Source organism: Solanum verrucosum, unplaced genomic scaffold (genome assembly GCF_900185275.1).
Source record: "Solanum verrucosum unplaced genomic scaffold, falcon-dt-bn FXZP01000128.1, whole genome shotgun sequence".
Classification (NCBI taxonomy): domain Eukaryota; kingdom Viridiplantae; phylum Streptophyta; class Magnoliopsida; order Solanales; family Solanaceae; genus Solanum; species Solanum verrucosum.
In genome coordinates, this window is record NW_026020327.1 from 2990523 (window position 1) to 3102467 (window position 111945).

The 111945-nt window shown below is 33.6% G+C and overlaps 9 protein-coding genes and 3 non-coding genes across 18 annotated transcripts; 5 read left to right on the plus strand and 7 right to left on the minus strand.

The window, feature by feature from the left end:
- The first annotated feature begins 276 nt into the window (after positions 1-276).
- LOC125835898 (uncharacterized) lies at positions 277-28307 on the plus strand. Of its 2 annotated transcripts, XR_007443428.1 has the most exons (14): positions 277-613; positions 1478-1594; positions 2146-2210; positions 3110-3215; positions 3335-3406; positions 3871-3930; positions 4018-4147; positions 4232-4422; positions 4540-4721; positions 6119-6246; positions 6560-6825; positions 7904-8147; positions 8744-9620; positions 28234-28307. XR_007443428.1 is itself a non-coding variant. In XM_049514996.1 (13 exons), exons 1-13 carry the CDS (start codon positions 347-349, stop codon positions 9472-9474), a joined length of 2559 nt encoding a protein of 852 aa, XP_049370953.1. In that variant the 5' UTR covers positions 277-346; the 3' UTR covers positions 9475-9959. The 2 variants fall into 2 exon arrangements, 1 of the variants encoding a protein (XP_049370953.1); XM_049514996.1 differs by lacking the exon at positions 28234-28307 and having other exon boundaries at positions 8744-9959.
- Positions 9652-9752, minus strand: LOC125835964 (U6 spliceosomal RNA). The gene has a single exon (XR_007443433.1). It is a non-coding gene; the product is annotated as a U6 spliceosomal RNA (small nuclear RNA).
- On the plus strand, positions 17463-24997 carry LOC125835907 (diphosphomevalonate decarboxylase 2-like). Its single transcript, XM_049515010.1, has 10 exons — positions 17463-17814; positions 20065-20263; positions 21414-21477; positions 21671-21734; positions 21828-21908; positions 22791-22877; positions 23047-23204; positions 23332-23380; positions 23946-24070; positions 24563-24997. The coding sequence occupies exons 1-10, from the start codon at positions 17599-17601 to the stop codon at positions 24783-24785; spliced, it is 1266 nt and encodes a 421-aa protein (XP_049370967.1). The 5' UTR covers positions 17463-17598; the 3' UTR covers positions 24786-24997.
- On the minus strand, positions 28265-28368 carry LOC125835965 (U6 spliceosomal RNA). Its single transcript, XR_007443434.1, has one exon. It is a non-coding gene; the product is annotated as a U6 spliceosomal RNA (small nuclear RNA).
- A 4014-nt stretch (positions 28369-32382) lies between these two features.
- LOC125835902 (diphosphomevalonate decarboxylase 1-like) lies at positions 32383-39343 on the plus strand. Its single transcript, XM_049514999.1, has 10 exons — positions 32383-32823; positions 34415-34613; positions 35756-35819; positions 36012-36075; positions 36169-36249; positions 37136-37222; positions 37395-37552; positions 37680-37728; positions 38322-38446; positions 38898-39343. Exons 1-10 carry the CDS (start codon positions 32608-32610, stop codon positions 39118-39120), a joined length of 1266 nt encoding a protein of 421 aa, XP_049370956.1. The 5' UTR covers positions 32383-32607; the 3' UTR covers positions 39121-39343.
- A 508-nt stretch (positions 39344-39851) lies between these two features.
- LOC125835903 (uncharacterized) lies at positions 39852-51669 on the minus strand. 5 transcript variants are annotated; one of them, XM_049515005.1, is made up of 5 exons: positions 44946-45031; positions 43376-43629; positions 43070-43281; positions 42012-42285; positions 39852-40316 (listed from the first exon to the last, which is right to left on the minus strand). In XM_049515005.1, exons 2-5 carry the CDS (start codon positions 43625-43627, stop codon positions 40008-40010), a joined length of 1047 nt encoding a protein of 348 aa, XP_049370962.1. In that variant the 5' UTR covers positions 43628-43629; positions 44946-45031; the 3' UTR covers positions 39852-40007. The 5 variants fall into 5 exon arrangements, with proteins under 5 accessions (XP_049370962.1, XP_049370961.1, XP_049370959.1 ...); XM_049515000.1 differs by lacking the exons at positions 39852-40316; positions 42012-42285; positions 43070-43281; positions 43376-43629; positions 44946-45031 and adding exons at positions 46667-47032; positions 47875-48148; positions 48970-49181; positions 49276-49529; positions 51271-51466; XM_049515001.1 differs by lacking the exons at positions 39852-40316; positions 42012-42285; positions 43070-43281; positions 43376-43629; positions 44946-45031 and adding exons at positions 46706-47032; positions 47875-48148; positions 48970-49181; positions 49276-49490; positions 51271-51669.
- A 5816-nt stretch (positions 51670-57485) lies between these two features.
- Positions 57486-63557, minus strand: LOC125835897 (uncharacterized). The gene is made up of 4 exons (XM_049514995.1): positions 63299-63557; positions 61533-61876; positions 59177-61220; positions 57486-57786 (listed from the first exon to the last, which is right to left on the minus strand). Exons 1-3 carry the CDS (start codon positions 63525-63527, stop codon positions 59202-59204), a joined length of 2592 nt encoding a protein of 863 aa, XP_049370952.1. The 5' UTR covers positions 63528-63557; the 3' UTR covers positions 57486-57786; positions 59177-59201.
- A 3205-nt stretch (positions 63558-66762) lies between these two features.
- LOC125835904 (mitochondrial arginine transporter BAC2) lies at positions 66763-73214 on the plus strand. Its single transcript, XM_049515006.1, has 7 exons — positions 66763-66790; positions 69139-69333; positions 69450-69525; positions 69780-69875; positions 70609-71125; positions 72003-72138; positions 72765-73214. The coding sequence occupies exons 2-7, from the start codon at positions 69217-69219 to the stop codon at positions 72957-72959; spliced, it is 1137 nt and encodes a 378-aa protein (XP_049370963.1). The 5' UTR covers positions 66763-66790; positions 69139-69216; the 3' UTR covers positions 72960-73214.
- A 414-nt stretch (positions 73215-73628) lies between these two features.
- Positions 73629-73789, minus strand: LOC125835967 (U1 spliceosomal RNA). Its single transcript, XR_007443435.1, has one exon. It is a non-coding gene; the product is annotated as a U1 spliceosomal RNA (small nuclear RNA).
- A 2238-nt stretch (positions 73790-76027) lies between these two features.
- Positions 76028-77034, minus strand: LOC125835905 (uncharacterized). The gene has a single exon (XM_049515007.1). The coding sequence runs from the start codon at positions 76950-76952 to the stop codon at positions 76215-76217; it is 738 nt and encodes a 245-aa protein (XP_049370964.1). The 5' UTR covers positions 76953-77034; the 3' UTR covers positions 76028-76214.
- Positions 77035-80499: 3465 nt separating this feature from the next.
- On the plus strand, positions 80500-103941 carry LOC125835899 (probable aspartyl aminopeptidase). The gene is made up of 10 exons (XM_049514997.1): positions 80500-80723; positions 81885-81972; positions 91516-91651; positions 91940-92212; positions 98813-98960; positions 99832-100071; positions 100583-100715; positions 101448-101629; positions 102756-102868; positions 103598-103941. The coding sequence occupies exons 1-10, from the start codon at positions 80535-80537 to the stop codon at positions 103701-103703; spliced, it is 1608 nt and encodes a 535-aa protein (XP_049370954.1). The 5' UTR covers positions 80500-80534; the 3' UTR covers positions 103704-103941.
- A 23-nt stretch (positions 103942-103964) lies between these two features.
- Positions 103965-104664, minus strand: LOC125835906 (protein LITTLE ZIPPER 4-like). 2 transcript variants are annotated; one of them, XM_049515009.1, is made up of 2 exons: positions 104571-104664; positions 103965-104219 (listed from the first exon to the last, which is right to left on the minus strand). In XM_049515009.1, exon 2 carries the CDS (start codon positions 104196-104198, stop codon positions 103965-103967), a length of 234 nt encoding a protein of 77 aa, XP_049370966.1. In that variant the 5' UTR covers positions 104199-104219; positions 104571-104664. The 2 variants fall into 2 exon arrangements, with proteins under 2 accessions (XP_049370966.1, XP_049370965.1); XM_049515008.1 differs by having other exon boundaries at positions 103965-104230; positions 104571-104660.
- Between the last annotated feature and the right edge of the window lie 7281 nt (positions 104665-111945).

Genomic DNA, 111945 nt, shown 5'->3' on the forward strand with positions numbered 1-111945 from the left:
ATTAAACCATCATTTAAAATTTTATTAACTTGCAAATTATAAATTGTAATCTAATATTTTCTCATAGATTTTCAATTTACTCTATAAAAATCTTTAGATTGTGGTCCAAAAAATTCACAAGTTACAAAAAAAAATATTAAAAAGGTCATTTTACTAAACTTTTTTTTTAACCAGGTCATTTTACCAAACAATTGTCTAAAAATGACAATTGGCCAAAATAGTAGTAAGGTCCGACCCGATTTCATAAAAAGGGAACCTTTCCTTTTGTCTGTTAAAATTTTAGGGTTTATCCTTAAACCCTAAATTACACCTGCAAATTTTGCTGCTCTTTTTCTCTTTCTCTTCAATGGCGGCCTCTGATACAATTGAGAACATGTATGACGTCGCTTTGAAGCCTCGGTTACTTCGTTCTCTGCTCAAAGAGTATGTTCCTGACCTGAAACATCAGTTTCGGAATCCATCAGTTCTCTCATATGTTGTTTCTGCCATTAAGACTCACCAGCTATTGTCCGAATCAGCTCCACCGGAATCTGATGAAAAGTTGATTGAGAACTGGACAGCAGCCGTTGATTCCTGGATCAATCGAGTAGTCGGTCTTGCCTCTAGTGACACGGTGAATAATCTTAAGAACTGTTTTTTTTTTATATAGTTATAGCATATAAACAGATAGTCAAACTGTGCTTCACTTAGTAAGTACATACTCCAACTTTGAGTATGCATATTAGGCAGCTCAACCTGTATCCACTCCGTCAGTTGAACTTACAAAATGATCAGTTAGACACCTTCAAATTTGATGTGTTCGCTGACATCCACGAGACACAATGGGGATGGGTTGGAGTGTTTAATTGCCACTTGAGACCAAGTAGAGGTGTCTAGTGCTTATTTGCAAGTTTGAGTGTGTGTTTGTGTATGACTTTTTAAAATATGTATAAAGAATTTGTGCCTAACTATCTACATTTTGTGCTTCTCATTCTTGTTTGCTTCTAAGCTATTGAACATACATTTCCACATCTTGAACCGGTGACCTGCAAGGCAGCAAAAGCAACACCTCTTGCATTGATGCTTGTGCTTATAATTTGCAAAAATTGAATACTGATGATGAAGGGGAGCCTTGGCGTAACTGGTTAAGTTGCTGCCATGTGGGTTCAAGCTGTGTAAATAGTCTCTTGCATTTATGCAAGAGTAAGGCAGTGTACAACTGACCCTTGGATCCGGCCCTTCCCTGGACAGTGCATAGGGGAGCTTAGTGCACTGGGTTGTCCTTTTTGAATAATGATGATATGTAATTATTTCACCTTTTGCAACTGGGTCAGTTCCTTTTGTCAGATGAATTTACTGATTGGATAATGAAACCTTATTATGGTTTTACATGTTTCCTGTAGCATATTGCTTTTTATGAACTTCATCACATTGGATTACCTGCATGTTTTCAATGTAGGATTAAGGAGTTAGTTTTTTGTGATTGTTTGTGTTGCAGCCAGATAAATGCTGGGCGGGTATATGTTTGCTCGGGGTGACAAGTCAAGAATGCAGTAGGGAACGTTTCATAGCTTCTTACGCTGCATGGTTTAACAAACTCTTAGTCCATCTTCAGGTAATCAAGTTGATCCTTTATTGATAAGAGTTCTTTGTCTAATCTTCTTTTGGTTGATGACATATATAAAATGAATTCATATTCCTGTTTCAGTTGAAGACTTGAAGTGCAAACAAACATTTTCCACTGTGGCTACATAATCTTTTATGTTCCTTCTTTTCATTTTGGTCTTGGAAAAAGTACATTTGGATGCTATTATGTCTTCAAGTATGATCTGGAAAGCAGGAAGATGTATGAATTGTGTTGTTTTCATTATCAACTATGCATCGAGATGACTGATCCATGTAGATATCATCAGACTACACAGTAAAGTAACTGGGATTTCAAACCATTAAAAGTGCTAATCATTTGTTTAACTCAACCTGATAAGTGTCTTATTAATTGGTGTGTTGATCAATCCTATATGTTCTCTTAATTAATCAGTGAGGAGTAACAAACATTTGATTGACTACAGCTAACCTCTTATATCTTTGCGGAAGTTTTGCTTTAAATCAATGTGAGAAGTTAATGAACGTCCATTTCTTTTTTGTTTATGTGGGTACTTGGATTAGTCCCCTGCAGATTCTCACTTTGTGAAGGTAGCTACTTGTGCCTCCCTGTCAGATTTGTTCACAAGGTTTGTTTGATAACTTTTGATTCTGATTGTTGTTTATTGTACTCAATGAGTCTAGGGTTGATGGAGAGGGTTATTTCTCGCTCTTAACTTGGAAAAAACGTTTTGATGTTACGTTAATGGGAAACTATTTCTAATAGAAAAAATATATTATGTTAATGGGAACTTCTTGCGTATGCTTACACTGTTGACGCCTTATGAAATAATTGTTTTCTTTCAAAATAAAGAGGTTTTGTTTAATTTAGGTTTGCACATTAAATTTCCTTTCTGATCCTAATGGTGTTTGAATGTAAAATACTCATCATATGGACATTCTCCTGTATGATATGTCATTTATTTGGAATTAATAGTTTATGCACCTTCCCGCAGATATGGCTATGGGGTTTAAACCCTAAAATTAGCTGCGGTAGCTAGTGAAATATTAAAATTTGGTGCATAGTATATAGTGAAGGAGCACCAGTCAATTGGCCCCTTTTAGAAAGGAAAAAGACTACTGCAGTTTGATCCTGAGTTCCTGACTAATAAAGTGAAAGGCTGAAAGCTAGTGCAACTAAGTAAGGAATGCCGCAAGACTGAGCAAACTTTGATATTTCCGATCTTTTAGATGTTCCTACCTCAGTATTACCTTATTTTGTAATTGTTCAGGATGGGACTTCCATTTGTGCACACTAAGGAACAGAATATACAGACTGGTCAATGTTTATGCAACTAACTTTGATAAGATTTTTAATAATTTTAAATTTGTAGCAAGTTCAGTGTCTCTCTTGGGGCATTTTGCCCTTTAATGTGAATTCTGCTGGAAATTTATGCAGAGCCTTCTAAGAAGGGTTTAGGATGGTCTTTTGACTTTTGAAGATTTTTCTGATCAAAAGGATATGTGCCTTTCCCTTCCTAAATATCAGGTTGAGTGGATTGCCAAATGCAAAGAAAGATGGTATAGCTCTCAGTACAAAACTAATTCAACCATTATTGAAGCAGCTAAACGAGGATAAATTTGATGCCTCATGGGTTAGTAAAACTAGCTGAACTGTTCTTTCTTGAAAGTATTAAGTTTATTTTGCTTACTGCAAGTGAAGTGGTTGCTTGCCTTTGTTTTAGAGTTTTGACATCTCTTGCAACCTGTGCAGGAAGAAGCTATTTTTCTATTGTGCAGTATTTTAGATATTTTCCCATCTTCCGTTCAACGGCATTATGATGGTGTAAGTTCTTTGCTGGTGTCATGATTTTCTTTTTTTTTTTACATTGCATAACATGAAACTACTCTAAGGCTTGCTAATTAGTATCCAAGTTCATGATGCATCAATGTCTAGTTTGTTCATCGAGAACAAGATAGAAAGGAAGCATGATATATACAGATTAGGATTAGCTTCTTAAGCACTCTGCTTAGGAAGTTGTTTTCTCTAAACCTGAGAAATTAAATTTATGCTGATGGGAACATATTGAAGGGTTTAAGGAAGGCTATAATGAAACAGTTTCCTGTGACATTGGTTTCTTTTCTTTTCGTCCCATTGATGAAATTGGTTCTTGGCTCACATTCATTTGCCGTTATTTTAAGGTTTTGATTGTTGTTTCTATTTCTTACTTGTGTTCTTCGGAGAGTCCTAATCATTATATCATGTTTATTTCAGTATAGATGCATTAGTTGACATGGTTATTTTGGCAGGTTGAGGATGCTATTGTCTTGAGGCTCATGTCAGGCAAGTGCAATCCTAGTATGTTGAAGGTGAGACAAAACCCAGAAAGTTTATTTGAATTCTAGCTAGAATATGATAGCCAAAAGTAGAGGAACTCATCTGGTGTTAGTTTTCAGAAGCTTGGTTATTGTTTGGCTTTGCTACCAAAATCAAGAGGGGACGAGGATAGCTGGGTATTGATGATGCAGAAGATCATGCTGTCAATCAATATTCAGCTGAATGATGCCTTCCAGGGTCTAGAGAAAGGTGATTTTCAGATATTGATTGCTATCCTTGCTAATAATGGCAAGAGCTCCAACTGAGATTCATCTTTTATAAATATATTTGTAGAAACTATAAGAACTGAGGCCATGAGATTGCTGCTTCCCCCTGGGAAAGACCCACCGCCTCCATTAGGGGGCCAATCTTTGTCTAGAGGAACTGTAGACAATACAATGAGGCCTGAGCACTTGCAGATCTCCAGAATCTCTACCCTGATACTTTGTTGTTGTGAATTGCTTACGAGTTCTTACCCATTTCAGGTCAGAATCTGTGGTCACATTCAAATGGGGGTTCATGATTAGTTTATTTCCGTATGTGTGGTGTGAGTTATAGAAGCCGTTGAGGAATTATCTTAATTTTTTTCTCTTGCTTACTAGGTTGCTATACATGTGCTTCCATTAATAGCTCTTGCCAAAAGAGTGCTGATGGTTGATGGCTCCTCATCACCAAGCATTGCCTATATGACTACAATGAAACAAGAATTTTTTTGTTCAGAACTCCCGGTCTTGCATTCACACATATTGGATCTTCTTACATCAATTGTTAAAGGCTTGGGCAGGTGAGCTCTTTTTGTTTTTTTGATAAAGTTTACATTTTATAGACAACAATACACCAATGGTGTATTTCAGTAGTAATTACATCAGGAATATATAGTAAGCAAAACCAAAAGATCTATCATCTATACCCCTTCCTAAACTATCTAAAAAGTGAGTAATAGCCTTCACCTCTTTGGGGAAGACATGGTTACACCAAAAATAGAAGGTTATAAGGCAATTCCAATATTGTTTTTCTATGTCTTGTTTCAGTTGATTACATTTATTCATTTCACTATCTTTGTCCCAAGGACTCATGATTCTCCATAGGATGAAATACCATCCCGGACATGTGCAGTATAATAGGATCATTATTAACGTGTCTGTCCAGGTTTTAGATTTAGTTCCCTGTCTTTAAATAATTTGGCAAACCTGACTTGTAGAAAGATCAATATTCCCTTGTTTGGGGAATCAATTTTAGTAGTCCAGTTGGTTGGGCTACCTACCTGGACTCTCACCTTGTAATCCCCCTCCCCCTTCGCCCTTCCCCTCATCCTATTGTATAATAATTTTATTTGTAAAATATATATTTATAAAAATATTCCCTGGGTCTTCCAAAGCAGAAGGGAGTGAATCCATGCCTGATCGCCAGTGATCAGCTAAAATCACCCATTGACCATCTTGGGAAAGGAGAGGAGATAACGTCTTCATTAGTCATTCTTCCTTCTTTTCCTTAAATTTACCTTTTCTGTTTTGGGGAAAATTAAGAGAAGGTTCAACTTGTCATGCTCTGGTAGTCTGGTTGTTGTACAAGTACAAAGGAGGAGCTAATTTTGTCTTCTTTAGGTTTATGAAGTAGAATGTTGATACATTGCAATATTAGAGTTCAAATCTGCAGGTGCTTGTTGCATCCTTGCTTGATGCTTCACCTAATTATGAATATACCTTTGATTTTGAACGCTAACCTAACTGTTTTTATTGTTTTGATAAGTTCAACCTATTCTATCACCATTTAGGCATTTAAATTTGTCTATGTTTTCCCTTGATATCAGTTGGTATATATAATGCCATGTTAAAATTCCAGGGTATCTTGCTCTGCTTTAGCCAGAGATAATGAGCTAAAGCTGCAAAAATAAACTTTGAGGCAGAAAATGAGGATATCACTTTGTATTATGATTAAGGTGGTGGTTAAAAATTATGGTAGAGAACTAGTACATACTTGGATACAGTGCTCACAAACTTTATAACACATGTTGGGTATTTACCCCGTGCATGGATCCATAACAGCAGTTCAAAAGCAAAGTTCATTACATTTTTTTCAATATTTGGTTGATTATTTTATTATAGTTCCCCTTTCCATGTTGGACAATCTATTAAAGGAAACTAGTGCTAAGACTGGGCTGCTTCTTTCTCTCTTTTGCAGCCAGTTGCTCCCTCATGTTGGCTCTATAATACGACTCCTAACCAACTACATTGAGACGTCTACTTTGCCAGAGCTAAGGATAAAGGTGTACGCAATTATGAAAGTCCTGCTGCTGTCACTGGGGGTTGGTAGGCATTTTAAATTTTCAACAAGTTTGTACTTCTTTTGGCATTTGTTATGCTCATAACCAGCTGCCTAGCTTAGAGGCTGGGTTGTCTGTGTGCATTGCACTAAACGCTCGTAAACTCTGCATATTTAGCTGAGATAGTAAATACTTCCTCTGTCCCATTTTATGTGGCACCCCTTCTTTTTTAGCCCGTCCCAAAAAGAATGTCACTGACTAGTTCTCCGGGCTGCTGTGCATTTATTGGATTGGTGATTTTGATAGTGGTTGTGATTGATTATAATTCTGTCACTGACTGCAGCAATTTTAATTGGCAGGGATAGCCACACACCTCACCGATGTGATTGTTAACAATTCATTGATGGATTTAGATGAGAGAGGCACATCTTCTGTTGCACAACAGAATATACATCCAGAGACTACAACAAAGACTTCCCACAAGAAGAGGAAGCATGCAAGTACAAGTAGTTCGCTTGATGAGCAGCCTGATAAAGATGTTTTTGAAGTGGAAGTGTCCCCAAACATGGCTTCATTGTCTGTTAAGATAGCTGCACTAGAGGCATTGGAAGCCCTGCTTGCTGTGGTATGCTTAATGTTGCTCTCACTTGGGACTACTTTTGAACAAATATGGTTTTTAAGAGAAGAAATCATTATATTAAAAATAATTTTTCAAAGAGTTGCAAGTTGATTTGTAATAGCATGAGGGTCAAAGTCAGAAGATAAGATTGACTTCTTGATGAATTCGTTCTTTAATATCATAAAAGCAGGGTCTAATTTGGAAGTAGAATATCATATAAGAAAAAGTATTGAAAAGTGTAAAAAAATAGAAGTTTCATGTTAGAGAAAGCTGACATCATATTCTGACAAATCAAAATAGAAAGTAGGGCAGGCAAAAAGGGGAGTGACAGGACATTTCTAATGCCTGATAATAATTTTTTTATGAAAATGCTTCAGCAGTTATTAGAGAGAATATAGGCATTCCCTAAAATGTGCACACGTAAAGAATTTCTAATGCATGTCCTTAAGTATACTTGTTAAAGCTTGGCTCTCTTACCTGCATTCTTGCCTGGGTGCTTTAGAAGTTGAAAAATTAATGTGAATCGGATTTGTGGTTAGAGAAAAGATATTTTCTTGTTATTATGTTGTGAAAGTGCCTCTTCCTTGCTCTCGGGGAAGATTTTAGCCTAGGGTCGCCTAATTCTTGGGATAACAATTTATGTTTATTGGTGAAGGAGCTGATAGTCAAAGTAGTAGTCTGCAACTTTGTTTTACGACTGCTTGAGTAAGGTCCTTTCTTTGTCATTATATTTCTAATAGCCTATGAAATTGTTTTTCTTTTTACCTCACCTGCTTGTCCTTATCCTTAATCCATGTACTAATTACAATTCCGGATAATTAAATAATATTTTAGGATATAGTGAGTACATGAAGATGTCATACTCGTTTTATGATGCTATGGTGCCTAATTTATGAGTTTAGGTTGTGCACAATGTAATACGTAAAAGTTTTTGGAATATTTTGTGACCCATGTAATAATTCCTACTCCCCCCCACCCCACACACACACACACAAATGTATCCTATATTATCCATTTTTTCTCCTTTGTACCTATCTCCAAAAGTTGTTCTTGATGGCAAGTATCTTATCTTTGTCATTTTAAGGGTGGTTCTAGGAGATCCGAAAGTTGGCGAGTAAATGTTGATCACCTTCTTTTGGATGTTACCAGAAATGCTTCTAAAGGAGGGTGGGCCAAGGATGGCAGAGGCAGTTTGGTTTCTGACTCACCAACCAGTATTTGGCGAGACTATCAAATTGCAGCTTTACGAGCACTTCTGGCTTCTCTCCTCTCTCCTGGCCGCACTCGCCCACCCCACCTTTCTCAGGGGCTTGAACTTTTTCGCAGAGGTAAGGATGCAATTTTGTTGAGGTGATTGTACAGATTTTTCTTAGAAAAAGTTAGAATTCTTCTATGCCATACTGGGCATGGCTGAAACCAGTCCTTTAGACAATAGCAAGTAAGAACTGTGCGCATGAAATTATTCTATTAATCAAGCTACTGTGTGCCTGAGCCGTTCCTTGTCTGCCTTCTTTTGTGTCATATGCTAAGTGTACTAAAAACTTACTCCAATAAGGTAGAAGTAAATATTCTAGAGATTGAAATATAAACTAGTAGATATAAAGACATGGTAAGAGCGGAAGATCTGTTGAAATTTTAATGTCATAACAATTTGTCAGTTGCATAGCTGTGAGAACTGCAACTTTTAAATGTTTGTCCTAGCAGTTGCTCTCAAAATGATTGAGGTAGTGCCGTAGTGGCTAGAGAGTGAGTGATGCTTTCTATTTTAAATCCCATTATGCTACTAATGCATTCAAAGAACATTTACATCTAAGGATGATGTTGCTGTTCGCACCCTGTACTTCCCTTGCCCCTAGTTTAGCATCCTTCCAATTTTTTGCAATCTGCTTAAATGGATAACCTGCTACTAATTTGGTGTTGGCAGGGACTCGAGAAATAGGAACTAAAGTTGCTGAATGTTGTGCACATGCTATTTTAGCATTGGAAGTGCTTATACATCCCCGAGCTCTTCCATTATTAGATCTCGAGTCCACTGACAACAATTACGAAGTTGGAAGTAAGTGGTTTTCAGGGAATGTACACGTCAGTAACCGTGCAGCAAATAACACATTCCACATTGGCACATCCAGAAAGGCCCCTGACGAGCCAGATTCTTATAATGATGACCTTTACGCAGATTGGATGCGAAACAGTGAAGATTTGGATACTGTGGCAGCTGAACCTGGAAAAGATACAGATACAAGTAATCAACCCCCAGAAACATTAAGAGATCCATCATCAGAAAAGCTTACATCTTTTGATACTACTGCAGTAAAAGTTTCTGAAAACAGTAAATTGGAGCAAGTAGCACCTATTACTACTGTTAAGAAAAACCCCATGGACAGGGATGAGATCATGGTAGAATCACAACTATCTCTAAAAACAAGTAAACATTCTGAAGATCTCCTACCATCTAAGAGTAATGTGGTATCTCTAGGATTGGAAAATATCGCGGACGATGCATCTAGAAAGGAGGTGGCAGAAGCTAGCGATGCTGGATTTGCTTCGCCGCTGATGATGAATTTAGACAGAGGTAAAGAGTTGATGCATGAATCTGATAATGAGTCCGTGGAGTCAATTCCTGATATTGTTGATGTTGAGCCTGATTCTGATTAAATAGAGAACTGCCTATATAGTGGTCCATATTATATTTATTATATCTTGTATTGGGTGGAAAATTGTATTTGCCTGTCAAAATCATCACCAGTCACCTGGCTTTTTCTCTCAGATGGAGATTAGGGAAAAGTTGATGTATCTATCAGGTTTTACCACTTCCATGGTCGCGGTAGGGAATTGGGATGTGCTATTTTCTCGATTTATGCATGTTATCCTTGCACAAAGGGGTCATGCTAATTTTCTCTGTATCGTTTCAATTCTAACCCGAATTGGGTTAAATTTGTGACTATAAGTCACTCGGTTTTGGATTTTGAATTCATTAGGTAGATTGGGTAGGAGTGTTTCATTTATCTGTGTTTCAAAGGTCTTGTGAGTCTGTAAGTTGTACTATCCTGCTATTGAGATGAATTCCAATACAATCCTTGACAAGGATGCCAATTTTGAAAAGAGTGAATAGGGTTTTTAATATGTTTTCTTCATTAAAGGTGTTGAATTTTCTGAATACGAATATATTTTAATGAAATTTAAGAGCAGGCATTGTTATTGTATCTCTCCTACTTATTTTTTAAATTTTATTACTTTTTTGTTGTCTCGATTATCGTATTTTCTTTATTAAAGACATTCAATGGATACGTTCGATTTGAGTTGTGGCTTTATTGGAAATAACCTCTTGATCATATTGCGTACACATCACCCTCCCTAGAAAGATGATCCAAATTTTGTCATAATAAAGTATTTTAACGTTAGTTTAGCTAATTGAAGTTGTGATTAGACCAAGGAATTTGTGAAATCACTCACATAGAAACTATGGAGGGGTAAATATTTCTTTATTCATAATCAAAAGTCTTGAATATGAACTCTAGATATGAGTTGTCTTTGGTAGGGAGGTGGATCTTTCGATACGAATCAAATTAGTCAAATCTCAAAATGCATGTAAGTATTTAATAAAAAAAACTCAAGTTCAAACCTTAGGTGTGGTTGCCTGAAGTAGGGATCGTTACCCCCAAATGAGACTTTCCTTTGCAAATTTGAATTAATAGAGTTCCAAAATGAAAAATGTATATCGATCACAGAATAGAAAAATAAAAATAAAAATTGTGAAATAGTCAACTCTGGTCTACTAATAAGTGGTACTCGTAATGGCTAATTAAAGTCAGTTAAGAAGTGTGATTATTTCAACAAAGTACTAATGAACTAACTGCCTTCGACGGCTCAATTAATTCTTTATAATTAACGGATTTTATATGGTAAAGTCCCATTCAATTGATTAAAGAAAAATAAAATAAAAAACAATTTATTTAACAATCCAAATATCATTTTAGTTTTTGAGTTTTGACTGATATTTTCCAGAATTCTAACTAAGATCAATAATAAATAATAATTGCATGCTTAGCTTGAATTAAGAGGAGATCAACATTTTTTTAAAGTAAAATCGAACATAACTTTTTTATATATACAATATAATTTTAGACAAGGCCCACATGCTGTGCATCTCTGATGTTCTGCTCGTGAAATAGAAAAAGTTTGTTGCATCAACAAAGTTTTAGATCAAGAAGGTTCAGATAAATTCCTTTTCCGATAAAAAAAATATAGTAATTGGAGGGAGTTAATAGATGTCATAATTTGACCTCAAGAGTGTGACTTTGACAAATATATTGCGACATGTGAGAAAGTTGGTGCAGTGGCATTCGGCCATCCAGCAATTAAGACCACGTTTGGATGGATTTTTTTTTTAGTTTATAAATTAGAATTTTTAATTTTTTGAATTATTTTTATTATTTTAAAAGTATTTAATGTATTACTATTAAAACTGTTTAAAATATCATGTTAACTTAAAAATATTTAAAATAAGCAATTCCTAACTCCTAAGTCCAAGAAAGTTCACTTTGATCTTCAAGATTTTTTTATTTTTTAATTCTTATGAAATATAGATGTTTTTAATATCTATATTCTAGACTATATTTTATTCTGTATTTTGTTTGGTTTCTGCCTAGGCCAAATCTCTATGTTGGCTCATTTAAATAATAATAAAACAATATTTTTTTATTAATTAGAAAGCAGAGCTCACAGACCAATGTGTACTGTGTAGCAACAAAATTTGGAATAAATTTTAGATTTCCTCATTTTTCTAATTTTTTTTTTGTTAATACTATAACTCATATTTGTTCATTTAATTAGAAAAATATATTTTAGGTGTTATTTAAAGTAAAAAATTTTTTAGGTTTTTTGTATTCAAAGTTTTATCCCCCCACCTCATCCACGTAAAAAAAAAAAGAAACTTATTGTTTTATTTAAAAAGATATATACAAGGAAGATGACTGAGTTTTGAAAAATCGATTAAACTTATCGTTTAAGAGAAATCGAATTTCCAAAAGAACAGAGTCGCCACTTAATTTTTAGTAAAAAATCAAGAAAAAATACGAGATTTTTCAAAAGACTTAAACAGATAAAATCAATTGAAAAAGGGTTCGAGTTCAAATGTACATTCCGAGAAGGTGTTAGGCCCTCGGAATGCCCGCTAACTCGCGGTTGACCGACGATTTGACCAAAATGATTTTGACTAATTTTTAAATTTTAACTTAAGTAAAAGAATTCATTTATTTTAACTAATTATATTTTAAAAAATAAAAAATAAAAAATTTGACTAAGAAAAGAACTCACGACTTTGATTAATTTTGAAATTTTGACTAAAGTAAACAAACTCCCTTTTTTTTTTTAAATTTTCAACTAAGTAAATGAACTTATTTTTTTATTTTTTTTTAGACTGTTTTTATTTATCTATCTACTTGTTTATCATTTTAATTTTATTCAATTATTTAAAGGGAAATAAACTAAAGGGGATCACTCTAAAGAGAAGTAACTTACGTGATAAGACGAGACATAAAAGTAAAGCTAAGTATATATATATATATATATATATATAAAGGAAATGGTTATCTTCAGGAATTTAATTAAGTTAAAACCAATTCACAAATAAATGTTAGTCAACATAACAAACAAATAAATAAGAGCAAAAGGGAAGAGATATAAAATTTGGGCTTTGGCCCAACCTGTCCTAAGTCTAAAAGAAGAATGCCAAAATAATGGGCTTTGACCCATATTAATTAAGATGAAATGCTGATCATTTCATTAGGCTTTTGGGGCCGTTTTGGCTTGGACCTGCTGTAGCAAATAGAATTTGGGCTTTAGCCCATTTCTCCTCTGAAAATCTGCATACGTACTGAGTGTATATTCATGTATATGGACTGTATACCGGCTTGTTTTCATGTATAACAGCACACACACTGAATGTATACAACCTGTTCCATCTCTCGAACACCTGTAATCCTTCTTTTAACCACGTGTACGCTGCTCTTTGACCTGTATATAGCGTATATTGTTGTATACCAGTGTATACAGTTGTATATAACAGGTATACAACTCCTTTTTGAGGTTTGGGAGGCTTGCATTAGCTTCTCTATCACCCTCGAACACCAAAGACCGACTCGATACTCGGAAATGCAGGGAGATGATGAAAAAGAGTCCAAATTGGACTCCATATGAATTTGCATGGTACAAAAAATAAGATAAAGTTAGCACCTAAAATAAATATAGAATAGCAATGTGTCTAAAACAAATTACTACAGCAGCTTCCAAGTTAAAGTATGTCAAACAAAATTGTTTTGATCCATTAATGAAGATTTAAGAAAAAAAGGGTAGTGAACCCACAAATAATGTGCAAAATTACTAGAGTTGCTCATGCATGAACTACTGTTTTCAAACAGATTTAACAAAAGGGAAGCCAACTCTCACATTGCTCACAAGTTATTTGTCATTTAATGCAGAACACGATGGCAGATAACACCATACTAGCAAAATTCCTTTAACAATAAGCAATTAAAGCAAGCAAACTCATAAATAAAAGGAACAAGAGGCTGCCAGACCTAAAATAAACTAGACACCCATATTAACACATAAACAAAAGCACATATGTAAGTTTAAAATTTAAATACCCAATTATTATCCTTTGCCCAAGAAATCACGCAGATAGGAGAATCAACCAAAATACACTCAAGTAAGGGACAATTACAGGAAATCATGCTTCAGAATGAATTGCAAATGGAATAGATTTAGTAATATAAATAAGGAGGGAAACAGAGCAAACAAACAGATAGATTGAAGCTCAAACCAGTATAAAACTTAACATGTATGAATTAGAGACATATTATGATTTGCGACTAGAGTCTAAGCCATAAGCAGCTCATATTTCAAACAAAGCGAGCCAAGAACCAATTTAAGATCATAACAAAAGCAAAGATTTAAACACAAGCTGAGATATACAGTATTCTACGCATTCAGAACCTCAAACGAGTCAACTAGTGATTATAAGCGGCTATCAGAAACCATATTCAATCATTTTGCAGAAAATTATACAAAGTGTGAGATCGAAAACAAATGATATCCAAAGCATCTTAACTATGAATAACACATTGAAGCAAAAATAGAAAAAAATGGAAATATCACCTTATTCCGGGCAGCGATTGGGACCAAACGAGCGAGCTTAAAATCACAAACGGGAATTTCGAGAAATCTGGCCAATTCCTCCGCAACCCACGAAGAACGAGAGAAAAAAAATATGTATCTAAAGTGTATTTTCTGGGTGATTCTTACAGTTTTTTTTTTTTTTTTTGGAAAATATCTTTATGTGATTTCTCTTGCCGACTTTTCCAATTTTTCCTTTTAACACCAAATTTTCCAACTCCGAAAATCCCTCCTTTACCAATGAACAGAAAGGATATTATATAGGGGGAGATTAGGGTAGATTTTGTGGGGAATTCCGAATTCAAAATTCGATTTATTTCACCGATTCGGACAAGCACCTTTTCCTTGAGGTTTTGACTCATTCCGAAAGGGAAAAGGGGGCAGAGCGCGTGCTAGCTGCTTGCTGCGGTGTTAGTACTAATCGAAAGGGACGTGAGGAGGAAGAAAAGCGTGCTGGAGTCGGATGGGTGCTGTTTGGGTGCTGTATCGCTCCTTCTGTTTTGCTGGGATGTTGCTGCCGTTCTGGAGCTGCTGTTGAAGTTAATTAGGATTAGGATTGGGCCGGGTTAGGGGATTAATTGGTTGGGTCGGGGGAAAAGTGGGCTGGGTTGTTGGGAGTTACTGGAATGGGCATTGTATATTTGTATGTTGTTGTTATTGGGTTAAAATTGGTGGGCTGCTGGAATGTGCTCAACAATTGGCTTGAAATTTGGATTCATGAAAGCAAGGAACATGGTTGATTTGAATTAAGAAAATAGCCATATGAATGGCAATTTCGACCAAATTGGAGCAAATGGTTAAATTCGGCCAAAATTAAAATAGGATAAATTGTTATTGATTAATTAACAAGCTTCTTACTCTTAACAAAAATAAAATAAATAACTTAGTTATGAACTAATCGATAAGAAAATATAACCCTCACTATAAACTAAACTAATTTTAATAGAATATTTAAAATACAAATTTTTTGAGATGATTTTCAAATATTTATTGAAATATACCAATTACATACATAATTATATAAAACATATATATATATATATATATATATATATATTATTTAAAAATTATAAAAATGACAAACTAATTAAGATAACTCGCAAACTATTTATTTTATTTTTATAAAATTAATTCTTCTAAATCGTTTTTAAACTAGAGAAGCTCGAAAATTAATTTCTATTGTGGAGGGTCAAAATTAGGTGTCAACACTTATTTTAACAGTAAAACACTTTTAATATTTTCAAGGCTCAAACTTAATATTTAATAATCTTTATGCTTTAATGAGGATATCTAAAAGAAAAAAAAAATCTTAACATGCTTTCTAGATAATATTATTTTTTTCTAGAAAATAATATAAACCTATTTAAGAACTATATCATTTAGAAATTATACGATGTAAATATCAATCTATAAGAAGTGAAGCTTTAAATTAACTTGTGCCCACTTTTTTTTTAATTATTGTCATGTAAATGCCAACAAACATAGAAATGGGCATATGGACCAATCTCGTACGTACTATTTTTTATATTATTAAATAAAATGGGCATCACGACAATCTTCTACGTACTATTATTGTTTATTAAATCAATATAAGTCTTATCTTGGAGATAATTTTTTTAAATAGAAACATAGAAATGGGCATATGGACCAATCTCGTACGTACTATTTTTTATATTAGTATTAAATACAATGGGCATCAGACAATCTTCTACGTACTATTATTGTTTATTAAATCAATATAAGTCTTATCTTGGAGATAATTTTTTTAAATAGAAACTAACGGTGCAATTTCATATTTTATCATGATTAATTATAAATTTTGAAATTTGAGTTCTACGATGATAGCATAATTTTGAGGTGAGAATATATTATTAACCTCTCTGATTTCAGCAATTAGTTTTTAGCGTACAATTATTCTTCATATGCATCATGCATAAATAATGATAATGATATAATAATATTTACAAGAAATTTATAATATCTAAAGTATAGCCAGATAAAAAATAAACGTCTTGACTCGAAAATGGCTACCTATATATTTTGTGAAAGCTACTTAGTGTGCATGCTTGACTAATAAGATGACAAACATTATTAAAACGTTGTCTGCGTGGCTCATGTACTTTTCTATGACTAAAAATAAAATTAATAAGGAAGTCATTCATGTAAAGGTAATTTTTTTAAAACTTCCTCCAAAAAAATTTATATGCACAAACATTATCCAAGAATTTAGTTAATTTAACGAATATAAACTTCCTCCTTTTTTAAAAAAATAAAAATTCGACGTAACAAAAATTTGAATCGTTTCGTGTAAATTATATGTCAAAAGACTCGAAATATCGAGATGATTTTCTACTCTAAATTTTTGGGATGGTTTAGAGGTGATTTTAAGTTGATTGAGATTGAATAATCGACGTTACTTCATATATAATCAATTTTTAAGTGTATTAATTAAACTATATTCAACTTTTTAAGCGTATCATAATGTATAGTCAATGCATAACTCATGTATTAAGTTACATTGGTCAGTATATACTTTCTAAAACTTTTGACAAGTTATATTCTATAGTCACGTATACTTATAATTTTAGCTATCTTTTTATATAAATAAAACATAACTATATTTATTGTAAACTAATTACTCCCTCCGTCCCTTTTTATGTGTCACATTTTTACTTTGCACTTGCATTAAGAAATGATGTAACTTTACCCTTCTATCCTTATTTAATTTTTTTTGGAACTCAATTTTTCAATCAATGAATATGAATTAATTTATTTTGATTAATTAATTTAACCAATTAACATGAATCATTTACTTAGCTTTTTTAAGTTGGTCAAATATATATTTTCAAGGCTAATAACTCACAAGGGTAAAAAATGAACAATATGATAATTTATGCATTGATTTTAATGAAATGACAAGTATTATGAATCAACTATTTATAAAAAGAGATAGGTACCGAGGGAGTACTTTACTGTACATATTCGAAACTAATCCGCCTCTTTTTTCCTATTTTTGTTGGACACCCTTGCTAATAATTGTAGCACTCCACATTGAGTTACTTTCTTTACTCCAAAACAAAAAAGAGAATACACACATTTACATTTTTCTGTCGCATTTATATATCCTTTTAAAACAATTGATTCGAAGGTCGTTAAGTAATGTTTCATAATAATATTATTTTAATAAATATAATATTTAAATAAATTATAATATTATTTTTATTATTACTAATATCAAACACATCAATAATTCAAATAATAAAGTAAATGATGTAATTATATCAAATCTTTTTTTATCACATCAAATTGACGTTAATAAACTGAGATTTTTCGTTATTACCTGCCGATAAATTTAAATATAGACTATCCAAACAAGGTGTAAGTGATTTGCCAACGAGAAATAAACAATAAACAAACTTCTTTCTCATTCAACAATGGAGGTTGTTCCTCACTCACTACTATATATTAGCAGCCATGCTCCTTCACATGTAGTATAAATACTCTACTAAACACAAATTTAACACCAACCCACATTTCCATTTTTGTAGATCTAAATCCCCAAATTCCATTCTTTGGAATTAACGCCCTCAATTTTTTTTCGCCATGGCTGAACAATCAAAGAAATGGATTCTTATGGTGACTGCTCAAACACCAACAAACATAGCAGTGATTAAATATTGGGGAAAAAGAGATGAAAAACTTGTTCTTCCTATTAATGAGAGTATTAGTGTTACCTTTGATCCTGCTCATCTTTGTACCACAACCACTGTTGCTGTTAGCCCTTCTTTCCAACAAGATCGCATGTGGCTTAACAAAAAGGTATCTTTTTAAAAAATAAAATAAATTTTCTTAGTTTAATTTGCTTAGAGATTTGATTGGTGAGAAAATGATCAAAATGGTCCTTAATGTATGGCTTTGATTCCATTTGGTCCTTAATGTATGGACTTTATGGAAATGGTCCTTTATGTATCATAAATTGTGATCAATTTGATCCTTAACCTAAAATTAATATTTTATTTCATTTAGCCGTCAAAATACACGGAATATGTAAAAGATGCGCTCGTTCAAGACTTTCCTTCCCCTATTTCCAAAAATTCCAAAATGGCACATCAATTTTTTTTAACCAAAAGGGCAAAATCGCTCCTTCTGACAAAATTGACGCTGTTACTCCTTTTAAAAACATAAAAATCGCTGCCGGTCCAAAAGAAAAATTCTTTTTTCTTTAACAACGCTGCCCCAACAGCGTTTAAAAAATAGAAATAGCTGCTATAGCATCCATTTTCTTAAAAAAGTAAAAAAAAAAAAATTATTAAAAGTTCCCGAGGCGAGGATTGCTTAAAAAATAATGGGAAATCGCTCCACGTGTAGCGAGTTTAGTTATATTTTTTTTTTAAATAATCGCTGCCATTAAAATTTTAGGGTTAACGACCAAATTGATCACAATTTATGATAAATAAAGGACCATTTCCATCAAGTCCATACATTAAGGACCAAATGGAATCAAAGCCCATACATTAAGGACCATTTTGATCATTTTCTCTTTGATTGGTATTTGTTTGGTTGATTTATGTGATGTGGTAAGGGAAGGGGAAATGGGGAGGGGATTACAAGGTGTGACTCGAACCCTCGCCAACAAAGTAAGAGTTCAGATAGTTAACAAACTGAGCTATTAAGATTTGCTTGTGTCCCTACAACATTTTTTTTTTTAAAAAAGTTGGGGGTAGGTGAGGGTTATAAGGTGGGAATCGAAGCCTCTAAGGTGAATGTTCTTAGCGAACCGTCTGAGCTACTCAGATCACCTAGTGTACCTTCAACATTATTGATTTGTACTTTTTAAAAAAATAATTGGGGGTAGGTGAGGATCACAAGGTGGGAATCAAATCTCACTAACAAGGTGAAAGTTCTTAGCTAATTAACTAAGCTAATAAGATTACCTATTGATCTATGTAATAGAAAACTGGTTTGGCAGCTGAGATGTTTTGAAAGTTCTGTTCTTGATGAGTGAAAAGTGGAGGAATAATTTTCTTTGTGTACTTGATAATAGAATGATGACTATATGTTGTTTTTTTGTAATTAAATGTGGGTAGATTATGTGAAAGAAGAGTCTTTTTGAAAAGTTTAGTTCTTGACTTTCTCATTTTGTCAGTGTGATTTTACTGAAATGGTTGATATGCATTTGTTCTTGTAATTTATGTGGGTTGATTTATGGGAAAGAAGGCTGTATTGACAGCTCTGATGTTGGGAAAGTTAAGTTCTTGAAGAGTAAAAATTTCTCATTCTAATTTTTTCGCAAAAAAATTGATGACTATTTGTTCTTGTAATTTTATGTGGGTTTGTTTATTTAAAACAAGATGTTTTGGCAGCTCAGATGTTGAAAAAGTTCCATTCTTTTAGATTTTTTTTTTATCTGAGTTTGATCCCTATATCTGATTTTATTTGATGTCCATTTGTTCTTGTAATTTTATGTGGGTTGATTTTTTGTTAAACAAGGCTTTTGGCATCTCAGATGTTTAGGAAATTCAGTTCTTGAAGAGTAAAAATTTCTCATTTTATTAATTTAAATTAATAGAAGTTTATGTGGATTGATTAACTTGAAACATCCTGGAAGCTCAGGCTCAGTTCTTTAAGAGTGTAATGTTTGTCTAGCTTCTGCTTTCATTTGTTATCTACAAGATCATAGGCTGTTTTGTTATTAAAAATTATTAATTGTTCTATGTCGTTTGGCTGTGTATGACTACATGTAGTGGAATCAAGGAGGTACACAAGAAGAAGATGAATCATATGAACTCTTGATACTTTCTGTAATTTTTAGTTTATTTGTTCTTCTTTAGGATGCATTTCTTGTTTAATGATGGATCATGTCTTTGATTATCTTCTCTGGTTTTGCTACCGAAATTGGTTAAAATAGTTGTGCAGGAAATTTATAATTAACATTTGTGCAGTCTTCGAAAGCTGAGCTCATTATATTTCCCCCTTTCCCTCCATTTCGAGCAATGAGAAAGATTTGTATGCTGCAGTTTTTTGTTGCTGAGTCTTGACATTTTTACATTGCTTTTGCTCATTGTGCAGGAAATATCCCTTGATGGAGCCAGATACCAAAATTGTCTAAGAGAAATTCGAGCTCGTGCTAATGATTACGAGGATGAGAAGAAGGGTATCAAGATCAGTAAAAATGATTGGCAGAACTTGCATGTGCATATTGATTCTTACAATAATTTTCCTACTGCTGCTGGTCTGGCTTCCTCAGCTTCTGGTTTTGCCTGCCTCGGTATGATTAACCATTCTCTTTCTTGTATTCTGAAAGTCACTCCTCTTTTTTATTTCATTGATATTCTAATATTAAATATCCAAGGATCATCAGTGAATCTTGAACCCAAGGATGATCAATGAATCCTGAAAAGTAACTGGAGTACTCTTATACAAGAGTTTCAGAAGTTAGTTCTTTTCTGCACGCATTTGCTTAATTTTCTTTAGTATAAGGTGTTTGCAAATTGCACATGTCTGGAACTGATGCAACGGTGTAATAACCTTATTTAGTCAGTACATGTGCTTCTTCTGTGGTCTATAAAATTCAAAGTAATTTTGTTTGTTACCTGAGTATATGACACTAGAAATTAATTTCATTGAGGCTTTGCTGTGCTCAAATCTGTGATTTGTTTTCAACCAGCAAAGATCAAAGTGATACATTTGTATTTTCCAGAGCGTTCCAACACTTTGGGTTCTTTTTCCAGCTTGACAGAATGCATGTAGGATAAAACCATTATCTTTTCTGAAGTGTTGCATGTATCTTTTCTGGGTATTTTTCTATTGGCATGACCTTTGGTTCTATTATCAGTAATATCATATTACTTGGCAAGTAAAATGCCCTTGAAAAAATAGTTTCATTAGTGGAGAAGTGCAAGTTTTTTTGTTAGGTCCATACTCTGTCCATCAAGAATGATCTGTGTTACAGTTTACCTACTCATGTATATAGTGCAGTTTAACCAAGTACTACAAGTCACTTGATGCAAATCACAAATAAATCAAAACTTCTTTATAACATTTTCCTTTTCTTGCACTTACTTTTCAGGAAATTATGTTCTGTAACTTTTATATGAGTGGCCATTTGAAGAATGTACTTGCTGATAAACTAGTGTATTTATCTGTATGTTTGAGTTTCTTTGGATTCTAATTGATGTTGCCATATTTTGAATATGTTATCTTCTCTGACCCTTGTCTGTAAGGATAATAAACTGTCATTAAGAAATTTATGAACTGTGTATTATGTCAGCCCTTCTTAAGAATTCATCTTCAGAGTAATTTTGAAAATGCTTTTCTCCAAGTGAATGTTTCTTTCTTGTGGGAATCTCTATTTTATCCATTATTACATTCCTTCTGAAAGTTTTGAGATGAGTACAACTTGTGTCTCCGATATGCAGTCTTTTCCCTTGCGAAGTTAATGAATGTGCAAGAGGACAATGGGAGACTTTCTGCCATAGCAAGGTAAATTCATATCAGTCGTGAATATTTCATTAGCTGGTCTTATTTTTCTTTATGTTTTGTCTAGAAGACTAAAGTTAGATCGAGGTAACAGCATATCAAACTGATCCTTCTTGATCTTACTTTCTCTTTTCATCTTCTCATTCAATAGCTATGAAAAATAAGAAACTGACACACTTCACTTATTCCCACACAGGCAAGGTTCAGGAAGTGCTTGTCGAAGCTTGTTTGGAGGATTTGTCAAGTGGGTCATGGGAAAGGTATGTCGAGCTCCTACATTCTTGTGTTGTAGCTTGTCTCAACATACTTTCTATCTTTTCAGTGTGGTCTAATTCCGTTTGTGATGTTTGAAGGAGGAAGATGGTAGCGATAGCATTGCTGTTCCACTCGTAGACGAGAAACACTGGGATGAGCTTGTCATCATCATTGCAGTGGTATGTACTTCCCATCCAGATGTGATTGCTATTCACTTTTTCTGTAAAGCTTGTCTATTCATGTCATTGTTAGTCATTGAGAAGGAAGAAAGAATGTGTTTATGTCTGTCTCTCCTCTCCAGATTCGAGAATCTGTCGTCATGTTATTCTTCTACTTGTCCCATCTAGTTCTTTCTCCAAACATGATACTTGTCATTGCATTACTTTTGTGCATCAGTGGTTTTCGGTAATAATAATAATAAGTGGAACAGAAACCAAATCTATCCCATTGGAATTGCAGTCCTTCAGACTTAAAGGAGAACATTTTTCTGGGGATAAGGTTGTAGAGAAGAACGTGGTTTCTGTTTCATTCTTATACTGAGCCCCTCATTTAAGTTTTAGATCTTGGGGAACCCCTTTCTAGAAATCCAAGTTTCTTCCAGTCATACTGCTATGCTGGGAAGTTGGAAGAGAAAAAGAGTATTCTGCTTTCGTTTCTTGCTAACTAATTCCTTAACTTTAACAATGCCACTTATTTGTGTTCATTTATTTGTTCTGCATATCTTAGTTCTTTCTTGTCGAATGGTTATCTATTGCTACTGCTTCCTAGATCCCCAATAGCAACGTTAAGCTACTTTCAGTAACTCATAATTCTTGACTATGAATCAATGAAGTTAAGTCAAGTAGATTACGCAAATGTTGATCACCGGATCTGTTTTTTCGGTGTATTTTCTGTTTCCAACTCCATAGATAAACAGGATTCTAAACTTTACTTGCATCATCTTCTTAAATAAGATGCATGCCTAAATGATCATGCTATCAGTTTGATTACGACACTAATTTATCAACTTGTGCCTCCTGATATTTTCCTGTTTAATTCTTTTATTATGTGCTGTACTTCAGGTTAGCTCACGGCAGAAGGAAACAAGTAGCACCTCAGGAATGCGTGAGACTGTTGTAACCAGTGCACTTATAGAACACAGAGCAAAGGTATTGTCTTTGTATTCTCTACATTAGGATTTTGTAGTTCTGACACATCTTCAATCAATATTCTCGAAAATCTTCAGCTTATTTTCATTAGCTCTGTTAATTTAACCTCTGCTCAATTGGTAACATTGTATAAGAAGTTTTGACTTATCATTTTGCGTTGCATTTTCAGGAAGTAGTACCAAAACGCATTATTCAGATGGAAGAAGCTATACAAAATCGCGATTTTCCAACTTTTGCTCAATTGACTTGTTCTGAAAGCAATCAATTTCATGCAGTCTGCTTGGACACTAGCCCTCCTATATTCTACATGAATGACACATCTCACAGGCAAGTTGTCTTAACTTCAGGCTGTATCTTGAGTTGTGTTGTAACATAGATAAGTTCTGAACTTGATGATCTCTTATACTGAAAGTGGGAGAATCAAGAAAGTCTTGACGGTGTGTTAACTTTTCAGGATAATTAGCTGTGTCGAGAAATGGAACCGTGCAGAAGGAACTCCACAGGTTTAAAACGTTATCCTACTATTGTCCTAATAGATAATTGCATGATATGGTTCCTCTTCTTATTACTAAAGTAATAAAACGTGTCACCAAGATTTCCAACCTCTTGAAATATCAAAGTTCTGCAGGTTAAATTGTTCACTCAAATTTGTACTTGATCCAAAATAGTGGACACAAGTTATTTTAAACAGAACAATGATTATGCCTTTTCGGGAAATCTTCTTTTATATTTGTAATGGGCAGTGAGTGCTTCCTTCATACCCCTCTCCCATAAACCTCATGCACCTTTCTGTGCTGAAGATTTTGCGAACTTCGCGATGCACCTAAACATTGAAGTTTTTCCTTCTTGAGCTGGTTTTTGACGGTAATGACATGACATCAACTGCACCGCAACTTTCAGACCTATTTCATACCTTTTTGAACACTATAATTAGCTTGTTGCCAACAAATAACTCAGCTCACATTTTGCTTCTCATGATCTGATTTGCAAGTTTGACTTCAAAAGTAGGTGAAATGTAGCGTGAATAAATGCATATTCCATTTTTACTAAACATTAGAATATTTCCAGGTTGCATACACCTTTGATGCTGGGCCAAATGCTGTTCTGATTGCACGTAACAGAAAGGCTGCCGCACTTATGCTTCAGAGGCTTCTTTTCCACTTCCCTCCAAATTCAGATACCAATCTAGACAGGTACGTCTTTCATATAAAAGATTCAAAGTTCTAATATAACTATGCAGGAAGTCATGTTCGAGAAAATGTTTTCTGGAAAGTGACTTTATTCTTTAGGAAGTATACTCCGAGAAAATGTTTTCCGGTCTTTGGTTTGGGGTTAGTAAATATCTTTTATTATTAACACACAGATAAATGTCTTGACAATTTTTTGAGTAGTAAAGATTCATTATGTATCAAGTGCTAGTATAAGCGGTGATATGAAGTTAAGAGTTGATATAATTGTGAAGGGAAATGATTTCCGTCCAAAAGTGAAGATAGTCATGTTCCTTTCAGATGCAAAATATTTTTCTTAAGAATTATTTTCTGGAACCAAACGCCAGCTTTGATGGAAAATATTTTCTTCCATACAAACACACCCCACCATGATATGAATTCTGGACCTTGTGCTATTTATATGCAACCATTGACCATCTTCACTGCTCCTTATTGTTCTTTTTCCTTTCTCTCCAGCTATGTCATTGGCGATAAGTCAATTCTGAAGGATGCTGGGATTCAGGATTTAAACGACGTGGAAGCATTACCACCTCCACCTGAAATTAAGGACAAGGTTCCGGCTCAGAAATGCAAAGGTGAAATAAGCTACTTCATCTGCACAAGACCTGGCAGAGGTCCAGTTTTGCTACCTGACGAAAATCAGGCTCTCCTCTGCCTTGAAACTGGTTTGCCCAAGTAAAAGAGCAAGTTTTATTTGTGCTAATGTTTAAGTAATCGACACAACTCCACGAGATCCAAGTATTGCAGCCTCTTTGCCTTAAGAGATGGGGAACTGTTTTTTTTTTTTTATGTTTGGATAAAATTTGAACTCAAAGCTTTTGCTTGTAGCTTAGCTTAATTGTGTACTCTCATCTTTGAGCAATGCAATAAAAGTCCTCAAAATTTCCTTTTTTGTTAATGTCAACATATCTTTTAATTTCAATTAGTGTTGAGAATTCAAATGATCTGTTGCTTGCTGTTTGTGTAGTAGCAATCCTTACTGAATGTTGTCTGTTTTCCTTCTTGAGCAGTGTTAATATTATATCTACTTTATTGAAAGTATATTTACTATTTACTAGTATAATTTATTGAGTTACATATATCCTATTGTACTTGCAACATTTTAAACCAAAACAAGAAAAAAAGGATAGATGAGCGGACCCATAATCCAGTTCTTTAAGAGTGTAGTGTTTGTTTAGCTTCTGCTTTCACTTGTTATCTACAAGATAATAGGCTGTTTTGTTATTAAAATATATTAACTCTTCTATGTTGTTTGGCTGTGTATGACTACATGTAGTGGAATCAAGGAGGTACATGAGAAGAAGATGAATCATATGAACTCTTGATACTTTCTGTAATTTTTAGTTTATTTGTTCTTCTTTAGGATGCATTTCTTGTTTAATGATGGATCATGTCTTTGATTATCTTCTCTGGTTTTGCTACAGAAATTGGTTAAAATAGTTGTGCAGGAAATTTATAATTCACATTTGTGCAGTCTTCGAAAGCTGAGCTCATATATTTCCCCCTTTCCCTCTATTTTGAGCAAGGAGAAAGATTTGTATACTGCAGTTTTTTGTTGCTGAGTCTTGACATTTTTACATTACTTTTGCTCATTGTGTAGGAAATATCCCTTGATGGAGCCAGATACCAAAATTGTCTAAGAGAAATTCGAGCTCGTGCTAATGATTATGAGGATAAGAAGAAGGGTATCAAGATCAGTAAAAATGATTGGCAGAACTTGCATGTGCATATTGATTCTTACAATAATTTTCCTACTGCTGCTGGTCTGGCTTCCTCAGCTGCTGGTTTTGCCTGCCTTGGTATGATTAATCGTTCTCTTTCTTGTATTCTGAAAGTCACTCCTTTTTTTATTTCATTGATATTCTAATATTAAAGATCTAAGGATATCGGTGAATCTTGAACCTAAGGATGATCAATGAATCCTGAAAAGTAACTGGAGTACTCTTATACAAGAGTTTCAGAAGTTAGTTCTTTTCTGCATGCATTTGCGTAATTCTCATTTAGTATAAGGTGTTTGCAAATTGCATGTGCCTGGAACTGATGCAACGATGTAATTACCTTATTTAGTCAGTACACATGTGCTTGTTCTGTGGTCTATAAAGTCCAAATTAACTTTGTTTGTTTCTGAGTATATGACACTAGAAATTAATTTCATTGAGGCTTTGCTGTGCTCAAATCTGTGATTTGTTTTCAACTAGCAAAGATCAAAGTGAGACATTTGTATTTTTCAGAGCGTTCCAACACTTTGGGTTCTTTTTCCAGCTTGACAGAATGCATGTAGGTTAAAACCATTATCTTTTCTGAAGTGTTGCATGTATCTTTTCTGGGTATTTTTCTATTGGCATGACCTTTGGTTCTATTATCAGTAATATCATATTACTTGAGCTGGTTTTGACGGTAATGACATGACATCAACTGCACCAGTATCTTGACACTATAACAAGCAACTTCCAGACTTATTTCTTACCTTTTTGAACACTATAATTAGCCTTGTTGCTGATGAATGTCTTCAGTTTACATTTTGCTTCTTATGATCTGCTGTTGCAAGTTTGACTTCAAAAGTAGGTGCAATGTAATCTGAATAAGTGCATATTCCATTTTTACTAAACATAAGAATATTTCCAGGTCGCATACACCTTCGATGCTGGGCCAAATGCTGTTCTAATTGCACGTAACAGAAAGGCTGCCACACTTATGCTTCAGAGGCTTCTTTTCCACTTCCCTCCAAATTCAGATACCGATCTAGACAGGTACGTCTTTCATAAAATTTGAACTCAAAGCTTTTGCTTGTAGCTTAGCTTAGTTGTGTACTCTCATCTTTGAGCAATGCAATAAAAGTCCTCAAAATTTCCTTTTTTTGTTAATGTCAACAGATCTTTTAATTTCAATTAGTGTGGAGAATTCAAATGATCTGTTTCTTGCTGTTTGTGTAGTAGCAATCCTTACTGAATGTTGTCTGTTTTCCTTCTTGAGCAGTGTTAATATTATATCTACTTTATTGAAAGTATATTTACTATTTACTAGTATAATTTATTGAGTTACATATATCCTATTGTACTTGCAACATTTTAAACCAAAACAAGAAAAAAAGGATAGATGAGCGGACCCATAATCCACCATGTTTTGAACTGTGTGGTAGTAACTCTGTTTCTCAATTATGAAAAAAAGAACTGAAAATTTTGTATTTTGATGTTTTTCCGCTAAGGGTGTGTTTGGTATGAGGAAAATGTTTTCTTGAAAAAATACTTTTTGTAAATTTCTTATTTATTTTTTTGTGTTCTACTTGTGTCAAAATTCTAATTTCTGTCATAATTCAAGACTTGTAAACAAACTGTGTTGCAATCAAACTACATCTCCTTCTATAGTCACTGGAGACAAACGCCAAAACCAATTTTAAAATATTGTGAATATTTTTAACAATTACAAGATGGACATAATTCTTACAATAATATTGGAATGTATAATTGGGAATTATAAAAGAACAATTTACAAAGATTTTTTTCTCACAAGGAATTATCATCTTTCCTGTTTAAGAATGCACTCGCTGATCCTGGAAAAGATACAGATACAAGTAATCAACCCCCGGAAACATTGAGAGATCCATCATCAGAAAAGCTTACATCTTTTGATACTACTGCAGTAAAAGTTTCTGAAAACAGTAAATTGGAGCAAATAGCACTTATTACTACTGTTCAGAAAAGCCCCATGGACAGGGATGAGATCATGGTTGAATCACAACTATCTCTAACAACAAGTAAACATTCTGAAGATCTCCTACCATCTAAGAGTAATGTGGTATCTCTAGGATCGGAAAATATCGCGGACGATGCATCTAGAAAGGAGGTGGCAGAAGCTAGCGATGCTGGATTTGCTTCGCCGCTGATGATGAATTTAGACAGAGGTAAAGAGTTGATGCATGAATCTGATAATGAGTCAATTCCTGATATTGTTGATGTTGAGCCTGATTCTGATTAAATAGAGAACAGCCTAGCCTATATAGTGGTCCATATTATATTTATTATATCTTGTATTGGGTGGAAAATTGTATTTGCCTGTCAAAATCATCATCAGTCACCTGGCTTTTTCTCTCTGAGGGAGATTAGGGAAAACTTGATGTATCGTATCAGGTTTTACCACTTCCATGGTCGCGGTAGGGAATTGGGATGTGTTATTTTCTCGATTTATGCATGTTATCCTTGCACAACAATGGGGTCATGCTAATTTTCTCTGTATCGTTCCAATTTTATTCCAATGGGGTTAAATTTGTGACTATAAGCCACTAGGTTTTGGATTTTGAATTTATTAGCTAGATTGGGTAAGAGTTTTTCATTTATCTGTGTTTCAAAGGTGTTGTGACTCTTTAAGTTGTAATATCCTGCTATTGAGATGAATTCCAATACAATCCTTGACAAGGATGCCAATTTTGAAAAGAGTGGATAGGGTTTTTAATATGTTTTCTTCATTAAAGGTGTTGAATTTTCTGAATACAAATATATTTTAATGAAATTTTAGGGGTAAGCATTGTAATTGTGTCTCTCCTACTTATTTTTTAAATTTTATCACTTTTTTGTTGATTATCGTATTTTCTTCATTAAAGGTGTTCAAACATATGTTTGATTTGAGTCATGACTTTATTGGAAATAATCTCTTTATCTTCATAAGGTAGAGATTCTATTGCGTACACATTACCCTCCATAGACTCTATTGGTGGGAATCAAATACAGTGGAAGAAAGATGATCCAAATTTTGTCGTAATAAAGTATTTTAACGTTAGTTTAGTTAATTGAAGTTTTAGACCAAGGAATTTGCGAAATCACTCACATAGTTTCTATGGAGGGGTAAGTATTTCTTTATTCATAATCAAAAATCTTGGATTTGAATTCTAGATATGAGTCGCCTCTGATAGGGAGGTGGATATTTCAATACGAATCAAATTAGTCAAATCTCAAAATGCATATAGGTATTTAATCAAAAATCCCAAGTTCGAACCTTAGGTATGAGTTGCCTTTTATTAGGTATCGTTACCCCCAAATGAGACTTCCCTTTACAAATTTGAATTAGTAGAGTTCCAAAATGAAAAATGTATATCGATCACCAGATTAGAAACAAAAAATAAATAAAATTTGTAAAACAGTCAACTCTGGCCTACTAATATGTGGCACTCCTATGGCTAAATAAAGTCAATTAAGAAGTGTGATTATTTCAACAAAGTACTAATGAATTAACTGCCTTCGACGGCTCAATTGATTCTTTATTATTAATGGATTTTATATGGTAAAGTCCCATTCAACTGATTAATGAAAAATGAAATAAAAAACAAGTACTATTTAATAATCCTAATAGTATCATTTTAGCTTTTGAGTTTTGACTGATATTTTCCAGAATTCTAACTAAGATCAATAATAAAAAATAATTGCATGTTTTGCTTGAATGAAGAGGAGATAAACTTTTTTTAAAGTAAAATTGAACATAATTTTTTTATATATACAATATAATTTTTCGATCAAGAAGGTTCAGATAAATTTCTTTTCCGATAAAAAATATAGTAATTGGAAGGAGTTAATAGCTGTCATAATTTGACCTCAAGAGTGTGACTTTAACAAATATATTGCAACATGTGAGAAAGTTGGTGCAGTGGCATTCGGCCATCCAACAATTAAGACCACGTTTGGATGGATTTTTTTAAAGTTATAAATTAGAATTTTCAATTTATGATTTTTTGAATTATTTTTATTATTTTAAAAGTATTTAATGTATTACTATTAAAACTGTTTAAAATATCATGTTAACTTAAAAATATTTAAAATAAGCAATTCCTAACTCCTAAGTCCAAGAAAGTTCACTTTGATCTTCAAGATCTTTTTATTTTTTAATTCTTATGAAATATAGATGTTTTTAATATCTATATTCTAGACTATATTTTATTCTGTATTTTGTTTGGTTTCTGCCTAGGCCAAATCTCTATCTTGGCTCATTTAAATAATAATAAAACGATATTTTTTTATTTAATTAGAAAGCAAAGCTCACAGACCAATGTGTACTGTGTAGCAACAAAATTTGGAATAAATTTTAGATTTCATCATTTTTCTATTTTTTTTTTTGTTAATACTATAACTCATATTTGTTCATTTAATTAGAAAAAAACATTTTAGGTGTTATTTAAAGTAAAAATTTTTTTAGGTTTTTTGTATTCAAAGTTTTATCCCCCCCACCTCATCCACGTAAAAAAAAAAGAAACTTATTTTAACAGTAAAACACTTTTAATATTTTCAAGGCTCAAACTTAATATTTAATAATCTTTATGCTTTAATGAGGATATCAAAAAGAAGAAAAAAAAATCTTAACATGCTTTCTAGATAATATTATTTTTTTTCTAGAAAATAATATAAACTTATATAAGACACTATATCATTTAGAAATTATACGATGTAAATATCAATCTATAAGAAGTGAAACTTTAAATTAACTTGTGCCCACTTTTTTTTATTATTATTATTGTCATGTAAATGCCAACAAACATAGAAATGGGCATATGTACCAATCTCGTACGTACTATTTTTTATATTATTAAATAAAATGGGCATCACGACAATCTTCTACGTACTATTATTGTTTATTAAATCAATATAAGTCTTATCTTGGAGATAATTTTTTTTAAATAGAAACTAACGGTGCAATTTCATATTTTATCATGATTAATTATAAGTTTTGAAATTTGAGTTCTACGATGATAGCATAATTTTGACGTGAGAATATATTATTAACCTCTCTGATTTCAGCAATTAGTTTTTAGCGTACAATTATTCTTCATATGCATCATCATAAATAATGATAACGATATAATAATATTTACAAGAAATTTATAATGTCTAAAGTATAGCCAGATGAAAAATAAACGTCTTGACTCGAAAATGGCTACCTATATATTTTGTGAAAGCTACTTAGTGTGCATGCTTGACTAATAAGATGACAAACATTATTAAAACGTTGTCTGCGTAGCTCATGTACTTTTCTATGACTAAAAATAAAATTAATAAGGAAGTCATTCATGTAAAGGTAATTTTTTTAAAACTTCCTCCAAAAAAATTTATATGCACAAACATTATCCAAGAATTTAGTTAATTTAACGAATATAAACTTCCTCCTTTTAAAAAAAAAATAAAATTCGACGTAACAAAAATATGAATCGTTTCGTGTAAATTATATGTCAAAAGACTCGAAATATCGAGATGATTTTCTACTCTAAATTTTTGGGATGGTTTAGAGGTGATTTTAAGTTGATTGAGATTGAATAATCGACGTTACTTCATATATAATCAATTTTTAAGTGTATAATTAAACTATATTCAACTTTATAAGCGTATCATAATGTATAGTCAATGCATAACTCATGTATTAAGTTACATTGGTCAGTATATACTTTCTAAAACTTTTGACAAGTTATATTGTATAGTCACGTATACTTATAATTTTAGCGATCTTTTTATATAAATAAAACATAACTATATTTGTTGTAAACTAATTACTCCCTCCGTCCCTTTTTATGTGTCATATTTTTACTTTGCACTTGCATTACGAAATGATGTAACTTTATCTTTCTACCCTTATTTAGTTTTTTTTGGAACTCAAGTTTTCAATCAATGAATATGAATTAATTTATTTTGACTAATTAATTTAACCAATTAACATGAATCATTTACTTAGCTTTTCTAAGTTGGTCAAATATATATTTTCAAGGCTAATAACTCACGAGGATAAAAAAGGAACAATATGGTAATTTATACATTGATTTTATGAAAGGACAAGTATTATGAATTAACTATTTATAATAAGAGATGATATATAAAAAGGAACGGATGGAGTACTTTATTGTACATATTCGAAACTAATCGGCCTTTTTTTTCCTATTTTTGTTGGACACCCTTGCTAATAATTGTAGCACTCCACATTGAGTTACTTTCTTTACTCCAAAACAAAAAAGAGAATACACACATTTAAATTTTTCTGTCGCATTTATATATCCTTTTAAAACAATTGATTTAAAGGTCGTTAAGTAATGTTTCATAATAATATTATTTTAATAAATATAATATTTAGATAAATTATAATATTATTTTTATTATTACTAATATCAAACACATTAACAATTCAAATGATAAAGTAAATAACGTAATCATATTAAATCTTTTTTTATCACATCAAATTGACGTTACATAAAATGAGATTTTTCGTTATTACCTGCCGATAAATTTAAATATAGACTATCCAAACAAGGTGTAAGTGATTTGCCAACGAGAAATAAACAATAAACAAACTTCTTTCTCATTCAACAATGGAGGTTGTTCCTCACTCACTACTATATATTAGCAGCCATGCTCCTTCACATGTAGTATAAATACTCTACTAAACACAAATTTAACACCAACCCACATTTCCATTTTTGTAGATCTAAATCCCCAAATTCCATTCTTTGGAATTAACGCCCTCAATTTTTTTTCGCCATGGCTGAACAATCAAAGAAATGGATTCTTATGGTGACTGCTCAAACACCAACAAACATAGCAGTGATTAAATATTGGGGAAAAAGAGATGAAAATCTTATTCTTGCTATTAATGATAGTATTAGTGTTACCCTTGATCCTGCTCATCTTTGTACCACAACCACTGTTGCTGTTAGCCCTTCTTTCCAACAAGATCGCATGTGGCTTAACAAAAAGGTAACTTTTTAAAAAATAAAATAAAATTTCTTAGTTTAATTTGTTTAGAGATTTGATTGGTATTTGTTTGGTTGATTTATGTGATGTGGTAAGGGAAGGGGAAGGGGAAATGGGGAGGGGATTACAAGGTGGGACTCGAACCCTCGCCAACAAAGTAAGAGTTCAGATAGTTAACGAACTGAGCTATTAAGATTCGCTTGTGTCCCTACAACATTATTAATTTGTACAATTTTAAAAAAAAAAGTTGGGGGTAGGTGAGGGTTATAAGGTGGGAATCGAAGCCTCTAAGGTGAATGTTCTTAGCGAACCGACTGAGCTACTAAGATTACCTAGTGTACCTTCAACATTATTGATTTGTACTTTTAAAAAAATATAATTGGGGGTAGGTGAGGATCACAAGGTGGGAATCAAATCTCACTAACAAGGTGAAAGTTCTTAGCTAATTAACTAAGCTACTAAGATTACCTATTGATCTATGTAATGGAAAACTGGTTTGGCAGCTGAGATGTTTAGAAAGTTCTGTTCTTGATGAGTTAAAAGTGGAGGAATAATTTTCTTTGTGCACTTGATAATAGAATGATGACTATATGTTATTTTTTTCTAATTAAATGTGGGCAGATTATGTGAAAGAAGACTCTTTTTGAAAAGCTCAGTTCTTGACTTTCTCATTTTGTCAGTGTGATTTTACAGAAATGGTTGATATGCATTTGTTCTTGTAATTTTATGTGGGTTGATTTATGGGAAAGAAGGCTGTATTGACAGCTCTGATGTTGGGAAAGTTCAGTTCTAGAAGAGTAAAAATATCTCATTCTAATTTTTTCACAAAAAAATTGATGACTATTTGTTCTTGTAATTTGATGTGGGTCTGTTTATTTAAAACAAGATGTTTTGGCAGCTCAGATGTTGAAAAAGTTCCATTCTTCAAGATTTTTTTTTGATCCCTATATCTGATTTTATCTGATGTCCATTTGTTCTTGTAATTTTATGTGGGTTGATTTTATGTTAAACAAGGCTTTTGGCATCTCAGATGTTTAGGAAATTCAGTTCTTGAAGAGTAAAAATTTCTCATTTTATTAATTTAAATTAATAGAAGTTTATGTGGATTGATTAACTTGAAACATCCTGGAAGCTCAGGCTCAGTTCTTTAAGAGTGTAATGTTTGTCTAGCTTCTGCTTTCATTTGTTATCTACAAGATCATAGGCTGTTTTGTTATTAAAATATATTAACTGTTCTATGTCGTTTGGCTGTGTATGACTACATGTAGTGGAATCAAGGAGGTACACGAGAAGAAGATGAATCATATGAACTCTTGATACTTTCTGCAATTTTTAGTTTATTTGTTCTTCTTTAGGATGCATTTCTTGTTTAATGATGGATCATGTCTTTGATTATCTTCTCTGGTTTTGCTACAGAAATTGGTTAAAATAGTTGTGCAGGAAATTTATAATTCACATTTTGTGCAGTCTTCGAAAGCTGAGCTCATTATATTTCCCCCTTTCCCTCCATTTCGAGCAATGAGAAAGATTTGTATGCTGCAGTTTTTTGTTGCTGAGTCTTGACATTTTTACATTGCTTTTGCTCGTTGTGTAGGAAATATCCCTTGATGGAGCCAGATACCAAAATTGTCTAAGAGAAATTCGAGCTCGTGCTAATGATTACGAGGATGAGAAAAAGGGTATCAAGATCAGTAAAAATGATTGGCAGAACTTGCATGTGCATATTGATTCTTACAATAATTTTCCTACTGCTGCTGGTCTGGCTTCCTCAGCTGCTGGTTTTGCCTGCCTCGGTATGATTAACCATTCTCTTTCTTGTATTCTGAAAGTCACTCCCCTTTTTTATTTCATTGATATTCTAATATTAAAGATCTAAGGATCATCAGTGAATCTTGAACCTAAGGATGATCAATGAATCGTGAAAAGTAACTGGAGTCCTCTTATACAAGAGTTTCAGAAGTTAGTTCTTTTCTGCATGCATTTGCGTAATTCTCATTTAGTATAAGGTGTTTGCAAATTGCACGTGCCTGGAACTGATGCAACGGTGTAATAACCTTATTTAGTCAGTACATGTGCTTGTTCATAAAATCCAAAGTAACTTTGTTTGTTACCGAGTATATGACACTAGAAATTAATTCCATTGAGACTTTGCTGTGCTCAAATCTGTGATTTGTTTTCAACTAGCAAAGATCAAAGTGATACATTTGTATTTTTTAGAGCGTTTCAACACTTTGGGTTCTTTTTCCAGCTTGACAGAATGCATGTAGGATAAAGCCATTATCTTTTCTGAAGTGTTGCATGTGTCTTTTCTGGGTATTTTTCTATTGGCATGACCTTTGGTTCTATTATCAGTAATATCATATTACTTGGCAAGTAAAATGCCCTTGAAAAAATAGTTTCATTAGTTGAGAAGTGCAAGTTTTTTTTAGGTCCATACTCTGTCCATCAAGAATGATCTGTGTTACAGTTTACCTACCCATGTATATAGTGCAGTTTAACCAAGTACCACAAGTTGCCCTTGATGCAAATCACAAATAAATCAAAACTTCTTTATAACATTTTCCTTTTCTTGCACTTATTTTTCAGGAAATTATGTTCTGTAACTTTTATATGAGTGGCCATTTGAAGAATGTACTTGCTGATAAACTAGTGCATTTATCCGTGTGTTTGAGTTTCTTTGGATTCTAATTGATGTTGCCGTATTTTAAATATGTTATCTTCTTTGACCCTTGTCTGTAAGGATAATAAACTGTCATTACGAAATTTATGAACTGTGTATTATGTCAGCCCTTCTTAAGAATTCATCTTCAGAGTAATTTTAAAAATGCTTTTCTCAAAGTGAATATTTCTTTCTTGTGGGAATCTCTATTTTATCCATTATTACATTCCTTCTGAAAGTTTTAAGATGAGTACAACTTATGTCTCCTATATGCAGTCTTTTCGCTTGCGAAGTTAATGAATGTGCAAGAGGACAATGGGAGACTTTCTGCCATAGCAAGGTAAATTCATATCAGTCGTGAATATTCATTAGCTGGTCTTATTTTTCTTTATGTTTTGTCTAGAAGACTAAAGTTAGATCGAGGTAACAGTATATCAAACTGATCCTTCTTGATCTTACTTTCTCTTTTCATCTGCTCATTCAATAGCTATGAAAAGTAAGAAACTGACACGCTTCACTTATTCCCACACAGACAAGGTTCAGGAAGTGCTTGTCGAAGCTTGTTTGGAGGATTTGTCAAGTGGGTTATGGGAAAGGTATGTCGAGCTCCTACATTCTTGTGTTGTAGCTTGTCTCAACATGCTCTCTATCTTTTCAGTGTGGTCTAATTCCTTTTGTGATGTGTGAAGGAGGAAGATGGTAGCGATAGCATAGCTGTTCCACTCGTAAACGAGAAACACTGGGATGAGCTTGTTATCATCATTGCAGTGGTATGTACTTCCCATCCAGATGTGATTGCTATTCACTTTTTCTGGAAAGCTTGTCTATTCATGTCATTGTTAGGCATTGAGAAGGAAGAAAGGATCTGTGTTTATGTCTGTTTCTCCTATCCAGATTCGAGAATATGTCTTCATGTTATTCTTCTACTTGTCCCATCTAGTTCTTTCTCCAAACATGATACTTGTCATTGCATTACTTTTGTGCATCAGTGGTTTTCGGTAATAATAGTAATAAGTGGAACAGAAACCGAATCTATCCCATTGGAACTGCAGTCCTTCAGACTTAAAGGAGAACATTTTTCTGGGAATAAGGTTGTAGAGAAGAATTTGGTTTCTGTTTCATTCTTATACTGAGCCCCTCATTCAAGTTTTAGATCTTGGAGAACCCCTTTTTCTAGAAATCCAAGTTTCTTCGAGTCATACTGCTATGCTGGGAAGTTGGAAGAGAAAAAGAGTATTCTGCTTTCGTTTCTTGCTAACTAATTCCTCAAATTTAAAAATGCCACTTATTTGTGTTCATTTATTTGTTCTGCATATCTTAGTTCTTTCTTTTCGAATGGTTATCTATTGCTACTGCTTCCTAGATCCCCAATAGTAACTTTAAGCTACTTTCAGTAACTCATAATTCTTGACTATGAATCAATGAAGTTTAGTCAAGTAGATTACACAAATGTTGATCACCGGATTAGTTTTTTGGGTGTATTTTCTGTTTTCAACTCCATAAATAAACAGGATTCTAAACTTTACTTGCATCATCTTCTTAAATAAGATGCCTGTGTAAATGATCATGCTATCAGTTTGATTACGACACTAATTTATCAACTTGTGCCTCCTGATTTTTTCCTGTTTAATTCTTTTATTATGTGCTGTACTTCAGGTTAGCTCACGGCAGAAGGAAACAAGTAGCACCTCAGGAATGCGTGAGACTGTTGTAACCAGTGCACTTCTAGAACACAGAGCAAAGGTATTGTCTTTGTTCTCTCTACATTAGGATTTTGTAGTTCTGACACATCTTCAATCAATATTCTCGAAAATCTCCAGCTTATTTTCATTATCTCTGTTAATTTAACCTCCGCTTAGTTGGTAAACATTGTATCAGAAGTTTTGACTTTTATTATTTTGTGTTGCATTTTCAGGAAGTAGTACCAAAACGCATTATTCAGATGGAAGAAGCTATAAAAAATCGCGATTTTCCAACTTTTGCTCAACTGACTTGTTCTGACAGCAATCAATTTCATGCAGTCTGCATGGACACTAGCCCTCCTATATTCTACATGAATGACACATCTCATAGGCAAGTTGTCTTAACTTCAGGCTGTATCTTGAGTTGTGTTGTAACATAGACAAGTTCTGAACCTGATGATCTCTTATACTGAAAGTGGGAGAAACAAGAAAGTCTTGACGGTGTGTTAACTTTTCAGGGTAATTAGCTGTGTCGAGAAATGGAACCGTGCAGAAGGAACTCCACAGGTTTAAAACGTTATCCTACTATTGTTCTAATAGATAATTGCATGATATGGTTCTTCTTCTTTTTACTAAAGTAATAAAACGGGTCACCAAGATTTTCAACCTTTTGAAATATCAAAGTTCTGCAGGTTAAATTGGTCACTCAAATTTGTACTTGACCCAAAATAGTGGACACAAGTTATTTTAAACAGAACAATGATTATGCCCTCTTGGGAAATCTGCGTTTATATTTGTAATGGGCAGTGAGTGCTTCCTTCATGACATACCCCCTCTCCCATAAACTTCATGCACCTTTTTGTGCTGAAGATTTTGCGAACTTCGCGATGCACCCAGACATTGAAATTTTTCCTTCTTGAGCTGGTTTTGACGGTAATGACATGACATCAACTGCACCAGTATCTTGACACTATAACAAGCAACTTTCAGACTTATTTCATACCTTTTTGAACACTATAATTAGCTTGTTGCCAACAAATATCTCAGCTCACATTTTGCTTCTCATGATCTGATGGTGCAAGTTTGACTTCAAAAGTAAGTGAAATGTAGCGTGAAATAAATGCATATTCCATTTTTACTAAATATTAGAATATTTCCAGGTTGCATACACCTTCGATGCTGGGCCAAATGCTGTTCTGATTGCACGTAACAGAAAGGCTGCCGCACTTATGCTTCAGAGGCTTCTTTTCCACTTCCCTCCAAACTCAGATACCGATCTAGACAGGTATTCTGCATATAAAAGATTCGAAGTTCTAATTTAACTATGAGGAAGTCATGTTCGAGTAAATGTTTTCTGGAAAGTGACTTATTCTTTAGAAAAATATTCCAAGGAAATGTTTCCCAGTGTGTGGTTTGAGGGTGGTAAATATTTTCCAAAATAGAACATTTACTAAAGATGGATAATATTATTATTAACCCGCTGATAATGTTTTGACAATTTTTTTGAGTAGTAAAGATTGATTATGTGTCAAGTGCTTGCTAAAGCAGTGTTATAAAGTTAAGAGTTGATATAATTGTGAATGGAACCAAACACCAGAAAATGACTTGTTTTATGGAAATATTCTACTTCATACAAACACACCCCGCCATGATATGCATTCTGGACCTTGTGCTATCAACATCCAACCATTGACCATCTTCACTGCTCCTTATTGTTCTTTTTCCTTTCTCTCCAGCTATGTCATAGGCGATAAGTCAATTCTGAAGGATGCTGGGATTCAGGATTTAAATGACGTGGAAGCATTACCTCCTCCACCTGAAATTAAGGACAAGGTTCCAGCTCAGAAATGCAAAGGTGAAATAAGCTACTTCATCTGCACAAGACCTGGCAGAGGTCCAGTTTTGCTACCTGACGAAAGTCAGGCTCTCCTCTGCCTTGAAACTGGTTTGCCCAAGTAAAAGAGCAAGTTTTATTTGTGCTAATGTTTAAGTAATTAACACAACTCCACGAGATCCAAGTATTGCAGCCTCTTTGCCTTAAGATGGGGCTGCCATTTTGAACTGTTTTTTTTATTTTTTATGTTTGGATAAAATTTGAACTCAAAGCTTTTGCTTGTAGCTTAGCTTAGTTGTGTACTCTCATCTTTGAGCAATGCAATAAAAGTCCTCAAAATTTCCTTTTTTGTTAATGTCAACAGATCTTTTAATTTCAATTAGTGTGGAGAATTCAAATGATCTGTTGCTTGCTGTTTGTGTAGTAGCAATCCTTACTGAATGTTTTCTGTTTTCCTTCTTGAGTAGTGTTAATATTATATCTACTTTATTGAAAGTATTTTTACTATTTACTGGTATAATTTTTTTGAGTTACATATATCCTATTGTACTTACAACATTTTAAACCAAAACAAGTAAAAAAGGATAGATGAGCGGACCCATAATCCACCATGTTTTGATTCTATTTCTCAATTATGAAAAAAAAAAAACTGAAAATTTTGTATTTTGATGTTTTTCCGCGAAGGTGTGTTTGGTATGAGGAAAATGTTTTCTTGAAAAATATTTTTCAGAAAAATAAGTAAATTTCTTATTTATTTTTTTGTGTTCTACTTCTGTCAAAATTCTACTTTCTGTCATAATTCAATACTTCTAAGCAAACTGTGTTGCAATCAAACTAAATCTCCTTCTCATCACTTGAGACAAACGCCAAAAACAATTTTAAAAAATTGTGAATATTTTTAACAATTACAAGATGGACATAATTCTTACAATAATATTGGAATGTGTAGTTGGGAATCAAAAAAGAACAATTTAGAAAGATTTTTCTCACAAGTAATTTTCATTTTTCCTCTTTAAGAATGCACTATATGTTCTTTCTCTCCCGTCAAAAATGTCTTCCAGATAACCTCTTTCATGGCTGGATCATGCATAACTAGATGTCCAACATTGGGTATTTCATGGTAGTTTATCCATGGAAGCCTTTCTACGACGTAACGCTGTAATATAACAGGTACAACCCAGTCTTCATCACCATGCCACAAGTGGACCGAACCATTTGAGAAAAGGTTCTTAAGATCCATAGGATCAAAATCCCATTTCCCGAAACCCACCATCATGTCACGGTGAAGGGACTCGAATACTCCTTGCTTTACAGCATATTCCTACAGATACAGATGAAAGAAACAGAAACTTTTGAGCCAACAATGCCTTATCACATAAGCAATAACGTATGAACGTAATTCTTAGTTGTGTGTTACTTTTAGTGATCAATTCCGCGATTACACTTTTAACTTCCTGGACTGTATTGTTCGTCTCCCTAATAGCGACGTACTTTTCACTTTCAGACGAAAAAGTTCTTTCTCAGGAGCATAACAAACAACCCAAGACAATATACTTAATACCACAAATCATAGGCACAACATACTGAGTGGGTGGGTCTGGGAAGGGTAGATTGTATGTAGACCTTACCCTTACCTCAGAGAGGTAGAAATGTTGATTCCTATAGACCCTCATCTCAAAGAAAAACAGTCCAAAGCAGCACTGAAAAAGAAGTAACAAGTACAATACTACGACTACTAATATGAACAGACAACAATACAACACACTGCTAGTGGTCATAGGCAAACAAATATAAAATTGTACACACTGCTAGTGGTCATAGGCAAACAAATATAAAATTGTAACTTGTACGGTTATTTCACCCCTAGTGCTCATTCTAACCGTAAAGATATGACACCTAAGCCTAACTCAACCTTAAGGGCAAGCTCATGAGGGGACATTTGTCCAAGTCCATATAAGGACACCAATTGTCCATCCCTCTACCGATGTGGGACTTCTTAAAACACCCCCAAAACTCAACGAGAGAGTAAACACTTATAAATGGGGGCCCAACATCGGTGAACAACAACAATTGGAACGTGAATACTTATAGATGGAGGCACGACATCGATGAACAACAAATTGGGATGAGCCTGACTCTGATACCATGAAAAGATATGGTACCTGGGCCTAACTCAATCCCAAAAGTTAGTTCATAAGAGAATGATTGTCCAAGTCCATATATGGAGACCACCCATCCATTCCCCAACCAATATGGGACTTTTAACTCTAACACCCCCCTTCACACCCAGGCCCAACTGAAGCGTGGATCAGGAGTCCACATGGGGATGGACTTGGCTCTAATACCATGTAAAGATATAGCACCTGGGCCTAACTCAACTTCAAAGTCTAGCTCATGGGGGAGGTTTGTCCTAGTCCATATAAGGAGACCAATTTCTCATCCCTCTACCGATGAGGGTCTTCTTAACCGTTGAAGAATGACAAAAGTCTCACATTGGTGGTTAATGAGATGGGTAGACTCCTTATATGGACTTGGGCAATCCTCCCCTCATGAGCTAGCTTTTGGGGTATGAATTAGGCTCAAGACCTCATTTAACATGGTATCTGAGCAGAGCCCATCTCACCTAATGTTGGGTCCCCAAAATAAAAAATTGTTCATGCACCAGATGCTAAGCACTGGGCGTGAGTGTTTGAAGAATGACAAAAGTCCCACATTGGTGGTTAATGAGATGGGTAGACTCTTTACATGGACTTGGGCAATTCTCCCCTCATGAGCTAGTTTTTGGGGTGTGAGTTAGGCCTAAGACCTAATTTAACACCGACATTTTAAAAAAAAAACAAAAAAAACATTTAACACGAGCAAGAATAGAACTCCAATTTACTATGAGTCGGAACAAAATTCCAAGCAATTACAAATTCTCCCAGCAAATTTATTACAAGGATCAAACACAGGAAGGGATTATGAAGTGACAGTAATATAACAGTAAATTGCCAAATTCAGGTAGGAAACCAATTACCTTTAGTTTTTGCATTTCGTTTGCATGCTTAGCAGATCTGGAAACAACTTCTAAATCTGGGGGAGACATTTTGAGTTTTCCAGATAAGACACTATTGTACGGGAACCACTTCTGAGTGTTCCACCAGTAGACTAGCCACGGCGCATAATGTGCAACTCGAAGTGCCCATTGGTCCTGTGTGAGCTGTAGATTGTATCCTTCTGTGGATAAATTAGCAGGAAAGCTAGGCCACCAGTAATTGACAACGGGAGCAACTAGAGCTGCTCCAGCTAACCTATTAGAACCAAAAGAAGATGTAACAAACAATCAAAAACAGAGAATACAGGAATACTAGAAGTCTTGCTGCTGTTGTTGAGAATAGCAATGACCAAAAGAAAGCAGTATATAAATCGTTCAGAGGGACTTTGATTTGATCAAGTTGTGTAATATCGAGGGCATGGACCTAGATAGGAAGATATGGAGGTTGAGGATTAGGAAAGAAGGTTAGTAAGTAGTCGAGTATTGTCTAGTTCCCCTATCAATATTATTATTATTACGCTCCTACTATCTTATTCTTCGATTCTAGTGTTCCTTGTTGTTTCCTTTGCTTCAGTTACCGTACATTTTGTTGTTGCTACTTGTTCTATTTTAATTGTTTTTAGCATGGCTTTTTCGCTAGTGTATTTGTTCTACTTATTTTTTGATTCTGCTATACTTGAGTCTATCGGAAACAACCTTTTTACCTACATAAGGTAGGGGTAAGGTTATGTACACGGGAGAAACCAAAAAAAAAAAAAAAAAAGGTTGCGTACACACTACCCTCTCCAGACCCCACTTGTGGAATTACACTTGGTATGTTGTTGTTGAGTTGTGTAATACCAACAATCTACTGTAACTGTAGAACTGTTGGTTTCATGTTCGAAATGCTTTGCTATAAATCAAGCTTCCTCTTTGTCTGTTAATTCTAAGGTCTTTTACATTGTGTGTGATAGGTTATGATAGTGATGACATGTCAGATGAATGTTAAGGACAAGATCTCATGAAGCGTATCGCTCATGCAAAGTGATTTCCAGACATACCGATTAGGGATGTACTCAAGGCAGCCCCAAACTGAATGACCACCCATGGAATACCCCATAACATAAAATTTAGGGCCAAGTCCGAGTTGATCAGCAAGCTCTTCCATATCCAAAGCTGTAGTTTGTATGGTTCGTTTTGGATGTGGATCGCTTTCCCCATAACCAGGTCTATCAAAAGAGACAACATACGCCCCTAATTCTTCAAGTGTTTCCTGAAAGAAACATTCAGTAAACCGTTATAATCTCAGTTCAATTATACTCAAAAGGATGCAGAAGTACGAGTTTAACAAAGAGTTGATGACACACCAAGGATGCAATAGCTGACTCATATCTGGTAGAACCAAAGCTATGTGCATATACGACCTTATATTTGGCCGTTTCTTTGGGTACACCATGCTCCTTGTAAGCCAAATGTCTTCCATCCCTAAGTTTGATTCTAGGTCCGGTAACTGTTGGACCATCAGGAGAGCCACAGATTCTGGGAGGTGGAGGTAGGAGGGCTGGGAATGCCCATGCTAGACCTGAAACCAACAAGACAACTAAAACTTTCCCGAGCATACCTGAACACAACGTAGACATAACTCTTACAATATTATTGGAATACATAGATGACATAGTGCAACCTAAGATATATACTGATGGCTTAGTTGAGAAAACAGAACATTTCTAGAAAGATTTTGCCTAGAAGGTGGCAAGGAGATGATAATGTATTTGAAAATACACTTAATAATATAAATTTCTTAAACAAGAAACTATAAAGCTGTGATCTTTTCTAGAATCCTGAACCTATAAACTCGAAATCTAGTTCTGTCTTTGCCAAGAGACATTTCATTCTCTCAGCCACGCAAAAACTGGCTACATTCCCACTCTAATCCTCCTCCTTCTCATAATTCTAATACTACGGTACCTCAAGGGTTCATCCAAACCTCCTTCAAAAAAAAATTGGTGTATACATAAGGTCAAGGTATCTTCGTATGTTTGATTTTTCGTATTTTGAAACTCCTTAGTAAAAATCATTGGCTCAATCAATGTAGTTGCATGAATCTTCTATAACCATTCCCCACAATTCAGTAAATGAAAGAAACTGATCAATTTGATTATTTCTATGCTTGAAGTCAACTACTGCAACACCCTCTCCTCTTTTTAACAAAAATCTCCTCCTCTTCATTTTTTTTTATGATAATCATTATATCTAGGCCCACTTACGCTCACCTCCACTAATTCCATACTCCCTCTGTTCCTTTTATATGTTACATTTTTAGATTGCACTTGCATTAAGAAATTAAGTAACTTTACTCTTCTACCCATATTTAGTATTTTCTCGAGTCAACTTTTCAACAAATGATGAATATATTAGATTTCAAAAATTAAAATGTATTTGGATGACTATTTGAATTTTTGAGTTTATTTTCAAAATCAGATTTTACAGAATAGTGAATGGAGAGAGTAATTAATCAATGTATGATGTACTCTAATGAATATTAATTACTTATTAGTTTTCCCAGGTTGGTCAAAATATATATTTTCAAAACTAATTAACTACTGTATCAAGAGTATAATAGAAATAATATGGTAATTTATGCATTGATTTTATGAAATGACAAGTATTATAATCCAACTATTTATAGAAATAAATGATATATAAAAAGGAACGGAAGGAGTAGTATACTTGTCACCTCTCTACCACTAACAGGTACCAAGTAACTCTGTGCACTGAAGTTGCACAAAGTTAAGACAGATGAAAAGAAATTAACAGGTGTTTTTGTCTCGGGATTTGAACCAGAGACATCGTGATTCTCAACCTAATTTATTGACCACTAAACAAGATAAGAACAAAATAACAAATTGGGTGTATTCAAATTGTACAGTAACATACCTTGACTAGAGTTGGAACGAAAAAAAATGGAATCTTTAAGATGATTCAATGGCTTTGTTGGGAGAATTTTGAAAGGTTGAGCTTTAATGAGTGAGAAGACAGGTGTTTGATTGAATTTGTTAGAAATATATAAAGATTTTGCAGAGGTCAACAATGGTGGGTGAACTACCTTTTGAATAAATGGAGACAGAGAGGAGAAACCAAATTTGGTATGAAAAGTAGTAGCGTCCATTATCATTCTCATTTTGCTTTATGTTGAACTTTATATTTAAAAGGGAAAAGACATAAATTCCCCGATTTTCACCCCTAAAATTAATGTGGCAAAAATAAAAAATAAATGCATGAGTTTGAAATAAAAGTAAAAAAAATCAATTAGAATCATTTTTTCCATTCCACCGCCGCACCTCTTCTTCTTCACACTCACTTAACTTCTTGTTCTTCATTCTTTATTTTCATCATAGTTTTTTATTTTTTACTATATTCTCGAAGCATAATTCTTTTTTATTCGTAATTAGATTAATTCTCATAGATTGTTGTGAACAATTGTATTTTATCTAGAAAAGTTTCAATTGATTGTTTCTATCGTTGTCTTTTTTTGATTTTGTTAAAGAAAGTTTGGTTGTTAAATTAATTTTTGGGATTGGTGGTGATGACAACTTTATGAGTTTGGTGGTTATGGGTGGCAAAAAGAGGTAATTAAAGATGAAAAAAATAAAATCATATTAATAATGGTGATATTTGGTGATAGGTGACAAAAAAAGATTTGAAAGTGATCTAGTGCTGTGATTGGTGAAAAACAAAGAAAAAAATAAACTCACGTGCTTGGCGTGTAATTGACTTTTATATATTATATCAGTATATTTAATTTATTTTTTAATAAAAAAAAGTTTACACCCACCTACCCTACTCGTGGTCGTCTCCCACCACTTCCTTGTCCTATACCTTCTAAACATGTATTACAGGGAAGAAAAAAATTGACAACAAAGTACAAATCTTTTTAATATAAAAAGAATGACAAATTATTATAATAAAAAAATTGGTGTTTTCATCTAATTGCTAATGTTTAAGTCATTAGAAGTGTATTACTATAATAATATATCTACTTTATTGAAAGTGTATTACTATTTATTATGGGAAAATGTATAAGTATCCTTCGATCTATTTTTGAAATTCCAGAGACATACTTATACTATATTAAGGTTCTATTACCCTTCCGAACTTATTTTATAAATAATTTTTTACTTCTTTTCGGCCTACGTGACACTATCCTTGAAAAAATTGTCAACACGAGCTGGGCCCAAAAGATAGTGCCACGTAGGCCGAAAAAGGGTAAAAAATTATTTATAAAATAAGTTCGGGGTAATAGGACCTTAGTATGTAACTCTATTTCTCAATTATGAAAAAAAACTATTTTGATGTGGAAACCACAAGTTACTATTCCCTTGAAGGAGAAAAATTTGTATCTCGATGTTTTTCAAGTATTCGGAGCATAAGCAAAACAATATTATATTAACTACTTCTGAATCCCTTTAAACTTCAAGTATCTTCTTCTCTCCAAATTCTAGTTACTATGTCACCCTTTGAATAATTTACATTTCAAGACTTCTAAACAACTCTGTTGCAAATTGCAATCAAACTATATAACTCCTTCATAATTTCATAAAAAATTGTGGATATTTTTTAATGGTTTGGTATTATTACAAGATGTACATAATTCTTACAAAGCACTATTTAGAAAGATTTTGCTTAATAGGAAATTTCAGTTTTCCTCTTTAAGAATGCACTATTTGTTCTTCCTCTCCTGTCAAAAATGTCTTCCAGATAGCCTCATTCATGGCTGGATCATGCATAACTAGATGTCCAACATTGGGCATTTCATGGTATTGTATCCATGGAAGCCTTTCTGCAACGTAACGTTGTAATGTAACAGGTACAACCCAGTCTTCGTCACCATGCCACAAGTGGACCGAGCCTTCACCATTTGGGAAAGGGTTCTTAAGCTCCATAGGATCAAAATCCCATTTTCCGAACCCCACCATCATGTCACGGTGGAGAGACTCGAATACTCCTTGTTTTACAGCATATTCCTATAGATGAAAGGAGCAACAATTGAGTCAACAATGCCTCGTCATATAATTAAGCAACAAGCATATGAACAGAACTCTTAGTTTGTGTTACTTTTAGTAATCAAATACGCTATAACGCTTTTGACTTCCTTGCCTGTATTGTTCGTCTCCCTAATAGCAGCATACATTTAACTTCCACTCGAAAAAGCTCTTTATCAAGAGCATAACAAAAACCCCAAGGAAAAATGTTACTTAATACCACAGATAATAAGCAACAACATATCCAGTGGGGTCTGGGAAGGGTGGAGTGTATGCAGACCTTACCCCTACCTCAGAGGTACAGATGTTTCCGATAGACCCTCGACTCAAGGAAAAACAGTCCAAAGAGGTCCCGAAAAAGAAGTAACAGAAGTACAAGAAACACCAGATGATAACAACAACAACAGATAGTAACAGGACAGAAACTACATTAAAACAATACGATAATCGAAGTACAAGGAACAACATATAGTAACAGAACTCAAAGGACAAGAAATTACAGGAACAATACTTCGACTACTAATATGAACAGATAGCAAGACAACGCACTGCTAGTGGTCATAGGCAAGCAAATATATAAAAAAAAAATTGTAGCTTGTATGGTTTTTTCACCCCTTGTGGTCATTCTAACGTTTCACTAAGAACAGAAGAAACATTTAACACGAGCAGGAAAAATCTCCAATTCACTTTGAGCCTGGACAAAATTCCGAGCCATTAAAAATTCTCCCAGTAAATTTATTACAAGGATCAAACACATGCAAGGGATCATGAAGTAACAGTAATCTAACAGTAAATTGTCCAAATTCAGGTAGGAAACCAATTACCTTAAGCTTTGGCCTTTTGCTTAAATGCTTAACAGATTTGGAAACAACTTCTAAATCTTGGGGAGACATTTTGGGTTTTCCAGATATAACACTATTGCACGGGAACCACTTCTGACTGTTCCACCAGTAGACTAGCCAAGGCGCATAATGTGCAACTCGAAGTGCCCATTGGTCCTGTGGTAGCTGTAGATTGTATCCTTCTGTGGATAAATTAGCAGGAAAGCTAGGCCACCAGTAATTGACAACGGGAGCAACTAGAGCTGCTCCAGCTAACCTATTAGAACCAAAAGAAGATGTAACAAAACGATCAAAAACAGAGAATACAGGAATAATAGAAGTCTTGTTGCTGTTGTTGAGAATAGCAATAACCAAAAGAACGTAGCGTATATATCGCTCAGAGGGACTTTGATTTTATCAAGCTGTAATACCGAGGACATGACCCTAGATAGGAAGATATGGAGGTCAAGGATTAGGAAAGAAGGTATGTAAGTAATAGAGTATTATCTAGTTCCCCGATCAATATTATTATTATTACTCTCCTACTGTCATATTCTTCGATTCTAGTGTTACTTATTGTTTCCTTTGCTTCAGTTACCGTACATTTTGTTGTTGCTACTTGTTCCATTTTAATTGTTTTTAGCTGGCTTTTTCGCTACTGTATTTGTTCCACTTATTTTTTGATACTGCTTTACTTGAGCCGAGTGTCTATCAGAAACAATCTTTTTATCTACATAAGGTAGGGGTAAGGTTGCATATACACTACCCTCTCCAGACCCCACTTGTGGGATTACACTGGGTATGTTGTTGTTGAGTTGTGTAATACCGAGATCTATACTGCTTCAGTTATACCTCTCTTACCTTTCAGGTGAAGATGGCAAGCAGTTAAGTGAAACAACAATCTGCTATATTTGTAGAACAGTTGGTTTCATGTTCGAAATGCTTTGTTATAAATCAAAACTTCCTCCTCGTTTGTTAATTCTAAGGTCTTTTACATTTTATGTCTGACAAGTTATGATAATGATGACAAGTCAGTTTAATGTTAAGGATAAGATCTCATGAAGCATATCATTCATGCAAAGTGATTTCCATACATACCGATTAGGGATGTACTTTAGGCAACCCCAAACTGAATGACCACCCATAGAATACCCCATAACATAAAATTTTGGGCCAAGTCCGAGTTGATCAGCAAGCTCTTCCATATCCAAAGCTTGAGTTTGTACGGTTCGTTTTGGATGTGGATCGCTTTCACCATAACCAGGTCTATCAAAAGAGACAACATACGCCCCTAATTCTTCAAGTGTTTCCTGAAAGAAACATAAATAAGCCGTTATAATCTCAGTTCAATTATACTCAAAAAGGATGCATAAGAACAAGTTTGACAAAGAGTTGATGACATACCAAGGGTGCAACAGCTGAATCATATTTGGTAGCACTAAAGCTATGTGCATATACGACCTTATATTTGGCCGTTTCTTTGGGTACACCATGCTCCTTATAAGCCAGATGTCTTCCATCCCTAAGTTTGATTCTAGGTCCGGTAACTGTTGGACCATCAGGAGAACCACAGATTCTGGGAGATGGAGGTAGGAGGGCCGGGAATGCCCATGCCAGACCTGCAATCAACAGGACAACTAAAACTTTCCCGAGCATACCTGAACATAAGATAGACATGACTCTTACAATATTTAGGAATACATAGATTACATAGTGCAACCTAAGATATATACTGATGGCTTAGTTGGAAAAAAAAAGAATATTTTTAGAAAGAATTTGCTTACAAGGAGATTTCAGCTGTTATATGACGATAAAGAAGAAAAAAAGAAAGATGGCAAGGAGATGATATGAAGAAATGAATGTGGAATACACAACTGAAAGGCAAATGAACTAAACAAGATACATCAGAACCAAATGCTTACAGGTCAATTCACTTTTATTTGGTTGGTTTTATGATTGGTGTCTGGTTTTGACTAATTTGGCTACCCTCAACCTACTTTTTTTCTTTCTGTAGCATAGGCATTCGCCACTTCAAACGGGCGCTTCTCCCTTTCAGGGAGGCAATTGGTCTTGGCAGTTGAACAATTTCCACCTACTTTATCAGCTAAATACAGTAGAAATGAAGCTAGATTTGGTGAGAAAACATAAAGTACACAAATTATAACTATTTCCTTTCTTCTGTACACCTGTTCTCGTCTCAAAATCCATCAAAACATCAGCTCTTCTTGATTTCTTTTTTGGGTGAACTGTACAACTCTTCTTTTCTGGCTTGTTAATTTTTCTCTCAATTTTCCTCTTCATTCCCTTGTTTCTCGATTTTCTTTTGGCTAAGAGTTGGGGGGCGGAACCACAAACCTATCTACGGTTTCAGCAGAATTTAGTAACTTTGGCTCAAACCATGTATTTGTATTTAAAAATTCACTTAATATATATACACATATAAACTCAAAATCCTAGTTCTGTCTCTGCCAAGAGTCATTTCATTCTCTCACATCCACGCAACAACGGTTTACGTTCCCACTGTAATCCCCCTTCTTCTCATAATTCTAATACTACATTGTAGTGAATCAATCAATTAATCAACTACGCCTCAATCTTAAAATAGTTGATCTCATTTGCATTGTCGGAGCTACGGTACCACAAGGGATTCATCCAGAACTCCTTCGTCAAAAACTACAGTGTATATATAAGGTCAAAGTATCTTCGTATGTTTGATTTTTCATATTCTGAATCTCATCCCCGCTAGTAAAAATCTTTGGCTCAATCAATGCAATTGCATGAATCTTCTATAACCATTCGAAATTCGACTATTTCTATGCTAAATCACCCTTTTGGTGCCATGTGACCAAGAGGTCACGGGTCAAGCTTTGGAAACAACCTCTACTAGAAATGCAAGGTAAAATTGTGTACAATAGGTCCTTGTGGTCGGGCTCTTCCCAGACCCTGCGCATAGCGGGAACTTTAGTGCACTGCGGTGCCCTTTTTTTTTATATGCTAAACACCCTCTCCTCTTTTTAACAAAAATCTCTTCCTCTTTCTTTATTTTACCAGTTTACGCACACCTCGACTAATTTCACAGGATACTTGTAAGTTGCCACCTCACCATCAGCAACAAGTAGCAAGTAACTCTATCCATCAAAGTTAAGATAGATAGAAAGAAATTAGCTAGTGTTTTTGTATGGGATTTGAACCTGAGACATCATGATTCTCAAACCACTTTATTGACAAGCGAGCCACGCACTTGGTGCCCTCCTCTTCATAATATTCTCAAAGGATTATAGCAACAAAAATAATTGAAACTTGATTTCACTTTCTAGATAAACAATGCACAGATTATAAACTAAATAAGAAAAGAACAAAATAACAAACTGGGTGTATTCAAATTGTACAGTAACATACCTTGACTAGAATTGAAATGACAAAAAATGGAATTTTGAGGATGATTCAATCCCTTTTTTGGGTTGAACTTGAACTTGTTAAAACTGTATAAAGATTTTGCAGAGGTCAAAAATGTTGGGTTTTGGATAAATTGAGACACATAGCAACCAAAAGTTGTAGGAAAAGTAGTGGCAAACATTTCGTTATGGTTGGTCCACCAACTACAACTTTAGTAGATGGATACTCCATGATATAGGAAGTATTCAATATTTGTATTGAAGTTCAATTAAATTTGAGTTTGTGGAATTTAAACTTAAAAGACTTTGATTAAGAACAAGGAACTACTTATCACTCTGCTGATTATGAGCAACATTTTTTAAATTTTTTATTTTTGTTTTTTATCTAGTGTCTGATACCCACATTGGAGTTCGACTACATTCAGATTTGCGTCGAAAAATCTCACATTGGGGAGTGAAGCACTCCCTAATAAAGACTATTTCATTTTTAAAGGGACTCAAATCCGAGATCTCTAATTAAGAATGAAGAATATTTATCACTATATTACCAGCTTTGGTGTTTACGAGCAACATTTATTGGTGGGTTGAGTTGTTTTGCGCACATTTCCTCTCATGACTTTAGTTTGATTGATGTTTATATTTTATCAAATTAATTATATCGATTTTTTAATTTATAAATCAAATTAAATTAATAAAAGTAAGTTATTTTGATTTCATTAAATCAAATTTATTTTTCTTAAATTTTTATTTTTGATTTAATATGATTTTTAAATTTATTTATTTATTTATTTAAATTAATAAAAGTAAGTTATTTTGATTTCATTAAATCAAATTTTTATTTTTCTTAAATTTTCTTAATTTTTTTATTTAAAAAAATAATCTCTTTAGTATATTTTTTTGCTCTGATATCTAGCAACTCTTCAATACTGCAAATTTATGTCTCGATATTTCTGTTAAATTTCTTTCTCTTGGTTTCTGTCAAAAAGGATTCAAAACAAATCAATTCTATATGATACATCTAAAAATTGAGATAGCTTAATCTAATCCGGATCCATCCTAAATCAAAGCGTGGGGCATAGCGATACAGTGTTCATACTCGAGTTGTTCAAATCCAATAGAAATATCAGGAATAGTAAGAGCTTGTCTTGGAATGCAGTGAGGGAGCCAGGAGCTATTGAATTATTTCATAACCCAAGAATGATAATTTTGATCTATAATTTGATCTGATTTTTTTTATCGATAAAGTTTTATTAACCAACCTTTGGCAGCGTTTTAACATACTCATATTTGATAGGGACAAATATAGATGCGATTACAACATATGTCTGAACTAGTATGACATTTATCATCTAGCATAATAACTGTAACATCAGGATTCACCTCTTCTATTACAACTTTGGCCATAAAGATGTCAGCACCTATCAATTTAGGCATTTAGTATGATTGTTATTTTCTACTTGCAATTAATCTTTCTAATATTGTGAGCATTGTGTTATTAATACTTATTCTAAAGACATAATACATAAATATGTCATTTAACTTGAATGTAGGTGGAATCTATGCTCTCTAAGTTTGAGTGTGCATAAGTAGACATTTAAACTTGTATAAAATTGAACAAGTAGACATGCGTTCTATGTGACATAATACACATAGTACACCACGTAGGACACAAAATTCATATAGGACGCCACGTCAGACGAATGTGTCTATTTGTTCAAATTTATATAAGTTTAAGTGTCTACTTGTACACATCTAAAGTTGGAGGGCATAGATGCCAACTGAAGCCACGTATATCATATTAAATTGGGATAAGGCACAAGTACCCCCTAGATTATGACTGAAATCTCAGAGACACACCTTAATTAAACGAAGATCCAATTACCTTCCTGAACTCATTTTTTTGTAATTTTGTACACCTTTTTTCTTACGTGGCACACTCCGTGACTCCACGCAATTGAGGCACGTGAGAGATATGTGGATGCCACGTAAGCCAAAAATGTGTACAAAATTACAAAAGAAAATCGGTTCAGGAGGGTAATAGAACCTTAGTTTAGTTAAGGTGAGTCTCTGGGATTTCGGTCATAGTTTAGGGGGCCGTACTTGTGCCTTATCCCGTCAAATTTTACTACTTCCTTTTTGTCTCTCAAATGCCTCCAAGAGAGTGTAATTTTACTACTTCCTTTTTGTCTCTCACATGCCTCCAAGAGAGTGAGCACACTCTTTGTGCCACCTCAGTGTCGAAGGGTATAATTATTACACTTTAAAATAATTCAGGGAGTAATAGGCCCCATATATAGTTAAGCTGTGTCGCTGTGATTTCGTCCATAATTGAATGGGATACTTATGTCTTATTCCCTTAAAATATCACGGCAGCGATTCTTCCTTACTAAGAGAGTCAATGTCAGCTTCAGCAAGATATTTATGTGTTTCTTCCATCCTCCTTGTCTAGAGCTTGTGCCAATTAGGACTATCCAAAATTTAATCGAATTCAAACTTGAATCGGAAAAAATATTATTGATTTATCTAATAATAAATTATTGATTTAGCGATTTGATAATAACTTTGATTTTATTTTTATCGAATTATCAATTTCATAACTATTTAAGATTTTTTATTAACAATTAATCGATAATCCGATAATAGTTGAGGATAAACTTGTAGATTCATTATATTTTACAAACTCAGGTTGTGAAAAATGATTCAAAATCAGTTGGTTTCTTTTGTATCAAATATTATGCTTCATCGATCTATTTCATCTACCCTGTCCCCGATTTTCATTTTTTTTTAAAATAAAAAATTACGACTACTCCCTTTGTTTTGTTTTGTTTGTCATTTTAACTCTTTTCACGTTCATTAAAAAAATTATTAAGTTATTTTTATTTAATAACAGTGGATATAGTAAAAATAATAGTGACTTTAAAATTAAAGTCTCAACCCGGCAATGTTTATCGGGACAAAGCCAGACACGATTGCAACATACATCCATAATGTGATAATATGCATTATTAACATCAGGATTTGTGTGTTCTATTATAGATTTGGCTCGCGTAACCTCAGACTCCAATCAATTCTGGCCACTCATATTGCTTTGTAAGGGCGTTTTGCTGGACTTATGACCAAATATTGAGAAATGAGCATTATAAAGCTAAGAAGAATTTTTTTTTTATTTCCATAGAGCTTTAATTTTTAGGGCCATAAAATAATAATTAATGTTCATAACTCAACATTTTAATGGAGATATGATCCAATATAGTCTTGTGAAGATTTGAAATAATAATTGTATATATAAGGACAATAATGGTGTAACAATATTATCTCTAACATTTATAATGTTTGACATTTAATTTTGATTATTTATGATTTTTAATTAATTTTTGAGTTTCTTCAATTTTAAAAATAATTATTAATCAAGATTAAAAATATTTTAAAAAAATTTAATTTCAAGGTAATTTTGTCATTTTTATATTAAAAATATATCTTTATATACTTATGATATATAAATGTATATAGTTAAAACTTAAAATAAGAGGGCAACAATTCTTCCTTTATGGAGAGAGTCGATGTTAGCTTCAGTAAGATACTTTTGTGTCTTTCTTTCATCTCTCTATGTAGAGCCTATGCCAATTAGAACTATCCAAAATTTAACCGAATTCGATAAATTAAAACAGAAAAACGATTGATTTAGCGATGATATATTATTGATTTAATAATTCGATAATGACTTTGATTTTATTTTTATCAAACAATCAATTTTATAACTATTTAAGATTTTTTATTAACAGTTAATCGATAATCCGATAATAATTGAGGATAAACCTGTAGATTCATTATATTTTACAAACTCAGGTTGTGAAAAATGATTCAAAATCAGTTGGTTTCTTTTGTATCAAATATTATGCTTCACCGATCTATTTCCTCTACCCTATCCCCAATTTTCATTTTTTTAAAATGAAAAATTATAACTACTCCCTATGTTTTGTTTAATTTATCATTTTAACTCTTTTCACATTTATTAAAAAATTATGAAATTATTTTATTTAATAACAGTAGATATAGTAAAAATAATAGTGACTTTAGTATTAAAGAAATGAAGAGAGCAGCAATATAATTTTAAACAACAACATAAGAAAGCGCCTTACGATAATAAATTACATTAATCATATATGATTAAAATTAATTTTTATGTATATATTATAGATGAAAATTTTGATAAGTGACTATTTTATTATATTCTAAATCTCATTAATAAAACTCTTGACTCCACCTTTTGTCTCGATATATATTCCTATTAGATTTGAAAAGAATTAAAAACAAATCAAATCTACATAACACATGCAAATAAATAAATAAAAATAAAAAGTACTTTTTATTATATATTATAAAAGTTGAGAATGATAATTTTGATCTGTTTTTTTCTATGGACAAAGTTTTATCAACCAACTTTTGGCACAGTTGCAACACGGCCATGTTTATCGGGACAAATCCAGACACGATTGCTACATACATCCATCATGCGAATGCATGCAGAATCAGGTAAAATAACGCCTGTGACCAAAGGATTTGTCTGTTCTATTATAGATTTGGCTTGCTTGACCTCAACTCCTACTAATTCTGGCCATTTGCATTTATTGCCACCACAGACACCACCGACACAAGGAGGATATGGGGTTTTACTTATGACCAAATATTGAGAAATCAGTATTACAAAGCTAACAAGAAAAAAAGTTGTTGTGATCTTCATGTTTAAGTTATTGGTGAATGGTGATATAAAGCTTTGGTTTATATATAGGGCCATAAAACAATAATTAATGTGTGGCATTTTAATGGAGATATTATCTAGTATAGTTTGGTCAAGATTGAATTAATGATTGTATATATATAAGGAGAATATTGGTGTATCAATATTATCTATAACATTTATAATTTTTGAGTATTTAATTTTTGAATTTTTTCAATTTAAAAATAATTATCTTATAAAATTAAAATATATTTTTAAAATTAATTTCAAGGTAATTTTGTCGTTTTTTTACAATTAAAAATATATATCTTTATATACTTATGAGTTATGAATTTATATAGTTCTCACTTCAAATAATATTGGAGACTTTACTCTAAAATAGTGCTCAAATTATAAATACATTCTATTTTCTTAAAAATCGCATATTAGTTGGCATAATTAGTCTTTATTGTTAAATAATTAGTTTATGTCAAAATAATTAATAATGTTGTTAATGTTAAGAGGCTTAGATAATTGATTGAGTATATAAAATTTTAGGAAAATTACACAACTAAGCAAATATATTATTTTATTTTATTCAAGTTACAAATATAATTTTGATTATGTTTCTAGTTATTGACATAACCGAATAATCGAAACGAAAAAAATCAAATTGAAAAGAGAAAAATCAAATCAACCCAAATTTATTTTGATTCGAATTGGGTTACACTTCTTCAAAACCAAAAACCGAAAAAATCAAACCGAATAGTATAAAATCATACCGTAAAACTGAAGTATAAGTAGAAATATAATATATCTATATCGATCCCTCATTTTCTTTGGTTATCTCTCTTGTTATCTTATATTTTATTATTATTTTATAACACGTTATCAACATAATTTTATCATCTCGAACAAATACTTTGAAAGTCTAGAAGGTGTGGACTTTCATTTTTTAATTACTGGCAATTTTTTATAAACTTGTTAACCACTAAAAGTGGTAAAACTTCAGGATGCTTCGTGATTTATCAACTCCTAAAGCATTAATTGTTTTGAAACCTAGTATACTCGGGAATATATGTTAGAAAAAATATTTCTACGTTATAATTTATATATATTCCTCGATTTACTCTTAAAATAATAAATTTGAAGTTTACTCTTGACATATTAAACTTGAATATACAAGATAAAAGCTACTTGTCTTTGAGCTGAAATTTATCTTGCATCGATGAATCTGACAGACACTATTAAAGATAAAAATCAGACATCAAACTAGTACTTAGTTATTATTGTATATATATAATTTGTAAATATAATTATATCAATGTTTTGAGTTGGGATTGGAAATTATTTGTAAATGTTTTGAATCATAAAAGAGTGTCTAGTAGCTCAATGATAGAGTTGCTATATGTTGAATATTATAAATCAATGGCTTGATATTCTTGTTAGATTTTTTTTTTTTTTTGTGGTTTCTCTAAAGAAAATGTAAAACAAGTCAAATCTACATAATAACAAGGACTTAAGTATTATAAAAGTCGAGAATTACAACTTCGATATATGATATGATTTTATCAACCAACTTTTGGAAGATATTTAACAAAACCATGTTCATCAGGACAAAGCCAAACACGATTACAACATGTGTTAGATATTTTTACACATTGTGAGTTTAACACGACACATGTAACACGCAGATTCGTGTGTTCTATTATGTATTTGGCATGCATGATCTCCATTCCTACCAACTCTGGCCACTCATATGGATATGGATCTCCTGGTAATTGACAGTCATTGCCAGTACAACTGCATATATCACAAGGAGGATATGGGATTTTAGGTTGACTCATAACCAAATATTGAGAAATGAGTATTGGAAAACTAAGAAGAAAAATGGTTGTTTGTACCTTCATGTTTAAGTTATTGGTGAATATAATGGTTATGTCTATACTAATTTATAGGGACATAAATTAATAATGTGTGGTAGACTTTATAATGGAGACACTATTAATGCATTCAAATCCATTATAATAAGATCAATTGAACATGATCAATAGTTATATATAGTTTTGATCCATGTTATTATGTATATGTATTAAAAGAATCACTAAATATGTACGTAACACGAATGAAAATGTCACTCGTATACATTATGAAAGATTAATACAATATTTTAAATTGTAAAAATGGAATAAATAGAGAATTAACACAATGTATAAAAAATGTTACTTGTATATATTATGAAAAATTAATACAATGTATAGAGCTTGTTTGACATTGTTATTGGGAGGCCAAAAACACTTATTTTAAGGAAAAAAAACACCTTTTTCTTTTGAAAAATTAGGTGTTTAGGTAATCAGCAAAACAATTTTTCAATGGAAGCAGAAATAGTTATTGTTGGGAAGAAATTAAAAAAAATTCTGCTTCTTAAAAAAAAAACAGAAAATCATTTATTTCAAAACCAAAATATCTGTCATATAAACATATTTACTAATATATCTCTTATACTTATTTGTTTTTGTTGTGAATTTTTTTGTAGTAGTGATTTAATTTGTGGAATGATTTTTAAATTTATTTTGTTTGATATTTTTAATTATATTAAATCATCATGTTAATGTTATATCAATATTTAATTTATTTTATTCATCTTTGTAAATTTGCATATATACATTTTAATTTAATAACAACAAACATAGAATTAATTTTTTTATAATAGATATTTAAAATAATTCATCTCTATAACATAACCTTAATATTATGAGTGCATTGGTACTTTCCCTTTTTCGTAATTTGAAAATTAAAAGTACTTTTTAAAAAACATTAGTCAAATATAATTTGCTTATCAAAAATACTTTTCAAATGAACTAGCCAAACACAAATGACTTTTTTTTTAAAAGCACTTCTCTAAAAAGCCATTTTAAAAAAATACTTCTAAAAATAAACAGTTTTTAGCAGCAATACCAAACAGGCTCTTAATCCTATATGTATATTCTTAATTGTTTCTGGTTATTGCATTTTGGTTGTTACCACTTCAGCTCTAAAGAGAAAGGTAAAAGGTTAAGCAGGAATGAGATATGGCAATAATCAAGAATTATGGAGTTATGTGAGCTTAATATGACTAGAGAAACAAAAGAACATTCAATTTGAATACTATAACTAAAAACAGAAAAATCAGTCATAAACTAGTTGAACGTACCTATACACGTTTCGAAAAGTAGGTCTCAGATGAGACCGATGACTACCTCGTGGTTGCTGGATATACTCGGATTACTGTGTCCATCTGAATTAGTGAATGTAGCTGCAGCATAAAATTCAAAATCCACCAAAGTGTTGCTATCGCCTGCAAAACACTTCAGTGATTCTTCATCATCCATATCAGTGGAAGTCGTTCCCTCACTAGTGACAGCATTATCAGTGCTTTTATCAACATTAACATCTGTCGTGTCACCTAAAAGAACTTCTAGTGAGAACTTGGAATCACCGTCTTCATTGGCTGTGAACTTCACATCTAAGATAGGAATGTCGAAATCTAGAGCAGAAGGTCTTAGATATTCACAAACATTTTGCATAACGTCCAAGTGAGAACCTTTTGAAGGATTACGTTCTTCAGATTCAGCAGCATTTCCTAGATTATGAGAATTCATCTGTGGCTCATTGGTAGAATCTCTTGCATTAGTCTCTGAAACCTTATCATCTTGACCTGAAGGACAAGCAGTGGGATTATCCTGTGATCTGCAGATACTTTCTTGTGCATAAGGATGATCTTTCGAACCAATTACTCCAGAAGTTTCCTTAAGCTGCACATTCTCATGGAGAAATTTCTCTTGCTCTGCATATGTCTCAGAACCAACAGGTGAACTTGCGTTATCCATGCTCTTGCTTCTGTTAAGATCAACAAAGTCCTGAATTCCAGTGCTTGGAGAAGCTATTTCAGTATTTGTATTTCCTTCACTGGCAAGTTCAGGAGCTGGTGCAGAAGAAGCTATGATGAAATTTGCATTCTCAAATTCGTACTCCTCCTCGGTAAAGTCAGGAGCTGCAATTGCAAGAATTTGAGTATACTTTGAAGGTTTGTCATTGTCTTTTCCCTCCAAAGTACAGTTGTGAGCGATAACTGAAGCACTTTGGGTAGATTCTGAAAACTCATTCTTCTCATTCACTCCCTCACTAATAGATCCAGAAGCAACAACTTCCAAGGTCCCTTCATCTGGTGGAAGAACGTGGGACGTGGACAGAAATCCAGAAAGTGCTGCAGCTAAAGCATCATCAATAGATAAAACTTGCTTTTGCTTCTCTTGAGAAGAAACTTTTACTGATTCAACAATATCATTTTCTTCTTCATCCTCTCCACATGAAAACTCAGGGGCAGAAATCACAAGATTTGGAAGAACATGTGAAGGATTAGAAGAAACAGGCATGTCATCAGAAGGTTCGGACAACTTATTGCAAGGGGGATCCTTTTTCTCCAGCTCCAATGCCCCACAAGACCGATATTCACTTCCATCATTATACAAAGAGCTAGAATTGGACTCACTGCCAGTAAATGAAGGAGCTGTTATTCTATTGCAGGACGCTACTCCAGAAACTTGGGAATTTTTAGCTAGAGTTTCTACTTGCTGCTCCAGTCGTTGAAGTCTCATCTCCATGCTATTCATTGGACAAACCATCTTTTCTTCAAATCTCAAGCAAATATTTTCAATTCTGCTCACTCGGTCAAGAAGTTGTTCAATGGCTCCTACAATACGACCTTGTGAAGCATCATTACTCATGGTGGAGGTATTGTGGTTCTCTCTGCTTAATTCCTGGTGTATCAGAGGATGGGAATGAGTGGGTTTTGCTACAGGCTTGTCAGTGACATCCAACTGCACTATATGATCAGCACTCATCCTCTTTTCCTGTTCATTTTCTTTACTGGCATCAGCAAAATCAGATGTCCTCACTGCGATTCCCACTTCATTTTCCTTTCTTTGACTATCAGAAACATCTTTCTCCTGCTGCTTCTGACTGACGCCTGATTTAGATAGTTGCAGAAGGGTGGGAACAAGCATGGCCATAAAAGAACTAGCTTGGTTTTCCATAGGAGCTGCTGGGGTCTCTACCTCATTAGAGTCAATAGGGTCACCAAATATGTAAACTTCGTCGATGCATAGAGAATCTTTATTTGGAAGTGATAAAAAGCGAATTGTAAGCGACATGCAGGGATCTGCATCACTAATTTCTGCTGTGGCCTCGTATAAATCCTGCAAGATAAGATCTGCAGTCAAGACAATAATACGATATTGTAATTCAAATTGGCTTTTTTCTCCCATTGAATAGATCAAAAAACTAACAGAATGGGTAAACATTTTGGCCATTAACATTCTAACAACGCTATATGACAAAAAACATCTACATCAGAATCCCCAAAATCCAACTTAGTTATATTATGATACTTGAAATCTCCAATAGAATCCACTAAGTTTCCAAAGTTTTCTTTACCCCTTTAGACCCTTCTTCTTTGCTTTCTTTATACTAAACAAGGCAAGAACACAAAAGTCATCATATAGTGCTACCTCAATACTTCTTTGTTCATTCCCTGTTGTGTGCTTTTGCAGGCAGCTTACCCCGTTCCCGTCAGGAACCTTAACCTCGACCCAATCATCTTCCCTTGTGCAATTGGCTTCAGCTGTAACTCTACCTTCTGTTGGTTTTCCTACATAATCCTCCAAATATTGCGGGGTAACTACTTTAATTTCATTAGCTTGGAGAAATTCTCCATCTCGCTCAGCTATGCTACAGCGGACGGTACATAGATACTCATTGTCGCTCTGCAGAGTAGGTGCATAGTATATCTCATAAACACGAGCAGTACTCCGAACATAGACCTGCCTGATTTCATGCTTTTGCATAAAGCATACTGCAGTACATAAATTGATAGCGTCAGAATAGAATCAGTGGACAAAAAATGTAGCTTGTTCTTTGGGAACCACCTCTAGCTAAAGACTATATGCAAACCAGTACAGGAGTAGCTTCTCAAAACTTTAAGCATACAGGTTTAAGTGAAAGGAGACAACCAGAAAAGAACTGCAATTCCCCATGTAACCCCAAACATACACAACAAATAACAACAACAGCAACATACCCAGTGAAATCCCATTAAGTGTGGTTTGGGGAGGGTAGAGTACACGCAGACCTTACCACTACCTCGTGAAGGTAGAGTGGTTGTTTTTGAAAGACCCTCGGCTCAAATGCATAAAACCCAAGTACAAGAAGAAGAAACAATGAAGAAACATAGCAGTTAATAGGAAACGCAATGTAAAGCCTACAAGAAAGAACAATAACATCTGCAAATAGTGTGATAATTGAAACACAATAAACAAGATATGGCAAGAACTAAAAGGGTATGACTAGTATTACAAACCAACCTTCGCAAGGCAAGGCAAGACAACACTCTACCCCTACTAACCTTCTACCCTAATACGCGATCTCAACTCATTCCTATCTAGAGTTGTCCTCGGTAACCCCAAACATATGAAACTCAAAATACCCATTAGAAAATCTCGGATAGCTAGTTCATCACATTAAAATCAGCATCCTGGTTATATAGGGTCAATTTAGAGTCTAGAACACTTGAGTGAAATCACAACAACATACCCAGTGAAATCCCTGGGGTCTAGGGAGTATAGAGTGTACGCAGTCCTTACCACTACTTCTCCAAGGTAGAAAAGTTGTTTCCAAAAGACTCAGCTCAAGCAAATCACAGCCGTAATAAAACGACAAAAGATAAGTGGGGGAGAAACATGACAACTAATAGCAAATATGCAAGAAACCATAACAACAACAACAACAACAAAATGTGATCACCTAAACACAGTAAACCACAAATGATATCAAATATCAAAAGCCAAAGACTACATTAATACTACAACCGACACGGCGATCTATACTAACACCTAACCAAATATTATGTTATATCATATGTTCTCACTTCTCTATAAAAGCATCTCACTATAGCACCCAAAAAAATATCCAGATAAAAAACAATGTTAATAAAGATGTTCTATTGTTTCTGCTCTATCTTTTTTTTTTTTATGATCGTGGTGTCTGGGCTAGCTTTCGCGCAACTCAACTAATTCCACGGAATACCTATCACCTCCGACCAGCAATAGCAACCTATCTTGAGTGCTTGAGCTGAAATTTATCTCCAATACCGGCATACAAGCTTCTATCCAGACTAACCCAGTCAAAATTGCATAATTATTATTTACAACATATACAAATAAGTACTTGATGATATACTATCGGTAAACAATACAATATTTTTGATTAATTCACTTACACTTGATTTCGCAAGGGGCGGAATCCGGCGAAGGTCGGTGGAGAATAAGAGGTGATAACTGAGTAGATTTAGTATCGATCGGAGAATCGGAGGACTCAAAAGTAATGGAATCTTCAAGAGAGCCACGAGAGATCGTCCAGTTCGTTGATGAGCTCCATGAATCTCCTCCACTGTTGTACTCAGCTTTCGTTTGATCATACTCAATCTCCTGAGTCGAAGTTATCCCCATTGTTGTGTGTCTACTTTGCTTCCTCAGCGCCAATCTGGTATTTATTGTTCAACCATTGCGTTTTTTGTACGGTCCCATTGTTTTTTTGTTTTTTTTTTAAATTTCAATTTTGTTGGAGACTTTTATAGTCTTTATTTTATTTTAGACCTAGTTTCTCCTTAATATTTTTACTACTACACAAAGGAGTTAAAATTGCCCTTAATTTATTTGAATTTTTATCAAACTTTAAGGGTGTTTCATTGGTTTACTTTATCTATTTTTGGTGTTTAATTATAAAAGAAAATTTAGTTCGATTCGAGACACAACCTAATCTCGATTCGAGAACTCACTTTGAGATCAAGAGTAAGGTCCAAAATCGGAGTGGGAAGTAGGATCCTAATTAGGCTCAGTTTTCGGAGCCAAATTTAAATTTCAATTATTTTAAAATGACAAATACAATAAAATCTTACTAAATTAATAATCTCTATAAGATAATATTTTTCTCCGGTCCTGACTTAGGCCAATAGAAAAAATTACTCATTTCAATAAAATAATAAGATAATATATTTTCAGAAGATTCTTATATAAATTTATAGTCCCATTAATATTATAAATTAATAATTCTACAAAAACATAAATATATCTAAGACAATTTAGTGAAATATAATTCAATTATGTTTTGTATTCTGTTAAAATTTAAATTAAGTTGAAGCTCATCTTTAACTTTCTTATTGCATCTAAAAGTTTTTGTGTTGTCTTTTCGAACTGTACCATAAAATTGTGATGAGTTCTAGATGCGATAAGTGTTTCCTTATGCGTAACTGGTTCCATAGATATTGTATCACCTTCAACTTCATCATCAACATTGCTTTTTCCTATGGTATTCACAATTTCTTCTAAGCTCCGAACCTCTGAACATGTATCATTTTCACCTAGGTAATCCAACATATTTTTTATGTCCATTTTATCGCGGTAACCGAGATCATTAATTATGACCTCAGGTTTATGAATGATGTTTTCACAATTGGGCTCATTCAACTTCTCTGGGCTTTCATCCCCTGAATGAATTTTGCCATGTCAAAAATAATTTGCTATTGTCTCTTGCTGAACATTTGTCGTCAAGTCGGGATTGAAAAATTGATGCTTCCAAAACTTTAATCTTTCCTCGATCAGTTTGTCTTCCAAACCAAGAGTACAAAATTGATAGCATCCAAACCATTATTCATTGTACTTTATGTATAACACATTTATTTTTTGAGAAAAGACATAAAATCACCATTGAAGTTGTTTCGAATTGTCAAAAAGACACCTTAATTTTGCGGGTGTCCTATTACTCCATTGAACAACTTCACAATAGTATGTATACCCCATTTTTCACCCAGTACCACTTATACAAAAATATTTGTAGTCACGTACTAGTAGTCACTTGACACGTGTTAAAAGTAATTTTTAATTATTTTTATTAGATTTCTTTGCTTTTCTTTTTTTTTTCCTTTTTTTTCTGTTTCTCTTTCTTCTTCGCCTCGATCTCTGTTCTTAGCTTCGCCATTCCTTTCGTCACAAAGAACAATTGCCAAACCCGCTGTGGCGGGACGGAATTTCCCAGCAGCATTACCAATTATTTGTCAAATTACTACCAATTAATTTATTTATGAAAATAAATATCGTTAAATAATCTAAATCTAAATACTTAAAATATCACCAAGTCAAAATGACATTTAAATCACCTCCTTCTCCAACTTCTTACTCCCAAATCGAGTTTTTCATAGTTTCACTATTCCCAAATCCCAAACTTGATTTGTAGGAGGAATAAAATCACTAAACTAATTTGTTTTTCAAAAAAACAAATAGAATATGAATGAACACAATAACATTAGTTTTTAAAAAAATGAAGGAAGACATAAATGCCCAAGAAATATGGGTAAGCTAATGATGGTAGAGAAGATGAGAAAAAAGATTTGAAAATTAAAAACTATTTCTAATAAAGCTTAAAAAAAATTAATACATGGGTTTTTATATTTTTCCAAAATAAGTCAAATTGGGAGTGCGAAATGACAATTTTACGTTGGTCTAAAGTTGTATGAACAGTCCTTCACGCGCCCAAATTTCGTGACAACACGAGTGGTGTTAAAATTAGTCAAAAGGGTATATTTATTGTGGATTTAGATTGTTTTGTGGGGTAATAGGACACCAACAAAGTTAAGGTATTTTTTTGAAAATTCGAAACAACTTCAGTGGTGACTTTATGTCTTTTCTCTTATTTTTTATGTGAGTTTCATAAAAATGATACATAAATTAGTAAAATACAATGATTTTGATATAATCAAAATTGACCTTCATTGGATCTCAAAACACTCTTTAAATTAATAAATATTAATTCATCGATTGAATAATATCTCTACAAAATAATAACATTTCTACAGAATAACAATATTTCATTATCCATCTATATTAATTTAATGAGATTTTACCGTAATATCTTAAATCAATATGTATATTTTTTCTTTGCTAAAGTGGTAAATACAACGAGAATTATTTACACTTGTACCTCTAAAGTGTGTGCAATTCTTTTATTTGCACTATACCCTTTTATTTTGCTTATGATTTACCCTTAATCTATTTATTTATTTGCAAAACTAATTTAGGGTCCTTTTTCTTTAACTTTCCCCCCTTTTTTTCCCTCCATTTTTGCATCAATTTTCTATGTCAATAGTGGAGAAATAAATTTAAATTTGATCTGTTTCACTTTATATCAATATTTTGATCTGTTTTATATTTATTTATTATATATATATTCACTTTAGTTATGTATCAAAGAAAAGATATACAACAAATATAAAGTAAATTTAGACATGGTATTTAATCCTATACATACCTTCATAGTTAACTAGTATGTAATTAAGTGAAGGATACTAAGGGAAATAAATGAAAATCAATTCAATGTGTATGTAGAAGTCTAATTATAAATTAGATGAAATTTAATAATTTTTGCTAAAAAGTATATTTATTTTAAAATTTTATCAAATATGTTTATGTATTTCTTTAGAATTCAATTATTAGCGATTGAAATAATCGTCCCTTTTAAAATTTGAAATTTATGGAGTTTAAATTCTTATAAAAAACATTTTTATTTGACAAACAATTTTACCTTTTTATCCCTCATATTTTTTTTCTAATTCCAACAATACCCTCAGAGGACAAAACCCCTAAATTTTTCCTCTCTTCCTTCGTCTTCCTTCTTCTCCATCTCTGCACCTCTCTCCGATTTCAGTGGCATTTCGACAGTAACGGTAAGCTCTTTCCCCATAATTTTGAAGCATTAGAACCTCACAATCTCTTAATTTCATACATTTTGCGATTTCAGTAGCAGTTGCATATTAGTACATTTTTGCTCATTTACTTATTTGCTTTTGTTTCTATGCTTTCAATCTCCATATGGACAAATGTCTCGCATTTTTTTTGTTTTTTTGGAATGAGTCGTTGTTTTGAATGAATTGTTGCATAAAAATCAGATGTTCACAGATACTTTCACGGCTGTGTTGTTTTTCTGCTGCTGCTTGTTAGAAGGAAGGTGTGTTTGAGCATTCACCTTATACATATTTGATTGCTTAGCTCACCTAGAGCTAAAGCTGATAAGGTCTAGAACTTTTTTTTTGATCACCATGGTGTTCGATCCAGTTTTCACGCACCTTGACTAATTCTACTGGATACCTTTCACCTCCCACCAGCAATAGTTACCAGATAACTCTGTCCACCAAGACTAGGACAGATAGGAAGAATCACCTAGTGTTTTTTGTCTCCACTGAGGTCTAGAACATCTTTTCTACTAATGTTGTTAGATTCCAAGATATTTTTTGGTGATTTTAAAATCTGGTAATATGTGTTATGTTTCTTTTGGTCTCACAATAATCAGACTATGTTTCCAACACATTATACATTGGTTTCAGTCCTTTTCCTCAGTTGCTGCAAAATAGTTTCATTTTGTTATCTAACTCGATGTATCCTGTTCCCTGATAGGATTAGCTTTACTGATCACACATAGTTGAGTGTAGTAATTTTGGTCATAATGATTTAAGGAAAAGTAAACAGCAGCAGAATTATGATTAAACTGCAGGTTTTATGATTTTCATGATATGAGTAGAACTGAATCGATTACTGGTTGTTCCCTTGTAGTTAAAGAGTAAATCTAGATCCAAGGAAGGTTATTCTGGGCTAGCTTCTTTGTTGAATCCTGTATCTTTGGGTTTTGCTTGTGCCAACATCTACTCCTTAAAATAATCACAATATTCTTGTTCCGGTTTCCCACAAAGTTCCTCTAAAAAATTAACCACTGTTAACGTTCAACAACTTAATTGTGGTGTGTACGACTAATTATTTCTAATCAGTTCTATGCCCTACCCCAAAAAATTCTGTATATTTGTAATGTGCGGAGGAGAAAAATCACAGTGACTGATTCACTAGATGGAAAAAGTTGGTCTAGTGGTCTTTCCTCTGTGAATATCCTTCTTTTTTTCAACTTTTTTCAGTGCCAAACAAATATGTCAGAGGAAGTGATGCACTAACAGGAAAGAAAATAATCACTTACTGTCATGTAAAACCATTTAAACTTATGCCAGGGTGGCAGATTCTTTGTTAGCTAGTGCAACTTCCCAAAACAGTGACACCACAAACATGGGATTTAAATTGTTAGTGTTATGTAGTATATTATGTGAGTGCTAATTTGAGAAGTTGATTTATAAGAAAATACCATTACCAGTTCAAATTAGTTATACAAGTTTATCTACTTCTATCAAATGCAAATTGTATGGTTGATACTTACTGTGAGTTTTCTCTTATTTCCTTTCAACTTTTTACCAAATGAAATTGGATCAAGTGTCTCTTGGTACTTACTAATTCTAGCATTATCATTGAACTTTGATAAGCTGACTATGAGCACTTAGCACTTAAACACTGCTTAAATTCAGCCAATTCAAATGGGCTCTAGGCCTTTTAATGAACACGACACAAGGGGAATTATAGAAAAAGATGAGAGTACTTTATAGTCTAAAAAACCTGCAATCTTTTTCAACTGCCACATCTGTCCTCTGTACTAACCAGCTGTTACCAGGCTATCTTAGATAGTTAGCATGTTTTGGTGCTTTAGGCCTTGGTACATCTTGAATGGCAAACTGAAAATGCTGATTTAATTCCAAATTGTCCTCATTATGTTCAACCAATCCCATTTCTGTCCTGTAATTAAACTCATTTATATCGCTGCAAACCTTTTGGTTTTCCCAATGGATTAATTATCTCTTTGTTTTTACATCTGTGAGTTTTCTTGCTTTATCTTTTTGACCTGACGAGGACCCCAACCATCTTCTTGACCCGACTGTGGCTTCTATAGAAGTAGCAATACACAACTATTAATGTTCAAAATGATATATCAAGGATCAAAATAAACTTACCCCTGCACTCTAAGAACTATATAAGCCCTTTTTCTCAAAAAGAAAAAGAAAAGAGAAGAACATTTATGTGATCTTAGAAAGGAGAAGAAAAAAGAAAAAGAAAATTCTCTTTCCCTTTCTCTAAAAAAATTAGGATGTTAGAGCATATGAAGTACTAACACTTTGTGTTGATCTAATGAGAATTGCAGGGAATTGTGAATCTCTGAATATATTGATTGTGACTTAAGGAGAGGAACAATAGCAACACAGTCACGTTAATCTATCAAATGAACGAACTTTTGAAGAATCCAATATTTGCAACGCATGCAGTTGTTGCTGCAGGATCTGCTACATTAGCCACTGCTATCAGTTACCCTCTAGATAGCCTTAAGGTCCTTGTACAGGTGCGGAAATTGCTGATAACCATGAACATTCACTTAAATGTATTATCTTACACTGAGGGCAGCATCTTTAATGTCTTCTTGTGCTGTGGTTGTATGTTCTGTGGAATGGAATGCAGGTGGGATCAGGTAGCAGTAAACAACTCACTGGTGCTGATGTCCTCAATAGGGTTAGAACTTTGTCAGGAAGTTCAGGTGACTCGATCAGCTATTTTTGTTTTATGGTAACTAAAAGTGATGCTACTCTGCTCTCTCATTTTGCCTCGTGATAAAAATTATTCGGATGATGTGTCAATTTTTTATTAATGCTTTTATGAGAAAATACATGCATTATAGGTCTAGTAAAAGGCTGATGAAACAACTTCATAAATTTCTCGTATAGACTGCTGTTTATATGGTCATCTTTCTTAAATGTTAATGTTCTTTTTATCATTTTATGAACATTGAAGGATTGTATAGTGGTGTGGGGTGGCTGACACTTGGAAGATCATTGGGTTTGGGAGCTCGCTTTGGCGTTTATGAAATAATAACAGCTTTTTACAAAGGTATGATTTCTTCAGTCTAACTGTTTTTTAACCTTTTTGCCAGTTTCCTGACCAGAAAATCCAAACCTAGACCAAACAGGATTTGCATGATTATGTTGGTTTAGACTTTAGATGCTTGTCTTGTAAACGGAAATTCCGGAGCATTCACTCCGTTAAAGACAACATATGTGAAAGGATCACCTGAAATAAGAGATACAATATTTTAAGAAAGGTCAATAGTTCTCCATTTTGAAGCCACTTTACCATATTTCAATACAAAGGGTTTTAATAAATTCCCAACCTCAGTTCGTGTTGGACCATATCTTGAACTGTTTCTGATAGCTTCTCTATGTCAACAGACAAGAGTAAGAAAAACCATTGTTTTTGGAGTTAAACCATTATTTTCTCAACTGTACGATTAGGATTCTGAAATTTAGAGCCTTTTCTATCAATAAGATATTCACATATTTTTGTGTATATATGTTGTGTTATAGTTATAAAAAAGAGTTGAACAATATGCCAAATTGAATGAAGAATCGGTCAATTTGGCCATCCATAACTGAACAAGATCAACTGGGACGAAAGAAGAATGTCTTATTCAATGAAACTAGTAATAGCAGTGGAAAGAAGGGGATATTGGAATCATGCACTACCATATTATACAAATGAATTGAATATTTTTTTAGTACACTTGCTTCATTTCTCATTATTAGAGGTTTGGGTGGTAACATATTGTGTTTGTATCTGTAATCAGATGGTCGAGAAGACAAGTATGTCTATGCCTCTGAGGCTCTGTTGGCAGGAATTGCTTCTGGAGCAGTGGAATCACTTGTAAGTTCTCCATTTGAACTTATTAAACTCCGTGCTCAGGTTACTTCTGCCTCCCGAATTCCCAGCTCCACATCAGTTGTCGAAAAGGCCGTCGTTTCACCTTTAATGGCAAAGTTGCTACCGGGATATTCCCAGGACATTAGGGTATTGAACAACACAGTTGGTCTTTTGACCACCCTGCCCACCAAGCATCCCAATTTGGTTACTGCCCTGAAAGATTATCCATGGATGATGACAGGGTCTGGCAGACCCCCATCTGTCTCTGATGTTAAGAGGCCATTAGAGATCATAGCTTTGGAAGGATGGGGTGCTTTCTGGAGAGGTATGAGAGCTGGACTTGCTCGAGATTGTGTGTTTGGTGGTATATTCTTTTCAACGTGGCAAATCTTACATCAAGCAATGCTTGAATGGAAAGCAGTTGGGATGAATCCCCCACCTAGGTATGCTTCAATTCTTATGTTAACTTGTTTAAAATGTTTGTTCTAGTCTTGGTTTTCAATTCTAGCGTTTGGATGTTTTCTCGACATGTTCCTTGGAGAAGCATTTCAAAATATTTCTAAAAATAAGTTATTTGGAAAAGAGTTCATGTTTGGATGACTATATTTTCCTAGAAATGGTTTGGATGAGATGTTGTGACCTATTACTTTATGAAAGTCTCAATCAAACCTCACATTAAGAAATCTACCCCCATATTATAACTTTTGGAGAATATCCTTAAATCAACGTGCATTAGACTAACAAGGTTTTTGCACCATATTAAAAATAAGTCAAAAGTTTTTTTTTAAAAGTTTATTATGTTGAAAGGCTACCCCCATACCTCTTGTTTTTGGGGATAACAGTAGTTTCTGGGTCAGCTTGTGTGTACCTCAATTATTCTACCAGGTGCTAACTGAAACTAGATAACTCTGCCCAGCAACACTTAGACAGGAAGAGAAGCACTTCACTTTCTTTTTTTTGCCTTTATTGAAATTTGAATAATGTTTTTTCTGTCCTTTTTTTTTGAAGAAGAAGAAGAGGTTTTTTCTGAATTTTCATGGTATTAGACCTCTTTATCGACTCTGATAAGATATTTTGGGTTTATGTCAGACATGAAATGGTGAATAAAGAATGTAACAATTATCTTTCAGGCTTGCTACTTTAACTTAATTGGATTAGCATTCTGTTGTTTTCAACTTGAGTTATGCTTGACAAATGGGTTCTCCCCTAGAATAAAATTTCTATATACCAAGTGTATTTTGTCACTTCATAGATAGACACATGCCCTACTCAGTTTGAAATAACTTTATCCTTCTTAACCATTACCTTGTTATCATTCAGATTTGATGAAGAAGTTGGTCCATTGTCTCCTTTAGCTGTTAGTCTTGCAGCTGGATTCTCTGGTTCACTTGCTGCTGCTGCTTCTCATTGTTTTGATACTGCCAAATCTCGTTCACAATGCATTGTGCTGCCCAAGGTATGTTGTCTTACCAGGGATTCAAATCTGTACTTCATTCCCTGTTTGATGTTTTTCTACATGAATATCCACCGAGATACCTTAATGCTCAAAGAAACCTTTGGTGGTCAATTCATGTAGTGAAACTGTGAAATATGGTACAAGTATTTGGGAGCTTTATTAGTTACAGTTACAACACGTATTTGTTAAGCTCATAAAATCTGTGAGTATTGGACTTATCGACCTTTGTTGGAACTGATCAATGGGGGGCACAATGTCAACAGTCGATCAATCAATTAACACCTCAATCCCAAACTACTTAAGGTTTGCTATATGAATCCCTTTTACCTGTTTCAGTCTTCTGAAGCCTGAAGTATCTGTATTTAGTGGGTGTATAGCTTTTCTCAAGTGCTGCTGGTCTGACAGGATCTGTGCATGCATTCATTAGTTGATGTCAAACGTTTTTGTTTATAAGTGAATGCTTCAACGACTTTTGACCTGTTGTCCTCAGATTTTCTCAACATCTTAGATGTATAAAAAATGGGATTCTTGGTTGTTATTGTAATACTACGTAGAAACATTTGTGGTATTCTCTTTTCCATGGGCCTTATGGATTATCCTCTTTCCTTAATACTCTTTATGTGCAGTTTGTATCCATGGAGAGGAGGTTTCTCAAATTTCAACTGCCCGGGAAGAGATTTGAGAGATGGACCGGGATCCATCCTGCAGATAGGAATGTCTTATATCGTGGCTTGGGATTGCGGATGGCACGGAGTGGAATTGCATCCTTTGTGGTTGTAGGTGGTTATCTTTTTGCAATTGACAGACTGCTCCCTAAGTGAAGGTAACAAGACCGCGGAGGCATTGAGGAACTAAGAAAATCGAAATACGATTAGAAAGAAACATTTTTTTTTCTCTAGAACAAGCTTGGAGACGACTATCACACATTAATGTTGGTTAAATGTTTGGCTTCGTCTTTGGCAGTCACTATTTAGATATTTTGTAGTTTGTACAATTTGGCTGTTAAAGATATGAATAACTAGTGATAAACCGAAGCGTTGCTTCTCATATGATTTCAACAATGTAGACGATTTATAGCAACATTTTGTAGTTTTACGATAGTGTTGGCTCAGATACTTTGAATTTTGATCTAGGGATTAGGGTGTGCATCAGTTCGGTTATATGTATTATCGATTTTTAGTTTTGATCCTTAACGGTTCGGTTTATCCAATAAGAAAATAAAAATAAAATATTTGTACTTCTCCAAAAATTTGACTCGATAAGACAAATGTAACTTTTACAAATGATCATTAAATTGAAACAATACAACTGTAACACAAAGAAATTAAGATAAATACTGTAAGCGTAATTAGTGCTACTCAAAAGCTACATTCGACTGAACGAAGTATTTTCAGAACATATATTTTCTCTTTGAAGCCAAGACTAGGATAGAAAATTGTGTGGCCAGAGTTACATTAGTGCACAAGAAAACTTCTTGGATTTAGATTTGGGCAGGGGCCGCGCGAACGCAGGCCCCCACAGCAACAAATTATGACGTAGGCTCGACCACTTGGGCCGACCTTAGGCAGGCACCCCTCCAAAGTGCAATGGAGGTCACAAGCCTAGGCCATGGGTCTTATTGATCGCCCATTGACCCCGTCCAGGTAAGTATGTTGCCCAGTTTGCTCAGCCCATTATTAATACTACTGTTTTTGCTCCAATTTTCTCTTAGATGCCAATGTGGGAGAATTATTCAGAAACAGCAGCTATCTGGACAACTGTTGAATACAAATTTATCCCTATGCCTTAGCTCAAACATACATCCAGAAACTCGAAATAAACATCTATATGAACTGCAGTAATAATCAAAACTTTTTAAAAAACTAAGGGAGAAAAGAACTTTAGGAACAAGTTGGAATAGGGCCACCAGCATCAGCATGCTCTTGAGCAAACCATAATTCATAATGAGTTTCTATTCAATTAGGTTATTCCCACACCAAACAAAATGAAACTTACGATATCAAGAAATTGAATGGAAATTGCCTTTGTTGTCAACTACCTAAGTTGTTTCAAAAGTACTTACACTTGCACGGTTTGGACTGCAATGTCATGCATTGTAGATTTGTACGAGATATATGTGTTGTAATTTCATGGCACAATTTCAACTTATTAGGACACGGTCTTAAACAGGAAGATACAGGATATAGAAGGTTAGTAGGTATGGTCACCCATTATGTGGGAGAGGTAGGGACTAGCCTCATATTCTCGTCTTTCATTAGTAATAGTACTTGGTAATCACATAGTTTCTTTTTTTGCTCTGTAGCTTAATAATTTGATGTCATTTTTTTTTCTTCCTGCAACCTTTCTCCCGAATAACTTCACTTTTTGAGTCGAGGGTCTATCGAAAACAACCTTTCAACCCCACAAAGGTAAGGGTAAAGTTTGTGTCCATCTTATCCTCCCCAAACCCCACTCCACTTGTGACACTAGTGGGATTACACTGGGTATGTTGTTGTTATATGTGCTGTAATTTACATATATGATTCACATAGTTATATGTGAAATATATGTGTTAGGAATTAGGATGTATGGACTCATGTTCCTGTTGTTATTACGGAATTATGTTCAGGAAATAACTACCAGAGCATTTCAACAGTTCTTCCCGCAATCAATCTGGCATATGAAGATGCCACAAAATTCATTATAACAGGAGAACAGGGAGTCGCGTATAGACAACAAACAAGCTTAAAGGACATTGAGGAAAGTTTCTGATGCACAGGCAACAAGATGAATAAGAACAATGACAGAATGAACACCAAAGACATTACTCCATAACAGCACAATCTGCTTGAACCACATACAATCTCCAGTCTCTTGGTACTGATGCTTTTGCTTAAACTTAAACTATTCTTGTAGGCTGTAGCAAATAAAGGAAAAAATATCGGCAGAAAGAGAGTCTGAAAGGTGAAATCAATGATAACTCCTTTCAGCAAATTAAGCTCAAAACAAAACAAAAGGTCAGCAGATGATTGTCTGTATAGATTCCCATGATAAACAGTTAACAAATTAACACCATCATTAACAACAAGTATGTCTTCAATCCCTAAAATCTCTTACCATGAAACTATCTGAATATTTGGACTTAGCACTTGAAGAAGAACTTGCTAGTAGTTATTAAAACAAAGTAATAGGTGGGTTCTGAGGTAAGAAATATAAGCTTCAACGCAAAATAACCGAGTCAAGAAGTTGTAGATCATAAAGTTTAAGAGTACATGCGGCTGCCCCATGCCCCCACCCAAAAATGAAATGCCTCTGTTGCCTCAAGAAACTTATCATTGGCAGCCAAATCAAATAACTTCACATTTTCTCTAGATTGTTGGAACAGCCTACCATCATTAGCATGTTCCAACTTACTCTACCATCACTACTTGCCATTAAACTTCTATGGTATATGCATAAAGAGGTGAATGTGCATGAACTTAAAACACCCTATACAGTTGTTTATGCAGATAAGAAGGCACATTAACAGATGATGCATAAGAATTCAATCAACAGCCACCGCCATCGCACATACCATCGATGTAGTTATTGTAATTTCACTTATTCTTGCTTACACACGAATAAATCAGACCTTCGGTAATCTTAATAGCTTCCAACCAAAGTGGAGTACAACATCTAGAACATATCAACAACAATGTTTAAGGTAATTTCTAGTCTCGGGCAAAAAAAGGAAGGAAAATTCTACTAGCAAAATTGAAGAAACTTCACAAAAAGTTCTGGATATCATAGACAAAAAGCAATTAAAAAAAATAGCTCCTTTCAGACCTAGTAATAACGAACTCCGTATACATAAGTACATCTCAATTTAACATTTGAAATCTCAAGAAATTTGAAAGCTTGCCAAAATAGGAAGAAACTAAACCACAACTCTCCTCCAACTATAACAAATTGTGAATTTAAAACTACATAATTCAGTTCTTTATATTCATCTATAGCAAATAGAACTAACAAACTCTAACCTCACAAGTTAAAGACTCCAAGGTATTAAAAAAATTGATCAAGCTATAAACTGCAATATACTAACACATTAATCTGATTCAAAATATCACTAGCAAAGAGAAAAGCATGTAAATTAAGAAACAAGCATACGCGATCAGCCCACGATGTTCATCCCCACAAGATGCAAGTTCAACCACAAGCCTAGTGCAAACCCGCGTGGACCATAACACAAAAACTCCGGTCACCACCTTGATCACCAATCCACCGGGCAAAAACAATGAGATCGCCGATAAAATCACTATAGGCAACATACAATATCCGATCAGGCTGACACACCTGTACAAGTCCAAATTCCCATTTCTGCCGGCGAGCATATTGAACACTACATAGAGAAACAACGAAGCCATGATTACCCATCCCAATATGATTCCAAAATGAAGCTTTCCAGCAAGTAATTGGAAAAGTCCGAACGCCATAAGGAATATGAACGGTCCAGAGAGATCAGCATCTTCATGAAGATCTGCTTTTACCCGAAATGGATTCATAATCGATATAGTCTTTTGGTAAATTTGCTTTGTGTTAATCCCAAGCTCCTCCAGCAACGGCGGCTCGTCTTCAAAACCCGTCGATCCTCCGCCGCCGATGGTGGTGGATGCGAATTGTGGAGTGGAAAATGAAGTGGAAGCAGCAGCAGACCCTATATCAAAGGACATGAAAGGTATCCCAGGGTTCGATGACTTCGGTGGCTGAAACGGCGCCGTTGGAAGCCGACGTTGTGGACCGGGGTTTCCACCTGACGGAAAAACTACCGGCGGGACGTTAAATTCCTTCGCCATTGATCGGAGATCAAATTAAGTGAATAATTTGAATTATTTTTGTTCCAATAGTAATTGGAGATCTAGAGAAAACTTGAAGCTTTGAGGCTAAGGCAATCAAATGCAATGAAAATAAATTAAAGGGAAAATTTATGAATCATATGAAAATAAAATATTTTTAATGAGTTTCTAGCCAAAAAAATAAATAATCATAAATATTCTTTTTGCCTCAAATTGGTTGTCACATTAGTTAATTGAAAGTTAAAGGATATATTTTAACATATATATTTTATGTAATTTATAATTTTCTATAGATTTTGAATCTAAATTTAATTATAAAATATTGAGTTGATTTGATTGAGTTAAATTTTAAAAGTTAATCAAATTAGTTTCTAAAAATATAAAGGGATAAGAATCTGAAAAATTCCCCAACTATGGTCGAATTTGCTGTTGCGATACTAAACTTTCATGAGGACCTATTACCTCCTTAGACTATTTAATACCGTATTTTAAACGTATATATTTGCCCACGTGGACATAAAAAATAATGAAAAATTATAAATAGTAATATGTCCACGTGGGCACATATAAACCTTTTAAATACACTATTAAATAATTTAGATAGTAAAAAATACGGTATTAAATAGTCTAGGGAGGTAATAAGTCCTTATGAAAGTTTAGTATCGCAATAGCAAATTCGACCAAAGTTAGGGTATTTTTCAGATCCTTATCCCAAATATAAAATATGAGAATTGATTTGAAAGGGTAGAATAATTATAATTGATGTACAAGAAACAATCAATAGTAACAAAAATGGAAGAACAATAGTACTACTATTAATATAAAAGAGTGAGCTATTTTTCATAGTTCCTATCTAATATCATGTATTCGGTAGATTACAGATGCAATATGCTTTGTCTAATTACATTTTCTTGATATTTTTTCAATCTACCTTCACCTCTTATGAAATTATCTATAATCAACCTCTCACATCTTCGCGCTAGAATATTTTCTTATCGCCTCTTCACATACTCAAATCATCTCAACATCACTTTCCACGTTTTGTCCTTCATCAAAATTCAAGATCACTCTCACTTTATTTCAGACATTTGATTTCTAATTCTATCTCTACAAATAAACTCACACGTAACATATTTATCACAATCACAAACACAAACATTAGGATTAGTTAAGATGGTTAGAATATGCTATTCAGTATTAACCATGTGGTTTAGCTAGTATTACATTTATTTTTTTTATCAAACAATTGTTTATTGATTTATCAATTCTATATAGTCTCATGATTAACAATATGATATTTCATTGCCAACATAAATACTATTACTTACTTTGGATGATTGTTACAATTATTTTGTAATATACTCCATTTATTTAACAATAATAGTCCATTATTAATTTGACATACCTCTTAAGAAATAATAAATAATAGGGGTAATATTACTATATTATCTTTTGACTTTATTAAATTTAATGTTTTAAAAAATGTGTTAGATCATAGATGATAAATAGTAGTATTTAATAGCAAGGGTAAAATAAACACAAAAGATAAATTATCTTTAAATTTTCTAAATCAAACAAATATTATTGGACAACTATTATTAATATAGTAGACAACTATTATTAGACGAAGAGAGTATTGTATTAGATCATATTGTATTATTTACACATATAATTTGTATATATTATATTATTTCTCACCATTACATAATATCATTACATCAATACTTTAAAGATAACCTTCAAGAAACCTAGGATAAATAATAAACAAAGATAAAATGAGAAGAAAAGAAAATAGGTTAACAATACGATCACACAAAATTAATCATACATATATAAGAGAACCCTAGGCCCGCCTACGTGGAGCCACTACAAACCAGGAGTCTTTTTTTAATTTATATATTTACAAAATAGCCTTCCCCTTTCATGAAAAGTTGTGACTTTTATGAAAATTTGTGACTTTAATGAAGAGTTGCAACTTTTATGAAAAGTTGTAATTTCTATGAAGAGATGCGACTTTTATGAAAAATTGTGTCTTTTATGAAAGGTTATGACCTTTCTGAAGGATTGTAACTTTTCTAAAGAGTTGTGACATTTTCGATAAGGCACAATAAACATTTGTACACACTACATTTTGTTGTCTAGCTATAAATAGAGAAATTTGCTCTCATTTTATTTTAAAACAACGAAAATTCTGAACTTCTTCTTCTTCTGCACAATTAAATATTCGTGTACAATTTTTTCCTTTTTGTTTCATCCTATTGTTATAGATCCTGGTATGTTTTTTTACTGTCATTAATTTATGCTTATGTTATTAATTGCTGTTTTTTGAGTACATGTTTTAAGCTTTGTTGTTTATGTTTTTGGAAAATTATTGTTATAAGTATTTGTTGGTACAAATTAAACAACACACGTTAATTGAGTATTCACGCAAGTTTTTTCTACTGAAATTGTTGAAGGTACAATAAAAAAATTCCTTAAAGATCTATACTATTATCTCTTGAAGACATAATTCAACTTTGGTATGCCATTGTAAGGATCGAAAGACCTTAAAAACTTTATCGCACCTTGATGTGCGAAGTGAATCAGGAAAAGAAGACAAAAATTAATTTTTCATATTCAATATGAAGTATGGACAGATTCTCAAATTTACTGCAAGTTGTAAAAACTTTCTTGGAGTAATAGATGTGTTTCTCGACATTCTGATTGAAATAGAGGCGTAGTTTCAAATTGAACTTCATCACTCTGGTATGTTGATTTTTTAAAAACACCCAAAGAAACTGAATAATTTGTGTAATTTTTTTCCCTTTCAAGTATATATAATAAGTTAAATTGTTGTCCAATATGATACATTCTCCCTTTAATATTTCATTTTAATAATTACTTATGATACATTTAAATGAAGAACTTTAAAATGATATATGTAACGCAAAAGGTAACGCTGAACTTTCGACACGTTAGAATTAGAATATTTGTTCATTTTTTTCATCCTTTTAAAATTTATTTATCCCTTCAACAACGATTATTTATTTATTAGAAAATTTAATATCTCCGATATGATTGATGTTCATTTGAATCCCCAAAAATATCAAGTAATAACACTTCCTGGGCAAAAAAATAAATTATAAAATCAAATTAAAGATGATTGATTGAAGAATATATGATAAAATATTATAATTATCATCCTCCTTTACATTATTAATGTTTGTTATACGTAATCTTGTACGTAAGATAATATAATATATTAGTTTTAATGACTAATAGGTTTTAAGTATTATTTTGCAAATTCAGTGATATTAAATTCCCGCGTAATTTTACTAGTAAATATATATAATAAAACGAAATAAATTTAATTATCAATCAAAACAAACATTATATTAAATCTAACTAATACAATACCATTTATAACAACCATCCAAACAAGATGTAAGTCAAAAAAAAGAAATTTAAAAATATTTTATCAAGTTCTCTAATTATATTTTTAGTACTAATAAATAATAATTATCTTTTGAAGAAATAAATAAAATATAGTAATAGATTTTGCCCAATCCTTCAAATTCGAAGCTTCAATCCAGTAGCGCAACAATGGCGACCATAGCTCGATTTCAATTCCTCCAACCATATCCAATCTCCAAGCCTTCAGTATTTTTCTCAAAATTTCTTCAATCCTCACCGTCTTTCTCCAGCTTCAGCAGCATCAAGCCTTGCCGGATTCATTTCCGTAATTTCTCCTTCACATCACCACTCTGTTCCAGCTCCGGCTCAATTCCCGAGGTCAATCTTCTCTTACTCTGTATAAATTTACTTACTACTTTCTTCACCTGAAAAAGAACGATGTAATTCGGACTACCAGGATACAAAATTCCAATTCACCTAAAAAAAAATTGGTCTGAACTCGAATATCAAGTTTGCAATACCTTCGTTTATTAAATTATTAAATTATGGCATGATTATACTTCATAGTAAGAGAGTTTAAGTAATTCAGAGTTAAATCATTTAATTTCGGCATGTGAGAGTCAATCCACCTAAGTTTTTTCAGTGTGAACTTGAATATCAAGTTTCTAATATATTCTTATATCTAGTAAAGTAGCATGATTCATACTAAGAGAGTAAGTAATTCAGAATTAAATCATTTATTTTCGGTGTGTGAGAGTCAATTCACCTAAAAAAAAAGTTTTGGTGTGAGCTCGAAAATCAAGTCTTTAACTTAGTTTATTTTTAAAAAATGGCATGATTCATATTAAGAGAGTTAGTAATTCATAGTTTTCTTTTAATTTCGGTGTGTGAGAGTCAATTCACCTAAAAAAAATGGTGTGAACTCGAACGTCAAGTTTTTCGTACCTGTTTGTTTGTAAATAAAAAATGTAATTCAGAGTTAGTAAGTCATTTAATTTCGGTGTGTAAGTCAATTCACCCAATTTTTTTGGTGTGAACTCGAATATCAAGTTTTTAATACTTTCTTTTTTACAAAAAATGGCATGATTCATAGTAAGAGAGTTAGTAATTCAGAGTAAATAATTTAATTTCGGTGTGTGAGAGTCGAATCACCAAAAAGTTTTTTGATGTGAACTTGAATATCAAGTCTTTAGTACCTTTTTGTTAGAAATAAAAAATGGCATGATTCATAGTACGAGAGTTAGTATTCTGAGTTAAATCATTTAATTTCGGCGTGTTAGAGTCAATATCTAAATTTGGTTTATGATTTACTTTTGGAAATAACAGTACATGCTTGTCAGATAAGAAGTGCTGCAAAGCACATTTTTTATAGCTGAAATAATTTAATATATCATGTAGTTGATAGGACTGTTAAAAAAAGAGAATGATCCGATACTTTAAACAGTAAGGTGGCAAACAAATTGGGACAGAGAGAGTATTTGCTAATATATAGTCATCAATAGTAGCAGTTCTGTTGACAATTTCTTAATTGGAATGCAGTGTCCTGAAAGTTCTGAATCGAGTACGTCAATTGTTGGTGACCTGTTGGACTATCTGAATGAATCATGGACTCAGTTTCATGCTACAGGTATATTTATGAAGGTGCAACTTCTTCTGGTCTTGTGATTATACTAAGGTGCTATGTTCTATAGCCTCTGATTGCAGTTTTTAATGTGTAATTATTGAGATGGTTTTTCACTTTCTAATGCGTCTTTAAGTTTGCTAGCATTTTTTCGCTTGGACCAAATAACAGAACCTGTGAATGAGAAAAGTGGATACTGCCTCATATTGTAACTAAGTAGAGAGTATCATAAATGTTTCTTACTTGGGGAAAGTGATAAGGAGAACACTATATTAGTTTGGACTTGAGGTTTGATCGTGCTTTCCTTTTTGGGCATTTTTGTCTCCTGAGGCTCATTCTATAAAACCAAAATTCATGCAGATCACACAAGAGTAGAGCTCGAAACAAAGCACGAAGTTTGAGAATGTTGCCTTAATATGGAAATGTTTCCATGTGGTGTTGAGAGTTCGGGACAAAGATGAAGTGAGATAAGCACAATTAAGTTTTTTTTATACTAAAAACAGACTTTTTTCAAATTGTGTGACAATTATAGATCTTTATGCCAATATGTAAAAGTGGATGAGTAGGTCAACTTATGACTGATTTTAGAATAGTGATCATGGGCAATATGCACCTTTTTTCTTGGCTATCTAAAGAAGACAGCACTTTTGGATGAATTGTATATATTGTGACTTTGTCAATCACAAAACTTGATAACTATAGAGAAAGCTATTAACATAGGTCAAAGTAAGTGGCAGTTGTCTCAAATGATTTATAAAGCTAGTATTAGCAACTTTGGTTATGCAAATTCTGACACCAGTTCAATCTCAACCACCTCCAAGATGGGATGCTTCGTGGTGAGGCAATGCACAATCATGTTAAATCAAAGCACAATCACTTCTTTTGATCAAAATACATCCCATGAAAAAATTGGAAGTTCAGCCAGTTGAATCGCAATTGAACTGCGAGGAAACGATTCTCACAATCAGCTGATAGTTATGATCCCAATGTTGATGACTTTACTAGAGAGAATCACTCTATGGAAGGATATGGCTTCCAAGTAGGATCTAAGAAAAAACATGTTCTGCCAAATCAATATATGGATAACCAATTGCTGAAGGATGTTCTCCCCAAAATGAATTGTTTGGTGCTTTTCTCTTTTGGTGTAAACATGAGTTCCCTCAAGAAGCAGAGGATATTCCTATCATTTTAGACTACTTATGAGATCATAGGTGACTGGTCTTGCTTTTCTGTTTTCTATTTGTAATTATTACTGGAATATACCTTTGGTGTATTTTCTTTTTTATAATATATGTTACCTTCCTCAAAAAACATAAAAATTGCTGAAGGATAAAGAAATGATTTGAAGCGAGAGTTTAGTCTGTTGGCAAAAGAGGGGTCTTTTGTCTAAAGGTGGGTAAGGGGACTCCACACTTGCAACTTGGTCTGGGTGAGTCGAGGAAAATGAAAGGTAAATGGCGTGAAGAAAGAAAAGGGTTGTCAACAAAAATGTTTAATTGAAGAGTTTAAAAGGTTTTTGTTAAATGAACTCAAGACGGTACAGTTAACAGAACGTGTAGTTGTTTAGTTAGTTTTTATAAGGTTCCATGATTGTTTTAGACATACCTGTATGTTGCACTTTGATATAATAATCAAAGTCCTTTCATTTGTCGTTTCCCTAATCGAGCTAGTGTACTTGTTTTTTATAACCGAGAAATCCGTCCGTGACCCGTCCTTTGGACCAATCACAACCTTCTAAACTCGGTGGATAATGGGCCCGCCCCTGTACTCGAGCTAGTGTATTTATTATGAATAAATAGATGCTAACTGCTATTGCACTATGCTGATGATGTTTTTTTAAGTGTGCTATATATAAATGAGACAAATCATAGTCTTTATTGCACAATAACTGACTCAAGAGGTTGTAGATCATAAAGTTAAAGAGTACATGTGACAACCCCATGGCCCCACCCAAAAATGAAATGCCTCCATTGCCTCAAGAAACTAATCATTGGCAGCCCAAATCAAATATTTTTACATTTTCTCTAGTCTGTTGGAACAGCAATATGCTCCTTTCTTGGAAAGCTAAAGAAGACAACACTTTTGGATGCATTGTACATATTGTGACTTAGTCAATCACAAAACTTGGTAATTATAGAGAAAGTTAGTAACATAGGTCAAAGTAAGAGGTAGTTGTCTCTAGTGATTTATAAAGCTAATTTTTAGCAACTTTGGTTATGGAAATTCTGACACCAGTTCGATCTCAACCACCTCCAAGAAGGGATGCTTCGTGGTGAGGCAATGCACAATCATGTTAAATGGAAGCACAATTACTTCTTTTGATCAAAATATATCCCATGACAGAATTGGCAGTTCAGCCAATTGAATCACGATAACTGTGAGGAAAGGGTTCTCACACTCAAATGATTGTTATGATCCCAATGGTGATGACTTTACTAGAGAGAATCACTTTATGAAAGGATATGGCTTCCAAATGGGATCTAAGAAAAAACATGTGCTGCCATATCAATATATGGATAACCAATTGCTGAATGGTGTTCTCCGCAGAAATTGAAGATGAATTGTTTGGTGCTTTTCTTCTTTTGGTGTAAATATGAGTATCCTCAAGAAGCAAAGGATATTTCTCGCATTTTAGACTACTTATGAGATCACTTGCTTTACTGTGTTCTACTCTAAGTTGCTCGGACTCGAGTGCGGGTATCCGAGACGGATGCGAATCCAAGAGTCGGATTCGGCAAAATTTAAATTTTAAGATTCGGGGGTGCGAATCCGAGTATGGATACGGGTGCGGGGATTCGGTTAAAATTATTCAATATTATAAAATATAATAATAATAATAATAATAATAATAATAATAAATATCTTGTAAAATGCTATACTTGAAAGGATATCAATTATAGATATACAAATTTAAAAGTATAAATTAATTACTTGTTACTAATTAATTTTAAAAAAATTATAATTACTTTTATTTATTATAAAAAAGAAATAATCATTTTTATATATATATATAGCCTATTAAATTAGATAGTAGTACAATTCATTAAAGTTTTGACGTGCTGCCATATATATATATATATAGCCTATTAAATTAGATAGTAGTACAACTCATTAAAGTTCTGACGTGCTGCCCTTTCTTCTCCCAAGAATGCCTTTTCTTCTCCCAAGAAACCCTAGAAAAAAGCTCTCTCTTCTTTTTCAAGAAAAAAACTTTGAATTATTTGTTCTTTCCCATGGAGCCCTTCGCCTCCTCTTTGTTCTTGTACAAAAAAAATAAATTGTTTGCTCTCTCTCTATTCTTGTAAGTTTTGCCTCTTCATTATTCTTTTCCGTGGGGCAGCCAGACCTTTTGACAACTTCGTCGTCGTCAACTTTCGCCGGCCATGAAATTGATCTCTTCTTCCCCATTTTTTTTCTCGGCTTTGGTCAAAGTATCCGGATCGGATTGACCGAATCCGACACGCACCCCGCACCCGCACCCACGCCCGCACCAGTGTCTCGTCGAGACGTGTTCGGCCGCAAAAATGAAGAGTTCGCGCAACATAGGTTCTACTTGTAACTATTACTGGGATATACGTTTGGTGTATTTCCTTGTTTATAATATATGTTACCTTCCTAAAAATAATAATTTCTGAAGGATAAATAAATGAATTTGAAGAGAGAGTTTGTCTGTTGGCAAAAGAGGGGTCTTTTGTTTAAGGGTGGGTAAGGGGACTCCACACTTACAACTTGATCTGGGTGAGTTGAGGAAAATGTAGGGTAAAAAAAGGCATGAAGAAAGAGAAGGTTTGTCGACAAAGATGTTTAATTGAGAGTTAAAAAGTATTTTGTTAAATGATCTCAGGACAATAAGGTCATTTAACAGAAAGTTTAGTTGTTTAGTTAGTTTTTATAAGGTTCCATGACTGCGTTAGACATACTTGTATGTTGCACTTTGATGTAATATTCAAAGTCCATTTATTTGTCTTTTCCCTAATCGAACTAGCTTATCGTGAAAAAATAGATGCAATAACTACTGTTGCACGCTTATGTTGTTTCGTAATGTGTGTTTATAGAAAGGAGAAAAATCATAGTCTTTATAGCAAATATAATGTTATGGTCCCCTGATATGGATCTAGTTATGGGGCACTGCAATATGAAATCAAATGTTTTCTTCCTACGACCTATGGTCTTGGTTCGTTAAGAGAGAACCTACAATTTCTTGAGTTTGAAGTACTCAAAGATTTAATAATTTTCTGCTTATCTTCCCATTGAATTCAAATAACTTAAATACAACATTGGTGGATTTGCCACCCACCTAATAACAAGGAAATAACTTCTTACTACTACTGAAAGGAGAAAGTGGAGGAATAACCTCCTTACTACTAATAGCTACAACAAAGGAAACAACTGCTGCAACTATTATAGAGAAAACAGGAAAACATAATTAATAGTTGCTGATTTTAATCAACTTTCTGATTAGAGAGTGCTAACATCACTCCCCTCCTTCCAACTTCCAATCGCGCTTGTCCTCAAGCGCCAAGTGTGGAAGTGTGGAAAGTAACTCTTCTTCATCGTCAATGAAATCAATCCAGAATAATTTCTTGCACTGATGGTCCCCAGTGAATAGTTCATCACAATTGAAACAAAGTCTCTTAAGCCATCTTTCATCCATCTTGGATCTGGTTAATTTCTTCACAAATTTGGCGTGTTGTTGAGGTGAGAAATTTGTTGTCTTTGATTTACATGCATCTAATAATTGTGAATGAAGGGGTTGTTCCTTGCATTCATAAAGTCGGGAAATATTCATCGCAGTAGCCAAATCTGGAGGATTATGCAACTCTACCTCAATTGCTATATAATCAGCAAGACCACTAATGTAAAGTTCAATTTTTTGCGCTTGTGTAAGAGTACCGGCCTGTGAAATCAGTTGCTCAAACTTTTCTTGGTAATCTGCCACAGATCCAATTTGGCATAACTTAGCCAATTCTCCCAACTTTTGACTTCTAATTGATGGTCCAAAATGAAGGTTGCATTGACGTTTGAACTCATCCCAAGTACATTGAGGCATATCTTTCTCTAGTTGAAGAAACCAGAGTTGTGCAATTCCTCCCAAATGAAAAGAAGCAAGTCTATTTTTTTCCTCTTCTTGTGTATGTTGGAATCGAAAGTAATGCTCACACATGTTCAACCATCCCAAGGGGTCTTCGTGGCCATAAAATCGTGGAAAATCCAACTTTGTATGTTTAGGAATCATGGAATTCCCACCTGTTTCTGATCCTGAACCTGTAACCACTGCTTTACCTTTCCAACCTCGATTCTGATTGCCATTTTCAATTTCTTCAACGTATGCCGTTAAACTTGCTAAATCCTTCATTACTGCATCCAAGCGAGCATTTAAGTCTTCCTGCCTTGCTAAATTGGTTGCACGCTATGTTGCGCGGACTCTTCATTTTTGCGGCCGAACCCGTCTCGACGCGACACTGGTGCGGGCGCGGGTGCGGGGTGCGTGTCGGATTCGGTCAATCCGATCCGGATACTTTGACCAAAGCCGAGAAAAAAAATGGGGAAGAAGAGATCAATTTCATGGCCGGCGAAAGTTGACGACGACGAAGTTGTCAAAAGGTCTGGCTGCCCCACGGAAAAGAATAATGAAGAGGCAAAACTTACAAGAATAGAGAGAGAGCAAACAATTTATTTTTTTTGTACAAGAACAAAGAGGAGGCGAAGGGCTCCATGGGAAAGAACAAATAATTCAAAGATTTTTTCTTGAAAAAGAAGAGAGAGCTTTTTTCTAGGGTTTCTTGGGAGAAGAAAAGGCATTCTTGGGAGAAGAAAGGGCAGCACGTCAGAACTTTAATGAGTTGTACTACTATCTAATTTAATAGGCTATATATATATATATATGGCAGCACGTCAAAACTTTAATGAATTGTACTACTATCTAATTTAATAGGCTATATATATATATATATATAAATGATTATTTCTTTTTTATAATAAATAAAAGTAATTATAATTTTTTTAAAATTAATTAGTAACAAGTAATTAATTTTTACTTTTAAATTTGTATATCTATAATTGATATCCTTTCAAGTATAGCATTTTACAAGATATTTATTATTATTATTATTATTATATTTTATAATATTGAATAATTTTAACCGAATCCCCGCACCCGTATCCATACTCGGATTCGCACCCCCGAATCTTAAAATTTAAATTTTGCCGAATTCGACTCTTGGATTCGCATCCGTCTCGGATACCCGCACCCGAGTCCGAGCAACTTAGGTTGCACGTTCTTCTTGGTACAAAACCAACAATTGTGCTAATTGTTGTTGGTTTAGATCTCCCATAACTCTCGCCTCTCGTTGTGCAATTCCTTCCAAATGAAAAGAAGCAAGTCCAGTTTTTTCTTCTTCTTGTGTATGTTGGTATCGAAAGTAATGCTCACACCTGTTCAGCCATCCCAAGGGATCTTCGTGGCCACAAAATCGTGGAAAATCCAACTTTATATGTTTAGGAATCATGGAATTCCCACCCGTTTCTGTTCGTGAACCTGCAACCAGTGCTTTACCTTTCCAACCTTGATTTTGATTGCCATTTTCAATGGCTTCAACATTTGCCTTTAAATTTGCTAAATCCTTCATTACTGCATCCAAGCGAGCATTTAAGTCTTCCTGCCTTGCTAAACTGGTTGCATGTTCTTCTTGGTACAAAGCCAACAATTGTGCTAATTGTTGTTGGTTTAGATCTCCCATAACTCCCGTCTCTCATACCAAGTTGTTATGGTCCCCTGATATAGATCTAGTTATGGGGATCAAATGTTTGATATTTCTAATTAGAGGTTGCTATTATATAATTTCTCGAAGAGCGATAGAAATGTGGGAGAAGAACAAAACATCATGATAAATACATGCATATAATGTATACAAAGTTTTTATGCGTGACCTTTCCGCTTTTTAAGCATTGGTTGTTGTCCATGTGAGGCTTCTTTTTTCCTCTCCTTTCACGTTCCTGAGGATAAGGACAAAGGAGCAGTCTCCTAGATTTTTTTATGGTCTTCATTTTATTAGGTGACTTAACGACAAAAACACTTAATAGCATGGATTAGGTGACATGATCAAGCAACTGAGTTAATATCTAACAAGGTGTTTTTGTAGCATCAAGTCTCTAGAGTTTGTGGTCTCAGTTTATCTTATTGGAAAATGCTGCGAGGACTAGTGACTTAAAGAATTTCCTAATATTGTCCTCTAACTAAAGGCAATTTAGGGGTTTTGTTTGGTTGGATTAGGTAAATATATGTTGTTCAGACTCTTAAAAAATGTTGATGGGTATGTGTTAGATCCTCCAAAAGTAGTGCATATTCGAAGGGTCCAACATTGGTGCAACAACAATTTTGGAGAGTCCGACAACATAATCCTAACATAATTATTCCCAGCATAATTAATGCAACATTTACTTATTACTTATTAGTATAAGAAAATTTAATCTCCGCACAATTAATGCAGCGAACCTTTGGTTGTCCGTAATAAATAATACTCGCATTAAGTTGCGAGAATCCATGTATTATTTTATGCGACATAAAAAGTGGAACAAAATACATGTATTACTGAGATAGAAGTTTTTAAAGACAAAAATCCCCTCAACGTGGGTCATCCCTACATAATATTTTCTGTAATGTTATTAGCCAATGCATAACAGTCCTTAGTCCTTACAATATTATTCATGGTATAACAATTCCTTCATTGTTGTTTCCGCATAAAATATCTCTACACTATAATTCCTTTAACTAGCACGGAACTAAATGACCCAACATGTTCCAATATATTTAACACATGTCTTGAACCTTTCTTCTCCAAACGTTTGGAGTAGCTGTAGTCGCTCTTCCTGATTTGATCTCAACCTATGACTGTGCCCGTTATGGCATACCCCTTTCAGATCTGTTGCATCTTTTACTTTTCCACATCATTTTGGTTTCTATGTTGGTGCATTGTCTATGATCTATCTATGAGACCTTGCCTTCACAGAATTTTGTTATAAGTAATATCTTCTAGTTGATTCTTGTATAACATTTATTGGTTTACAAGGTTATCTATGAAATTTGTTGCTTTATGAACTATCGGTTGTTTAATCTTGGTTAGTACTTCCCTTTTGTTATCTGGTTATTATTTGCTTCACAATATTGCTATTCAATTTTATGTGATTCATCAAGCTGTTGAAGTGCATAACCTTTATGTCTCCACTACGCATGTTGAACATGTATAGAGAACACTTGTGCATGTATCCATATGTTTCATTATTTTTGTGACCGTATAAGTTGCTCGGAACCTTCACTTTCGGTGCCACACCAGTGTCGACACAACATGGGCGTGGGATCTGTACCGGCTTTGGTCAATCAATTTTGGGTATTTTGACAAAATCAACGGAGAGATTCAGGACAGGCATCTATGATTTTTGTAATCAAAACAAAAGTTTAGGTGAAATTGAATAATATGGAGTAATTTGTATGTAGAAATTTCCATGTCAATCCTTTTCCTTTTATTTCCTTCTGGAATCTCCTCTTGATCAATATTTTTTCCTCGAAATACCTTGTAAGTTTTCCATGTCTCATAATTTAGACCTATAACTCTATTTTTAGATATTGAATTATTTTTAACTGAATCACCGCACCCATATCCGTATCCCCAAATCTTAAAATTCAGATCATGAAGGATCCATTCTCTAGATTCACACCCGTATCGGTCACCCACACCCGAGCAACCTGGGTTACCACTGACATAGCAAGGGAACATGGTCACTCAAATGTATTAAATTTAACCATGCATCCTTGATGCACCTCTGCCTTTTCTAAGGACCTGGGTTCGCAATTCACCTCACAGTTTTTTTAAGTTTGTGAAATTTCAAAATATTTCGAATTTTTTATTTGGACTTATTTTGATTAGATACTTGTTATAATATGATAGACAGCAGAGCTAAGATGATTATGGAAAAAGGAGTAAGAAATGTAGTAGACAACCCTGGTTTGTTGATGACGATTGTTGACTTGAGTGGTGTATCTACTGTACAAGTTAAGAAATGTAGTATCTTATTTTCTCACCGTTATGGAAAAAAGGTTCAGTTGTGCTTTTATAGCCACTATGATGTCACTTTTATGATAATATCATATATAGAGCATGTGGTTTGTTGCATAAGTTGATTGGCCACTTAAGATAAACGTAGTATTCACCATTTATTTTGCATGATTTCTTTCTAATGAATGGGTGAGCTTTCCTCATTTCATGAGATGTTTCTCAAATATTAGTTTGTGCTGACTGGGGTGATTACTCTTTAGGCAAGAGTATATGTTTATCTGAGTTGCATGAAATTTGGTTTTACGTGCATGACTCTTAGGCAGTTCAAATGTTTGAACTTTGTCTTGGTGTGAGAGCATTTCTGTGTTCAGGCGTGTATGGAGAGTGTACAGATCTCTTAAATAGAGTTCTTGAATTGTCGCTTATTGCAGTCAATTCAAACTTCTGTTTTCACCTGCTCACTATTTGAACATGTGTTCTTTCTTCTTTGTAATAGCTGAAGCAAAAAGACAATTAATTGCTGCTGGATTTCATCTGCTGAAAGAAAATGAGAAATGGGATCTGCAGCCTGGTGGGCGTTATTTCTTTACACGGAACATGTCCTCTTTGGTTGCATTTGCCATTGGAAAGAAGTGAGCAAACACTACATACCTCCTAAAGGTTACATTACAGTTGCTAATTAGTCATGCAATGCTCCTTACATATATGAGCCGGTAGAAACCAAATTGAAAAATTGGAATGTTCTGCAAGTAGAAACCAGCTATAGATCAAGGGGCATTCTCTCTATACATTATCAGTCTCATCCATTTTAACGTCTGCACTAGGAACTAATATTGAAGTCTTTCAGCCATTTCATTCCCTCCTCCTTTAGGAGTTACATTCTTATGTTGTTTAATCAGATACATGAATTAGCTTTGCAGGTATTCTATTGGTAATGGATTTCACGTGATTGCTGCTCACACAGATAGCCCATGTTTAAAACTAAAGCCAAAGTCTGCATCAACCAAATCTGGCTATCTTATGGTCAATGTGCAAACATATGGTGGTGGGTTATGGCACACTTGGTTTGATCGGGATTTGAGTGTAGCTGGGAGGGTTATTCTAAGAGCTGATGATGGTTCCTTTCTGCATAGGCTTGTGAAAATAACGAGGCCTCTTTTGCGAGTGCCTACATTGGCTATTCATCTTAATAGGTCTGTTGCCTTCCGCTGAAGTTTCTTCTTTTTCTCATTGTTTTTCCTGCTCTTTGTTTGTGGCGAGAGGGCTGTTACATTCTTGAATAGGTAAACAGAACCTTTATTTCTTGATATCATCTACCATCTAAGGTATTGCTTTGAGACCATACATCAACCGCAGAGAACAAACACAATAAGAAACTGGAGCGGGTAACTCCTGCATGCTGAAGTTGAGAGTGAGCTTCATCCTTCTTTACCTATGACGCCTGGTAGAGGAATTTTAAACTGGAGAAATAATAAGTGCAGTATGTTCAAATTGGTCCAGTAATGTGTCAATATGTGTTAGAATACGGATGGGAATATTCATGCAAATTTTAATAGCTTTCTCCCAGAAGTGACCTACATTTGTACTTGATCTAAATTTCACATTAAATAAGGCTAATTGGTCCAAGACATATAGCAAGTCTTCTAAGTACTTATATCTGAAATCTTGTGGATAATACTGAATAGTCTAAATGAAAAGTAAGACCTACTTAAGTTGTGGGATCCACAACATGTGATCTCTGCTTCTCTTTTATTGATAAAACTTCTCACAAATACTTTCAAGGTCAGTCTTTCAATATCTACTGCAAGCTTCAGAATTTAGGAGTGCTAATAGTTGCATGTGAGACTGAAGTACGTCTCCATGCCCTTAAGAGCTCAAGTATTTCTCTCAACACTCAGACATATTTTCCTCCTTCCCATGAGACATGTTCTAACTAACATGTCATCCGACAAAAGTTAATATGTTTTTAGCCTGTTATTATTGTTGTTGGTTTTACGGATACGGCTGTTAGGTTTATTATGCAATTATTTTGTGCAAAGCAGCTGGTAAAGATCCGTTCTCTCAAAGCACACCAGCTACTATAACTGGTACAAATTTTAATTCATGCTTAATATACGTCCAAGTGTTCTTATCACCCGTAGCATAATGAGAACTGTTAGAATAGTAATAGGTATATACAATCCTACTTAGAATAGTAATAGTAATAGTAATAGTATATCGTGTCCTACTTAGAAAAGGATTGTATTGCAGTGTCCTAGTTGGAAAAGGTGTCTATTGTAGTGTCTATAAATAGGGTCTCTCTGTAATAATGTAGACAACAACAATTCAATAATATTCTTTTCCTATATTTCTCACATGGTATCTGAGCCTCTACGATCTTGGTAAACAATCAAAGAGCTTCCATTGCCGGCGGACGGCTATTATCCATATATGCCACCCGTCCAGCCAATGATTATGTTAGCAAAAGTTGGGTCACCGTGTATCTTTCTGGTGACTATTTTCTTATATCTAATTTGTGTAGCACCATGCCATCATTCCGGTGACTACTTTCTTATATCTAATTTGTGTAGCGCCGTGCCATCATTCCGGTGACTACTTTTTCATATTTAATTTGTGTAGCACCGTGTCATCATTCCGGTGGCTACGTTTTCATATTTAATTTGTGTAGTACTGTGCGATCTTTCCGGTGACAACTTTTTCATATTTGGTTTGCGTAGCACTGTGCCATCTTTTTGGTGCCTATTTTTCATATTTAATTTGTGTAGCACCTTGCCATCCTTCCGATGACTACCTTTTTTTGCATATCTTATTTACGTAGCATCGTGCATCTTTCTAGACTATTCATATTTAATTTGTGTAGTACCGTGGATTTTTCCGAACTACTTTCTCATAGCTGAGTTGCATAGCACCGTGTGTCTTTTCGGTGACTCCTCAAATTTGATTTGCGCAGTTCCATTCGTCTTTCCGGTGACTCCTCAAATCTGATTTGTGTAGGGTTGTGCCATCATTCCAATCCTACCCATATAATTTCTCTTTTTCAGTAGGGTTGTGCCATCATTCCGACCTTACTCATATTATTTCTCTTTTTCAATAGGATCGTGCAGGCAATTTGATCTTTCCTATATAAGTTCTATTTTCCAGTTGGGTTGTGCCATCATTCCGACGCTACCTATATAATTTTATTTCTTAGATTATGGCCATTTTTAACTATCAATTCTAATACTCCAGCATATGAGCATGTTTCAGCCAGTTTTTCGGTGACTTTCTTGTTTAATAATGACTCGTCTATTGATTCCAACATGATCCATACACTTTATACTAGATTTTGAGCAATTCCGGCGATCGTTGGATTGTGAAGAAGTCTATATGGAGCAACCACCTAATTTTGTTGCTCAGGGGGAGTTTAGTAGTCTTGTATGTCGATTGTTTTAGTCACTCTATGTGTTAGTCAAGCTTGGCTTGGGAAGTTCAACACTGTAATTTATCACTCTGTGTTTTATCGGCATTATGCATCAAATCTAGTATTTCATGAGAAGACCAAACACATTAATATTGGATGTCAATTTTGTGAAGTCGAGTGATCAACTTGCAGATATCTCATCAAGCTCCTTATCGATCCTCATATTAATTACAGTTGTAACAAGCTAGGTACATATGATTTGTGCACCAGCTTGAGGGGGAGTGTTAGAATAGTAATAGGTATATACAATCCTACTTAGAATAGGAATAAGAATAGTAATAGTTATAGTAATAGTAATAGTAATAGTATATAGTGTCCTACTTAGAAAAGGATTGTATTGCAGTGTCCTAGTTGGAAAAGGTGTCTATTGTAGTGTCTATAAATAGGGTCTTTCTGTAATAATGTAGACAACAATAATTCAATAATATTCTTTTCCTATATTTCTCACAAGAACAATATCTTGGAATTTCTTCTCCAAATAGAAGTCAACTGTTTTTTCCCTTTTTTAGATTTTTTCAAAAGATTGTAAGTGCCCGTTTGGATTAACTTATTTTTTGGTGTTTTTGACTTTTAAGTAGTTTTTTAGTTTTGGAGGTGTTTGGAAAGGTTATAAAGTGCTTTTTAAGCACCCACTTTTTGGCCAAAAAAGCTTTAAAATAAGTCAAAAGTAGGGTACCATCTACTTATGACTTTCAACTTTTGACTTATAAGTTACTTTATGTAAGTCCATCCAAACAGGCCCCAAGTCTGGAATTGGCTGAAATTCTCCAAAAATGTTCTAGTTTTGATCCACTTAGTGCAATACTTAAGCTAGCTTCTGAATTTTTCCTTTCTAACACTAGTAAACACATAATAGAAAGAAAAATATTTTTTATCCTTTTCACTCCATTTCTGCCTTCTTGTTTCACTCAACTAGTCACTTTCTATATTTAGGAACTAATTAATTTGAAGGGGAGCCTTGGTGTAACTGGTAAAGTTGCTGCCATGTGACCAAGAGGTCACAAGTTCAAGCTGTGTAAACAGTCTCTTGTATAAATGCAGGGTAATGTTGTGTACAATAGACCCTTGTGATCCAGCCCTTCCCCAGACTTCGCGCAGAGAGGGAGCTTAGTGCACTGGGCTGCCCTTTTAAGAAAAAGTTAATTTCAACATCCACGTGACATATTTAACACCACAAGATTCAAAGGATATTCTGGTACATTATACACATCTTTAGTTTTAGACCACAAGATTTTAGATCTTTACTTTTTTAGACTCCGTGTTGTGCCAAACTAAAACACATAAATTGAAACAAAGGGAGTAGTTAAAAATGAATCTTGTTCTAGTAGTATTACCTGTATTGTCAGCACTCGAAAACCATTTTTGGCCCCAAATGAACCTTGGCCTGACTAGACTCTCAACGAAAGACTTTAAGCATTATTACAAGGATCAAATACATTTATAAAACAATTGTCTCAAATTAAACTCAGAACGTTTAAGGATAAAACATTCAAACTTGCCATAGATGGTAACTCAAGTCTTAAAGCAAAACATCTTAAATACAAGACTAAAGAACTATGACTACTCGTCTATGAAGCCTTTAAAAACAATGAGGGATGTCGGGACAAGACCCCCGATCATCCTAACAACTGAAATGCTAAAAAAAACAAGATAATGAGGGATCCTCCGGAAAGCAAGGAGGCTCACTCTGAGTGCTCAACTGAATCAACGATGCGCTGGATGCTGTTCCTAGTTACCTGTATCTGTATCATAAAACAATGCAGGCCAAATGACATCAGTACATTGAATGTACGAGTATGCGAGGGAAATACTAAACAAGACATAAGCTTGAAAGGAATCTGAAAAGAACACTTACCTTGACTTTACTCAACTCATGAATAACTCAACTCAAATGCAAAGTAAAAACAACAATATTGGTGCAGTTTATACAAAGCATTTAAAACAATAGGTGATAACTCAATGTATTAAAGAGATACAATAACAACTCAGTTTACTCATATAATAAAGTTATATAATACTGTGGGAGTTTCTCTAATCGACAACTACCACTATGAGCCTAAGTGATGATACAATGTCTCGCCCACGCTACCAGAACTGTCCTATACTTTGCCGTCATATAGAACGCCTCAACTCAGTGGATCTACTAATCTATGCTAAAAAGCACTAAAGAATCTTCTAAAAAGTATGATCCTTTCTACCCATGATGGCTACATGGTTTATGGAGACTTGAGTTATTATGAATTCGCGTTCCCATATCGGTGCTCAATACTATTTCCAAAATATACTCAGCTCATATGTTTTAAAAACAAAACTCTTTCTGTGATTTGAGATAATTACTCACAAACTAGCGCAAAGGCTCTCTTGGAAATCGGTGTTTCCTTTCTTGCTCAAATGTGAAAACATTTTAACTTTTGGGAATACTTAGTTCCCGTATAATCTTTGAAGAAATGAACTCTACTCTTACTCTTTACTCAACTCAAAGCTTAAGTCTTAAAACAAAGTTACAACGTTTGTAAAAGAATTTTGGAGAACTGTATGAACTTTTCTTGACTTGACTCTTAACTTTCTTTGAATTGAATTATGGATTCAAGGTTCATGATCTCATGTTTATGGATGATTTCATGATGTTTAGACGTACCTTAGAGTGTAGAAATCAACTAGAAAACATAGGTACGTTGCTAAGGAACTAGTACGGAAGAAGTGGGAAAAGGTGGGAGAATTGGCGTCCCTGGCGCTATGAGAGGCGTGGGGCGCCAGCTCTGAAATTTCAGAGGCTGACTTGGGGCGCTCTGGCTAGCGCGGTGCCCCAGAGGTCAAAATTCAGAGTCTGCTTTAGACCACACTGAGAGGCGCGGCGCCCTAGCCGCTTCCCCAGATTTTTGACGAAATTTCTTCTTCGTTTTGCAACTCTAAACCCTCTAATTTCACTTGGTTCTTTCCCCAAACACTTAGAATTGACTATATGCTCAAAATACATAAGATTCTACTCGAAATCACACCTAATTGCATGAATCAAACTCAAGAAACTACACCAACAAGAACCCACAAGATTTCAAACGAATTATCATCAAGAACTCATAATATTTGCTTTCAAAACTACACAACTTCGCTGAATTGATCTGTTAAAGAATGACAAAAGTCTCACATTGGTGGTTAATGAGATAGGTGGACTCTTTATAAGGCTTGGACAATCTTCATCCCTTTAAGCTAGCTTTTGGAGTGTGAGTTAGGCCTAAGACCTAATTTAACATGGTATCAGAGCATGACCCATCTCACCCAATGTTGGGGCCCCCCAAAAATCAAAATTGCCCACACACCAGATGCTAAGCATTGGGTGTGAGGTGGGGTGTTAAAGAATGACAAAAGTCCGACATTGGTGGTTAATGAGATGGGTGGACTCCTTATAAGGTTTGGGCAATTCTCCTCCCTTTGAGCTAGCTTTTGGGGTGTGAGTTAGGCCTAAGACCTAATTTAATAGAATCATGATTGGCGCGTGGGTGAACTAACCCAACGCTATGTGATCTCACATACCTCATAGGGATTAACCTTTGGCGAAATCCACACGCAATTCTCCAAGAAATCGACGAATCCTTGTTTCTTCTCCTCTTTTCTCCTCTTTTTTTCTCTTCTCTCAAAACCCCAACTCTTTTTCAATAGCGTAAACTGAACCAAATCAGTTTAGACCCCAACTTAATTACCAAAAACGAAATTGAAATAATAGTTTATGGAAAAGACCATAATGCCCTTCTAAAATCCGGATTGGACTTTCTTTATCCAAACAGTCCAACTTCGAATGGGGATATCTCACTCATACGAACTCGGAATTGAGCAAACTCGGTGGCGTTGGAAAGATAATTCAAATATCTTTCCTACGGTATCTGGAAACACACCTAACTCATCCTGAGCTAGGAGTTATGGTCGTTTGAAGTTGACCAAAACTCAAACTTAACATAACTTAACCAATTTTTCAGATTTTTCATTCTTTCCGAAAATGACTCTTTCTAATTCTACCTCTTTCTAGTTCTTTCAATTAGCGAGATGTTACATTTATGATGTGTATAAATTGCCTTAATTGAAATATTGTTAAAAATTGCTTCCTTCTTAGGTTATCCTATCTTCTTTAGATTGTGACAAACATCAAAAACGAAATATAAAGGGTAACCTTGATGGAGGATCTCTTTTGATTTATCATTTGTTAAACTGGTGAATCATCAGTGACAGTTGTCAATAATCTTTAATTTGTGTCACCAAATCAAGCAGATTTATGTACTTTTTGTTTACTTTGAAGGCTTTACTGATATCTCCTTTGCGCTGTCAATTTTCTGGCATCTAGAACGGTGAATCAGGATGGATTTAAGCCAAACCTTGAGACTCACCTTATTCCACTACTGGCAACAAAGACAGAGAATGCAACTGCTGATTCCACAGAGAAAAGTAATGTGTCTTCTTCCAAAGACGTTCATCATCAACTCCTTCTGAAGGTAGTTGTTCATATTATTTAAACTGAATCTGACTTGTAGTCCAAGAAAATTTCTTGATTGTGTGGTCAATCCATAGATACTTGAAGAAATCTTTTGACTGACAACAAAAAAGAGGAACTCCTTTCGTCATTTTTTCCTGGAATTACCTGATCATGTTATTAATCTTCATATGTAGACTGACCTATGGGTTCCTCATTATTTCATTCCCTGGTCAAAGACAGTGAATGCTTTAACCCTCTATTTCTATGTTGCTTCCAATCAAGATTTGTTTTGACAATCTGTAGTATATTGATCAGCATTCAGCATATAAGAGATACTTTCAGAATGTTAAAATAATGTGCCGAATAAGTGGTCAAGATGGGTAGCTAAATGGCAGAGGTTCAAGGCACAAAAAGCGGGTTCTTTACCTTCTTCTATGGAAAAATTCTGTCGATGAGCTTATTTATAGGCTCAAGCTTGGTGGATCAGAACATCCTCCATTTCAAGGATAACCGACTGGAAACACAGAGCTTTAGCTGCTAGTAGTCTCCAAAAACAAATGCATTAAATATCTAGTGACCATACTTTAGCTGATGGAGAAGCTGGAAGCTCTCTTGATTCTCGATTCTCAGTAGATCACGTTGCTGTTTTTGTCACATGCATGTTTATTAGAATGCCTTGTCTATATTAGTTTACTTGCTTTTGTTGGTAGCAGCACTGATTTGTTGTTACACACTTCTCATTTGGCATTATCATGAGTCTGCTTCTGTTCTGTTCTTCTATCTGATTTCCAACATATTTAATTTGTTACATGATTTACACAAGGGAATGACGCGCGAAGGCTATTCTGGATACTGGATATGAACATTGATGTATTGCTCTGTGATCGCAGATCTTGTCAGATGAACTCAGCTGTAAAATTGAAGACATAGTTAGTGTTGAGTTAAATATTTGTGATACTCAACCTAGCTGCCTTGGAGGTGCTAATAATGAGTTCATATTTTCTGGAAGACTGGATAATCTTGCATCGAGCTTTTGTGGTTTGAGAGCTCTTGTTGATTCATGTGCTTTGCCCGAAGATTTATCAAATGAGAATTCAATTCGGATGATCGCTCTTTTTGATAATGAAGAGGTAGGAAGTATGCGCAGTCTGAAAGTTCTAGCAGTGATTTCCTTAATTTTTTTCTTCTGCAATCTACAGATGCTCTCTTAAATGAAAGGTACATTTTGAGGAACATCAGTTCAGTTGTTCAATTTCTAAGTTTAAGAATATTCCAAGCTCTTATCCCAGACCAAATTTTTGTCTTGAAAATACTTGTCTGATGTAGATAGATCTGTCATGTTTGTCAAATGTTGCATGTGAGCACAAAAGCAATAAAGATCAGTTAGCAGTATTCTAAATCCTCTTTATAGGCATTTTTCTACTATTCTGTATCCTCTTTCTTAGCTTCTTTTTACATTTTCCACCTAAAAACAAGAAAATGAACAATAAGTTTCACATTCTCTTACTTGGCAGACATTTCTTTACGCAATCTGTCGAGTTTGGCTTGAACTTGAACTTTGAATCAGCTATCTGAATTGATATTCCTTGTTTCAGTTTCCCATTTACTTAAGCATGAGGTCTAACTCCATCAAGACTTTAGGTTGGTTCAGATTCATGCCAAGGAGCTGGTGCGCCAACTATGTTTGAGGCAATGAGACGGATAACTGACTGTCTAAGTCATCAGTCTGCAGGAGAAACTGATTTTGCCCGCGCGATTCGCAACTCTTTTCTTGGTACTTTTTCTTGATATGTCTGTGGCCTTTCAATATCTCTGACTATGAATGGACTACTCCATACTCTTTAAGTCCTTCCTATGTGAACAGTTATTCCTCATTTCCTGCAGCTGTAATTCAATTGACCAGCTCAAAATAAGACAGTATAGTGGGAAAGGTTATTGCTTTGCATGATTCTTTCAGAAGGCAGTAATAAATTCAGCATTGGGCCCTGTAAACTTACACCTCTTCAGTTTCATTTGCTGAACATATAAATCTGATTACATGCAAATGTGTATTAGTAATTGTATTTTCAAATGAAAACTAATAAGTTCGTTATTTGAGTTTATGTTAATTTGTATACACTATTGCACTTTGGACTCACTAAGTGTCTGTGTTGAGGTTTCCCTTGACGAGTGCAATAGTTTATTGATAAATCTAACAGCCTTTGCTTAAGGATGGAGTCTGTCCCATTCCATGTAACAAGAAGGTCTAAAGAGTTCCCCAAAAACTTGTTCCTTCATAGAAAGACTAGTGTGATTGTAGGTGTGATGCAAACCAGCCAAGTAGTACATCATTTTCCTTGTCCATAGATTCTACCAGAATTTGTGGGGTCTAACATGGAAATAACTTTTGATGTCATTACATACAGAAAGGAGGAAAAATCAGTTTCCAGCTTTCTTGTCAAATTACATCATTTTCCCTTTACATATCATGTGAAACTTATTGTCTAGTATCTCATTCAAACAACAGTGTCTGCTGATATGGCTCATGGAGTTCACCCTAATTTTATTGATAAGCATGAGGAGCACCACCGTCCTGAATTACAGAAGGGACTTGTAATCAAGCATAATGCAAATCAACGCTATGCTACGAGTGGAATTACATCTTTTCTTTTTAAAGAAGTTGCAAGACTCCACAGCCTTCCGACACAGGTAATTTTCAACTTCCAAGTGCTTTAGCATAGCCATCAAAGAAATAGGACGAGGGAACGAAAGCCATGACTTGACCTATTAATTGAATCCCTTCTATCCCTTATTCAAGAGTCAACTTGTAACTTCTATTAGGGATTCAAATCCTACGCATTAATGCTACAAATGTATTAACTGGTGTATCACTATCTCAACTATAAGTTGCACTAACTATTCCAGAGTGCATTAGTCAAACTGTTCGTGGTAGCTGCTTAGGTTTTCTCTTGTGTCTTTTGAGATAAGAGCTTTCTTTTTCAGGCGTAAGGTATTATACACTTTTATAATCTTGATATATTGTTCTTAATTTACCATTAATGAGATTTATGTACTTTTCTTGCTCTTTCTTCTTAATCTTCAAGTGCATATCATCTTTTCTTTCGTTTTCTGTATTTGTTTTATTTTCTAGGTCTTACCTCATCACAAATGAAGGTTCTATGTAACAAGACTCCTTGTTTATCTAGGCATTTACATGTAAATTAAGTGAGTTTTAGCCATTTATGTGTCTCCCTGTTTGGTCCCTCACCTCCTCAGTGTAAGCATAGCTCCTAATATCTCTCCCTCTTATTGCATAAAGAAAGTAGGACTCCCATGACAACGTATGTTATTGCCTGTCCTATAATTATGTGATTTCTTTTCAATATGAACATAAGTTTATACACAAGGAAGAAGAGCACATAAGAGGCTAGAAGTCCAGAGACCAAATAAAGAGTTGCATCAAATAAAATAGAGAGCTCTTCCGTTTTGTTGAATTCAGTCAAGAGAGGATATCATGAAAAAATACTGTGTAGTTTAGTCCTTTGTTAAGTACTTTTCTCTACATCTTTTGCAAGAAGACAGCTAGGCACAATCTTAGCTATAATACTCTTCTGATGTATTCTGTTCAGTTTGTAAGAGGTTTCCAAGAAGTAGAACTGTATGCTCAGTATATATCAATAAGAAAATATGTTGGAGTTTATATCAATGATATGAGAGGAAACTCCACATGTGCTGCAGCCTCTCATTAACAAATCTTGTGTATGACGTCTATTAAAATTTTAAGATCCAAGTATGTAAGCTTGTATAAAGCAACCACTCTTTTAAATCCTTACAGGACTTTGTGGTGCGAAATGATATGGGATGTGGATCAACTATAGGTCCAATACTTGCTGCAGGAGTTGGAATACGTACTGTTGATTGTGGTATTGCTCAGCTATCCATGCACAGGTACCTTGTCATTTAGTTTCTCCATTCAATGTAGCGCTTCATGGGATTTCCAAGAATTTTCTTCCATTTATCTGAAAGTTGGTTATACACCAGCGACTGGTTTCCATTAGGCAAAACATAAACAAACTTCTGAAATCCAAAAAAATATTCCTCTACCCTTAGTTCCTGAACTCCTGTCACAAAAGGAAGAAAACGACGGACTTCCAAAAGCAAAAAAAGTATTTCCTTACCTGAAATGTAATACGAGGCAGTGGTCTATAACTAGTTTACTTTGAGTTTTGTCATGCATCATCCGACATAGAATTTTACTTGAGCCCATATTTGGCAATGATCTATATTATCAAGCTGCAGTGCTTGTCCTTCAGGCAAGTAGGGATCAGATGTTATACACTTGACTTTTTTCGAATTGAAGTAATCCTGAAAGAAAAATGTTCAACATCCAGGTACCTTCTATAAAAATGTGCATTTTGTGTACTCTTTCAGACAAAAAAATCTCTATGGTGTAAAATAAATGACAGACAACTAAATAATTAACTTATGAAGTTTCAAGATGTAATTTGTAATTGGAACATGGTAGTTTGATTTCATGAAATGGTTACATGTTGCTTGAGGGACACTAACATATTTTACTCTGTTAATATATATCTTCTTCTTGCTCTAATTGGTCACCTGTTTCGTTAAGTTGGTCATCAATTTCCATAAATTCACTTTGCTTTTCTGGAATTGCAGCGTGAGAGAGATATGTGGAAAGGAAGATGTGGATATTGCATACAAGCACTTCAAGGCATTTTACCAGTCATTCTCAAGCATAGACAGGAAGTTGAATGTGGATTGATAATTGATGAAGTGAAAAACTTAGCCTTTTAGTTCACAACCCCTTAATAGCATAATTCTTTTCCTTGTTTTTGTTCTTGGGAGTACAATTGGTAGTAGACCTTTTATCTAAGCACTTCGATTTGATTACTAAACTAGTACATTATTTTGGAGTAAATGCAACAATAAATAGTTTCAAATGGCACATTGCCTGGTAATTGCTATGACATTGGTAAAACCCAATTTGAAATTTCTCATAATTTTGAACTGCATAAAGCACCTCTCATTCCATTGCCTGACGTTTGTTGGCTTCCATTTGATCACTGACAGAATTCGAACCCAATTCAACTTCAAATCCAGGTTTCCGCTTGGCATTTTTAGCTGCTAACTTCCGTTTCAGCTCTGATAACAAAGCTTGATTCTCCTGGTTGAGACGTTGAGCTTTCTTCCGCAGCCTCTCATTCTCGCGAATAATCTGACAGTTGCGCAGGTACAGCTCTGAATTCTCTCTTTCCATTGCTGTATTGCTTGCTTTGCCCTGAAAGATATCTTGACAAAAGTGACAAAACCAGATTAGGATACATCATACAGAAACATAATATAGAAAATTATCTGCAGTGCATATATTGTGCATGTAGACACATGTTATGAAAATTATCTGGTAGACTGAAGTTTGAATTGAGCAAAGTAGAAACAGAAAAAGAATTACCTTGTGTTAGTAGGAACTTAGAGGGGATAAGTACCTTCAGTTTGGCTCTTATTTGAAAAAGGAAAAATACATATATTTATATAGTCATATGCATGTAAACTTGGTACAGACTAATTGATAAACATGCCAAGAGTCACACGAGAATAGCACAGTTCACTAGGAAAAAGAAGTATTGATTACCTGATCAGCATAGCCCCCACACTTTTCTTTATACTCATAACAAAACACAGGTCAAAGTGCACTTTAACCATCAAGTGTGGGAAAGAGAAAGCCTCTCTTTTTTTTTCCTCTTACGAAGTAGACGCTAGATTTTGCTTTAAAAGTGAGAAAGAGTTATGGTGTGTTTGGTATGACGGAGAATATTTTTATGAAAAATTAATAGATTGGGAATTAAATTTCTATACATAATAAATTTCTTGATACAAATATCTAATCTGATAAAAGTTATGGGGTTCGTTTGAGCCGATAACTAATACTCTCCTTCTGCTCCGGTTGGTGACCATAAAATATTGTCCAAAAGCATTCATATGCTATTATTTAGGCAAACACCATTGGTGCGAAGGTAGGGCTGAAGTGGGAGTCATAGGTGGAGTTTGAAGTCCGAATATGAATTCAATCGAATTAAATATTTTTTGCTTAAACAACATTTGTTTTAAGAAATTTATTAAGTATGTATGGAAATTAAATTTAAAGTCAGTTATGAACAATTGGTGTTGTTGTTCTATAATTCAGAACCCATGAAGTTGCAATTTTGGCTCCATCGATATTATGATCAATTGATGTTGTCGTTTCTATCCATCCTCAAGAAATATTTATTAAATAAGGGTAATTTAGTAAATTATATATTGTATTTATTATATTTTGATGAATGTGAGTTTTGTCAAATTGGAACTTATTTTGGAACGAACAGAGTATTTCCTCTGTCCCATCACATTACTATAAAAAGTTATCCCAAATTACTTGTCAATTTACAAAATCAAAAATAGAATTAATTAAATCTTTCTCATTTTACCTTTATAGATAATTCTTTTTTGAAAGTGTAAACATGTTTGTAAAGTTTCACAAAATATTTTAAGGGATAAATTATTAAAGCTGCCCTTCTTATTTACTCCAGGTAAAAGAGAAAACAGGCAATTAATACTCCCTCCGTCCACAATTGTTTGTCAGGGTAAGGTCATGCACACCCTCAAGAAAAATTTAATACAAGGTGTAATTTGACTAATATAATCCTACTATACCAAGAATATCAAAACTTCACATAACTTTTCAATTGAACTACACTATCATTAAGGGCAGAATTGGAAAAAGTGACTAATTATTTCTTGATTGTTTAAATTAACAATTAATCTTGGACATCTATTTTTAGTATACCTGCCAAACAATTGTGGACGGAGAGAGTATGAATTAGAGAGAGTAATAAATAACTTGCGAACGAAAATGTCAAAGTCAGATCAAGCAAAATGAAAGATAGGGAATAGTATCAAACTTGTTTTCCTCATCTTCATAAAAAAAAATCATTTGGTTAATTATAAATAATTTACTTTCTTTAAAAAAATATTTTGACCAATTAAAAATATGAAAATTGAACAATACCCAAACACATCCTTATTGCACATGGATATTGTTTTGTAATAATAAGTTTGTTAAGGTATAAAGCCAAGAAAGAGACATTCTAAGTGAGAAAAAAAATGCCTCTTGTGGGGTAGACAAACATGCTTATGCAATATTTGAGCACGGGAGAGAGATGAGGCTATAACATGAAACTTGAATATTCATGTGAAGAATCTCAATTTTGTTCACACATATGACAATTTTACTTTTGAGTATCTCATGCAATAATCACCTCTAGAATTATGGAAAAAAATTATTTCATGTCATTTACATGTATAATGTAAATTTTTATACTATTAGGTCATTTTACTTGTTATAATAATTTATCTATTTTATATATTTGAGATTACAAAATTTCTATTAAATTGAAAGTGTACACAACCTAAACGGCTATAGCAAATTACTACTCTATTTTTTGGGTGGCGACTATATTATTCTTGATAGAAATTGTTGTGTTATTGTAGGTTAACTTAACTTGATGTAAAAAATATATACAAATATGTAGGTCAACTTAGCCTAATGATATAAAAAAAGTAAATTGATTTTGCTTGAAGCATCAGACCAGTGATTATATTCCAGAAATTATTGCATAGCCTCCTTCTGGATCTAAGTAGATGTGACCTTGACAATATCAGTTTTAACTTTGAATAGATATTAAGCGTTCAAACTTCAAAGAAAGAAGGAAACGAAACAATATAAGGTTTACTTTATTTATTTGTCACATATCTAGGGATTGGCGCTTCCTCCAGCACAACAATCAAAATAGGTAGTATTGATATCAAATCTTTTTCCATGTTTTGATCTTTTCATGTCCATTTCTCTATAGGAAATTATGTACTTTCATATTTTTTTTAATATGTAGTCTTGTAGAATGAGCTGGGATTTCCCCCCTTCTTTTTGTAACAATAAGCTAGCTCTAATCTATGTAGGTTAATTATAAGACCATCGCTTACTAAGCGTTATATATATTGTTAGTGCACATAATTTAAACTCATAATGTAATTTGATTTGTGAGTACTGGTAAGATAAATAAAGGAAAATTCTCCTCAAAGAGCAATCATATCCCCTATAATTATTCGAAATAGTGAGAGTTTTTAAAAATTACAATGCATAGCTAGAGCTTCGATTTTATTAGTTTTGATTTATATATGTTCGTTTGAAGCTGATCTATTCAATACAGAGCAAATCCATACAAAGCGAACAAACACAATAGATACAAAACAAATTCATACACTAATACATAGTGTAATACATTGAATTAATTCTATATTTGATAATTAGCCACATTATCAATATAATTAATAATTATCGCTCAAATGTCATTATTTTTAAAATTTTAAAATATAGTTCAAACTTTTTTTTTTGTTGTTGTTAATGAGAGATGATAGGATTGTTTGCCTTTGTCAGCCCCATGCCAAGAGTCACATGAGAATAACATAGTTCACTAGGAAAAGAAGTGCACTTTTAAGCATTTAGGGAAGAAAGAGTTGATGTGTTTGATACGAAGGAAAATATTTTTCATAGAAAATTAATAAATTGGCAATTGATATTTATAAATATTTAATAAATTTTCTAATATAAATAAAAGTTATTGAATTAATCTGAGCCATAACTGATCATACTCTCCTTCCACCCCTATTGGTAAGCATGAAATATTGGTCGAATTCACTTCGAAATTCCAATTAATTATTTCAAAATTTTCTTTTCTAATGGAAACGATCGCAAATCAGTCGAATTTACTTCAACAAAGGTTAAAAATCTTTTGAATGATTTATGAGATTTCGTAGAAAAATGGAGGAATTTAATTTTAAAAAGGCAAGGTTTAAGTAACTTGAGAATATGGAATAATGGAGAAAGAGAGAGAAAGGATAGGATTTGGGTAAAGAAAATTTAGAGAGAAAAAAAAGGGTAATGAGGTCTTTTGTTTTTTCCTTTCACCAATAATGAATTCAAAAAGTGGACCCAATTTGAAAAATAAAAGGAAGGTAAATGAATTATATTATGATACACTTTATTTGTTAAAATATTGACATTTTGATAATTTTAATAATTATTTTAAAATGTATATATTTTTAATAATTATGTTAGGAATTTTTACTAGTTGGCTAATTTATCCTAAAATGTTGTCCAAAAAGGCATTTATATAGTATAATTTAGGCAAACACCACTGTTGAGGAGGTGGGTAATTGAGTGGGGCAAGGATCGAGCTAGAACCCCGAGTACAAGTTCAGTTCGAATCAAGTAGTTTTTTCTTAAACAATGTGTATTTGTTTTATGAAATTCATTAAGTATTAAATTTGAAATCCAGTTATTAACAATTGATGTCGTCATTCTATAATTTTGAAGCCATAAAGTTGAAATGACCTTTAAGGTGAAGAGACAATTAGTGTGGAAGACCACTTATAAAATTTGTTTTTCTACTTTCATAATAAGCCGTTTCTCTAATTTTTAAGCACCTTATTCTTAAATAATATATTTTTCAAAACATTTTGTTTAACCAAATGTGAGAAATTGAAGGGGTGACTCAAGAATGAAACTAGTAAAGTGTTTGTTTGTTTTATGCCCCAAATTTATTAATGATGAATTTTGTGATTTTATTCCCTTAAAACAATATTGAAAATCATAAAAAAAAATTCAAAATTTATATTTTAAACAAAACATTATTTACATATTATCAAAAATATTTTAGGACCCTGAATTAAATAACTTAAATTTTCATATTAATAAATGAAGTTTTTACAATAACATCCAATGTGATGTATTGCGTGAATATCATTGGATGTTATTCAATGTAACATCCAATATAAATTTAACTATAGGTTTTATATTTATTTAAAAATACTACATTAAAAATAGTAAATATATAAAAATATAACTAAATAATTTTAAATATTTATTATGTTATATATATATTTTTGTGTATTTAAGATCTCTTATTAAAATTTTATGGATGGGATTGCACGTGTTTATGGATTGAACGAGATTCAAGCTGGGGAAATGGTTTTAGGCTACCAATTTTATTGAGTCCTTAACAAAAACAACTTCTGTTGAGATTCCCATGTGTGGCATTCTACGGAGGTTTGAATTTGCTGCCACCAACATGATATCAAAAGAGTGGGAACTAAAGTGATTAGAAATTATGACATCAAAAATATCCAAAAAAGAGACCAAGTAAATATATGCTCTATTATAAGCTAATAAAGTCATTAAGTCCTGCAACATAGATCCAACATTAAGACAAGTACAAGGTATTTTAAAGAGTATCTAAGTGATTCACTAGGGAAAAATGTACATCACTCTTAATGTGACTTGAAATTGGTATAAATCTGTTATCGTATGTTTTTAGGTATTAGCTATTTATCGCAACCGACGGATATTGTTTACGTATGAATATATTCATTTCTTAGTAAAATTAACGGTTTCCCTAGTGAACCTAATGTGTTCATGAAGAAAATGTGAAGGGAATGATTTCTAACAATTATATGTGAGTATCTAAACTTATTAGAGAAACTTGTTATGCCAGGTGGATAATATTCAGTAAGTATGAAAAAAATATTTTTACTTACACATCTATAGATAGTGTGTATGAATTGATTCAAGTACTCAATTATTTGCCATTTACTAGAGTTTCTCTAAGAAGAAATATCCTCTCAATTGCATGCTTATCCTAACATTGACACATCATTCTTGGTAAGTACCAGAATGTGTACCAACAATGACCATGTTTTCCTTATGCTAATTCAAATGTACTTTAGAGGTTGTAAGGTTGTAGGTCTAGATAACTTTTTTCCATGTTATTCTGGGTCTTATTTTTTTAAAACTATTTTTCAAGCTTAGAATAAACCACTAAAAAATTAGAGGCTTAAGGAGTGTTAATATCAGATTGTAACACAATGAAATGAATGAGCAACAACAAGCTTCAAGAAGCAATCTGAGCCTGCAGATTACTATGACTTACTTGTTCTCTTCTTCTTTGAAGCAACTATGCTTGTGACCAGTGGCGGACCTAGGATTTCCGTTCAGGGGGTTCAAAAAATAAAAGTATAAATGTGTAAATAAGCCTAGAAATGAGAACCTTTAATTTTTTTGGGTTTAAAATCACACTTTTAGCACATTTTTTAAAGTAAAAAGAAAACACTAAAAAAAAACGAAAAACAGAATTGAAAATTAAAAAAAAAACTAAAAAAAACTGAAACTGAAAAAGAAAAAATTAAAACGCTTTCACTGAGATTCGAACTAGTGACGCACAACTTAATTATTGGGAGACTTGCCACTGCACCATTAGCTTCTCTTTGTTACTTAGGGGGTTCAAAATATATATATGTACAGAAATACAGAAAATTTACTTTATATATACAGTGTAATTTTTTGCCGAGGGGGTTCGGGTGAACCCCCTGGAGACCACGTAGGTCCGCCCCTGCGGTGACAGCCTCTAAATAGTTGAAGTGTCTCTGTTTGGGTAGAATGTGCCTCTTTTTCAAAGTAACACCACCAAAAAGTCCCATTAATCTTTCCGGATTATCATCGACATCAAAGAACTATTCACGCTATCCTATTTAGTACTGAACTCTAAACGTATGGAATGAATTTATATAATACAAATTAATAATGCAGAATTTTTTTATCCCTTGTCATAAATTATGAAATCAGTCTACTTGTTATAGCATGTAATTTGTCTTATATTTAAAATTGTAAATTTTATATTTTTTAAAAATATATATTTATAAATATTCTCCTATTTGATTAATACCAAACAAAACAAATGGTATACTGAATATGTATATGACTTAAACAAATATAACATATTATGACCTCGATCATATCATGTTTAACATAAATAGTTATGTGTTGTTGTAGATTAACTAGCTTTGATGGTGTAACAAATATGTAGAAATACGTAATCAACTTAATTTAATGATATATAAAATAAAAAATTAATTTCACGTGAAACATCAATTATCCTCTCTGAACCTATAGATATCAATTTAGATATCGAATAAATCTTCAATTTTTCAAGAGAAAGGGAAACAAAACAACAAAGATTCATTTTGGTTGGTGCATTCCTTCCCCAATAATTGAAATAGGTAGTATTTGTATAAGATCTTTTTTCATCTCTGTTTTTTTTTCTTTTCCATGATTTTCATATGTTATTTCTTATGTTATGGAGTCTTGTAGATCGAACTTAGTTGTCAATTCTAATTAGAAAACTGAAAAACTTTTTTTTATTATTATAAATAAAAATAAGCTAACTCCAAAGGATATCATTAGACCATCGTTTGCTAAGCATTACATATATTGTTAGTATACAAAACTTATACACACAAAAATAGGGTAAATATGATTGAACATTATGTAAAGATAAGAAATTAACGTTTAAAGCAATTCAAAAAAATTTGCAAAGATTTCATTGGAGGAAAGAAAAAATAACATACAATCGGTTACTGTTCCATAGGTAACTTACTGTCCGTTTGATCATGGATAATTTTTACTTTTATGGAAATTTTCTTTATGAAATTATTTGGACATAGAATTATTATAACTTTCCAAAATTTGAGAAACTTCAAAAAATTATTTTCACAATTTTCATTTAAAAACACTCAGCAACTAACAAGAAAAAGAGTGTAAAACCTACTAGAATAATAACACAGTGGAATAGTCGAAACATTGTAAACAACCGATATCGCGTTGATTGGCAACATAATTTGGGCGTGGACACTTTTAATACAACTTAAGCGTCCACACCCAAATCTTTTGCCAAAAAAGATTTGGTAGTAATTATAAATACTCCATCATCTTTAATAAGAGATCTCGTCTTCGTTCAACAATCCATTGACGTTAACGTGAAACTCTCTGACTCGAATTCAGTCCTAGACTTTTGGTTGATCAAGTATTGACTACTTGAATGGCTTAATACCCTTTGAAACAAACAATGTTTTTTTAACCA

Bases quoted from the DNA above. Each gene is read 5' to 3' on its own strand.
- LOC125835903 (XM_049515000.1), bottom strand. From the start codon at position 51,448: ATGTTTGCCACTACTTTTCCTACAACTTTTGGTTGCTATGTGTCTCAA. The intron at 49,530-51,270 runs GTATGTTACTGT...TCTTATGTTCAG, and splicing joins TCATTTCAATTCTAGTCAAG to GTATGCTCGGGAAAGTTTTA. The intron at 48,149-48,969 runs GTATGTATGGAA...TGGTTCTAATAG, and splicing joins CTAAAGTACATCCCTAATCG to GTTAGCTGGAGCAGCTCTAG.
- LOC125835898 (XM_049514996.1), top strand. From the start codon at position 347: ATGGCGGCCTCTGATACAATTGAGAACATGTATGACGTCGCTTTGAAG. The intron at 3,216-3,334 runs GTTAGTAAAACT...CAACCTGTGCAG, and splicing joins ATAAATTTGATGCCTCATGG to GAAGAAGCTATTTTTCTATT. The intron at 4,722-6,118 runs GTGAGCTCTTTT...TCTCTTTTGCAG, and splicing joins ATTGTTAAAGGCTTGGGCAG to CCAGTTGCTCCCTCATGTTG.
- LOC125835905 (XM_049515007.1), bottom strand. From the start codon at position 76,952: ATGGCGAAGGAATTTAACGTCCCGCCGGTAGTTTTTCCGTCAGGTGGA.
- LOC125835902 (XM_049514999.1), top strand. From the start codon at position 32,608: ATGGCTGAACAATCAAAGAAATGGATTCTTATGGTGACTGCTCAAACA. The intron at 32,824-34,414 runs GTAACTTTTTAA...CTCGTTGTGTAG, and splicing joins GCATGTGGCTTAACAAAAAG to GAAATATCCCTTGATGGAGC. The intron at 38,447-38,897 runs GTATTCTGCATA...CTTTCTCTCCAG, and splicing joins TCAGATACCGATCTAGACAG to CTATGTCATAGGCGATAAGT.
- LOC125835904 (XM_049515006.1), top strand. From the start codon at position 69,217: ATGAACGAACTTTTGAAGAATCCAATATTTGCAACGCATGCAGTTGTT. The intron at 69,334-69,449 runs GTGCGGAAATTG...AATGGAATGCAG, and splicing joins GCCTTAAGGTCCTTGTACAG to GTGGGATCAGGTAGCAGTAA. The intron at 69,876-70,608 runs GTATGATTTCTT...ATCTGTAATCAG, and splicing joins AATAACAGCTTTTTACAAAG to ATGGTCGAGAAGACAAGTAT.
- LOC125835897 (XM_049514995.1), bottom strand. From the start codon at position 63,527: ATGGGGATAACTTCGACTCAGGAGATTGAGTATGATCAAACGAAAGCT. The intron at 61,877-63,298 runs GTAAGTGAATTA...TATGTACTGCAG, and splicing joins CGCCCCTTGCGAAATCAAGT to TATGCTTTATGCAAAAGCAT. The intron at 61,221-61,532 runs GTAGCACTATAT...CTTATCTTGCAG, and splicing joins ATGAACAAAGAAGTATTGAG to GATTTATACGAGGCCACAGC.
- LOC125835906 (XM_049515009.1), bottom strand. From the start codon at position 104,198: ATGGAAAGAGAGAATTCAGAGCTGTACCTGCGCAACTGTCAGATTATT.
- LOC125835907 (XM_049515010.1), top strand. From the start codon at position 17,599: ATGGCTGAACAATCAAAGAAATGGATTCTTATGGTGACTGCTCAAACA. The intron at 22,878-23,046 runs GTATTGTCTTTG...TTGCATTTTCAG, and splicing joins TTATAGAACACAGAGCAAAG to GAAGTAGTACCAAAACGCAT. The intron at 23,205-23,331 runs GCAAGTTGTCTT...TTAACTTTTCAG, and splicing joins ATGAATGACACATCTCACAG to GATAATTAGCTGTGTCGAGA.
- LOC125835899 (XM_049514997.1), top strand. From the start codon at position 80,535: ATGGCGACCATAGCTCGATTTCAATTCCTCCAACCATATCCAATCTCC. The intron at 81,973-91,515 runs GTATATTTATGA...TCTTTGTAATAG, and splicing joins GACTCAGTTTCATGCTACAG to CTGAAGCAAAAAGACAATTA. The intron at 92,213-98,812 runs GTCTGTTGCCTT...TCTGGCATCTAG, and splicing joins TTGGCTATTCATCTTAATAG to AACGGTGAATCAGGATGGAT.